Below are 125,196 nucleotides of genomic sequence, written 5' to 3' on the forward strand. Positions count from 1 at the left end.
TTGAACAAGATATACTCTCAAGTTTTTATATATATATTTGTGAATTTCTTTGTTCCTGATTTGTTGATTTAAAACATCATTATAGTTTTGTACTGCAAAGTTTGAAAGCATTTCAGGTCTCAAACCACACACTATCGTGGTACTCGTGTAGAAAGTATAGCTGTTGGATGGATTTCATGTCTTCACACCTTCTGACCAAGAGTTCCTCTTCTTCTTGAAAATCTGATTAGGATACCCTCGGTGATAGAAAGAGGGTGACAGTCAGAGGAATATCGGTCCTCAAAGCGGAAACAGAAGGTCGAATTAAGGGCTTTCAGATGTTTTGGCGGGAAATCAAACTGAACTTATTTTTGGTAAAATATCAATTACAAACATGATAATGGTTCGGGGATAATATTTTGCTTCTTTGGATGGAAAAATATGATCTTTTATGTACTCACCATCCCATTGATTAACATGGTTACTACGAATCTTTCCAGTATATAGGGATTGTCCTCAAACTTTTATCGCGATAAAAAAATATATAAATACATTTTCAAAATGCATATATAAAACACATAACAAATAAACAATTACTGTCAAGTCAAATGCTGCTAATTATATTGTTTTCGTACTTGAATATTTTGGCCTAATTTTATCTTATTAATGTAATCAAGCCCCAATCACAAAGAACCAATTTTTTTTTAACAATAATGATAATGGTTCATATAGCATTTGTCAGTTTTGCGCCTTTCAAAAGCGCTTTTAAAAAGAGCATTCGGTGGTGCGAACTCAAGAAGTTCATTCATATCTGCCGCAAAAATGTGAGTGAGCCTTTATAGGGAAGTTGCGGTGTTATATGTAATACCCTATCACATGGAATAATTTACCACATTAAATAAATTTATTTTTTGAAAGGAGATATAATTCAGATAATCTAATTATCGCTCATAATGCCTTCCAACGATGATTATTCAATAGAATATCTTATAAAATAGATAACTTGATATCCAAACGTGTCACACAACTCATGTCAGTAAGAAAATAGAGACAAATCTGTACAATGTAGCTAAGATTCTAAAAAAAATGGAGAAAGGAAGATTCAAAGCCAACTCTGTAAGCTTTTCAAAAATTTCTCACCTATTTCGTTTACATTTTTGTGGAAACCCGGCAAACGAACTATGCTTAATTCTTTGCTTTAGACTTTAAAAAATCTCCGATTTACACAATAAATTTTGAGCGGACAATTATTATACAAAGCTTTTCCTCTCCTCTCTTATTTGAATTTCGTTTTGGTTGGTGCTTTTCTATGATATGTTTGCACTAAGATTTTGTCAATATTTGATGCTGTATCCCCTGAATTATACGAAGATGGTGAAGCTTGATATAAAACGGGACTCGTTATCGCGCAAAGGACATACTCTAAAAATCAAGGATTTAAAATAAATCCAGATCAGCTGTTAATAGTGACCAGCCAAATATTATATTTGGTTTTAAACCTTGTAGATTTAAATATAACTATAAAAGATTTGAGTTTAAATCTTTTGAGATTTGAAAATTAATTATTCCAAACACTATCCACAGCCGATCTGGATTTATTTTAAATCCTAGATTTTTAGAGTGCAGGTGACAATATATGTTATACATTGCTTGTATTTCAAAATGTTAACATTACATGTCGTTACATCTAAAACAATTTGCACGTGAATAGTATCATGACAGAAAACTTTGTGAGTTTGAGATTCATTACTATTTCAGTTTCCACACACTTGCAAAATATGCGAGATAAGTCATTAATTTAGTTGTGTAACCCTTTTCCTGGCAAATGAGGGTCAAAACTTTCTTGTGCTATTATTATGAATATATATATTTCTATTGCATCGGTTACTTGAGAAAATAAATTATTAAAATGTCAGATAGTTCTCTCAATGATTTTATTGAAATCAAACAAAAAATATGTGAACAGAATAATTCATGTAACAATTCTTTATTTTTGTTCTTTTTGTTCGACTCACAAATATTGAAGAAAAATGCTTTTGCATCACAATTACTCCCCCAAAAGCAACGATAGAGGACAAAAGAATGAAAAAGTGTCGAGATTTATTTATCGATGAGCCCCAACATTTAAGCACCGACTACATGGCATTTTAAAGCAAGTATACTTCGGTCACTGATTAGGATGAGGGACGGTATCCTCCATGACACCCACCACACCTGTGCAAGTAAGTCATGGAGTGGATAACAGTTGTCAATCAGCCCTCCAGGTAGATACAAATTAAAGACACATTCTCTATCTAGTCTTACATTTGACCTTTTCCCAATCATTAAACATTATGACCCCTGCACAATCTACCACAAATATTATTTATCTACAGATGATCTTACAAACATGCCATCATTATTTAGAGTGATAATGAATTACCAATCATGACAAACCGAGAGGCGTAATCATGGTAATAAGACGCTACAAAAATGGTTTTGATGTCCAAAACCTATACAAATAATATAATACTACATGATGTATTATAGAATAATGGCGATGTGAAAGAAACCAGAGTACGGAATGAATATATCACCATTGATAATGAATTAATTGCGTGGCTTGTTTGAAGCGAAACGAAAAATATCGTCCTTCAAAAAAAAATTGTTTGGAAAGTTAGCCAGCGTAACCGGATTTGAAAGTTAATGAGATTCTACCTTTAAACGATGCAGGTGAATTTGAAATGTGAATTGTGTGAGTACAGCATACCGCTACTTGGCTTGATATCACATTCCAGCCAGGTGAGCTTCAAGAAGGTTTAAAAGCCCCTCACAAATTAGCACCTACTGAGGTGAGAGAGAGAGAGCAGTGACAACCAGGAGAGGAGGATGGAGTTAAGGGAAGATGAGGGGGCGGGGGTGACCAAAAGGGTGACGATATAAATAAGAAAATAAGAAAAACCATACGAGGGATACTGATACAAGGGGGGGGGGTGAAAGAAAGGAATAAGGGAATAAAGGAAACAATAATGAGGGGGGTTGTGTGTGTGATAGACAGACGGAGAGAGGGTGGGTGTTTGTGTTTGTGTGTGAGGGTGAGCGTGGGTGTGTGTGAGGGAGAGAGGCACACAAACGCACACACACATCCATACGTGCTGACGGCAGAGAGGGGAAGGGTTCTAAAACAAAATGGTACAAAAATGTGAAAATATATGGGAACATGAAAATGAATACAGTTTGTTCTATTTTTAGACTGGCCATAGGGTGAAGGATCCTGGTTTGTATTTCAAGAAGAAAGGGAGGAGGGATCTGATTGGTTGATGGGGAAAATCAGGAAAATGTCGGTGTCATTTGAAGTTAATCCGAAATGCGATACCGTTCTCTCTCTTGATCAATCTTCTAGGTGATCTGAAGTGCTGTCGGCCAAGTGGAAACTCAAATATTGGATTATCATCAAAGCGAGTGTTTCTCACATGTGACTCCAAGCGATCTAGTGATAGCCTACATGTCCCTAAAACATGATATGATGCTCATGTACTTTGAGTATTGCATGGTGGAAGATACCAACGTCACAGACATCGGGGAGATTATTGATGCCTCACATTTATGGTACGAGTCCTTCACTATTCCAAGCAATTACGCGATTTCCGGCAAACTAGGTAATTTGGCGGAATAAACATTTTCAATAAATTTCGAGAAATAAAAACAATTGACAAATGTACAAAAGGTAACGGAATATACAGAATGTTTTAAATTTCAATAATAACAACAACAACAAAAATAATAATAATAGTAATAATAATAATAAACAATCAGAAATTCATAGACATTGGAATAAGGGCATGGGCAAAATAGATTTTAAATTCCTTGGTTTCTGGTCTCTTAAACCTACTTCATGCTTGCTGTATACCATTGTATGTTTTTTTGGGGAAGATTTCAGGAAATGCCGCCGAATTCCAGGATTCAATTATAGGTTAAAAAAAAAGAATTATTGAAGCACTGATATCAACGTGATATCAAATCTAACTCACTAGTTTGTAGTATACTAAAAAGACGCAAATGTTGAGTTATTGGTAAAGAATGTCCCTTCAGACATGTCAGAAGTAGAAGTAGAGGTTATGTTAGCAATCATGATAAATCTCTAGTAGAGATTTATCATGATTGCTAACATATGAGTGTAGACTACACTCTTATTTGAATAGATATTTTTCAGATGGAATCTTTATAGATTTTCTATAAAAACTGAAGGTTTTATTCAAAATGTAAATCAAAACGGATATAACTAAAATCTAAATATTTTTTTAAAGAAAAAAAGTTCCCCTCTAATAACCTCTTATAAAGGTATATTCAATTTCACATTTGTTTTCAGAGTAAAATTTCAGCATGTCCAGGGACAAGACAATATCCTCTGAATTGTTTAATAACCAATACGTGTGAAATCAATTCACTCTTATAGAGTGAAAATGAAATATCTATTTTATAGAATTTCGTATGAAGTAATTTTATGTCTTGAAAAGCAATATTCATTCGAACTCGTACGCACTTCCACGGATTTAGCAAGTCTATCGGCGCCGTTAATTCACCGGTTAACGGAGGGAAGGAAAGATAGTAAGGTGAGGAAAGAGTGGCTTAATGGTTTGAAGGGGCTGAGGTGCACCCCTCTCTGACCCCACCCTAGCATAGCCCCATATCTTACTACCCCTGTATTTTAAATACTCTGTAACTGATATATTGCATTATCACCTACGGAAACGGGTAAGGGGACTGTTTTTAAAGTTCAGAGTAATGTCTGAATTGGCCTGAATAATTACCTTCCGGAGAGAAAGGGAAGGGGGAGGGAGGGGGGGGGGCTCTACATAGGAAAACTCGTTCAACATCAGTGGAAGAAAATAAAGGAACACTCTATGACATTTTTCAGATTGATTCATCATTATGAACACTGTATATCATAAAAGTGCGAGCTAAGCTATTTCATGAGACCTCGATAATCTGTTAAGAACATTGATATAAATGTATAATAAATTTTTATATGAAATTACATACGAAGTAAATGAAAAATATTGAAAGCAACGGGAAATCCAATTTGATCATACTGTTAATCTATGGATTCTTCCTGATCAAGGGTGGATTAGATTCAGGTGAAAAGCGTTTCATTATCCATTTAACATCATACCTTCCATTTGTGTTATAACGCAACTACCATCATAACCAACAAAAGCTACAAAGATATACAAAGACATACCTATCATTTACCTGTTCCCAAAATGAACATGAAAAATATGACGTTATTTATTATCAATTTGGTTTGTATACAACTCATGCATCTATTAATAAACATTTGTTTGATAAATACTTTTTAAGAGTAAACCGTGCCAACGAAAGTATTCATTCAATTTTATCAGAAATAATATTCAGTGCGCATTCACAAAACTTGATTACAGTATTCTATAAGCGACGTAAATGAAACCACACGATTGGATAGAGCATGGACCTACTACTCTGTAGGTCCATGGATAGAGCAACCCGATCACGTGGACAAAACAAATTAACGCCAAAGCTTGGTCAGGTACTAAGATTGATATGCATGCATTATGTTATTCCACAACTGTATGTTTAAATCTTATCTTAGAAAACTGAGGGAAAATCTTGTTGATATTTTACGTTCCCCTCAAATATTTTCACAAGGCTCTTCAATCGAGTTTCACTAGTGGACATTTCCATTTTTATTGGTGTATCTAATAACGTAAAAGCGTGTTGGATTCCAACCAATGCCGATATACTTGACAGCTAGCGCTTGTGGTTTAAGCGCTCGTGTCCACCCAAACCATGACAGTCATTATCACCTGCAAATCTTAAAAACATATTTGGACGGATCGTCAATAATATTTTGACAGTTTCATAACAGGTAACGGCGCTTTGGATGATGAGGTCAGACCTTATTGTATTTACAGTGTTCTCCATCAAAGATTATTCATATTAGTCAGGTTTTCACTTTCACTTTCTTTTTCTCTCTCTGCCTTTCTCTCTCTTTCTATTTCTCTCTACGTCTCTCTCATTACTAAATGAGATCAAAGAATATTGTAAAAGCATATTAATGTTTGGTATTAATATGCATTATAAACATGTATGTTAGGATTAGGATAAAGAGGATTGGCCGGAGAGATTATCATCAGAATTCAATCCCTCTGACATTCTTTTCAGCTAAAGACATGCATGGTATGATGGATGCAAATTTTAAACATATCTCGGTGTAGAGTTTTTCGAAGAAGAAAAAGAAGACATGTGAGTGTGTGTGTGTGTGTGTGTGTGTGTGTATGTGTGTGTGTGTGGGTGTGTGTGTGTGTGTGTGTGTGTGTGTGTGTGTGCGTGTGTGTATGAAAGAGAGGGGGGGTAGAGAAGAGACAAAAGACCTGTAAAATGCGCTTTCAAGAGTTGTACAAAGACATGACTTGTGTGTAATTCCATATCTACTGTAGACGAGGTTATCCTTCTTCAACGATATTAATTTTTCTCTGACCTTATTCCTGGTAAGATCTGTCTCAGAGCAGATAAGATTTTGTTAAAAAAATGTCCAAACTTACCGGTTTGAAAATCTTGAAAATAATACGTAATAAGATTGCGAAAGTAAGGATAAGTTCCGGTCATGAAATTGAGTTTTGGAAGCGAGGTTCATCAGTTTACTGAGATTTGTTTTCTTTTAAAGTGTTTATTGTGAAGACGTTCTCATACAAAATCAATTGACTTTTATTTCGCTGAGGGTCTCTTGCCTTGTACACAGAAATGCATTTGATGCATTATCTCACGAATTTTTCGACCCGACCATTTCACATGCTTTTGTCATATTTTGAATGTTTGTGCAAACTTGTAGTTGAAGTTGTTGTTATTATATTCTTCCAAATGATATGAAAAGAATTGAAAATTCACAATGATTGTTTTCACCATTCCCACAACTTGATATTTAGCTTACCTTTAAAACAATATGAACAATCAATGCCCATAGCCATCAACTTTTGAACTAATAATCACGATCAATCTACATGATAGAGGTATGCCTATATGCATACCTCCAATTTAAGATTAACATGGTGATGTGAAATTCTCCACAATGCAGGGACAAGATGCATAGTGCTGTTTTCCTATATAAAAAAATTGAAAAAGGAAAATATTTGTAAAGGCAGAGGTGTTAGCTAAATACTTTCAAAGTTATTGTCCAACTATTCACAAAATGAAGGTAACATTAATTTTGTTTTTCTCTGTATAAATTAATACAAATCAGTCTTATTTTGTTCCTAAAAGTTAAATGTCATAGCCAAATCGGAAATTCTACATCAATCATATTTTCTGATATTCAAAAGCGCATATCAAAGAAGCATAAGGGGCTCGTATCCCTTCTTTACCTAAATTCATACATAAAAATGCCAAATAGAATGTTGTCATTAATCCCCTCTCGAGCTCCCTTTTTGAAGTGATGATGAAAATATGCCCATTTTATGAAATTAATGCTTTTTATGCTTGCAAGAAAATTGTGCATTAAAAGAGGCAGATTCCGTAGTCATGTTTTTTTTTTCTTTATCGCTTTTAAAAATACCCCCCCCTCTCTCTCTCTCTCTCTCTCTCTCTGATCCACCCCTGGATCATAATACTCATCCACTCTTGTTTAATATCACATGGATAAACCATTCGAATTACGAGGATTTTTGACGGAAATTCCGTGTATTTCCCAGGAATACAACTTAAGCTTCATGTACAGCTGCATACATGGATTAACATTCTGGGCAGCGGAGAGAAACATGAAATCTAGATTTAAAAAAAGCAAAGTTTAGGTTTAGAGGTGAACAAACTTGGCCAGGTTCACTGAGATAACACTAGCGATCATTGGCGATGGGGTCATCGATTTACAAGGAGTGAAAATTAAAAATTGAAACAGGAAAATGCGTGTGAACATGATTTATTCCAGTGATCTATCAAGTTTTCATTCCCACTTGAGACAGATTGCTAGTTTTCCTATACATTTCAATATATCATGGAAAACCGGGTTTCTTTTTATTCAAATTCATTTATCGAAAAAACCTTGTTTATCTCTACAACATTTACTATAAATGAGCAAACTCTTCCTGTGAATCTTTCATAGATGACCCAACTTCATTTGTGCTTCCTAAACACATCCCCCCCCCCAAAAGAGAAAAGATTCAGAAGGTAGATAACACTTATACACTCTCTACAAAATATTTTGCTGTTTATGTGAATTATTCTATTTATATATTAACGTGGATAATCAAATTATGCCAAACAAATTAACTATACTATTTCATAGGCGTTGATCGACATTCCTCTAGAAAAAACACAAGGAGAGAATAAAGCATGATCAGGGCAAAAATTCATTTCATCATTTTGCTACCAAAGGTGGCTGGCATATTATATTTGGCGAATGGGCAATCAATCGACCAAAAGAACATTAAGGTCAAACTGGTATCTCACAAATTGTAGAGATTGATAGATATAAAGAGCAATGCTTTGGATTATTAAAAGTTCCCTATCAGGTCCTTTCTATTCCATTCAAAGAGAACTAATTCTCAAATCATGCGAGTGGCATGAATGACACGCAATAAAGCGAAAGAGGGGTGATCATATTTTACAAGTCAATCTTTTCACAAAGGTACTCTCCCTTTGTTCAACCGTCGGCATTTTGAAGTCAACACCTGGCTTCTGATTAATTGTCAAATCAAAATGAAAAAAAGAATGGTATTCATCATATCATTTTAGCCTCCAGCATCTATCCATCGAAAGACGTGACGGTGAATAGCGGTAAAACTTATGAAAGATGAACAAAAAAGTTGCTCGCAAACTGTAAAGAAACGTCAATATTTCGAAACCGGAAAGCGCAAATAAATGCACAAAGATGAACGCTTCCAGCTATGTATATTTGAGCGAATATTTTCACCTCATACACTTTTTGTTTGTCCATATTTTACACCATACATCTCTTGTTTTGTACACTCCAATATGAAATGCTTTTGTCTAATGCATCTGATGCTTTACAGACTGTAAACAGTGTACTACAGAATGTAGGTGTCACCGGGATTTTTTTCCTCTTGAATTTTCAAACTAAATATGCTTTAAGCATCTTATCACAATTCACAAAGAAAGACTAAAAAAGAGAGAAAAAGACAGAACCAAAAGCTTGGCGCTTGTTTGCAATCTCCTGGTGAGTTTCCATTGATCGACGATTTGTGGTTGTGTAAATTGCTGTCACTCATATTATGATAGAGGAAATGAGGTATTGTCAATATCAGAGATCAAATATAGGATGACAATTTTGTGTTCACATATTCACAAGTAATAGGCAAGGAATGCAGTTTGATCATGTTTAATGTCAAATTTCAGCAAAATTGTCTCTATCCTTAACCGGTTTCTTCTATACTATTGTATAGGTATACAGATCTTTTAAAACAAAGGGGGTATTGTTTGGGAATTAAATCATATATTTTGTTAGAGTACGATAATGAAGGCTGTACCTGATTTATTATTATCATTATTATTATAATTATCATCGTCGTTATTATTATTATTATTATTATTATTATCATAATCATTATTATCACAATATTCCCCTTTCCACCGATACTATGGGGTGTTGATAGATGAAAGAGGACATACACACACACACACATATATATATATATATATATAGAGAGAGAGAGAGAGAGAGAGAGATAGATATACATATTTATAAGTAGTTCTATGAGAAGTATTTCCTGCATGAATGACAGTGAGTTACATTCGAAAGAAGTAAAACAAAATTATTTTCAGGAAATACCATGTTAAAGTGATTGGTTAACATTGGTTTCACTTTTAAAAAATCTGAGCTAGAAGGTCACACTTGTCACCTGTGTCTGTGATATGTTACAAAAATGAAGCCCAGAAAAAATTGCGTTCGAAAATAATAATTTAGTGCTTCAAAAATTGAAATATAAAGTGACCTAAAACACCATCTTAATTTCATCCCATACACTTATGTGTACTATTTAGGCGTCTATAAGACGCCTATTTACAAAATCGGGGTTTGCCTTGTATTTTTAGCTATTCATAATCAATAATGGTTGATTTCAGGGTTTATTATAATACATGCACTTGTACACATGTTTCATCTTGGTTTGAGAATTTTTTTTTAATCGGCTGCTCACAAAGTTAAACAATACCTTTAAGCAAACGGTAAACTGATTAATCACACTTCTGCATAGTTTTAAATATCTAGCAAAAATAAAAAATAAAAGTGTCAATTTTACTGACAAAAATGAGGAGAGTATCGTTTCCAATTATAGGCATAATAGGAGGAGGCTGTGATTGCTATAAAATATCACGATCCATCATATTCAAAATTATGTTCTTCTCACGAGTTTTGGCTCTTGCATGGCGATTCAACTACTTTCAAACTCTTGTATGGTAGTCAATATTTGAAATCTGTCATCAAATATGAATAGCAACCCATCAATATACACAGATTTCAAATTTACTAAAAATCTTAGAAGACAGAAGGGAGAACAATATGAGACAGATGTGAGTTATGATAGAATGGAAAAGATGAAAATGTGATAGCGAGATATGGAGAGAGAAAGGGGGAGAAATGGATGGAGAGAGGGGAAAGAGAGAGATAGAGAGGGAGGGAGAGAGATGAGGTATAAAAAAAGACAGCGCCACCATACATGGCCAGATTTTCACAAACATGAGTTAGCATTGAAGACTTTATAGACTATATTCCCAATTTGATTATACAAAACGTTCGAGGTTGGTGCGAATTGTAACAAAACATTCACGACTGAAACTTCAATAATAGGTTTCTCCTTCCATGTCATGCCTTTAAATATGTTTTTCTGTTGTAGCCTTGGCATCATTACCAAACTAGGTTTGTATCATAATTTCGTTGTCGCTAATTTTGTTAGCCGTAAAACTCTTCCGATTTGGATCAGTCCACTAACTGATTGTATCGATTTTATCGATCGAGGATATCAAATCTATCATTATGAACAAAATAGAATGATCCGTTTTCAAAATTAGATAGTTAAATTCAGTCATTTACAAATAAAGGTCAAATTATGTTTACGAACGGCACAATTTTTTAAATGGGCTATCCTGTTAAAATGTAAATAGCATTGACAAAATCCGGTTTGTTATCTCTGCACTTCAGAATTTTTTTATGCTAATGTTAATTAGAATAACAAAGGAATAAAATAAAAAGTTAATTTTCGATATTTCCTATTTTTCTTAAACAAAATGCTAAATCTTTCTGTCCAATATATAGTGTTTTGGATCAAATCCATAATTAGCATGAGAATAGCCCAATCTGTATTCTGTTTACAAAACATTATTGAAGACACATCTGTGTAGGGAAACGTTTAAGTATATCATTCTTTTTAGTAAGTAGTATAAGCAGTAGGAGTAACCAAAGCGCAGTAGAGAATATCTGTGGCTGCGCTATACAAATTTATCATATCATTATTATTATTAAAGATATGCTTATTGTGACGTCGCGTCGGCAGACATATTACACATTTACAGTTAGGAGTCATTATATATGTGCAAACAAATTTTATCACGGTCATGGTATCATTCAAGCTTTATTTAATAAAAGCGGAAAATTTAGTGAAAATCCACCAAAGAACAAGATACGATTTGGGTTATGAATTTTTACAGTTTTCTTTGTGACGACATATTATGCGAGAAGATACCCCATAATCATGTAGTGTGAATCCGTAGATTTACGTTTTTCAACGGTTCGTGATGAGTTAGAAATAGTTACACCGATAGAAAATTCATCCTTAAAATAAAAGAAGTTCCTGCGGCAGAGTCTCGAGAACACCTGTAATCTTACCAGATTGCGTAATCTTACAGGAAATTGACATTTGGTGTAAGGAATCTTTCAATTTTCCTTAAATAAAACACCATTTTCCCCTTTTTAAACAGACCTGTTCTGTTAAATTGCAGAAAATTTCCTGTTTTATGAATTTACAGAATGATTCTGTTATTGCTTTCTGCAAAATCTTTTTTTTTCTGTAAAATCACGTTTTTTTAAACAGGTATCACAGAAGTGCGTATGAATATGATGTGCTTATTTATACACATACACAGGAAAAGTGTTCCAATTTTTCATTAAAACTATATATATTTTTTTAAATCACAATTCCGCGTTAATTTATTTTTACAGATTTATTTAAATATTATGTACAAAGGATAAAAAAGGTGTCGGCACCAAACCTGAAATTTATCGATTTCGCAGGAATCACCTCTACCTCTACCTTATCCCCTAAATTATTTACAGCCATGAAAACGCCAATAGATTATCGGCAATCGGACTTCGCTGGAAAGTCAAAAGATCACACCAAAATCTGAAATTTCGGCTGGAAGAGATAGAAAAGAGGAGAAGCAGAAATTTTGACTAAGTTGGCACAGATCCGATCAAAAATTCAATTGATAAAATGTGATCAGTGTACTGGGCGAGTGAAACCAAGCGTTAATAAGATATTTCCAGGGGAACTCTAGAGGTAGACTTACAGTGCTATGTAAAATGTGTAAGTAAAGTATAATACTAAGGGACCCAAGGTATCCCTTCCCCTTTCTCTCTCTCTCTCTGTCTATCTTACCCCATCAGCTTCTCTCCATTTCCTTTTATTTTCATTTTGTTATTTTTCTTTAATATCGTCACCCTCTTAAGCCGGATGACTGTTTCCACATCTCAAGGAGATATTGGTGTAAACTATTGATGTTATATAGGATTCCCCTCAGCAAATAAAAGCCGTTTAGTGTACTATCTAAGGATATTAGGTGGAGCCTATGGTATCGGAATCGATTCTATTCCCGTATTAACTTGATTAAGTTAAGATGGGTCCTCTAAATAGTGCATACACCTTCCAAGGTGCAAATGTCTGTGACTTAGTGCAGTTCCTGGATATTTTTCAACCAACCAGGTCACTTCCACATTACGTCAAAAGCAATTACTACCGTATGCCTCGATTTTCACCTCGTCATCTACATTGAGTCGGTAATGATTCTGATGGGCGATGCATTCAAAGCTACTGGTATGTGTTTGTCGTGATTCTTTTCGGTTTTAAAAGATTCATATTAAATACGTTACTCAAAGGACCAAGGACCAATACTAAATATAAAGAAATATTTTACAATGAGATGCTATTCCTCTTAAAATCAAAATAATTAATATGAAAATAAGCGTGTTTAAAGCAAGCAATAAAGGCGAACCAATTATAAGGGAAACTATAAAAAGATAAAGATCACCAAAATTGATAAAACGGGTAAAAATACTTTTAAATATATGGTTATAATATTTGCTACTAAAGCCTTGAGTAAAGTCGTGATAATGTAAAAAAATGACAGACTTCCAAAATCATAAGCCTATTGTTCATGATTACAGTTACATGTCTATCCAGACTATATTTTATACATTGAGTGTCAGTTGGAAAACGAATTATCAGTATTGACTGTTTTACAAAAATAAATTCATAGAAAATAATCTTAAAGGACGAGGGAATAATGTAAAACCCCAAACCTTATCGCCCAAATACGTTTAACGTATACGTTGGTATCAATGATGCCTTAGCATAATCATTTATTCAATATATAAATAAAATAAAAAATCACCGTGGCCAGGAATCGAATCCCAGACTTTCACGTGTGAAGTTAAGGGTCATAGATCAATCGGTCACACCACATTCACACAGACACCCACACACATCTACGCACACACATCTACGCACACCCACCCACTAGCACAGACCCCCCCCCACACCCACACACACAGAAAAGGGTCAAGTGATAAAGAGAGAGAAACATGAAAAATAAAGAGGCGTGAACGGAAATTTGAAGAAAAAAAATGAGCATCAAGTTACGTTGCTGACCCAGAGAGTATATCATAGTCCACCTTGTAAGGAATATTATTTACATTGCATAAAATGTCAATATTACATGCTGTACAAAACGTATAAGGAATATTTTTATCGTATTCAATTTTAGATTATTCGTTCGACACATGAAAACACACAGCCTTTGGTATCTTATGGTACTGGTTTATGTTCTTATTCGATCTTCTATCATGTCTGTCTTATCGGGGTTTTTTCTGTATATTAAAACACTGAAATCAAATAAATAATTATGAAATACACTAGTAATTTTCATTTTGAAAACGAACTTCACATTTATGCCATATATGCGAATATTAGCGTCAAATTTATATTATCTCTTGTTTATGGTATACAGTATACCATAAACAAGAGATAATATAAATTTGACGCTAATACCCTACCGATTAAAAAAGAAGGTCTGTATGTACATGATGTATGTATGATGTAGGCCCTTATTGAATTTTCTCATAGTGTGGCTTTGGTTTTTATAAATTTGTTTATTACTAATAAACCCTAATTTCAAGCACTTGTTGGAAACTTAACTTTAAGTTTATTGAGAGGATTTACATTTGTGAAAATACTATGTAAGTATATTGGTTAACCCATTACAGAGTTGTACGAGGTATACATCAGAATTGTGGAAGCATTAGTATAACAATTTAATGGCAGAGTCATGAGTCTTGATTTACTAAAATAGTTACGGATATTTGTCTCTTGTCGAACAAGTTACTCATATTGCCATATGTAAATATTTCCATTGTACTTTTCATACATTGCTGTCATTTTGTTTTGTGTATTCATTGTTTATTTCTAGTAACATTTTAGTGTAATTATTTTATACCTAAATGTACTCTCTAATCATAATTAACTGTTCTATGTTTAATCTAGTTGTATCTCTGTATGTATGTCTTCATTATCTTGATGTATAGTATGATGTTTGTTTATATGGACCAGCTGTGTCTAGAATAAAGTCTTGAAAACTGAAATTGAAAAAACTCTACATGAGTTGGTACGTGAATAAACGGATTTTTCTGCGTGAAGCATTTTGATTTATAAAAGGTAAAAAAAGGATATAATTCAAACAATCCAGAATGACACTGAAAGTGGATTTTAAAAACGACAAGTTATGGCAGCCTTTCGTAAAACCACCCAATTATTCAAAATGTTTTCCTGAATAGGACCTGTCATCGCATGTAATATAATTTTGAAACGTGATAATTGGATTGCATTGGTTAAAGTTATTTGAGATCACCAATGTTATGATGTGAACGTGATATGTAAATTAACCGTGAAATTGGTGCATTGTACGGTTGAGAGTGGAGATTATATTTTCAATGAAAAGTTAGATTGTAATATGACCAATGTTTAGAGTACTTAAATAAACCACTACTTGTAATAATCATTTGTTTCCTTTTTAACATAGGACGTAATAAACCACTGCTGGTAATAGTCATTTGTTTCTTTTCAACGATTAAATGTTCAAGTTTTGACGATGAAATATTTCTTTCATTTTATTGTCTTCGAAAGAACTTTTTGAATCACAGAAGCTGCATAATGCCTATAACAACCATTTTTCGTCATATCGTTTACATAGGAAGTTCATCCTAACATTAAGTTGACTCTAACATGTTTGATCGAAAAGGACAAATAATTACTTGCTAGTTAGAGGTTACGAAAATAATCAACAAAGATTTATTGTTTTTCAAATTTTTATTTTGTGACGTCATATGAGAGCAGCATCCCCATTTGTCATATAGGCTAAAATTCTACGAATTGCCATTTGCTCAGAAATATTATATAATTAATTTTGTGCATTTAATTATATATTTTGATACATTTTTCTTTCCACCCTCTATCTAAATAAAACCATGTTGAGTTCCCATAAAACCATCAAGAATATAGATTCATGGAAGTCATATCAAATGACAAATGATAGGACCTACTCGCATGTGACGTCACAATAATTCGAACTTTTGATCTTCATAACTCTTTAAAAAAGATTGTTTGATTTATTTCCGTCAAACCGACCTTTCTCTTTATGCTCATTGCCTTTTGAACTCAATTTAAACAACTAATTTTTCACATCCGTTACGCATTGTCTAAAATCAGCGAAATATGTTTCTGAACAAATTCGTCGTACTTTTCGAATGTGACAAAATATTTCATGTCGATGTTCCTTGAAAACCATATTTAACGAATGTCATACCGAATATCTTCAGAATTTGTTAACAAAGGACAATTAAAAAGGTAAGATTTCTTACTATCTTGTAATACTGAAAGCTTATATGTATATATATTTTTTTTTGGGGGGGGGTTCATGTCAACACAAAACAGGTATTAAATTCAGACGATGTCCCTATTTAGTCACCATTTGGCCCAAAATGACTGTATAATACCCTCCCTCTGTCATTAATTCGCCAAGTCGCGGCACTTGGTTTGTTAATATTAATAGCAAGCCATATCACAGTTGTTATAAATGAGAATGTTAACATCCAGGAGTCTATTGTATGCAATATGAAGGACATGAATAGAAATCAATAAGGAGATGTTAATGCAGCCAACAGCTGGTGTGTGACTACAGGTTAATGAATAATTAAAACAAAACGGAAAAGGCAAGAATTAATTGCAGGAAGCTCATAAGAGTATATTTCTACAAAGAAAGTACATTTTAATCTGCGAATTAGAGATAAATTTAAACGGATTTTATATATTTTATCACTTAGGTCTATGTATTATGTAGTCACTTTTTATATTTTCGATCATTATGCTGTTTAGGCCTATGCTCAGTAAAATATATGTTTACTAAAAAAATTCTTTAAAGAAGTCGCCATTATAAGGACAGCTGAAATACAATATACAATAGTATGTAGGACTACCTCTAGTATTTTCCTATATTATTATTATGTTATTTGATGTAAGTGTCATAATAATTGATAAGATTTATGAGTTTCGTGCATGATCTAGGCATGCGCGTTAACCATCTGAGTCTTTTTATCGATAGATTTGAAATTGGTTTCAACCCTAAAAATAAGATCACTGATTAGCTTCGTGACCTTCACACTGTAACCTTTCGGTAAATTTCAATTCATACCGCATCCCGATTAAGCAATGTTTTCAAACCGTTCGGTTGAGTTCATTCAATAATCACCATCGCTCTTTTTCGAGTAGCACGAAGTAATTTGAAGTGATGGTTAATGAAAACAATTTGTTTTTACTCCATCCTTCTACTGCGTGACCTCTGCTTCCTCTGTGCCAATTTTAACCGCTTCTGTTGGCGCAGAAAGCGTGTGGATGACACCGCATGGATGTATAGTTTAGTCTTAAGATAGAATTGTGAAATATTTTATCTTATAAACTATTTGATTGAGAGAGAAATGGAACGAGCGAAGAGCCAAATGAGGGCTAGGGAAAAGGAACGCACGTGGGTGTGTGGGGGAGAGTGTTGGGGTGCCAATGTAGAATGGATTATACATAGGCCTATAAACAAAATATAGAAAGATAGAAAGAGAGGGGAGAAGTGGACGGGAAGAGAGGGAGATAACATGCCAAAGTTTTACACCCACCCACGAACCTTTTTCAAAAGCACACACACACAACCACGCATATTGAGAATAATTATCGTTGATTATAATTAGGAAGCAAAGTGGATTAGAGCAAGAAGATTAGCAATATGTATCCCTAGTGCACATTCGCACAAATAATATTATCTCACATACATAAAATTTACACCATAACCCTACACCCTAACACACTCACCATCAGGCTTGTTGAGAGGAATATGCCTACTGATTGAGTTTAGTGGAGCGAAGTGGGTTAGAGCAAAGGAGATATGAATTACATCCTCACACCCACCGTTACACCCACCACCCTAAGCACGCACCCGTGAACCAACACGAACATGCACACACACACACACACCCTCACATCCCACACACACACACACACACACACATCCCCCACACAAAGAAAACACAGTAGGCATGTTCAACAGAGGTGAATTTGGTTACAAGGGAACGAGGGCAGAAATATGAAGAAGATATATACTCCAGTCTCCCATCCACATACTCACTCACGCATACACACACTCACCCACCAATATTGAAACGCACTCAAGTAACTTTGGATGTAACCGGAAATGTAGAATAAATAAATAAAGGTTAGAAGTAAAGACAAAGAGAATGAATGGCGAAACACTACATAATAATAGCATGATAAAGAATTGAGACATTCTAGGTTCTGCAAGAGAAAAGGTGAGATGAGTGAGGTGTGTGTGGGTCTGAGATTCAAAGGGACAGGGGGGAGAGAGAGAAGGGGAAAACGTATTGCTTACTCAATCTTAAACAACAAAAAATACAATCACAAACGCAGAACAAGATAATGTGTATTCATATAAAATAACCGATTTCTATACGAAGGAAGAAACGGAAAGCCCCCGGGAAATCCACAAATAACAAATAAAACAAAAATATGACAAACCAATCTTTATATTGACATGAGTTTCATATGCTGACATATAACCTCTCCTTTTCTAAATGCAAATTCAAATCACGTAATGCGATATATACTGACGATCCAGAAGCACGTATTGTAAGACAGTCATAATTACATTTAAGTTATCTAACACTTCTAGAGATGCTGTCTGAAATATTGCTATGCCATTCTCACCTTTCGATCGAAACACTAGGAACTTGTCAATCACGCAAATGCAAAAGAATTTACAAAATAAAATTTTCTAAGTAGATGATCATTGATATTGATTATTAGTTTGTCAAGATTTCATATCTATCGTGAGAAATGGGTCAATCCGTGTAGTTGACTGGTATCTGGATATAGTCTTTCTGTTGTTATTTAATGACTTATCATGTTATTCCATCGATGTCTAAGAAATTAGAAAGCTTGTGGATAGTATGCAAACTCCACCTTTTCCAGAAAGGATATCTGATATCAACTTTGTAAACATTTATTGTCTTATATTATTTACCATAAATTACATCCTTAATAAAGAAAAATAAGACCTTGGAGTGACCCACGGTATATGGACAGTTTAATATCATTACAACACATTCATGAATAAAAATGTGAAAATGGAACAATAGCTTGATTCATTATGAAATGTTAAGAAATTTTATAGTGCAAATAAAGAGATGTAGAAATGTAATGTAGAAATATTACACCGTTTATTGTAGTTTTAAAGTGCGGAGATGAAAACTGCCGTTAGAGTACGCTTGTCTATGTCTTGTGATGATAAAACTCTTTTTCATTGAATTGTTGGTGTTGGACGATGACACAGACAGACGCATCTTTGATCTTAATATGTTGAGTGCCAAGATACTTTGTTGGGAGGTCCAATATGAATATTGAAGCTCTAGCGTCTACATTGGATATGATATACTGTCTAATGCATATTAGGGTAAGGGTGAGTGCAAGAGTTTTGAAGAATTCTCAGGTGCCTAAGACAGGAAGAGTGAGGATGGGATACCAGAACATAATCTAAAAACGTTTTAATGCAAAAAAAGTCATTTTATTATAGCCAGTCAGAATTATTTGAGTTTTGTTTTCTTAGAAAAGAGGTCTAAGCCTCCGATATAATCCATCAAGTATCGTATATACGAAATATATCAAACAAGTTATTGGTATAGGGTTCTATCGGTATATTCCATTCCAAAATAAGGAGTTCATGTTCGACCATATCCAGGATGAAACAGGATGTCATCCAAACTTTCATCTATCGAGTTCAACGGCCATGTCATCGAAGATTTGTCCAGTTCTTGTTTTTTGTTCTCTCTTTCTCTTTGGAAACCTATATCAAATTTACCAGCTATACTACCGATGTGTCGGTTTCACTGTAGTGCATATCTCTGAATAGACAGCTGTCTATACATGAATAAACTTAATTTAGGCAACATAGAATTGGCTGTTTTCATAATGATCAATCGGTCACTGCCCCTTCAACCCGAGATGAACTCATGACTGTCAAAGACAGGATACTTAAATGCATGGAGTAAAAAGCACATGTTCACAATTTCAGAACTGAGTCATGTGTGAGAAATGTTTTAAAAAGAGAGGTGATGAAACTGAGATAATAATGGAGCAGATTGTTGGAGGGAGTACAGGAGCGGCAAGGGCAACTGCTAAAGAAGGTCTAATTAATGTTAGCAAAACGAATTAATCACCCGACAAACATCCTTACACCCTCTCCTCTCTATCCATCCCCATCCTGACGTTTATTATACATTGTACTGTTAGGAAGAGGAAGGGAGACTCATGAATATTCTTGGTCATGTTGGTCGACTTCTGTAAAGCTATTTTTCTCGCTGTGAACTCATGTACAAACTGGTCCAACCAACGATAGCATAAAAAAAGAGTTTGATTCTGGGCAGATAATCTCTTTTCGTCAAAGGTCTCGCTTCTTCGATTTCTTAAGAGAGACCTCAGACAAACCTGTATCGGGTAGTTTGACTCCGACACTGTAACTAACCTCTTGGGGGCGACTGCTTTTAAAACGGAGATTAATGTATGTAACTGGACTGTCGGTATAGTTTCAAAGCTGCATATATTATAGGCCCGTATTGGGAAATGTACAAGCGGGTGTTATACATTACTTTATTCTAACAACAATTGTATATAACATTAGGAACATAGAGAGCAAAATGAAAATAAACATGCAAAACAGAAATTATACGAAGAAGTATACAAAGAGATCGGAAGAACACCCAGTTCAGCTATGCCCATGGACATCAATGTTTTCCATGGGTCCAAGGTGATTAAAATATTGCATGGGTCCTCTACTCTATCATCATCAATCATCACGTATACAAAGCGATCAGAAAGGTGACACATTTTCCTAATCTGACACACCGGGACGCGTTGACAAATGATTTGTATATGATTTAAACCAAGAAATAAATAAGAACGTTAGAAAACAGACATGTCGCTTATAGGGAGCGTCAAAAGCCGTTTGTAGAACTTAAAGTTGAACGAAATTATATAACATAGTGTGCCAGCTGATCTGCTAAGGGTTAAATGGTTTACGCGGCCTGTGAACCAATTAAACGATCGGAATATTGATTTTGAACAAAGCTTGACAGTAACAATTAGTCCATAATCATATCATCAGCGTCATACGGAAATTGTATTCATCAACACAGCATGGGTACAAGTCTATTGTTGAAAGTGATGAAAACAGAATATGACGACTTGTAGTTTTCTCATAACTGTCGATCTGTCATAACCACCATAGAGACTACCACATCTTATCATTCATCTAACTTACAAATTGCTAATAAACAAAATGTTTGCATTTTTTTTTATATGTGTGCTTGCAAGAATTCAAATCAAATCAATAAATACAGATAGAACATTATACATAAACATATAAATTCAGACTGCAATTGGAGCATTGCACTTAACTACTACAGAGATAAAAGATGAATATACAAAAATAGTGCACGGGTATTACAAGTGGGAGGGAATCCAAATCAATATCTATCTATGTATATATTCATTTCTTTCTTTCCACGAGGAGAAAAAAAGGTCAGCCACCCAAATCAGCGGAACAATCTATCCACCTGTGGTGAGGCCTTTTGTCCCCTTTTTAATGTTAATTCAACTAAAATCGACCCATTGTATGATTCACACCTATACCAGATTTTACAGCCTTGTAGTTGGATGTAAAGGCATGAATTATCCTTTTTGGTGATTTCTATAATGACATTGATATAGGGATGTTAACGACCACACGTGATAATTTTAAAAGTCGAAATGTAAGGTAGAACGAACAAAAGGATAAATGGGGTAGCAAAGATATGGCACGAGAAAAAAAAATATGACGACTAAAAAAGTGCATCGAGTTAAGTGAGAAAAAAGAGAGGCTAGCAAATGGGGTGTTTGAAAAGTTTGGTGCAATTTTTTCATAAAATCATAAAATTATTAAATTGCAAAAGATCTCATTTGTTACACAAGTAATAGGTGTTGTCATCAGAGCATTGTGGAGGATAACCAGAAAACGTACCATGTATTTTTTTAAATGATATTCATTTCTGCAGGATATGAAAATAACCTTACAATTGTGTCACATCATGCCCAGGGTCAGATTACATCCAATTGAGAACATCACAGTGATTTGGCTGACCCGTGATTTCACGATGACAGTAGTATTCAGGTATAGTTCTGTTTTGTCACCTCAGCGCAATCAACTAATCAATTACTAGTATCTATTGTATTGATCAATCAATAATTGTTTAGTAAGTGAATTAGTCAGTAAATAGTAAATAAGTAAATGATAAGAAAATGAAAAATAGAAAAATATTTTTAATCAATATGTAAGTCACTCAATTTATTAACTATATAAAATAATCAAAATGGGCATTGAATTAATCAATCAGTTAAATGATTAATAGATAAATAAACTGAAATGAATTCGTAATCTAGCAATAAACCAAACAATGAAAGAGAGTTTTCATCTTGAAAACTCGGAAAAAATGTAGAGGTTGTACGTAATGAAACCAGATTCTTGTCTCACTGTATGAGATGGAGCTCCAGCCACTAAAAATACACAAATAATTTGTTGTATACCTTCTTGCATATTTCAACATAATATCATGGAATGCGTTTAGTATAGAGTTAATTATTCATTCGATTTTCGGCTCGCTCGGATCGGACGTTTGCAAATCTTCCAAATATTTGCATGCTTTCCTAAATTGGGCACTCACAATATATCTGTCTCATTAAACCCTATATATTTCAAGCAAACTTGGCAACCGTAACTTGGGCGTTTTGTTTTTATTATGTTATTAACTGTAGTATTAAGAAAGGCTACTTTACTGAATCAAATAAAGTGATTCTACCTCCGATTGATTTCTTCCCAAATACGAGTAAAACATTTTCTTTTCAACCTCGCCCCCTGCATAAGCAACTCAGATACAAAGAGGAAATAATCTTGACATTGAGCTTGATGAATATGATTAATGAGATGAGAAATACAAATAAGCATTTTGGGGGAACCAATGTGTGAAATTACAATGGGGCGCTTGTTTGGGCTATTATCATAGAGGTGTCTACCACGTCTACTAAAAGAGACCTCGTAGATCACTCTAACCGTTTTGGCCTCTGAAAATTTTCAAGGGATGAGGGAAAGAAACGGACGTATTGCGTGTAAGTGTAGTTTTATTCGGAGAGGGAAATGGGGCAGAGTGCCACAAAAAATAAACCTCACTCTTATAAGGAAAAATAAAGAGGAGTGGGAAAGTTTGGAGAGCTTGAATGTTCGTGTATACAAGCGAAAGAGCAACTGGCCAAATATTCACAGCTCATTTATGATTTTTGTCGTTAACAGAAACAGTGGAAATTGTTTGTATTTCTTCTCCTTCCTTCTTCTTCTTCTTGTTCTTCTTGTTCTTCTTCTTCTTCTATACTACTACTTCTACTTCTACTACTACTACTACTATTACTACTACTTCTACTACTACTACTACTACTACTACTACTACTACTACTACTACTACTACTACTACTAATTGAAATAAACATAACAATTATACTCACTGTTTGTTATCAATCCTCCTCCCAATTGTCACTAATACGAACTGACCAGGTGTTTGAATATTACGACTGTGATTTCACCATCCACAAGACACGATCAAGATCAGCAGTCTTCTAACGGCGCCAGTCGATGTCACAACAATTGTTTCTACTTTGTCTTCTGTTTCCCCTTCTTTTTGTGACCTTGCATCAGAAGATCACACGAAGGCCGAGATACCGTTATCCCGAAACAAACACCGTTGCTCAGTTTTGAACGCTTGAAAATCTTCCAAAAGGTACTCTCAGAAAACGACCATCTTTCAATATCAAACAAACTCAATGGTCCTTAAAGCTAGTCCTTAAAAAATCACCAAGCAAATCATGTTATTAAAACCGTTGATATTGGTCGTCAAATCAAACAAACATTGTCTAAGTGAAATAGGCCGATATGGGTTAAGTTTGCCACTAAAACACATGGGCTGTTGTATCATAGCTTTTATATTCCTATGTGTGCGTGTGTGCAATGTTTGTTACTGGTTCACGTTTTTGGGTAGAGGAAGGTATGTGTGCGCCATTATCACCTTAACATTCACGCATTTCCAACCCTCCTCTCTACCCGTTCAAATGTGCATTCACATTGGTTGGGAGAAGTAAAACACAATCTTAAATTTGGTATGTTATAATCTTAAATTTGGTATGTTATAATCTTACATTTATATTTCAAATCTCCATATTGAAATAATCATTTATTTTTCTTAAACTAAAATGAGCTTGATGTCGGTTAGAAATGGAAATGAAAAGAACCCATTTTCACGCAATTTTGACATTATACATTTTGACGGTATATTGTGAAGGTGTTGATAGGCGCAATGGGGCAGCTAATCACATCAAAATGGTGCATTGCCACCTCAGGGCTGATCAAGATAAATCTCTCTCCCCCTCTCTCACTCACTCGCTCACTCCCTGTCTGTATTTCTGTCTCTTTCCAGTCTCTCTCCCCCTCTCTCTTATATATATATATATATATTATTATTACTATTATTATTATTATTATCGTGATCATCATTGTCATCATCATCTTCATCATCATCACAATTGTTATGTTGGGTTTTTTCATATTGAAGCATAAATTGACATAAAATGTCTCTCGTTCCTCTCTATCCAGTTGTTTTGATTAGGTTCATTCATCTAATTTCTGTTAGGTATATGATGAACATCTTATGCCCGGATCTTATGGTACAAGTTTCTTCAAACCATTTCCTTTTGAAAGCTTACCAAAATCCATCTACATGGTGACATATACACACTCACGCGCACATGCACTCACACCTCTGTGACCTCCACAAACAACTCCACCACCCTCTCTTATGCACACAAACGCTAACTCTAGGCATTGGCATCGGCATTCATGATACACTCATCTAATGTAAACATCGTATCATTTAAGCGAATTAGAAACAACAATGATCCTAATACGAATCCCTGTGGTACTCCACGATTCGCTGTAGACGGATAGAATAGACTGATGAAACACAAACATAACAGTATATTGAAATCGATTCGTTAATTATTTTTATTTTGTGCAAACCATTGTATTGCAAGCCTTTGAATGACCCAATAATAATAATATCTAGTATTCTATTATCAACAATATCGGAAGCATTTGGAAGGTCTCTTAAATTTAGCAACTTATTATACGTATAAGATTGCAAGACTAGAAAAAAAAAACGACTATAGTAGTTTAGTGATAATGCCTAGAACGACACTTATCTTTTCATGAAATTATTTTTTTAGAGAAACGAATGGATACGACTGTATAAAATTCTGTTTCAAGAAACGCTGGGTGAAATTCAAATTCAGTTAGAATTTCAAATAAATGAGGATCATTTGCTTTTTTACTAGTTAATTTGACAGTCTTTAATTCATTCTATTATTGTACGATAGGTTTATTACCAATTTGAAGTTTTTGTTTCTTCAATCATTAATTCATAACTTATTTAGACATGTTAGAAGTACTGAATTTTGTTGAAATAATGGACTGTGGCGGTTGAAAACTTACAATAACCGAACCGACTGTTTTGAATCAGATTTTATTACAATTTCTCCGTTATGCAAAAGTACTAAAATAATGTTATTGTTTTAATTACCGAGATGATCATAATTATAATATTTAAGAATAGGCTTCTTATCCAATTTCAAGAATCACAATTGTGTTTAGTCACGATTGATATTTGGCAGTGGTGAAATCATAGCCAATAAGTTGAAAGTGGACAATATTATAGAAGCTTTCCAATCGCCAATTAACGTAACCTTCTATCGCAGATTAGTATACAAGCTTACATAACATTTTCTTCAACCCCCCCCCCCACAATTAATTGAATACCTTTCCAAAAGACGGGTCGTGTGGTCCAGTGGTTAGAGCATTGGACTCATAATCGCAAGGTTGTGAGTTCGAATCCCAACTCTGTCATTGTCTCCACTTTGATAAAAAGGCCCGAGAGTGATATCTGTCGTCTATAACGTCAGCCATTATGACTGATTAACCTAGACGTAAAATGTTTCATAGGTAATTGGTTATACCAGCTTGGCGTTTACCAGCAAAATGCTGTCCTGCCGAGTTCCTACGGGAGTTACCACAAACAGAAACAATTGAAAAAAGGGGATCGTCCTTTGCGAATAGCGTTAGAGCTTATTTCAAAATGACTTATTAGAAGTTGCATGTTTTATGAGTATGTAGTCTCCATCTAATATTCTCTCATTAAGGTTATGAAAAAAACTTTTTCTAAAATTAATTTTTGAATTGGTATTAGGGCCCACTCTTACACGATAAAGTGGTTTTCATTTTCCTTACAATTTTATATTTTCAACGGTTGAAATGTCATAGTCTTAAATTAATTATCAAAATATTTGTTTCAAAATTTCGTTATCATCAGAATGGTAAAGTAATCTGTTGTCATTGTGAACATATCGAAGATAGATCAGGAATGTACTTGGTAATGAGATAAGGACCTTAGCCATACTCTACAGATGGGTTGGTGTTATTATAAAGACTGAAATCGACAGCAAATTCATTGCCGTCGAAAAAATTCCAATGGGGGCTCAATAAATCTCAAAGGCGAAGGTTGTCATAACATTGTCATATTTTAAGATTGGTTCTTATAAGGATTATAAAAGGAAATATGGCTCGATGAATTATGGAAAAATTTCATCACTCAGCAATAATTTGCCAACAATGTGAGGCATTGTAAATCTAAGTCAACTAGCCATTACCTTACAGAAATCTACCTGTATTATCTGAGAGGGGGTTGGGAGGGGGCAGAAAGAGATAGAGAGAGAAAATATATAATCATATTGTAAAACATATACTTTTTGCAAACTCAGGAAGTACAGACATCGGAACATGACTTCAATAATAATCTCTCAATCTTCCACGAGTTTTATTACAACCTTTAATAAATGTTTATCATGTAACAATAATATTCATGCACATCGTAAATTGTCATAATTTTGATTTGTTTATCTCTATAGCATTCCATGAAAGAGAAAAATAAATGATGAAACTGACCTGCTATAACATATACATGAACTTCTTGCAAATGATTTAAAAGCGACTGAAAATATGAGTTACTATACTGTTTAAAGCAGTGTGTGTTTCTAGTAAACATTTTAAGAGTACAGGCTTGATTTTCATAAACTAGAAAAGAGAAAATGAGAGAGAGAGGGAGAGAGAGAGAAAGACAGAGAAAAATAACGATTTTTGTTAATTTTTTTAATAATAAACTGAGAATGAGATCTAGTATATTGTTATTCCAATATGATGATTTTAACATCATATATATATATATATATATATATATATATATATATATGTATACATATATATATATATATATATATGTATATATATATATATATATATATATATATATATATATATATATATATATATATATATATATATACATATATGTGTGCATGGTGTCGATCAGTATTCTTGGTTGGGGGGGATGATGACACAAAAGTTCTTGTGGATGGGGATCTTTCAACATTACCCCCACTAAAATCACAAGTTAGGACATTTGGGAGTGATTGATATGCATGGTGTTCTTGGAAATTCCTTCATTGTTGTAGTGTACTGTACTTATATAATTTTTTTTTAAATTCAATTTGTGTTACAAGTAAGCCTATTCTAAACTCATACGAAAGAAAAAATGACAAAAATTATCTGGAACATGTACATAGTGATCTGTTGATTGAGCATGATGTATACACAGGGGCATCAATCCATTTTTCAGATTGGGGGGGGGGGCAAAATCATGAATCAACGTTCCAAAGACGCTCGATCATATAAAACGAACAAACTCACCCACACACCCCCACACATAGGCCTATATTTTATATATATATATATATATATATATATATATATATATGAATCATGAGAAAGAGACACATATCTCAACCTCACCAACAATGCGAGCGCGAAGCGCGAGCTGAAAATTTTTAGTATGACATGAAAACAGGAAAAATGTACCTGTTTAGGTTTGCTTGTAGTAACTCATGAGGAGCATAGATACATGTATCTCACTAGAGAGCGAGCTAAAATTTCTTTATATTCTGACGTGAAAGCTTGATATTCTAAGCACTTTTGGTACCAATGTTTAAGATGGGTATCTAGAAGAACAATAGATGCGAGCGCAAAGCGTCAGCTGAAATTTTTAATATTTCGATCTGGACAAAAAGACAATTTAATGGACGCTTTTAATAAAGAACAAGATATATATCCAACAAAAGATTATTGCAAATCGAAGCGGGAGTTCTTTTGAGGTATAGAACTGAAAACGGGACATTCTATATATTCACCTATTTAATCATGAAAAGTATGGGGTTTTGGTACAGAAATGATGCGAGCGCGAAGCGCGAGCTGAAAATTTTTATATTCCGATCTGAAAAGCAGACATTTTGAGCACGATTTTAGATCAAAATCGAGTTGGTATCTTAATCTCGCTTGCTGGTTTCAGTGTAGCATTACAATCTTATTTTATTTTTAGTTGCACATGCGGAATTATTGGGAGGGGGGCAAAACGATATGTTCCCCCCAAATATTTTCATTGGTGGGGCTATTACTTTAATAGCTATATGGTCATTCCTTAGACGATTTATCTTGCCACCCTTTTACTCCCGTTTGTTTTTCCACCCTTTTGAATTAATTGATTTATTAAAATTAATTCATTCACCATTGGTGGGATGGAACATCCTATCAACAAAAGTTGTTTTTCGTTGGGGTCCTATTATGTCGTGTGTTAAAAAATATCATATACATAAACATTTCAAACTTTTTCATCTTGAACTTCCACCCATCTGTTTAATAGTCCTGAAAAAGAATGTTTTCATTTAATAACAATATACACAAATAGCGAGGGAAACAAATTGATTGATGGCATACTATAATCATCACTATAATCATCATGATCAAACTTTTCATTTTTTCATCATTATTATAATTTTTCTACCCTAAATTATTGGGGGGGATGATAATACAGGCCATCCCCCCCACTTGAAATATTGGGGGGGGGGGGGATATATCCCCCCATCCCCCCCGTGATCGACACCCATGTATGTGTGTGTGTGTATCAGTAACGTCATTTCTCATGCTCCTGCCATGTCAAATGGAATCTTTTATCTATTTTTTTTTCGTCATGTCATCTCTCTTTTATTATTTACAAATTAGTAAAGAATTAAAATACAAACCGCCTTACAAGAATGCAATAAAGTCAATAGTCTTATAATACCGGCAAAACCTTGGATGGATTATATAGTGGTTTCTCCAATGTAAATGTACATAAGGCCAAAAGGTACATCAAAGGCCTAACTTAGTTTACGAAGAGGATCATAATGAAATATAATATCTAACATTGTGTAATCATGGTAAAAGTCGAATTTTCTTGTTGACTCTGGCCTTACAAAAATTATCTTGAGATTCTGAAGCCCAGAACGGAGCTGTCGCCCCCCCCCCCCTACGAGCTGAGAATATATATAGATGGCGGACCTTCTGAGAATATAGATGGCGGACCTCGAAGCCTGACACCTATAAGACCATGTCGAGTTGATCGTAAAGTCTAACGTGTCAACCCATCTAGATTGCAGTTGTCGTAAAAAAAGGAAGGTGCAGCTAGTATACTAGTAAATTTGAATGGACGTAAACAGACTAGAGGTTCGTTGCAGAAGGAATTAACATCATACCTAAAATCAAACCTAACTTCATATTCAAACAATGAATTGCGTGTAATAGGGACTTGTGCTTGAATTTTTAAGTTGCATTTAAACGAAACACTTTCTGCAAACGACCCATGGGCCCCGTTGCATAAAAGTTATCATTATATATAGTATCTTTGCCATCCAATGGTAACTACCATGGTAACAATGCTAATCAGCCAATCACAATCAATGATATCAGGAAAGATACTATTGAATGGCAAAGTTACTATAATAGTAATTTTAATGCAACGGGCCTTGGTCGTTTACAGCAGGTTTGCCGTACTAGATAAGCAAGCATATGGGATAAGGCTTGATATGCTTGTACATATATGTATTATGTATACCAAAACGGATACCTATATTCCTTTGCTCACCTTCAGAGTTTAAATTGATTGTAAAAACACCAACAATAATGTCAATGATAATAATACTAACAATAAAATAGTAATAATAATAATAATGATGATAATAGTGATAATAATAATAATAATAATAATAATAATACTAATAATAATAATGATAATAATAATAATAATTTAATTAATTTAGCTATACCGTTAAGATATATTTGTCGACTAAATGAACTCTTGATAATTGTGCATTTTTGAACCAGTCATATACGCCTCGCTTTATAGTTAACATTTATTCTTTGACTCTATATGAAACGACCTGTGCCTTTTATCTTTTCCATTGTGATAAAACAAAATAGAATGACTGTGATTTAAAAGCGATATTGTGGACATAATAGAAATGAAATCACGAAGCTATAGGCCGATTTGAAAAAAAAAATCTTTAGGATAACATAATAATGTATAACCTATTTCGAGAATTCCATTCTTGCTGATGTGCATGGTATAATTATCTTCCGAGTTCATGAGAAGGTAGAACTGATAATACAACAAAATAAAAAGTGATGGCGTGCCCAATATGAGCCCGTAATGTGAGCGATTTCAATTTCATCGTGCAAGCATGTCAATCGACAACTTATGTGAAGCGTGTTTAGGCGAGAAAATATGACACGAGCAGTTAGCAATAACCCATTTAAAGTCACATAATCAGAGATGATTCGATGACTCGATAGAATCATTATTATTTATGCATGATGATGTAAGTGTTCTTATCACGAATTCATATTCTGATTAATTTTACAAAAATATTATTGCTCATCCTATTTGAGCGCGAGCGAGATTCTTTTCATGTCGCGTTATGGCAGAGTTCTGATCAGATTGTGCAATGATACAGCACGTTTTGTTTCATATTGGTAGAATATTGTATTTTTACGTTCATAACTCATACTTAATTAACTAGAGAATGGTACACATCACATGAATCTGGACGACCTTTCGCTATTGTTGCTGTAGCTGAATTTGCAAGGAGAAAGCTACTTTGTGAAGATATTATTACTTGACACTGACCAAGATTAATTAATAAGATGATAAGCAGGTAATAAGTTTCAACGACATATTTCTTTAAAGAGTGGTGCATAAAACATAATATGCTACATACCCCCCTCCCCATAATGAATAATGAAAGGGAATATTTTAATTTTTCCAGCTTACTGCCTTTGAATATAACAAATCAAGCGATGATATTGAATATCAAATCGAAAGAAGAAGTAGAAGAAGGGTTGGTAGAAGAATATACAGAAAAAACAAGTAGGAGAGGAAGAATAGCAAGAAGAAGAAGGGAAAATAAAATAATAGATAAATTGAGATGAGCTCAATAATAAAGGTTGCACTAAATTCCATTTGAGTCGTCTTTGTCGTGCCATGTATGATCCCTCTCCCACACTCTGTTTCTGACAAGAGCAATAAGATGAGCCGTCTGAACACAGACACCCGCAGATTTGGAGTTCGAATCCCATCACACGTATGTAATCCCCATCCTCTGATCCGTGATGATATACAAGCCAATCAGTGATAATGTTAGTCTAAACACCTTGCACTAATTGCGGGTCCACCCGATCACCCCCGATTTGTCATGAGCACTCCAAATATACACACGGTAATCTTGCAAATTCGACAGACTTCGATAATTACTGAGAGGTATCACGAGACAGGTAAAACAACGACGCCCCCCCCCCAAAAAAAAAAAAAAAAACCGGGCAATACCATTCAAGTGGCAAATTTAGTGAACAATGCTATAATTCAAGTGAATATTTAGTTATTTACTTGTAGAGTAATTTTGCGGGATTAATGTGTTAATCAATCATCGGGAACAAATTAATGAATGAATTGAAAACATTCTGTAACAATGATAATCATCTTCAAGCAGGAAAGTGAGAGTTGCTTCAAGTATGAAGATTTGTCTACACAGAAGATGAGGAAGCAGCGAAGATTGTATAATGCAAAAACTTATTTTTTTAAAGCACACACACAAAAATGAAATGTTGAATGAAAAACAATATTAGGACGATCGTGAAGGTTGGGATTCTGAATTTTGCGTGTTTCAGACCTTGTAGGAGTGACGTCACTGGATATAGGTCAATGATATTACAAATTTTGTACTCTACTTCCCTCCAAACATGGCGATAAATCCTATGTCTCCCCCTCTTTTATCAGAGAGTAACGATTTGTTATTTTTCGCACCTCCGAAACGACCCAATAAATCATTGCAACTTTTGATGTATCTTAGCCATAAAGTTCACCGTAAATATATTCGTTTATACAGGTGCGCGGTGATCTCGAGCATCTCTCTTGATGAGGTGATTTATGCTGCGTGGAACAGATCTCACGACTTGTCTAAAAGGTAGGGGCGGTCACGGTGCCGTAGGTAGGAACGGGGCACCAGCCCTCAATGAAATATTACAAAACGAATCCGGCCGGTGTAGCGGTAGATCCAGTCATTGGCAGATACGGTTTTAGGGACACTTTCTGCCTGCGGATCGTGTTCCAACTCCGGCGGATTCAGAACTAATTTCTCTTCGGCAGATATCGTTAAGCTATCGTTTCTCGATCTGCATGCACAAGGTACCCATTTCTGCCTCCCCATGGAAAAACGCAGTACTTTTTGCACAAGTTGAGATATTAAGATTTTTTTTTCAAAGCCGCTCAAAAGTATTCATTATTTTATCATCAAATTGTAAAATATATATGTGCCTTTTTCAGGCCCCCCTAAATAAATATTGTTGTTGTTTTTAGAAAAAAAATAAAGAAAATGTAGTTACTTTGGGGAAATTTGAAGCGAATGCTCGTTTTTACCAAAGGAAAAACGCAGTATCTACAGATGAAAGAGAATTCCATTCAGTTTTATCATTATTTACTAAGTCTATATTGCTTCATTACCGTGAAATCAATTGAAGGGAAAATAATAGCTTTGAAACAGGGAGGGCGCCCTCTACCAACCTCATGGTTCTGTTCTTGGTCCCCTGTTGTTTCTGATCTATATAAACGATATAATACATTCATCAACATTATTCTCATACTCCCTGTTTGCTGATGATACCAGTCTGATGCTATCTGATAAGTCAGTAGAAAATTTGTTACAGGTTGCAAATCAAGAAATTAAGAAGCTGTATTCATGGTTTTGCTGCAATAAGCTATTGTTGAATATTAAAAAAACCAAGTGCATAATTTTCCGCTCTAAGGGTAAAAAGCTTCCAGGGCGTATAACTTGTCTTCATATAGGGGGTCATGATATTGAACCAAGTGCAAATATTTTGTTTCTTTGGTTATATATCGATGAGCACCTATCCTGGAAAAATCATCTAGATGCTGTCTGCACAAAGGTGTCTCGCAGTGTAGGTGTTATTTATAGGTTAAAATCAATTTTACCTGAAATGATACTGATAACAATATACAATAGTATTGTTCTACCTTATTTGATATATTGTTAAGTTGCTTGGGAAAACACTTTCAAGTCTTGTCTTGATTGCAGAAAAGGGCAATACGACTTCTAACAAATTCTAATTATAGACATCCAGCTCCGTTATTTCTTCGTCTGAAAATGCTACCACTAAGTGAACTTGTGTCGTTCAATTGTGCATTGTTCATGTTCAAACTACAGTCAATGCCTCAAGAATGTACCTTAAAAAAAATCATTTCTTCAGAATTCACAAATACATAATTATAATACACGTCAGAGGGATCTTATTCGTCAGCCAGTTGCGAGAACAAATGTCACGCTGACCTCCTTTCATATATCATGTATTAAAGAGTGAAACAATTTACCTGTTGAAATCAGATATAAAAATAGTAAAACTCTTTTCATGTTCAAAATATTATCCAAAACTTGCTTTCTTGACAGATTATGATTATTTTCCTTCAATTTGTATTTTAAGTTGATGTATTTGCATTTAAGTTGATGACCTACTCATTTATGTTTAGTATTTGCATATGTGGGTGGATGTGGTTGTGGTTGTGTGTGTGGGTGTGTGTGTATATGTCTGTGTGTGTATATGTGTGTTTGTAATAGTTTTCCATACTATTTTTAGCATCTTAAACTTATTTTATATTTTTTCTCTTCTTTTGTATCTTGTAGATTAGTATATCCTATGTTTTATGTTAATATTCACAAGTATTCCAGTGGTAGTGGTAGTAGTGGTGGTGGTAGTGATTTTAAACCTGATTGCTAAGAAAGCATGAATGCTTGTAAGCAAGCAACCAGAGGACCGACGGCTTAAGGTCCTCTCCGAGGGACCTGGTAATGAGGATTAATGCCTTACCAAAGGGCACTAGCGCACCAATTGGGAATCGAACCCGGGTCACCGGAATCCGAATCCCCCGCTCTACCGACTGAGCTATCGTGCCTCCTTGGGCCCTACTCACAAGCTTTGCTTTTAAAGGGGTCCTAAAACCAATTCGTCTATGCTATAATCTAATTGATGTATGTTTATGTAATCATTTACGTTGTATGTATATCTATTTTGATTATGATGTGATGTTTTTGGTTTTGAATAAATAAACTTGAACTTGAACTTGGACAACAAGGGCCTTCTGCGGCAAAGTCCCCCAAATTGTCAAAAATTACACAAAACATTTTTGTAAAGTTTGTAATTAACAATGCACCTGAGTTGATGTCTATCTATTGTAACTCTGAGTAGAGTTTGATGTAATACGAGCTTTAAAAACTGGGGCGACCTCTACAAACTATGGCGCCCTAAAATTCCAACCTCCATTAGACGTTTGCAATTTTCATGAAGTTCGGGAAATTATCACAGAGGGCGCCCTTCATATTTCTAAGCTATTATTTCCCCCTTGAATTACACAGTGATACATTATTTCTTGGTAAAAAAAATCGTCAGATACTGCGTTTTTCCGTATGGGGGGCAGATTTCCTTCAAAGTAATATAGGACCTACTTTTATATTTATCCATTTTAATTGGAAAAGAAATGAAAAGAAAATCAAACCGGGGCAACCCGGCAGATATGGTTCCGAGTAAAGAGCGATATCTGCCGTTAAGAACGATCTGCCGGTGGATACCGTATCCGCCGTTGGAACCAGATCTGCCGCTACACCGGCAGCAAAACGATATGGGTGGTAACAAGGGTAAGGGAACGAGAACAAGAACCTTTCACTTCCAGGCGCGGATCCAGGAGGGGGCCGAGCCGGCCCCGGCCCCCCCTATTTTTTGACAACCTACAAAAAAGGTGTACTCTTTAACTTGATAGAAACTATGAAAAACAGAAAGAAAAGTAAGAAAGAGGTATCATACCCATGATGTGTAATTTACAGCCTCGTAACGGCCGGCCCGACCCCGAAAGGAAAGGAAACCAAAAAAAAGTGAGGGGAAGAATTGGAAAATAGACTTTATATACAAATTTTCGCTCGCGCTTCGCGCTCGCATTGCCTGTGTAATGAATCCCATTCAAGAGGATTAAATGGCACTTATATATCCAGTTCTGAAATCAATTTGCAAACAATATTTAAGCTCGCACATCAAGCTTTCATTATTTTGTTTGATTTACACAAATTGTTTATATATATCAAAATTTTCAGCTCGCGCTGCGCGCTCGCATTGTTTGATTTGTGAGTTACCTATCCTCTTTGGAAATTCTTACCAAAATTTGTCAAAATGCTCCTTTATCATGTCAGTATATCAAAAAATTAAGCTCGTGCTTCGCGCTCGCATTATTGTTTGAGACACACAGCTTGTTCTTTATTTAAATAAAAACGCGCTTAGACTGTCCAGTTTTCAGGTCGGAATATCAGAATATTGAGCTCGCTCTTCGCACTCTCATTATTTCATTGGTGATACTTGTATCCTCTTCATTAATCACTAAAAAGACAGTCCTAATTGAGTCCCTTTTCACGTTTCTATAATAGAATTTCGGCTCGAGCTTCGCGCTCGCATTGTTTAGTTGGATACTTATTATTTTTCATGATTATACAATCTCCTCAGAATCTTCAGGTCTAAGGACATAAAATATCAAAGAATTTGAGCTCGCGCTTCGCGCTCGCATTACATATTAAGACCACATGAGATACATTATCTTGTTTATAACAATTAAAACAAATATATACTTAAAACTACAGTCTTTAGTTAGGACTACCCCCCGAAACACACAAAAAAATCAGATTATAGCGGTCAATCGAGAAAAATGTTGATGAAAATATTTTTCGGCCCCCCCTATTGGCGAAAGCTGGATCCGCCCCTGACTTCTGCCTCTTTATTTGCATTGTTAGTTTTGTGATTCACAATCCGATTTCTTTGAAAACAAACTCTCAATAATAATCTATACCTTACTGCAACCACGCGTTTCTTATATTTTCTCAACAACCTTGTAAAGATATTCAATCGATATCAACAACACGGGAGGCAAGAGACAATGATTATTTCCTTCATGGTTTCAGCGTCATAAGCCATGTCAGTTGTGACAAAATAATTTGCATAGAAAGAGGCAAAAATTAGAGGAAGCAAAGTGAGCGAGTGAAAGATTCGACAACACAAAAAACAAATCTCCTACATAGGGGCGGCGATCCTGGGGGCGATGCTTGGTTGGGGGGCGGGGGCACAGTGCATCCCCCGACTATTTGAAGCACTGAAAAGGTGCCTTTTTACGCAAAAAAATGCCCCCTCACGAACGTGTACTGTGCCCCTTTAATACGAAGAGGACCCATTTTAAGTGTTACCAAGTGCCTTTTGCCCCAAAAAATACCCCCTCATGGACGTGTTCTGTGCCCTTTTCACCTGAGAAGGACCTTTGTGAAAATAATCATTTTCCTTAAGTTTCATGAGTCATGGGGGTGGGGTAGATAAATCATTTTTCCTTTGTTTTAAGATCATGGTCGTACGCATTGGGGCAGGGGGCAGTTCCCCCCTCCCCCAAATTTTGAGAACTCACATTTTTTTACTGAATATTTTCACAAAATTCACCAAAAGTATGCACAAAACCCATCAATATCACTTAACAAAATGCAAAAGCGTCTCCTTGATAAGCTCGGTCGCTTCGCTCTCTCACATTTGAGTCTTTTTCCAAAAAGTTTAAGCATGCTGTCCCCCAGTGCAAAATTAAATGTTTAAGATAGTGCCCTTTTCGAAAGAAAGTGTGCCCTTTTTCCCCTGTGCCACCCCCACCCCCCCCCCCCCACTTTCAACTTTGCTCTGCCGCCCATGCCCCTACATCAAAAAGGTGATATGTGATGAAAATTTTTCAGCCAAATAGTTCTACCTGCCTTGAATTTTTGACCGACTTTTGTTGAAAATGAAATTGATCAATCACAGGCATGTCAGGTTAGGAATGAATAAGCACATATTAATTGGGGGAATCACTTTTTATATGAAGAAAAGATATATTCTGAATTCATTTCGTCAAATTCTTTTCTGTTGAATGTGTGACAACCCATTGCCTGACCCTGACAGATATATCATGAATCTTGTGTTTTGCATCGGTACAATTATGAACACATTTTATTAATTCTTTTTTTTTTTTTTTGGGGGGGGGTATTTTTTCATCCCTTCTTCCCGGCTATATGAATTTTTAAAAAATCGAAAAAGACTTTGCTACCAAAAATGCTGTTAATCGTTATAAGATCAGGCCATGTTGATATTGTGATGAGTTAATATACAGTGCGTATCAAAAAAAGTTTACACTTTGAAAAAGCCCTGGGAATTAAAAAATATACAACATGTGGGTAATTTTTTCACATATAATCTTGGGTTTGGGTCTCATCTATCCAATGAAAGTAAAAGTTTTGACGGAATGTTACACTTGAGTGAGCACTGTCCATTTTTGTAAAGCTCGCAGAAATCTGTTTGCGCAGAAATGCTTGTTTTTACCGCTGTGTCAAGGGGAAAGGGCAAAATCAAACTTACCCTGCTAAACATTTCTCATACATTTCCCTTGCACTTTTAGTCAATTGAAATAAAACGGATACATTCAAGCATTTTGTAACAATTTTGCCACCCAAATTTAAATTTCAACACTTAGTAAGCACAATCTTTACCCTTTTTGTGCCAGCTGGATCTGAGGAAATAACTGAATCTGAACAAAAGTTTATATCAGACATCTCCAGCATTTTTCACTAAGTTTTTATCATTTAAAGTGGGTTTACATTTCATTTATCATTTAATACTTGTTTCTCCACACTTTTCCCAAGCTTGACAATGATTAACAAAATGAAAATCAAGCCTAAGCCATTTCATGTAAATCACAGCTCAGTGTAAAGCAAATATCGCCACGATGGCCTCGGTGTGTGGGGGAGTGGGGTGGGGTGAAATGCACTTTTTGAAGTGTTTTGGGCAAAGAAACAAGTCAAGAAAGGTAAAAGATATCTTCAAATAAATTTAACTAGCTGAATTCCACGTGTTCTTCATGATTAAGGTCTACTTTTATTCGCATAACTATTTCAAAGTTCTGCGCAAATCATTTTTCGCTAACTTTTCAAAAGTAAGTGGTGCTCACTCAAGCAGAAATATTTTTCGACAGTTATATCGTCATTTGCTTAAATGGATCTGTACCAATGTTAAAATGTGGAAAAATCTTCAGGATATTACAAATGTATAATTTTACAGGATTTTTTCAAAGTGTTAACTTTTTTTTGATACGCACTGTATATTAAAATAAACGGCGAGAGGTGATAAAATTTGTATAGAAAAGGTTTTTTTTTAATTTGAAAGTATCACCTTTGATTTTGTGTTCTTGTTCGAATTATTCTATCTAACACAAAAATTAAGATTTTAAATCAGTATGTGATGAAACATTTCTGTTTAAGCGTTCTCTCTCTCTTTCTCGTATCAGTTGAGTGTCCCTTCCTATTAAATTCAGCATGTAGGCCTAGTAGCGACCAAAATATTAGAGGGAATCAAATGAAAGTACTGACGTTGAAAAGTTAAATGAACCCCCTCCCCCCCCCCCCCCCGTCGAAATTTATTTTCTTCAAGCTAAAGGTAATCATATTTTTGTCCTGTGACGTAATAGCAAAAAGAGAAATTGAACACAAATGTTCGATTTCATTTTAGCTGTCCACGTGAACATGCTTGCGAAAAACACCTTCTATAAACGGACTGGCCTGTATTAGAATATTTATTAGATGTGCATCGATTTGACCTTTATTTTGAACCCTCAATGCACATTAACCCACTTGAAATAAGAGTGGTCATTGTGTTTCTTTTAACAACTTAGTTTCCTCCAGGCGTGGCGCTTGAATTAATGATGTTTTAACTACAGCCAGCCCTCTCTCATCATTCTATTTAATTGGAAAACAAGAAATTGGCAATAAATGGGCCTTAAATTTGTGCAAGGTAAAATGCTATCATAACATGTATATCATTTAAAGTAAATATAAATATTTCCAATACGAAAATAGAAAATGGGGAAACAGAGCGACTGTGAATATTAAATAAGATGATGAAAATATAAGAGAAAGAGAATGAAAAGATAAGATTTGGGACTTGGGTAATAAAGAAATGATAAATGGAAAGTATTACGGGAATAGGGCATTTCATTTGCTCCAGGAGCAAAATGGGCTAAAATTTCAAGGGGCAGAACATGTCAGACAATCATGTTATAAATTCTTTTTGAAAATCGAGCAAAATTTGCATATCAGGATATTCCGATGTGGATTAAACGCTGTATAAAATCGGGATGTTATCATTATTCAGGAAAGAGGTTACTAATTTGACAACGCCTTAGATTTTAATACTTGGTATCAATAAATGAAAAAAAAATCATGAAAGCATTAAAAACGATAACAAATCGTCTTTCTTCATCAACAATTTTTTTTTTCGTTACCAAGAGTATCTGAAAATCACAAAATTTCACAAAGTTCCTGATGACTGAGAATACAAAGGGGCAATACTACTGTGTAATGTAACTTTACACACCCAAAAATAAAGGGGAAATCCAACCTTGATGATAAATTGTTTTTTTCGAAAGGGAAAAATAACACAAATAAATGCATGGTGAAAGTTTAAAAGAAACCGGTCAATGTTTATGGATGCTTGAAAATGAGATTATGACTATATAAAAATATCAAATTGATAAATTTGTGAGTAAATGTTGCTTCTACATGGTGTTTGGGAGATTTTTCCGATTGTTCATGTACATAAGCCCTACACACAAATGGTTTTAATCGATTTTTTTTCCCTTTAAACCAAGTACATCTTTGCAATTCATTTTTATACCACTTTAACGAAACTAACCCTGGTATATACTTCGAAGCATCCCCTCTTCATCAATATTTTGTCCTCGAACGTGCTCTGAGGCGCTGCTTCCTTGAGCATCTTCCTAATTCGTCCCATCCAAAATTATTAATGATCATGTGTCTCGCCGGTTTCCTTTCTCGTTGGCATCATTGGCGACATTTGCCCTCTGAGATGTTGAATGAACGCAGAAAACAATCGGATATGTTCTATTTTGCAGGGCTGTATTTTCAATGACCATAACATGGTTCCGATTGTAAACACAATATTCCCTATAGGCTTAAGAGTGTGGATGGTAACTCTGAAGAGCGAGAAATTTATCTGGAATGAATATGATCCTGCAGTGTATTATTATGTCATTATAGTTGAAGTCAAAGGATACAGTGTAGTAATAACCGCTTTTCCATATAATAAATATAAAAGAAGCAGAAGGAAGGATAAACTAGATAGCTACCGGTATGACACTGACACTTGTTTTATTATTTTATTAAAATGAATTCGATTAGTATAAAATTATGTGTGTTGACCTCACCCCAACCCTCCCCCTTCTCTATCCCCTCCTTCCCTTACTTTATGTCTGTCTTGAAATAATTGATTACATGCAAGTGATAATTAGACGCCATGAGGTTAAGTGAACTTATTCTTTATAATAATCCATTGGTGTCTACACTTTTCGCATTTGAGTCACTGACTCGACATTATTTACTCTCAAGAAAGAAATGGAAGAAAAAAAAAGACACCAACTCAAGGGGCTGGACATCACGCCTGAACGTTTCTACGTCGGCATTCGCAGCGAACATGTTCGCAGAACCTCCACATTTTGATAATATTAAGTGACACCCACTTAATATTTGAAAATATGAATTAGCAATTACCAATGTGACTCTTCAATTTTACGAGGAATATTATGGTTGGGAAAATTCTGTAATTCTACAGGAGGGTCGGCCTTGCACACTCGAAAAATATTGGGTAAAAATGCTCCATGAGCCGGGGTAATTATGTGGCCAAATAACATTGGGCATTTCTTTTTGGCATTTTTATTTATTCAGTGTGGTGAAAGTTATGCCCATTCTAAAGTAATTGCTGCTTATTTTTGTAACCTTACTGAACAGTATGCTTCCCGCATTGGGTAAAATACTGCCCCAAATTGGTTGGACACATAATTACCCTTTGCGCTGGTTAAAATTTTACTCAATATTTTTTTACAGTGCATTGGTGCAGATTTATAAAGCCAAGCTATTAAAACCAAGCTATTACCCCCTAAATAATTGCCCAAATTTTCTAACATTTTAGATTCCACTGGATTTTCATGATCCGGCTTTGATCTTTTTATCTGACATGCCAAATCTACAACCAAAAATGAGAATAAATATAGGGTCAACCATTTTTTTCTCGCTTGCAAAATTTCAGGAATTGGGCCCCGTATCCAATATTCTTTATCCCATAATGAAGCAAAAAATAACTCAGTCTTCTCTCTACGGCCAGTCCCCCATGTTAAGGCACATTTTGGTAAATTACCAAATGCATACATGTACATTTTGGCAAATTACCCAAATGTGCAATTTACCAAAATTTACCGTTACTATGTTACGACACATTTTGGTAATTTACCCAAATGTGCAGTTGCCAAACTGTGCCTTAACTATTATGTTGCGACACATTTTGGTTAATGCAGATTTTGGAAATTTACCAAAATGTGCAGGACATTGACGGCACATTTTTTGTAATATTCGCTGCAGTTGTCTGTACTCATTCATTGCATTTTTAAAAATATACTAAATACCCTTCAACTACACGAGGAGGGCATTTCAGTTGATCCCAGTTGGTCCCTATTTTCTAAAACCACATTGGCTAAACCCATTGGTTTACCATTGATTTTGTCTAATCGCGAGTTGGTCTAAGATCTACATGGTCTAATACCCACTACGTCCAATGCCATTTCGTCTAATGACCATGACGTCTAATGCTGTTTAGTCAAATATCATTTCGTTCAATAGCCATTTCGTCTAAGAGCCACTTCGTCTAAAAGCCACTTCGTCTAAGAGCTACCTTATCTAAATGCCAATTCATCCAATAGCCGCTTCGTCTATAAGAGCTACTTTATCTAAATGCCACTTCGTTCAAAAACAAATTTTCCAATAGCCACTTCATCTAAGAGCTACTTCATCTAATTGCCACTTCGTTCAATTAAAATTTTGTCCAACAGTCATTTCATCCTGTAGCCAGTTGGGTCAAAAGCAACTTTGTCCAATAGCCATTTGGTCTGATGTTCTTTGGTCCAATTCGGTCCAACACCTACCTGTTCCAATTGACAGTTGGTCCAATACCCACTTGATCTAAGTGACAGTTGGTCCAATACCCATTTGGTCCAATGCTCATTTGGCCCAAATGCCCATTTGGTCTAATGTATAATGTATAAGTCTACACATCGCGTGGTAATAACAGATGTGAACGTCCTACGGCTCTGTTTCTCTTTACATCTCATTATTGAAAATTTAATTGTTTTCATAAAATTATTTCTCGCTTGCCATTTGTTTCAAATGCAAAAAGAAAACCACACACACAAAACAAAGCAAAGCAAGAAAAAATGTTTAAAATACCATGGATTACAAACACATAAATACTCATTATTCCATGTCCAAATAAATTGACGTCTAGCGCAAGAAAGAGAGAGGGGGGAGAGAGCAATAAGCAAATACTAAAAAAAAAAAAAAAAAAAAGAGACCAAAAACTACAGCTCCTGAATATCTAATGAACATTATTTACCCAATTTCATTCGTTTTTATTTAATATCAGAGTCATAAAATACACCCCTAGTATAAGAAATCAAATGAGGCAAAACATATAATGGAATCTCCAATATAATTTTGATTACACTCACTGGATAATAACTCTGAAAAAAATAAAACGCAAAAGGAGCGGGGGAGAAATCAAGGATATACATGCAATTTGTTTTGTTCTTCTTCTTCAAAGAGTCAAGCCTCGGGTACTCAAATTTAAGTGTCAAATTTGCAAAAGCATGAGGTTTGATTTTACGCTTGTTGGACAAATTTCACTTGATTTGATATTTATGATGAAAATAAATTGCAACACCAAAAGTGATTAGATTTGAGAAAACAGGACATAAGCTGAATGCGTCGCAGAGACGGCTATCAAAATCAGGCTAATAAATCGTTATTTGTGTTTTAATAATAGTTGTTCATCCTATATTATGGTATGTTTCTTTTTTTTTATTCAACCTCTTTTTACGGGGCATTCACCCCCTTGATCCGCGCCTGCCCCCAGTAACGGTTACTAGACCAAGTGAGAATTTGACCAAATGGGTATTGGACCAAGTGGAGATTGGACGAACTGTCAATTGTACCCTGTGGGTATTGGACCAAAAGGCAATTGTACCAACTAGCAATGAAGTTAGACGAACTGGCTATTGGATGAATTAAGTGTCTATTAAACGAAGTGGCATTTAGTTGAAATGGCTCTTGGAGGATGTGCATGGCTATTGGACGAAATTGCTCTTAAAGAAGTGGAACGGAGTGGCTTTTGGACGAAGTGACTCAAAGACTAACTCACTCTCGGACGAAATTATTATTGAACGAAATGTTATTGGACCAAACGGCATTAAACAACATGGCCATTGGACAAAATACCAATGGACGTAGAGGCAAATCTCCCCCACACATACACACACACACACACACACAATACTAACACTGACTTTGTCTCTAACCCAACATATATACTTATTGATCTTTACTCTTATTTTATCCGTCAAATCAGTTTTTTTTTTTTTTGTTATCAAAATGTGCATATTGTCCAAAATTCCTGTCAGGCATACATGCACTATTGACACATTTTGGTAACAAATTTCCTTTACAAAAATGCGCAGTTACCAAAATGTGCAATTTACCAAAATATGCCGTAACACCCCATCCCCTAAAAAAAAAAAACATCTTGAGCTGAGAGGGATGGGACCTTCGAATTGTGTATTGTATTTCTGTAGAAAGGACAGTGGGAAGGACAGGGGGAATAAATAATAGGTATATGGGAACAAAGCGAAAGAGGGTGGATAATCAGCACTGTGCGTTATGTTCACTTAGGTGGCGCTAGTGTACTTTTAGAGTAAAAAGTCGTTCATTTTTTTTTACTGGCCTACACATAATGCCATGACAGCGAATAACACAGAGTGTAAATATTCTTTATATGAATGAACTCATAATACCCCAAAGAACAACAATGACACACATATACACAAAAAATGAAATAAAAAATGGACACAAACCATGGAGACATTCCTCTTGTAGATAGAGTATTACACTTGTACATACAATAATGTGCAGTCGAAAATGCACGTGCAAAGGAAGTGCGGTGCCCATGGTCCTTTGGATACCATGAAAAAAATAATTGCTGCAATTTTCAATATATTTGTCAGATTCAATTACCAAATGTTTTTGTTCATATGTGATCAGGGTTGGCGCGTTTTAAACGATGTGTTTTAAAACACTTTTTAAAGTGCGTTTTGAAACACCCGTTTTTTATACAAAAAACACGTGTTTTAAAACACCATATAGACTTGTGTGTTGTAAATTTGCATTTTTAGATGAATGTTTTTTATACTTTTATTTCTTAAGTGGTGTATTATTTACTTCTAACTAACTAAAACTCTTTCTCAATCTCAACACCACTCATTTTCTCCTCTCTCTCTTAGTTTCCCCCTTTATTCTCCCTTTCTCCATAATTGCTTTGTCATGTTCCTTTCCTCCCAGTTCAATTGTGCACATATCAATCTATATTAAGAATATTCTCATTTTAACAAACATATCTGAGTGTTGTGCTCACTTTTTGGACAGGAAAAGAAACACTATTTACTGAATGAGCTCAAATATATGTACATGGAGTACTTGAATGAAATGGAAGTGTTGCACTGCAAGCACAATAAAAAAGACTGTAAAACTGAGGTAGGCCTATAAAGTAGGTGAAACTTTGTGCTTCGTTAAGATGAAGAAAAGTACTTTAAACAGTAGGCCTATAAGATAATCAGCTAGACAAACCTTAACCAAAACAATCCCAGGGGACGTACGCCCCCCGGCCGCCCCCTCAAAAATCTCTATGATAGATCCATAAACATGACAGGGCCACGCCATATATATCGCTCAGACTATTTTTGGGATGCATGCATGGGTATGCGGTTATGATATTACACCACAAGTGCATATCGGACCCCTTTATTGCTAAAAACACATGATTTCATGTATAAACCCAATTTGAGTTCTTGCCACAATTTGCATCTGTATCATTATATTTACTTTTTGTTAATGATTGGAAAATTATTGCTAGTAATTTTCATTAAAAAAATAATAAACTGTACTTAATAAATGTATTTTTAAAAGTTAAAAAACATTTTATATCGGTAATTATTATATTTTTATAATAGGCATTTGATCTGAATTACTCAATTAAAAAAATATGCAGTTCAAGGGCTTTATTTATAGATTGAACTCGATTTGTACATGTATTTCATGCACTAAAATTGGCATAATTTTTGAAACCCCAATGCATAGATAAGTGTATGTCAATTTCTTCAATTGTGCAAATTCTTCTCACCCCCCTTCCCCCCCCCCCCCTAGGTTGACAAGACTCAATAAACCTCGGGACTACATGTATTTGTACATGTATAGGAATAAAATGTCAACTTACTTTAGTGGGGTTTTTTAGGCATTCAATTTCCATGATTTAGTAATTTTGGGGGAAATATGATTTTTTTCTGTTGTATATTCATTAACAAAATTGTAGTAATCTCTCATTTGAAATATCAAGAGCTTAAATCATACTGTACTCGGTGTATAGTGTAATTGATTTACAGAAAATTGCATCAATCTTTGGGAAAAAACCGTTGAAAACGATTTAAAACGTTTCAAAAAAATAAAAAACCTTTTCTGGTTTCTTTTTTAAAATAAGTTTTTTATTACAACACTGTATGTGATATTTGGAACTTTAATTTTAACTGTACCTGGCAATGAGATTTGGTAATAAATTCAATATAATAATCACATATATTATCATTGATATTATTACATAGAAGCCTATTATACTGTATAGTGATATGTGCTAAAAAGCAATAAAATGATATACACTGGTGAGAATCATTTTGTTTTGGCCAGAATTCGATGTGCATAAGGGACCATCCCGGGGACCATCATGCTAACTTTCATCACTATTGAGCTCCATCAGGATTTCCATGAAAATGTTCAAATGAGGGATCAGACACAAGACACAATATACCCACGCACGCTTCACCCACCGAATCACCAGCTGTTGTTGCCGGGAGAGCAGCGGGTTGGCGAGCTCTCGTATATCCGTTCAGTAGTCATCATTTCCCATGGAATATTCCTCGGTATGATATTGTTCACAGCAAGAAAACTTGCTCACAGCATCTCGAGTTCTTATCACTTCGAATGGAGTCATTCGATCAAATAAGATCATGTGAAAGGTAGTTAAAAAATAAAAATAAAAAGGCTCCACATTAATTCACGCAAGCTAAATTACCGCAGAGAACTCATGCACGCCAGGTCAATGGAGTATTTTCACACGGGAATAAATCAACACGGCCAATTATCTGACGCCAACAGAAAAACAGAAGAGGTAAATGTCCGAGGGTGGAGCTAGAACAGAAAAGTAAAACGTAGGAGTAAGAAATCAGTGCACAGAAGTGATGAAATAGGTAAAAATACCCAGAGATTTGACTGGATAAAAAGCCGTGGACGCCGTGTGAAAATGCTTCATTGAAGTCTGAAATTAACGAACAATTTCTGTGCGCGCAAATCGAAAACATTATACACGCGGATTGCCAATCTAATACGTTAGGACCCGAAATCCCAATCGATTTCCCATGCCCTTTCGGTACCTGGTAGGCGTCAGGCCTATTATTACGTTAATCAGGCCTCCAAAATACTCTTGAATGGGACTTTACTAATATTCAAGTGTCCCAGTTATACTGGAATATTCTATGCCAGACGTTTTTATTAGCCAAAGATCCGGCCATATTACCCATATTACCACGTACGTATCCCTTTTTTTCCGAGTGCATATATTAGGCTATAACGTTCCGCTGCAAGATCGACATTATGTTTTTAAAAATCCCTGAAAAAATATTAAAAAGTATAGTAGGCCTACTACACGCAGTCCCATTTTAGTCGTCATTCAAAATAAACAATGAATAAACTTAACTGTATAACCCCACTAGTCGAAGAGGAAGAATTGCATAGTAAATTAATTAGCAATGAACATATCTCTTCTTTGATCGATGAACAGGCTTAGTCCTAGGATCGTTGGAGTATAAATTGAAATCCCCGGTGCCCCCTTCTAAAAAATATCATAGATAGGCTTCAATACCCCCGGATCCCCCCCCCCCATCGGAAATCCTGTCAAAAATATTTTGGGTTCGGCAAACATTATCTATTCCACCCTACCGCACAAAATATAATATTAATAATTTTGACAACTTGATTTTTGTTTATTTAAAAGCATTAAGCACTATAAAATCATTAAACTTGGCATAAAATAATACCATTAAACAGACAGAAATAATTACTCCCCACCACCCTCCATGGGGAATTTAATGTATTTTGCCCTGAAAATTGAACATTCCGTGCAACTGTTTGTGATCCTAAACAAGATGCATCATACGATAATTATAACGCGAGCGTCAGTGAAGCACGAGCAGAACTTTTGTACGTTCTGGCCTGATAAAGACTTTTTGCAGTTAGTCATAAAGTCGATATATATTTCAACGATTAAATAATACGAGCGCGAAGCGCGAGCTGATAATTTTTGACATTCCGCCTGTGACCTAAAAAATTGACATTCTAAGTACTTTTTGGAAGTTTGAACCGGATAGGTATACTTGATACGATCATTCATCTTGCAGTACTTCCAAAAAGCTAAACTGGAATGAACTTTGCAATATGTTGTGAAAGATTGGTATCATTAAGAAGGAGTATTTTTAGGAATCAATTGACGATTTTGGCCCAGCAAATTTCAGTGTATGGCCCTTCCTTGCAAGCATATGTTGCCGGAGTGACTATAGCTGGCACCCGGGAGCTGGCATTGGCATGTTGACCTGTCATGTAGTGAATCTTGAAAAGAAGAGAGCATTGGTCCAGGAGTCGTATAAGTAAACGGTCAATGTGAGCGCGAAGCGCAATTGAGATTTAGTCCTAAAAACGGCCGGGACACTCTATTCATGTTTTTTAATCCATGAAATGGATGGGTAATTGGTCTTCCTACATTGATAATGAGAGCGCGAAGTGCGAACAGAAAAATGTTGATATTCTGATCTGAAACTGGATAACTTATAAGCATAAATAATAAACCAGCTGCGTATCTCAATAAATATTTTTATCATGAAAATCAATAATGCGAGTGCGAAGCGCGAGCTGAAATTATTTGATATTCCGATCTGAAAACGGATCACTATTTCAAGCAATTTGTAGAAAAATTGTGAGGTATGTGGATGGATCGCAATTGAGAAATGATGCGAGCGCGAAGCGCGAGCTGATATTATTTTACCTAGCACAGGGCCTGACATTTTGTCAGCATATGAAAATGATGACGATCTTCCTATTCCTCTTCCTATAATATAAGCGCAAAATGAAACTTTTTGATATTCCATTTAGTGAAAAAGGGGACCATTTAGTAATAGGAATTCATGAGTACGTTATTATCTAATTTTTAAGCCTTAATTTTGAGACGATTTTTATTGATTTTAATTCCTTAAAACTGGACAGTTTAAGCACTTTTGTAATGAAACAGGATGCATGGGTTGGTATATTTTATACAATAATGCAAGCGCAAGGGACAAATCGCAAGCCGAATTTTTCCATAAACTGTCATGAAAAGTGTGAGCTGTTGCCCCTGTTGCCGGCCCTGTTGCTTATCCCCTTTTTCTGAACTGTTGAAATTGGGCTACATTTTATATCTTTGTCCTACGGCCAACTTGAGCGCATATGGTAATCCTCCTCTGCAGAGCTACTACAATTGGACGAATTGGCATAAGACGAATTGGAAATAAACCATTCGAGAGCAATAACACCTCCACCATAGAGATGTATACTAATTACGTTATTAGTATATATCTCTATGACCTCCACTCATATTCGTCAATCACATGACATGACATCCATAAACACGTGGACATGGGCACGCCCACAACACGCCCATTTTTCCTCTAGCTCCATGCATCATGCGTGCAATATATTTTGCTTTCATAATCGCGCTATCGACCGCAAGTGGACCCCGCGACAGCCAGCCCACCAAGCCACCATAGGCCATCCGATCTATCATTCCGATTTCCTTCTCAAGTTCTCGTGCACAAACATGGCGTGCCTTTTCTGTTCGCTGTTTTTAGGGGTTTTAACCGTCATTCTTGCTCCTCAGCACTGTTTTTCTGGTGAGTACTTCATCGGGCAGAGAATGTTTGATGACGGTTTCGTAAATTTTAGTGAGAAAACCAAGCCAGGCCCAGGGCCGGGCCAGCTAGGGCGATGATAAAACTCAATTTATTATTGATAAATAATATGAGACTCCAATTCCAAATCAACTTACAATAATACTTATAGCAGTACATAAGGTTACATAACTAGGTTATGTAACACAGATTTTTTTTAAAAGGGGTGGTTATGTCTTTTGAAAAACTGATCAATGCCAATGGCGGGTCAAACGTATTTAGGGTATTTTTTCCGAAGGCTTTTTTTTAAGACTAGTCAAACGTGTTTATCATGTATAGGCGGAAATTCCAGGGGGACACGTCCCCCCTCATTTGTCTTCAGTTTTATGATGGAAATAAATACATCATTCAAAATCAGAATAAAGCATGTATTTTGGACGAGATGAGTCAGATGACCTACTTTTGGGGTGATAACCCCCTTTTTTTTTGCTTGTCAAATTTTCCAGCCCCTTGTCCCCCCTACCTTTTGGGAGAGATTTCCGCCCTTGTGTATAGGGTATGTTTTTCCCGGGGCTTTCCTTGTTTTTGAAAAGAGTTCTTTTCTTCCCGAAGCAATGACCCTGCCTGGGAACGGGCCTGGGAAACAGGAAAACAGTCGTGAAATTAAACTTTAAACCGACCTTTCATTCCCCAATTATGGGGAAATCAAGGCTAATCTCAGAACAGAGAAGGGATTCAAGTCTTTCACTCGGCTGCATGCCTGGGGGTGTTATGTAATAAACGCCAGCATGTCTGGGAGGTCTATAGGAGCTAGAGCAATAGTTGGTAGACTATAACCAACCACTCATTCAATGAACAAGGTTATGATATAACCTTGTTCTCAGTTATATCTCCATGTGTGGCAAAATAAGGATGGCAATGTTTGGCTTATTTTCTCTTTTTCTTTGGGACAAATGCTTGATTTTTTACACTGACAGTTTCCATTACACCTATTTGTCATACAACTTGGCCCTTAAGTAAATTTGATTCTTTAAATTATTTTTTTCTTAATTAAAAATAGAAATAAAAAATGAAAAATTTTCTTGCCATATTATTTTCCACCAATAAGCCAAAAATTCAAGTCTTTGAGCGCTCTAGTGAATACAAAATTATCCCCAAGTTACTAATGAAAAATAAATTGCAACTGTATGGAAATTAGTAATTTTGGTCACAAAAGTGATATCATTTTTAAAAGTGTGTGCTCTGTACAGCATTGGCATGCTATATAGTCCAACCTGTAGATTCCCCACAGGCAGATTGGTTGCAGTGAACCCCGGGGGGGCCACTTCCATTGACGAGTGGATACCATGCGCGACCACGGGGTCTCGAAAAGCACCCTAAACACGTATTTTCCATGTTCTGAAAATGCACCCCTTAACAAGTATTGGCGTCTGAAACCCTACCCTTAACAAGTATTTGAAACAAAACTATACTCTTGGCAAGTATTCCCTGAAATGAACCCCTAAACAAGTATACAGCGATATTTTATGCATGTTCATTGTTGTGTCACAGGTCCGTCGGTCGCGGTTTTACCTAATTTACACACCATTTGGTTTAGTACGGACCCACCCCACCTTCCTCAAATCGGGACTCTAAACACGTAGTGTTGGGGCAAAAAGGACATCCTTTTTTCATTTTAATTTTGTTTTATCATCCCCGCAAATTTGACCCTAAACACGTAGCTTTCCTAGCGAAATAGATACCCTTTTTTCATTATTTTTGTGTTTTTGACACCCTTATCACGTTACGTACGTAACGTGCCCTATCTTGAAAAAGACATCCTTTTTACGTGTTTTTTTGGTCGCGCATGGTATCCACTCGTCAATGTAAGTGGCCCCCCCGGGCAGTGAACAAGTGTAACCAACCAGAGTAAACTGCGTGTTTTCACTTTGAAACATGTAACTTCACAGCTAGGCTATTTATTTTGGTTTGGCAATCAAGAGACCTGCTATGAGTCTAGGAATTGGGATTGTTGGAAACTGGAACTGCGATGATCCGAAGTAAATAACCATCATGAGTTTGGTCAAATTCGTGCTGTCCAAACTCTTATCGCATTAGTCCGATGGGTGCTCATGACGGACGGAGTATATTATGAAGTCAATTGGCCTTTCGCAAATTTTGTATTGATTCAATTTCCCCAAGATTTGTCAGTGGCTGGGCCCTTTAAGCTTATTGTTAAACAAGTAGATCTTTGTCTAACTAACTTTGTCTCACCAATCTCTTTTTTTTTCGTCTCACAAATCTTGATAAGACATGTATTATGGGTCCATTTAGTAAATTTTCTTGTTATGTCCTGCCCCCCTTAACATATGCATTGCTAAAATTCCTAAATTATGCACCCATCAGATTATAATTTTTAGGGGGGATGTTGCTACCAAACAGTTTCTAATTGTTTCATATGCCCTAATGTTAGATCTAGAGCTAATTTTGGTATTGTGATTGAACTTGAGTGAGCATATAAAATACAAGTTACCACAAATAAACTAAATATAGAGTCTATTTACTTGTATTTTAATATATGCTCACTCGGATTCAAACACTATATAAAAATTTTGCTCTTCAGCATATGAAAGCTAATGACTAAATTTTGGTATAAAAATCCCATCTACTAAAAAAACCTTTGAAAAAGGACTAGATGCTATCCAATTCCAATTATATGCTTATATTTTCTAAGAAAAGATTGTCGATAAGCTATTAATATATAGGGTGGCTTATTCCTCTGGTATTATGGCAGCGATGGCCTTTCCCACCGCTGCCACCAGTTTGTAGGGTGGCCTTGCATGGGCTAGCATTTATGGCTTGGTGTATTCCTTACAGAGTAACACATACTTTAACACATCTTGACTCTGCTTGCCTGTGGTGATCTGCCTGGGGGTTGTGTACCAACCTCAACCTTGGTTTATTTGCATATATTAAATTCGTTTGACAATAGTAAATATTCAAATGACATAATTTGTAAACAAAAAGAAGTACATAAATATAAAAGTCTTCCCAATGAATATAAATGAGCTTGTATGAATAAACATTATTCCAATAAAGGCTAAAGAGTTACTCAACTGAACCATGGAATGAACATGAAGAAAAGAACATTGCAAAAGTATTATATAAGGAATGCAAAGCAGGAGATGAAAGGATGGAAATGAAGAGGGAATGTGAAGCATGAGATAAGAATGTATAGCATGAGATGAATAAAGGAGTTGATGAGTGATGAGATCAAAGGAAAGGTAACATCAAAGGAAAGAGAAACATTCAAAATAAACTCCTACATTAATAACTCTTTTGCTGAAAAGTTATGCCCATTTGATTTAGGAAGAATTACATTTTTGTGTTTTGATCTCAGTGTGTTTCTGCAAATTGTTTTAAGAAAGACATTTATTTTAAGTGATAAAAATTAAGTTGTGACATACCATAACAGAGTAAGAACAGCTTCTAACTGTTGATGTTCATGTAATGTTCATATCTATGTTCAAAAGTGTAAATGAAATGAAAATTTAAAAAAAATTACTTCTTGGAACAGTCATTTTTAATGGAAAATGTGACTTGTTAAAAAGATTGTGACATATATGTAATTAGATTGTGCAGTGGGCAGCTGGAATTCATTCTTATATATTAAGTAATAATCTTGTCTTTTTTTGCTGAGTCTGATAAGATAATTTTTTACTCTGACAATATTATACCTAATGGGCGTCGATCTGTTTGCGCTTTCTATTCATTAGGGGGGGATGGAGCTTTATTATGTAATATCCCCCCCCCCCCCCCCGATGAATACAACTCTGTGGATCGACACCATTGTTATGAACACCTTCATTTTGGGCAAAGATCTCTCTTTTCAGACTTGTTACATTGCAGTGAAAAAATTTGATTTTTTATCATTCTCCCTTTTATTCTATCTTAACAGATGATTCCCCAAGAGTGCAGATCAAAGAAACCATATTTACAGGCACTGATCATTACATAGCAGAAAGCACAACCCCTGTGTATTCCTTCAGAGGTATCTACTATGCTGAGTCTCCGGTAGGGGCTAGGAGATTTTCTCCACCTGTCACAAAGAAACTTCCTGGTGGACCATATGATGCCACCAAATCTGGCCCATTTTGCCCCCAGAATCTTGAGACAACATCTATTGTATTTCCACGACCGTTTCCTTCAGATGAAATGAGCGAAGATTGCCTCCATCTTGATGTGTACACTCCTAGCCTGAACTCTGAGGAGAAGCTGGCAGTCATGGTGTACTTCCATGGAGGTGCTTATGCCAATGGTGCAGGAGGCTATTACGACGGTTCTCCATATGCTTTGTTTCAAAATGTGGTACTAGTGGCTGCAAACTACCGTCTAGGTGCTTTAGGTTACTTAAGTACAGGAGATGAAGCTGCCTTTGGTAACTTTGCTCTCCTGGACCAGCACATGGTTCTTCAGTGGATACACAACCACATAAAACACTTTGGTGGTGACTCAAACTGTGTCACAATCTTTGGAGAATCTGCTGGAGCTGTCAACATCATTCTCCACCTCCAGTCATCTCTATCACAAGGCTTCTTCCACCGTGCTGTCTCTCAAAGCGGGGTGGCGCACAGTCCCATCATGACCTCCAAGAACCCTCTTCATGTTGCCCAGAGGCTGGCTCAGAAACTAAGCTGTCCAACTTCCACCACAAAAGAAATGGTGGAATGTTTACGAGGCAAGTCTGCTGATGATATACTTAAGGTTGATATGGATGACCCTGACATACCAACTTTACCTTTTGCCCCTGTTGTGGATGGCTTCTTTATAGAGGAAGATCCACTTGAAGCGCTGATGATGGGGAAATTAACACGTGGCCCGGAGCTTTTGATAGGTGTCAATAACCATGAGGGAGGATTCTCCAACCTGGCAAACAGGATGAACGTTGAGTTTCTGAAAAATTTCAATGTTCAAGCCTTCAGAAACATAGTGCAGTCTCAGGTAAGTGTTATGCTACTTTTTATTTTGTAACACGCGGAAATTGATGCAGAAAGATGACACACGACACCATTCCTTGTGTTTCGGTTCGTTTAATAATCGATGAATCGTTATATACAAATACAAGAACAAGAGATAAAGCCTGCAAAAACCAAAAAGAATTGAATTAACAATTCAATAACCAAAATCTTTAACTCTCTAAAGATTATTTTACTAAATCGTTTCACTATAATAAGATTAGAACCGAACACATTTTATGTTTACAACTACATACTACAATCAAGTATACAAGTACAAGTCATTAATACAAAATATAACAAAAATGACATCAAAATCATATGAAGTAACAAAGACAGATGCATAATTAATAAATTATTTAATTCACAAAACCCCTTTAAATTAAGACAGATAACATGCTATGCTAGCAAGGATATCACTTTAATATAACCTAACCTATTATTTATGAAAATATAAAATACATTGTGAACTAACTTTATAAACTTTTATTCAAAACTAAATCGACAAAATAAGATAATTATCTTACCTATAATTCTGACCCGAAAATTAAGAAGCCTCTCTGCCTGCCCCATGAATGGGGTGCAGTGCAGGAGTGAATTGCAGCAAAATCCTCTCTCCCTTTTATGCAGTTATCACTCTCCATTCACAGATGCTAAGCCTTGACCATAATTATCTACATCATACAAGCTCATAGCTCTGGAATGTGATGTTTTGACCCAAAGACCATTCAGCATCACTCTTACCCAGAAAGAGTGTGAATCATACTTCTTAAAAAGCATGCAGATTGTTAAACATTTCTACTTTCTACTACTTCCTGTGAAGGTATCTATTACTTACATACAAATAATAAAGAGTTATGAAAATATATGAATTTCCATTAAACAGTTTGTTTTGACCTGTTACAATTTGAAATGAGCTGTGAAGTTGAGATTGATTTTCATTCAGTTTGTTTTACAGGTGCAACTATTTCAGAGTGTTATGATGTCGTAGGTGTCCCCTGTCCTCTCCACTGCAGTGTGATCCCCACATCAATATAAAAACCATGTAGACTTAGAGGGAGGTGCAATATTTTATTAAAGAAAAGAAAAACTTTGTTTTTGTCTTGCCTGAACAAACTTTGGCAGAGACCTATACTTTTCTTTTTAGAACATTGGTCTGTTAGTTACTACAAAAACTTTTTTTTTCTTCTCTATTCCTGCATCAATCAAGTTCATACTTGGTACATATGAACAAAGGTCATGATGTGTCATGTCCATCCATTTTAGAAGTTTTTGTTCAACTTTCATCTCTAAATTTCTGCTGCAATTGTGTTTACACTTGGTACAAATAATCATTGGGTTTATATCACTATGTATTCATGAGGATGATAAGGACAAAGGTCATCTAGGGGTCAAAAGATCATGTTTTATTGATTGCAAAAATCAAGATGGTTCACACACCGCCTTGTATTTTTAGGATGAAGAGAAAGAGATTTTGTATTCAATTTTGAATTTTTCAAAACCGCCAAGAAATCATGGTGAAATTATTTTCGAATACCCTTTTAAATATCAAAAAAGAGATATATGTCGTATCTATTGTTTCTTACCCAAGAAGTCATGGATTTGTAGGATAGGTTATAATTATATGAGAGTCAGCTACAAATGTGTATATTTAGGCATGGAAGTCACCTAAAAAAAATTCAGGTGGGGGATGGCCTGTGCAATCATCCCCCAATATTTCGAAGGCAAGGGAAAAAACAGTATCTCCAGACAAAAAATCGATAAATTTATTAAAATACATAAAATCAATAAAAATTGACAACACAGAAATAAAAGAAGGAAGAAAAACAACATTGGTCCCCCAATTCAGTTTTTTTCTGAAGTTGACAAGTCTGTTTTGAAAACATTTAACGCCCTCGTCTGTATGTGTGATAAGTGAACTTGCTGATATAGGGCAATTCCATGAGCCATGAATAAATGCAATTAATATATGTTTAGGCCCTCTCTCATTTCGATGGTGCATAAAAGCAAAATTGTTTTAACAACAAATGCATGTTATATGTTCTTATCAATTCATAGGCGGATCGGGGGGGGGGGGGGGTGCTAGGGCCCCACTTTTGGCAGAGCAAAGAAAGAAAGAAGGGGAAAGAAAGAAAAAAGGGAAAAGAGAGTAGAAAAGAAAAGGGAAATAACAGAAGGAAGACAAGTGAGTAGAATAAGATGAGGGGAAGACTTGAAAAACCAAAAAAAAAAAATTCATGTCACTTTATAACATTTTCACTCGCATTGCTTGTTCAATGATACATATCTTGCTCAATATGCTGATATAGATCTTGAAATATCGAGTTTTGAAGTCAATATACAAAACATATTTCAGCGCAGACATAAATTCATTTTTTTTAAAGTGCTTTGTAAAATGTCAGTTTTATGGTGTGAAATCAACATTTTCAGCTCGCGCTGCAGGCTCACATTTTTGTCAAGTAGTAGGCCTACCTATCCTCTCTGTGTATTTCATAAAGTTCTAAAAATATATATACCTTTTTTAAGTCTGATAGTCAAAATGTATCAGCTAGCGCTGTGTGCTCGCATTTTGATTGAGTTATGTATAGGCTACTTCTATATTCTACAACATCTGAAAATCCCCTTTTCACGACAGTTTATCAATGAAAACTTTTGTCTCGTGACTTGCGCTTGCATCAGTTTAAAAAAATATACTTACCCATGCTTCCTATTCATAATAACAAAAGTGATTAAAATGACAAATTTTCAGGTCTTGGTATCTACAAATTTTGTGCTCTCATTAGGCTTATTAGATTAATAAATAAGATAATAATTATTAAATTGTCCCTATTTTAAGAATGGAATATATCAACAAGTTTCATCTTGCGCCTATAGGAAGAGGAATAAGAAGATCGTCATAAATTTCATATTAGGCCTATATGATGAATGTTCTTAGAATGTCGCATCATTTATTACGTGGGATCCACGTCCACTTCACAATTTTCCTACACAGTGCTTAAATGTACCCTTTTTCAGATCGGATTATCAAATATTTTAAATCTAGAACACACGCATGTTTATTGAGATACGCAGCTTGTTCTTTATTTGAAACGTGCTAAAATTATCCAGTTTCAGATCAGAAAATCAACAATTTTCTGCTTGGGCTCGTGAAATCACCGTATATAGCGCTCGCATTATATATGTAGGAAGATTCCAAATTGCCCAGTTTTCATGATTTACAAAACTTGAATAGAGTGTACCGTTTTTAGGTCAAAATCTCATTTTTATGCGCCCTTCCTACGGGACGTATTATGGTATCACGCTCGGTGTCCGTCCGTTAAAGGTCAAGTCCACCTCAGAAAAATGTTGATTTGAATCAATAGAGAAAAATCAGACAAGCATTATGCTGAAAATTTCATCAAAATCGGATGCAAAATAAGAAAGTTATGACATTTTAAAGTTTCGCTTATTTTTCACAAAATAGTTATATGCACAATATAGTCACATGCAAATGAGAGAATCGATGATGTCCCTCACTCACTATTTCTTTTGTTTTTTATTGTTCGAATTATACATTACATACATTTTTGCAGATTTGACAATGAGGACCAACTTGACTGAACCATAAATGTTAAGCAACGGTAATTCAACATGTTCAGGGAGAAATAAAACTTTGTTTCACTGGACAATGAGGAGTAAATTAGAATATTTCATATTTCATATAATAAAATATAAAATAAATAGTGAGTTAGTGATGTCATCAGTTCCCTCATTTGCACACCGACCGGGATGTGGATATAACTGTTTTGTAAAATTAAGCGAAACTTTAAAATGTCATAACTTTCTTATTTTACATCCGATTTTGATAAAATTTTCAGTGTTATACTTGTTGGATTTTTCTCTTTTTATTCAAATCAACTTTTTTTTTGGGTGGACTTGTCCTTTAACTTTTCCTTGTAAACGCTATAACTTCAGTTTGACTTAATCTAAGCTCATATAATTTGGTGTGTATGATACTAGCATGGATCCCAGGAATTAAGCCTATCGATCTTGAGGTCAAAAGGTCAAAGGGCAAGGTCAAAGTGACATGTTTTCATCTTACCATTCTGCAGTCCGTGTATACGCGATATGATACAAGCATGGATCCCAGGAAGCCTATTGATTTTGAGATCGAAGGTCAAGGTAACACTGACATGTTTTCATCTTACCCTTCTGCAGTCCTTGTAAATGTGAGAACTTCAGTTTAACTTAACCTAGGCTCATATAAATTGGTGTGTATAATACTAGCATAGATACCAGGTAGCCTATTGATTTTGAGGTCAAAAGGTCAAGGTCACAGTGACATGTTTTCATCTTACCCTTCTGTAGTCCTTGTAAATGCGACAACTTCAGTTTAACTTAAAGGAGAATGAAACTCTTGGAGCAAGTTAGCTTTTGTGAAAGCAGAAAAATCAAAGAATAAGATCAACAAAAGTTTGAGTAAAATAGGACTAGCAATAGAAGAGTTATGAGCATTTGAATGTCGAGATCACTAATGCTATGGAGATCTTCCCATTGGCAATGCGACCAAGATCTATGATGTCACAGATGAACAACTCTCCCCTTTTGGACACTGAAAATATACCCCAAAACATCTCTTTTTGCTCATTCTAATCATATGACAAACGATTCATCAATGATATAATGTTGTGAAACCTCTGTACTTGTCCTCTCATAAAGAGAACACCTCACCTTGTGATAGACTCTATAAAAGAGAGAATATAAGTGAAATAAGTACTAAAGTAATGAGGGAGTTGTACGTGTGTGACATCACAGATCTTGGTCGCATTGCCAATGGGAGGATCTACATGGCATTAGTGATCTCGACATTCAAATACTCATAACTTTCTTATTATTCATTCAATCTTCCTCAAACTTTCAACAATATGTTTCTTTGATTTTTCTCTTTGATATGGATTCAGCTGGTTTCAAGGGTTTCATTCTCCTTTAACCTAGGCTCATATAATTTGGTGTGTGCATGGATCCCAGGAAGCCTCTTGATTTTGAGGTCAAAAGGTTAAAGGTCACAGTGACATATGTTTTTATCTTACCCTTCTGCAGTCCTTTATGCGATAACCTAGGGTCATATAATTTGGTGTGTACGATACTAGCATGGATCACAGGAAGCCTATTGATTTTGAGGTCAAAGGTCAAGGTCACAGTGACATGTTTTCACCTTACCCTTCTGAAGTCCTTGTAAATGCAATATCTTTAGTTTAATTTTACCTAGGCTCATATTATTTGGTTTGTATTATACTAGCATGGAGCCCAGGAATTCTCTTGATTTTGAGGTCAGTAGGTCAAAGGTGAAGTTGCCACCTTCCACTTTTGTTGCTTGACCAATAACACCATATCCGCGGGCGTATTATGTGCTATCCTTAGCGACACCTATTTTTTTTACTATTACAGCTTGGGAAGTTCATACCAGGAGACTTGAGTGATTTGATAATGAGTATAGAACTCATGTATGGAGGCAAGAATGGTATGACTGATGAGGATGCATTTTATCAGCTTACAGAAGTCATTGGAGATCTAATATACGTTGTTCCTGCCTTAGCTCTGGCTGATGTTAGGACAGGTAGGATTAATTTTGTCTAGAGTTTTTCTCCAATTTAATTGAACAGCTAACCTTCAGAATTTTGAAGAAAAAATGTGTTGTAGATCTTGACTGCCATTATTTCTTTAAAGCAATTCCTATATGTTTGAACAACTTTGAAAATTACCAAAATGTGAAATTGATAGAACTGGCCTCCACAACATGACGATTAGCGATTTATTGCTTATTTGAAAAAACAATTATGATTGATTCCTAGCCAGTCTACTGATCTAAATGCACATGCAACGCTGATCGTGATAGGCCATTTAAAGCGATTAATCGATAACCTTTGTGTTACGGTGCCCAGAATGTGATGTTGATAGGACTATAGTTGCTAGAGCTACGTATTTGAAGAATCACCCTGCACAGAGTTAGATATGGTGGCCATTTCATAAAGTTGTTTGTAAGTTATAAACCATGTCTAGTAATACTTTCTTATTCCAAATGAGACCCCAATTTCGTCATATGTAAGAGGAGTGAATTTCTTTAATAATCCTCATCAATTCTTGGTGTTTCTTTTCTACGAGAATTTTCTATCTATTAGATTGGCTTTCAGAATATTGACAGTCTAATATAGCACAAAGTGTTATCAGTTGTATATGACATTGAATAACTTCATGATACACCATCCTGGATGTGTTTGATTTGTGAATGTTTTTGTCAGATTGATAATCAACCTCATATTTTTTTTTTTTCATTCTCAGCACTGGGTGATAAAGTATACTTCTATGAATACCAGCACCGAATGTCATGTTCAAGGGCTCCATCTTGGGTTAGAGCTGATCATGGTGATGAGGAGGCCATCGTCTTTGGTTTTCCCTTCCTAGACAAGCATGAACAGGGACGCCTTCATTTCACTCCGGAAGAGAAAGACCTTAGCCATATTCTGATGACTTACTGGGCAAACTTTGCAAAGACTGGGTAGGTTTATCAGCTATGGGTAATAATAGAAATGTGCTGGGTGGGCTCCAGTTTCCCCTCTTTTTCCAAAATCGTGTAAAAAAAATATATATGAATGTATAAATGAAGTCTGATTTTGATTTTTTTGCATGGTTGTATAATATTTTATTTTGAGAAATCTTATCATACTGATGTGAGCAGAGTCATTGTAAGATGGGCCAGAGAATGAAGAATAGAAGCACATATCACTGTAAACATTCTCAACCATGTGTTACTGTAACTATTTCTAACAGTACACATGGGTACACCTACATGTTGTATAAAGTTCCTCTTCTGTAAAGAATGATCATGATGGTGGTTTGTTGTGGTGGTGTCTTTAAGGAGGATGAAGATGACGATACAGGAGACTCGTTGTAACACCTGCTGTAATCCCCTCTTGAACTGCCAATGATACAGTCATTGTGTAATCTTCTGCTCATTTAATTCCTTTCAGCAACACAAAGATATGGTAGTGGTCTTGTCTATATGATTTCTTGCACATTTCACTTTCCTTCTTCAGTGACCCCAATGGTGATAGCAACACTTCTACTGTTAGATACTGGCCAAGGTACTCTGTTGAGGACAAGGATTATATGAAGCTGGACATCATTCCGGAGGTAGCACAAAACTTAAAACCAGACACCGTCAATTTCTGGCAACAACTTATGAACAGGGTACACAAGCAGGCATCAAGGGATGAACTATAGAGGGATGTATTGTCAACTGTGCACCAGTGCTGTAACAACATGACATGAATTATTTTGCTCCCTCCTTGCCAGAAAAAAATGTTTTAGGGTTAGGGACTCTAAAATATATGGAACTGCAGTACTTGATGTGAACACTTGCCTTGTCAAAGCAGTTACTAAACCATGCAAAACAATATGTATGTACTCACTCCTGAAAATGAATATATTTGGTCCCAAAACATTAAACTTAGGGAGGCCACAAAATATATGATTCTTCTGCAAGCTGATTTGAATATAAATGTTATGATTTCGGTGGTTATGTTTCAGTGTAGTTCATCCCATTTAGAGTAGTCAACATCCCAAATTAAAACCAAATTGACCAGGTAGACCAAATTAAATGAACGATTGCCTTTTGGGCTTTCAAGACTGATGCCAACATGACTTCCATAAATTTGTTCAGAAATCACAAAATTATGCCTTATCTTATGAAATGACTTGTAACGTCAGGATGCTGTACCTGAATTTCTCAAATATGACCTCCAAAGATGCGTGTACCTTTTCTTGGAACAATTGATATTTGAAAGGGCGAATCTTTGGACTCTACTCACAACATGATGCAAATTACCTATCTAACCTCAAATTTTAGATATGATGCTACTCAACTGGGGAAGGATAGCCAAACTGCAGTGCTGTAAATCAAAATTTGGAGCTCCGAAACCGTCCCCTTATAAAGGTTTTTAGTGGTGAGAGAATCATATATATTATAAAATTGCCTTTGCCTATGCAGAATTGAATCTGTCCTGGTGACACTCGTTTTAGAGTGATAACAATGTGTAGCCTAAAATGATAAGAAATTTATGAACTAAATTAGAGGTTCAGAAGTTATTTATATAGATTTATATTTGTATACGATACATATTTTTGCAATATTTCATTGATTCAGTGGATGTTACCAAAGATATACATTTATTTGTATTTATTTTTGTCTCGCCCACCAGAGGTGAAGGCGAGACTTAGGGATCCAAATGTCGTCTGTCGTCCGTCCGTCACAAACCTAATGACACATAACTCCACAACCGTAAGTCGCTTTTCAACCAAACTTGGATGGTAGATGGACTTGGGGGACCTGCATGTTATGCTACAGTCGGAGGTCACATGATAGGTCAAAGGTCATTTTCAGGTCAATGTTAAAGTTTACATGCAAGACTCTCTTATGACACCTAACTCCGCAACCGTAAGTCACTTTTCAACCAAACTTGGATGGTAGATGTACTTAGGCGACCTGCATGTTATGCTGCAGTCGGAGGTTACATGGTAATGTCAAAGGTCATTTTCAGGTCAACATTAAAGTTCACGTGCAAGGCTCTTATGACAAGTGTTATTCCATCCCAGTCATTTCACAATGAAGTTTCGATACAATTCTGTTGCGTGCCCTCGCAAAGGCACAATATTTTTGGTTATTTTCATAAGTGGGCGAGACACAAAATCGCTTTTGCCTTGTTTAAATGAATATTTGATACATTTTGTTTTGTGTACCTCATACATATACATCCCTCATATTTCAGCAATCTAAATTAGTTCCAACAGTTGAGTTATTACTTAAAAATAACTCATGAGTTATTTGTTATGCATTTACAGCATATATGGATTTTTCAATCCAAATTATTTTATATAATTTTTTTTATATCTTTTTATTTGTTCGAGATTTGATTTTTGGTATTTTTAAAGATTTGATGATCAGGATAAATTGTTTTAGACTTGAGACATTCCAAAAATGAACATATGCCAAAGTAAAGTCTATGTCCTATAGGACATAACTGTTCTCTGAGGCAACAAATGAGCATATTCTCCTTTTTTTAGATTCCATCGTGATTATCACGATGGAAATATTACATCAATTTTGCAGACAAGCCTGTTATTAGATTTAAATAAAAACTGATCATAAAAATGGAATTCAAATTAAATCTTTATATCACAATTAAAGATTTTTATTGGGTCGATTAACAACACAGTTTTATTAAACTCAACAACTTTGAAGGGGCTGCAAAAGGGCAATTATTTTTTTATTATCAAAAGGGAAAAAAAGGAGAATAAATTGAAACTTTAATCCTTGTGAATAAAGGAGCCAAAAGCATCAACACATGGAAGGGGAACAGTCTTTTCCTGAGCCCCATTGTCAGATTTTTAAAGGAGCACGATTTTCAACATTTTACAACTTTTCTGTACATGCCACTACAAAGGAGTTTATCCTGTTCAGAACTTGCTCAGGATATCATATGTACACAGTACCCAAAATGGGAGAACTAATTATGTGAATTGTGGCAGAGTATTTTAAATGTCAAACAAATACTGCCAAACCTCAATATTTGTCTAAAAGTTAATCATTATATGGAAGACATGCATGATGGTATCATGCTAATGAAAAAAAACCTTTGTTTACATTTTGATAGCTCAGAGTGTAATGCAGGCAATTTTTCAAACTATACTTGAATGCATGTTGTGTCACTGTAAATGAAAAGGCAAGTCCATCCTAGCAAAAAAGATACTTTGAATGAAAAAAAAGAAAAATCAAGCTAGCATAATGTTGAAAAATTCGTCAAAGTTTTAAAGTTTTGCGTTATTTCACAAGATAGTTATAAGCACATCCTGGTTAGTATGCACTTGAGGGAATCTATGACATCACACACTCACTACTTCTCATGTTTTTAAAAATAATGACATATGAAATGTGAAACAAGGCTTGATTCCTCTCTGAAAATGTGGCATTGCCATTGTTGTAACATATTGTGATTAATGAAGATGCGTACTTATTAAATTTCTGCAAGAATTTAAATGTTCTATATTTGTAACATCATTGACTTGCTTATTTGCATATCCCTTGTGTGGTGCATATAAATCTTAGTGGAAGAATGAAAATAAGCCAAATTGTAAATTGTCATAACTTTCTTTTCTAATGTATATCCAATTTTGATGAAATTTTCAGGTTTATGCTTGATTTATTTTTCTCAATTTATTCAAGTCCAATTTATGTTGGGGTGAGCTTGCCCCTCAATTACAACTTTTATAAACAGTAACAAACTTAATAGATTTATAACTGTACAGCGGCTGTTTGCAAGCCAAATCTAATGTGAACATTTATCAATCTGTCACTAAAAATATCTTTCTTTAGATGTTCCTTCCTAAATCATGATAATCTCATTACTTATGATAACATATTATTGAAGTAAAGAGGAAATGCCTTCAAGAAGGTCAAGTGCCATTTTGATGGTCTCTCCCATAGAGGCCCATGTATTGAGTCCGTATTAAACTTGGCTTATCTTTTCATGAATCAGTGGAACATTTTTGAAAAGTATATCGTGAAATCTGGTGTAATTGTGATGACTATGTGATCAGAAAATAAACAAAATGTTTAGAAGCATCCTGTTAATATTTCAATCTATGATTTTTAAATAATTTTTCATCATCCTGTGGGTGCATGGTCAAATGTTTACATGGTGAAAATATTGCATTGTAAGGACAAAAGGAACAGATTAATGAACTTGGAACTTGAGCTGATAATTTTCAAGGAACTGAGCCTTTAATAGTCTTGAACAGAAGTGGTAAATCAATAATGTATTCAGAATTTTATGTAAGCCTTTAAGGTTGTTTTATACACCGCTATTATCATCAAATATATCATTAAGTACTAATTCAAAGATTATTTTCAGTTCCTGATGGATCACATGTAAGATGTGCACAGAGAAATTAGGTTTTACATATGAAAGATTTTATTTGTGGAGGAAAACTAATCAGGTACTCATTTGTGGACAAGTTAAAGGTTTTGTTTATTTCCTTATTTACTGTAGAATGAAAAGAAATTAGGTTTAAAATTACAGGATATACCAATTATATTTTATTTCAAACTCTTTATAGGCATATATGTTAAAGGGACTTAAATATAATCATTATGGAGTGATATAGCTTCCATATAAGACAAACACAAATACATGTAGTTTCGAGAATATCAAGAGGAGATATGAGAAAATCTCAGTGCAGTTTGGAATTAATACTACTGAACATATTATTTGTATTTTTGGTGCATATGGAGAGGGCTAAGGTTAAAGTGGAGCTTGTAAGATATACTCTTTTTATGTCATGTGATATTGAGAAAGGGTGTTGTTAATTCTCACCTTCGACAATTGGATATATAGTACGCTGAATATAGAGAAGTTTTAAAACTCTCTGAAGCTTGACTTATCATCGTGGTCAGCAATTTCTTTGCCAAATGATAAGCAACTTCATACCACCAAGGTCACATTTTGGGAAGAAGAGACATTGGGGACCATTTCATGATTGTTGTCAACACCAACTCATAGTTATTCTGTAACAGTTGCCATAGTAACTGTCAGAGACCAGTGCTTCTCAGTTAATCATCAATGAGTGCTGGCCAGCAGGTCAGACAAATGTAGATGTAACACCCCTAGACACCATTTCATGAACATTGAGCCTGTTCAGACCGGCAGAGATAGCGCGATCTAGCGCGCGCTAGATCGCGCTATCTCTGCGGTGTGGAAGGTACAACGTCGTTTCGGTCCGCCCAACAGCGAGCCACGGCGAGCCAAAACGGCGTGCCACTGGAGCACCTCTTGGGGGTGGTCCACGAGAGATAGCGCGGTCTAGCGCGCGCTAGATCGCGCTATCTCTGCCGGTGTGAACCCGAGCTACGATAGCACGCCGGAAGTCATCTACACGCGGGGAATTTTATACTCATTCTATTTTGGTGCGATCTGAATCTGAATCGGTACAACTCAACACTCCTAATTTTATGGAGTAAAACGCGTCGGAACATCGTGAAAATAGAAATATAGTAAGTAATGTGTCATGGCAACAGGACCTCTCAAAAAAGGGGGTGTTACGATAGACCGCGCTATCTCACTGCGGTGTGAATCCGGCGAATGCCAATGGGCGGACCGTGGATCGCGCTACGATAGCGCGATCCACGGTCCGCCCACGGTCCCCCCTCGCGGTGTGAACAGCCTCTTAGTCATAACAGCACTGTTGTCATTCTCTGACAGTTACTATAGTAATGATTAGAAACCAGTGCTTCTTAGCCAATGAAAACCAAGGACTTCACTGATATAGTCAGAGCTGATTATTTATTTAGTCCTGACAACTTAATGAAATGCCCCTAACCCCCCTCACAAAAGTCTAAATCTTGAGAAGTTGACATTTTGAAATGGAAACAACTGTATAACAAGTTGTAGGTCATCCTGTTGACATTTATTCATTATAAAATCCAGATCCTGGCATCATATGCCCACTAATTTTTGTCTCACCTGCATAGCAGAGTGAGACTATAGGCGCCGCTTTTCCGACGGCGACAGCGGCGGCGGCGTCAACACCAAATCTTAACCTGAGGTTAAGTTTTTGAAATGACAGCATAACTTAGAAAGTATATGGACCTAGTTCATGAAACTTGGCCATAAGGTTAATCAAGTATTACTGAACATCCTGCCTGAGTTTCATGTCACATGACCAAGGTCAAAGGTCATTTAGGGTCAATGAACTTAGACCATGTTGGGGGAATCAACATCAAAATCTTAACCTATAAGGTTAAGTTTTTGAAATGTCATCATAACTTAGAAAATATATGGACCTAGTTCATGAAACTTATACATAAGGTTAATCAAGTATCACTGAACATCCTGCATGAGTTTCACATCACATGACCAAGGTCAAAGGTCATTTAGGGTCAATGAACTTTGGCCGAATTGGGGGTATCTGTTGAATTACCATCATAACTTTGAAAGTTTATGGATCTGATTCATGAAACTTGGACATAATAGTAATCAAGTATTACTGAACATCCTGTGCAAGTTTCAGGTCACATGATCAAGGTCAAAGGTCATTTAGGGTCAATGAACTTTGGCCAAATTGGGGTATTTGTTGAATTACAGCCATAAATTTGAAAGTGTGTTGGTCTAGTTCATAAAACTTGGACATAATAGTAATCAAGTATCACTGAACATCCTGTGCGAGTTTCAGGTCACATGATCAAGGTCAAAGGTCATGTAAGGTCAAAGAACTTTGGCCACGTTGGGGGTATTTGTTGAATTGCCATCATATCTCTATAAGTGTATTGGTCTAGTTCATAAAACGTGGAAATAAGAGTAACCAAGTATCACTGAACATCTTGTGCGAGTTATAGTAGTTTTCAAAATCAGCACTGCTGCTATATTGAATCGCGTGATGCAGGTGAGACGGCCAGAGGCATTCCACTTGTTCTATTTTCAACTTTAAAGTGAAAAGCAAATTTTTGGTGTGTTTAAGGTTTGGTCATTCTATTACAGAACTATAACCATTGCTTCAACAATCTTTTGCCCTGTAGCTTTACATCTTTTCATGTCAGCTAAAGAAACAGGACCTATGTGCCTTAAACAAAATACTAGGCATGAAAATGTGCCATATTGTTATTATTTTATCACGTCATTTCAACAGTTTCTGATTCATTTTGCCAGAACAATGATATGGATAGATCACATATGGGCTGCACACTCTACATTGCTTGTGGCCAGTAAATGCTTCGATTTGAATATGAAAACTACAATTTTGTAATCTGCATTTATATTGTTATTGAGGAGTTAATGGCCATTTGGGGCACATAATGTAGTGTAGCTGATTGTCTATTTGTGTGGTGTTGTCACGGAGATGGTGATTTCTGGGGCTATATCTGAGACAATTAAGTTTTTTCATAAATGTGAGGATGACCCCTTTTTATTAATTTTGGTGACCATGCAGGCTTACTGCATCTGTTCTAGGCTAGATGGGAGGATGATGCCATGGAAATGCAATTTTATTAACATTGCAATAGTGAATTTAATTTTCACAATGTTCTTTTGAATTATTCTCTTCATGATTATACAATTATTATTTCTTGCAAGAAGATAATTTACATTCAAAACAAGTTATTGACAATTATAACATGATTTCATATTGAGTTAGTATAGTGAAATGATACAGCCACTTTCAACATGCTCGAAAGGTGTGTGTTGGTTGAGATTGATGTATACAAAATCAAATTATTAAAACTAATACATACACATTTTATATATTTTTTATATATGTACAAACAATGCAATAAATAAATAATGATGTCTGAAATTGATTATTTCCATAGTACCTCTTATTCAGAAATCCAAAGGGTATTCTATGCAAAAATTGTGTGTTGAAGTATTGTATTTTGTTATCTCAAATGATTGTGTACTGTAATTTTGTGAGTCAAATTTATATACTGTTGGATGCTAATATCCATGATGGTTTACTATTCTACATTATTCAGAATAATGCTATTAAATAGTACTAGAATTCACAATTTTGTGTGTATGTCTGTATTTAAATGGATGCTTTATCTTTGATTTTTTTGGGGGGTATAAAGGTCATATGGTAACCTTTTACCATCCAGGAGTAGTTTCCATGAAATACATGATTTTGATTGGCTGTTGAGCATTGTTGCCATACATGGTAGTTACTGTGGATGGAAAAATTACCTGTAGTTGACATTTTTATGCTGGTGGCCATATATTTCGATATGTCCAGGGAGGGGCAGTTCTTAAGCAGAAAGTGTACCCTTTCCTTCATAGGTTTCTTTTTTTTTATGAAACACAGAGAAACAAACAAATTAAGGTTCTTTTATTGGTTCAGATGCTCTTCATAAAAATGAATATAAAACAAAAGATAAAACACACATAAAGCATATACAGTGTTGGAGCTAGTATCTTTATTGATGCTTCTTGGAGAGCAGTACAGAATTTTATTTGCACTTGATATCACATCTTCTTGTGATTGTGTATCATGATCATGTATAGGCCTACATCAAGATGATAGCGGGGTTATAAATCAAGAACTTAGAAGATATTGACGGATTAAGTGTTCAAAGGTCTAAATGATATTGTTATCAATACCTTCAATTGTTCAGTTCTTAGTGATTATCAATTTTTCTGTCAAATCCAGACCAGGGTGTAGGCTTTCTTGTAAATAATGACTAGATTAGACATCTCATCTTATATTTTCAGTCTACTTAAAGCCACTCGATGTCCATAATGCAAAACACAATTCTATGTTATGGGTGGATAAACACTGCAATATCAAATGTTGCATCAAAATATTCCATGTGATTTAGAATATGATTATTTACCATGAGACAATAAGTTTCAATTTATTTCAATTTAAATATAATATACGGTATATATATATTCTTTAAATATAACATGTTGAACATAGATTGGTTACATAATTTCGCACACAGTATAATGAGACCGGGGAGAAAGTGATATATACATTAATATTTTCATTTAGGGAAAAAGGGTGTATTACTCTCGCATTGTTGTACATTAATACAGCTTAATACAACATAGAAAATTGATGTGTATCCTATATCAGTTTAAAATCCGCTATACAGTGTGTATTAAAAAAAACGGGACAGTTTTGAAAAGTATATAAAAAATTTGTTTCAAATTATATCTATATTTTGATATTAATAGACGTTCGACATCTTATCTTTGAAATGCCATTTAAAAAAATAAATTTTGTTCATGCTTGAGCGAACACGGGACGTTTTTGTTGTGGGTTCAAAAAGAGGCTTGCGCCAAAATGGCAGAATATAAGTAATATGATGATCAGACTTCTTGCTAATCAGCAGACTTCCTCTTCACCTTTTCATTATCTTTGCCATAATTTTCGAATTATGCTGTCAAATTTTATGTACAAATTTATTTATTTACTTGAATTGTTTTGTTTTTTCATTTGAACTTCTTTCACATTTGAATTTTCCTTCATAAGTAAGAAATGAAAACTTTTTGTCAACCTAAGCAGGAGATTTGCATTATTAATTGGGAGAACTTATAATTATTCAAATCCGAAACAAATGATGTTTTGGTACCTTTAAAAGACATTAATCCATTTTCAAGGGCTTATTGATTCATTGGCCAAGTTTGATTATGTGCTTGACAGGACAAACAGGAAAGGATTCATGTTTTTCAATGGCAATGGTGTATTGATTCAACTATGAAGGAGCTAGATATGGCAGCCTGGGTAAAATGTATTAAAAAGTTGTGAGCGAGCGAAGCGAGCAAGCAAACATTTCCACTATTTTATTGCAATATCCAATTTTGTGATAGATTTTGACATAATATTAAAAAATTATATGATATTTCACTTTCTATCTTTCTTTTATTTCCTTTCCACTTTTTTCTTGACGGTCATGACTTTTTTTATTGGGGGGGGGGGGCATCCCTGAGCCCCTGCCCATCTGTATGGCACTGTTTAAAAGGCACCATAACCTTTGTAGCACACAATGAAAGGATTTTAAAAAATACACGCTCTCCCATACTTCGGTTGAAAAAAAAATTTGCTTAAAGAAGGAATATTCAAAGCTAAAAGGGAACATATTAAAAGTATTAAAACAGAACAATTCAAGCAAATGAATAGATTTAAAAATACATTTTGATCATATTTATCATTTTATGCCATTTTGGCGCAAGCCTCCTTTTTAACTCCAGACAAAAACATTCCGTGTTTGCTCAAGCATGAACAAAACTATTTTTTAATGGCATTTGAAAGATAAGACTTGAGAGCATCTATTAAAGGAGAATGAAACTCTTGGAGCAAGTTAGCTTTTGTGAAAGCAGAAAAATCAAAGAATAAGATCAACAAAAGTTTGAGTAAAATAGGACTAGCAATAGAAAAATTATGAGCATTTAAATGTCAAGATCACTAATGCTATGGAGATCCTCCCATTGGCAATGCGACCAAGATCTATGATGTCACAGATGAACAACTCTCCCCTTTTGGACAATGAAAATATACCCCAAAATATCTCTTTTTGCTCATTCTAATCATATGACAAACGATTCATCAATGATATAATGTTGTGAAACCTCTGTACTTGTCCTCTCATAAAGAGAACAGCTCACCTTGTGATAGACTCTATAAAAGTGAGAATATAAGTGAAATAAGTACTAAAGAAATGAGGGAGTTGTACGTGTGTGACATCACAGATCTTGGTCGCATTGCCAATGGGAGGATCTACATGGCATTAGTGATCTCAATATTCAAATGCTCATAACTTTCTTATTATTCATTCAATCTTCCTCAAACTTTCAACAATATGTTTTTTTGATTTTTCTCTTTGATATGGATTCAGCTGGTTTCAAGGGTTTCATTCTCCTTTAACATCAAAATATAGACATCATAATTTGAAACAAAAATTGTATAGACTTTTCAAATCTGTCCCGTTTCTTTTTATACGCACTGTAGTTTAGATGGACTTTGTATGTTTGATCAGAAGAACGTCCTGTCATGTGAATAAACACATTATATCATTTAAGCAAAGTGATTAGCTTTTCATAATTATATGAATACATGAACATCGTTATTGAAAAGTTGGCGTTATAGGCGGAATTGTTCGTGTTTTTTTTTTTTCAAAATGGCTCTTTCTAAGCAAATTGGAGACGTTATCTCAGAAGAACTCGAATGCAGCATATGTCTTGATAGACTCAGGTCTCCTCGCATGTTAACATGTCTTCATAGTTTTTGTGAGCTTTGCCTAAAGGAATATGCTAACCAACATTTGGATGCTGGATCCCTTCATTGTCCTACATGTCGCGAAAGAACTGTCATTCCTAATGATGGGATCACCGGACTCAAACCAGACTTCCGCGCCAACAAACTTCTTGAGGCACTGAACAAGGGAGGAAAGGATTCAACAGCCGGAGAAAAGCAAAAACAATGTTCTTTGTGTAAATCTTCCAAACCTCGATTGTTCTGTGAGGACTGTGATTTAAAGATGTGCCAGGAGTGTGCAGCATTTCATCCTAACATACCGACTTGCCGCCACCATCAGGTAGTTCCTTTAACGGAACTCTCTAGTGGAATTGCTGTTCCAGGAACGAGGGACGTTATTCGCAAATGCTCTCGACATGATGAACGGTTAAAATTTTATTGCAAGACCTGCAAAAAGTGCATTTGTGCAGACTGCACTGTTCTTGATCACTCGAAAGTTGATGGCCATGAGTGCGTGTACTTGAGAGATATTATTCCAGAGCATCGGCGCGATATTGCTGATCTAGTCACAAAAGTTAATGTCAAGGGCAAAGATGTTGATTCTTTCCTTGTCAAGATAGGTGGTGTAAAGCAAGAACTAGATCAGAAAAGTAGAGAAATCGATCAAGCGATCGAGAATGAAGTTGCTAAAATCAAGGCATTCCTTCTCAAACAGAGCAAAACATACATAAATCAGAATCGAGGCCTCGTAGACGATATCGAACAGAGAAACAGATCAATGAAGAAAGATGTAGAGGATGTTTCAATGGAACTTCATCAGGTCTCCTCATCGAAGGACGACTTTGAGGTGGCTGAAAAGCAACACGGACTGGTGCAGTCGGTTCAAAGGCTTACAAGTGTTGAATCTGACGCTTTCACACTTGACAGCATTAAAATGAATTACGAGACACTGAGACTGAACTGTGTTCAAAGTTGTTCTACTCATCATCAATCGCTAAATCTTGTAAAGCAAGAGCGAATTTTCAAGCAACAGAATGTGCCGCATGCAAAAAGCTATTTGACAGTAGGTAAGGTACAGAATGGTTCCTTAAGTGTTATATGTGCAGCACAAGATGGGCGTGTATTTTGTCATGAAGTCCCGAAGATGTCGCGAGTAGACCCTACTGCCGGCCGTCATGCCCGTCATGGCGTTTCTTTCGGCAACAATCGTCTTCGCTATTCAGCGAAAAACCCTTCATGTCCATATGGTATTCTACCAAATGGACAAATATGCTCTGTTATAGGAAACGAACTATGGAAAGGGTCTTCACCTTTACTACTTCAACAGAAGGAATACCGCAAACTCAAAGCTGACATCTGTCAAGAATTCTGTCTGACTGTCAACATGAACGGATACATTTACATTGTCAGTGAAGGTTTGGACAACTTGCTTGAAATAGCACCGGATAATACTGTCTTGACAAGCAAAACCATTGGTAACATTGTTCCTTTGGCGATCACTACCCGCAATACAAGCCCGTGTGAAACCTTCCTCATTGCCTGCAAACCATCTTCAGTATATCTCATCGACAGTGAACAGAATGTTAAATGCATCTTCAGTGACAGAGGAGTTGTCTGGGAAAGTGCGGCATTAGCATGCGAACATGAGGGACGAATATTCCTCCTTTCAAGTCAAGAATCCAAAATTTCTCTCCGAATTTTGGACAAGGAAGGGAATCTTCAAGAAACTATTTTCAGGAATAGAGAATCAAAAGATCCTCCTAACTTACCACAAACCACGACTGGACTGAATACTATATTTATTACTGAGTTTAGTTTTTCCACTGCCCCATCTACACCCATGCATGGTAGGCGTACATGTATGCTTGGAGGACCTACGGCATGTACGGTGTCGCCCGACTTTTCCAAGCCACAACATGAGACAGCAACCGCCTCTACGTCTAATTTCAGATTTGGATCAACAAGTCAAAGTTCTCAATCAACCCATCAGCGAACCCGTTTGTCCATTACCGTTGAGTCGAATGGAGACATTTGTGTAGTTCTTGGCAAAAATGAACTCATTTTGATCACTCTTGACGAAAGTGATATTTTCAAGGATTGAAAATAGGCTCTATTGTCCCTTTTTCAAAGGCTCATAGAGCTGCGCCTAAACTTGTTGTTATAGTATCGAATGGACTTCCAATTGGTATATTAATATTGAACCCAATATTCGTATCTCTTTATGAAAAAATATATTGAATCAGTGACAACAAATATACCATCTATTAAAGGAGAATGAAACTCTTGGAGCAAGTTAGCTTTTGTGAAAGCAGAAAAATCAAAGAATAAGATCAACAAAAGTTTGAGTAAAATAGGACTAGCGATAGAAGAGTTATGAGCATTTGAATGTCGAGATCACTAATGCTATGGAGATCCTCCCATTGGCAATGCGACCAAGATCTATGATGTCACAGATGAACAACTCTCCCCTTTTGGACACTGAAAATATACCCCAAAACATCTCTTTTTGCTCATTCTAATCATATGACAAACGATTCATCGATGATATAATGTTGTGAAACCTCTGTACTTGTCCTCTCATAAAGAGAACACCTCACCTTGTGATAGACTCTATAAAAGTGAGAATATAAGTGAAATAAGTACTAAAGTAATGAGGGAGTTGTACGTGTGTGACATCACAGATCTTGGTCGCATTGCCAATGGGAGGATCTACATGGCATTAGTGATCTCAATATTCAAATGCTCATAACTTTCTTATTATTCATTCAATCTTCCTCAAACTTTCAACAATATGTTTCTTTGATTTTTCTCTTTGATATGGTTTCAGCTGGTTTCAAGGGTTTCATTCTCCTTTAACATATGAATGATGTCTTGGTTCGGTTTTAGGGGTCTTAGGCATATCAGAGAGCACCATTATTATTCTAACATGGCAAAAGCAGTATTATACAATAATACAGGTTGTTCATTTTTACTGCACTTTTGGGGAATTAATCAATATTTATTTATCTATTATTTGTTATTTATTCGGCACTTCAAACATATTCAAGATTACAAAGCAATATCAATCGTTACATAAAATGACATAAAAATTATACAAGTATACCTGCAATATTTGATAGCAGTTTGCCCAGTGCACCACTAAGGTGGCCAGGGAAGAGGAGAGCAAACTTAATCACTTTGACCTGATGGTCCCTCCGCCCAACCAACCGATGCACTGGGAATACTGGTAAAATATAGCATGAAGAAAAATACAATGACAATTGCGGGGATTATGATACATAATAAAGGCAACAACAAAAAAACTGTTGCGCCAAGATAGAAAATCATAAATTAGAAATATAACGTTATAAAACAAAATGTGAAATCGTGCGAGGTATGTACTGAACTTAGATAAGCAGTGTTAAGATGACTCCCGATATGAGCAGCCGGATGATTTATAAACATTGCTTCAAGAAAGCGTTATTTTGTGCTTTAATTGAATTTGCTTAATGTTTTTGAAGCAGAGGGTTCTTAACAAATGAAGTAAGAACTACCGAGTTATTGTATAATGTCATTTCTTCATAGATTGAGGCGATACAGAGAAATGATGCCAGATTTGTTAAGGATGGCTAGACAATTAACAGGTGGAGTAATGTTACTTCCATAATAAAAGACACTTATCGATAGAGAATGATAGTGAGAGAGACTCACTATTCAAGGCTCCTGAAGGCTATCTCTATATTCCAGTCTAGGACCTACACTTCTTCACCAAACTAGCTAGATTACATCGGCTTGTGTCATCACATCGGGTCGGGCAATCGCAAAACCCGACGATTCGAGAAACTGGCCCCCTCAATCCCCGAAACGTCGGATTCAATATTGACCCGACCATTCGAGAAAAGGGCACCCTAAATTCCCGAAAGGACGGGTCCAGTTTACCCGATGTTTTGTGAAAATATATAGCAAAGCCAGTCTTGTATACGCGATTGCCCGACCCAACCCGATGTGATGAAACAAGCCACACAATATTATTCATATCCCTCAATTTTGATTTATTTCCTTCGTATATAAGTGCATGGTATAAACACAATAGACAGTGAAATGAATTACCAATAAATGCATTCAAGACAAGCTTCATGCTCTGAACTATAACTCCAAATCTAAGTATCGAGATTTCACTGATTGGCTTTAAAATTATGACCCCGTTAGTAAAAAGGAAAAAAAAATCCTCACTTATCTTGTACTGCAATTGGTTGATTTGCACTCTTGAGGGCCAAGGAGAACAATTATGAAATTACATTCTTTTCCATTTTGTGTGTTAACTTATATTATAGGTTGTTTTCTTCATCAGATCAATTTTTGTCGTTCAGAGAACGCAAAAAAGGACAGGAATATAACTTCAACAATAATTGTTGTGTTTCATTGGTTTTGAATCTTGACACTCATTGCTCTATTATGATATCGATTAAAGCAGAAAGGTCACCTTTTCTTCATGTTATCTTAGGTTCCTAATTATACCCAACTAAAGTATTAATTTGCTTACATTCATAAGATAGCAACATTTCTTCTATGAAGTAGCCTTCTTTCGTTCTGTTTTGCCTACATGTTTCTTCTTTTCGTTTTTTGTTATCATTAGTATATCTTCGTGGGCAAATAGCAATTGATTTTTTGGGGGGAGCGGGGAGGGGTTGTGTTATGGAAGCTTTGTTTTTATCCCTCATTGGTGTATTTCTATTCAAAGTGTGTTTTATTAATTGTTGTAAACTAGTATTCGATGTTTGCACATTTCTTTATATATTGATATTGAGTTGTATTATACATGTATGTATCATATTTGTTTTTCTTTTGGAAATTAATTTGTTTAAAATCGAATTTGATTTTATGAAGTCATTATGATTTTAACTTTCAAGTACTGACCGTTATCAGAAAATGAAACTGAAAATTAGGGAAGGTGAATTTAATCAATTTACTGTCAATTTGACTGCTGTATAGATATTTGCATTTACATATCACGATTATTGTTTTTACTCGCAAGTAAAATACGTTTTGCTCCACATTCAGTAATGACATACATATGTACTGTATCATAGTTTGCCTTCATGTGACAGCTCCATAGTTTAATGTACTTTATACAGTGCGTATCAAAAAAAAGTTTACACTTAGAAAAAATCCTGTAAAATTATACATTTGTAATGTCCTGAAGATTTTTCCACATTTTAACATTGGTACAGATCCATCTAAGCAAATGACGAAATAACTGTCGAAAAATATTTCCGCTTGAGTGAGCACCACTTACTTTTGAAAAGTTAGTGAAAAATGATTTGCGCAGAATTTTGAAATAGTTATGCGAATAATAGTAAACCTTAATCATGAAGAACACGTTGAATTTAGCTAGTAAAATTGATTTGAAGATATCTTTTACCTTTTTAACTTGTTTCCTTGCCCAAAACACTTTGAAGAGTGCATTGCGCCCCACCCCACTCCCCCACACACCGAGGCCATCGTGACGATATTTGCTTTAATACACTGAGCTGTGATTTACATGAAATGGCTTAGGCTTGATTTTCATTTTGTTATTCATTGTCAAGCTTGGAAAAGGTGTGGAGAAACAAGTATTAAATGAAAAATGAAATGTATAAACCCACTTTAAATGATAACAACTTAGTCAAAAAATGCTGGAGGTGTCTGATATAAACTTTTGTTCAGATTTAGTTATGTCCTCAGATCCAGCTGGCACAAAAAGGGTAAAGGTTGTGCATGCTTACTAAGTGTTGTAATTTCAATTTGGGTGGCAAAATTGTTACAAAATGCTTGAATGTATCTGTTTTATTTCAATTGACTAAGAGTGCAAGGAAAATGTTTGAGAAATGTTTAGCAGGGTAAATTTGATTTCGCCCTTTCCCCTTGACACAGCGTGAAAACGAGCATTTCTGCGCAAACAGATTTCTGCGAGCTTTACAAAAATGGACAGTGCTCACTCAAGTGTAACATTCTGTCAAAACTTTTACTTTCATTGGATAGATGAGACCCAAACCTAAGATTATATGTGAAAGAATTACCCACATGTTGTATACTTTTTAATTTCAAGGGCTTTTTCAAAGTGTAAACTTTTTTTGATACGCGCTGTATAAAGGGCTCGGAAAATTGTCTATTTCTTCAAAATTGTTTTGCTTCAGAATATTTTTCTCTAGAATTCTCTAGAAGTATGATCCCAAAATAATAATAATAATGATAAATAAAAATAATGATGATAATAATAAAAGGGGCGAAGAAGAATGTTGGAGGTGTACTTTTTCAGATGCAACTTCCCGTTTCCCTGGATAGGTTTATCATAATGATAATATGTCATTCCTTGATGTGGTGAAATTTAAGGAAGGACTAAGAGTATTTGCACCACTGTTTCAGATTTAGAACGTATATCGATTACGATCCGCATGCTATATTTCTCGCGCTTAATTGGTACCGCTTTGCAGTTTGACAATTCATTGTGACGATTGTGTAACTCACCCAAGTGTATGATTTAAAACCGATGTTTAAAATAGTAATAACATGCATGTGTTCAACATTTTTCAATACTGTCTTTTATTTGTTCTACCCCCGATATCTCCTCACATTCTCTCCCCTTCCTCAATTCCCCCCTTCTCTCTCTCTCTTCCTCCATCACACACACACACACACACACACACCCACACACACACACACAACCCACATTATACAAACTTACCCACGTTCTCATACCTCTCCTCCCCACTCCTCAATGTTTCCCAAGTTTTATAATCTGCTATTCAACTCCTTCGTCATTTCTCGTTGAAATGTTTTGGCAAATACAAGTAATATTTTTATTATGTTGTACTAGAAAGAAAGAAAGAAAGAAAGAAAGAAAGAAAGAAAGAAAGGACATGAAAGGTTGCTTGTTACTCGTTGACATGCAATAGATTTATGTTTGTATACAATCCATGGCAAGAGTTATAATAGCCATACATTGCCTCTATTTCATGGCTAAATTCTGTGGCGTTGTGTAATCTTCATCCATACTATTGCAATCTCATATAGCGATTTTTTTCTGTACAATAAATCATGATAATGTTCCTGTATGTACACTCTAAAAAAACAAAGAGCTAATTGAGCTCTTAAAGAGCGTGTACAGTGACTGCACTTCGGAGAGCTGATATGTCTAGTTCAAATTTGAACGAGACAAAATCAGCACTCCGAAGTGCAGTCACTATACATGCTCTTTAAAGAACAAGTCCACCCCCAAAAAAGGTTGATTTGAATAAAAAAAAGAAAAACCCAACTAGCATAACACTGAAAATTTCATCAAAATCGAATGTAAAATAAGAAAGTTATGACATTTTAAAGTTTCGCTTATTTTTCACAAAACAATGATATATGCACAAATCAGTGACATGCAAATGAGACAGTCGATGATGCCCTTCACTCACTATTTCTTTTGGTTTTTATTGTTTGAATTATACAATATTTCATTTTGGTTTACATATTTTACAAAAAGGACCAACTTGACTGAACCATATATATAGTATTAAATAATGCTAATTTTACATGTTCAGGGAGGAATTAATCTTTGTTTGACTTGACAATGAGGAGAAATTTGAATATTTCATTTCATATAATGAAATACAAAAGAAATAGTGAGTGGATGACGTCATCAGTCTCCTCATTTGCATACCGAAAAGGATGTGCATAATTCTGTTTTGTGAAAGTAAACAAAACTTTAAAATGTCATAACTTTCTTATTTTACATCCGATTTTGATGAAATTTTCAGCGTTATGCTTGTTGGATTTTTCTCTTTTTATTCAAATCAACTTTTAGTTGGGGTGGACTTGTCCTTTAAAGCTCTTCGTAGCTCTTCGTAGAGTGCAACTTCTTGTTGTTTGTATTGTATGAATTAGAATTGTAAAATTGAAATAAAGATGGATCCCGGTCGTGGTGTTGGGCTGTTGGCATATTCCTTGCTTTGTAAACTGTGAAAAATATTTCTCTTTTTTCAATTTGAATAATTATGTTTCATTTTGTTTTTATCAAGTTCAGCAGTGAATTATCAATGAAATAAAGTTTGATAAATTCCTATGGTAGTATAATTTGCACAGTGGCCTGTTTTTGTTACATGATTTTTACTGAGGTCTTTTAAATAACATGGTTTATATTTGTTTCATGTTTGTCATCTGCCATTGTCAAGTCTATCACTTATATTTTTATGTAAATATAAAAAATTAAATGGAGAATCAAATTGTATTGACAATAGATAATCCTCCGTGGCCAGCTCCATGATGTATAAATTATCATTAATTGTTTTAAAGTAGACAGAAAGCCTTATAGTAGCGCCACTACCTCAAGTCCTAAACAACTTCCATCTGGCCAGCATTATGCAGCATTCTGAGCTGTGTACAATACTACATAGTATTGTCACTTGAATGATAACACACTACATGTAATTCACTATACTCAGTATGTATATTCATACTACATTGTATTATGTTACCAAGTCGCAAAACAAGTAATTAATTTCCTTTCAAAAAACGTTTTCGATTCTCTATAAGCCTATAAATGAAATCATAGGCTCATTCATTCCCTGTATTATTGGTGATTGTCTCAATATAATATATTATATTGAATACGTCTATTAAAAAAACATTCTATAAGAGAGTGTTATTCAGTTTACCCCGGGACAAAATAATGAGGCAACCAAAACAACAATAGACCAGTTCGTAGTTACTTCATGGACAATTTTGGTCAAATGACCTTTCATTTCTTTCATTATGATCTTATGATAGGCAGATTTCAAAGCAAGATATTACGTAAGCTTGTCTTACATAGCAGGATGAAGAAATTGAATAGACCAGGCGACTAGAATAGCACACCAATGAACACTTTATGAAGGCATTTGTTGCATTCCTACTTTGAATGCATATCATAGCATGTTGCACAATGTACTTGGCAAACTGTGAAATACCAGTCGTTCGTTGACGCATTGTTGTTTTTTGTGGATGTAAATGAAAACCACTATTCAAAAGAATATGATCAAGACATCAAAGTTGATGCTTATCTCATTAGATTTTAAACCACCATGTCACTTTAGTACAAATGACCTTCCTCTGATCATGCGTAGAATATTTTGATCATGCGCAGAAAGGAACTACGAACTGGCTTATTATTTTGGCTCGAGAATGAGAATTTATAAATATCTTATGGAAGGAGACTTGTGTAGGCAGGGGGTGGTCTACAATTTTCAACTATAGTACAGTGAAAAAAAAACAGAAACGGGGGAAAGAAAAGTGAATAGAGAAAGAAGAAGAGCATAAAAGAGAGTCGTGTAATCCCACCCTTTAATGCAATTGGGTATAAAGTTTGGTCGTCTTGCATCCCCATCACCTCAAAATACATTGGCGCTGCCCCTGTGTGTGTGTTTATCAATATTAGACTATACCTTGGTCACATTTGCTACGGCCGCCGTAGATTCTAAAATTTCTACGGCGAGTAGCGTAGTTCCATTCTGCGCATGATCAGAAGATTCTGCGCATGATCAGATAAAGGTCATTTGTATACTAAAGTGGCATGGTGGTTTAAAATTTAATGAGATAAGCACCAACTTTGGTGTCTTAATTATTCATATATTATTTTCAATTGTGTTTTTCATTTGCATCCACAAAGAACAAAAATGCGTCCACGACTGGTATTTCACTGCAGTCTGCCAAGTAGGCTACATTGTACAACATGCTATCAATATGCATTCAAAGTAGAAATGCAACAAATACCTTCATGGAGTCTTCAATGGTGTGCTATTCTAGTCACCTGGTATAATTCAATTTCTTCATCCTGCTATGTAAGGCATGCATATGTTATATCCTGCTTTGAAATCTGCCTATCATAATGAAATAAATGAAAGGTCATTTGACCAAAATTGTCCCTGATGTAACTACGAACTGCATGGTCTATTCTACGGTCGCCGCAGAATTTCCACGGCCACTTAGCGGTCACATAATATATTACGGTCGCCGCACGGCGTATTTTTTAATTTATGGAGAAAAAAAATCTGCGGCTGACGTATGTCCTTGAAATCATGACGTACTGCGCTGGCCGTAGGTTTTTGACAAATACTATGGCAGACGCGAGATGGCCGCAAGGCGCCCTCACGGCAGCCGCAGGAGGCCTATACAGTGAGTATACCATGAATTGCTTGTCACACTCATCATGATATTTTACATCAGACATTTCATTTCAGAAAGTTTTCAAAGTGTCGCACCATGCCCATGCGCGTATTCTGGGCGGGAGGGAGGGGGTGGGTTTCGGGGTCTGGGCCGGCCCCCGGGTAGGCAGCGGCGTAACAGGGGTCGGTGGCCAGGGGGGGCAAGAGCCAAAAATTTCCCGGTCATATCATGGAACAGGCAATGTCGTCATAAGGCAAAAAATTTCGAGGGGGCGATATGGCTTATCGGGCAATATATATATATATATATATATGCGAGCGAGCAAAGTGAGCGAGCAAAATTTTTTGACATTTTTATTGCAAAAATCAAATTTTGTGATAGATTTTGACATAATGTTAAAAAGATGATATCATATTTTACCCTCCTCTTTTTCCTTTTTTCTCTCTTTTTTTAACGCCACGGTAACAGGATTTTTGTTATGATTGTGAGCATCGGGGCGAAGCTCTATATGCTCGAGTGGCGGGCCGAGTATGGCGCTTGTGGCAAGAAGTAGCTTAATATAGGTCCCGAGCGAGCGAAGCGAGCGAGATAAAAAAAAATCACCTTTTCTAAGATAGATTTTAACGTGATATTCAGAAAAATATAATACACTTTCCTTTCTTTCCTCAATTTTTTTTTGTTTGGTTGTAGAACTTTTGGGGGTCATGGTCCAAACTCATCCATATAACAGTGCTTTATGTGTGGGGTTCAGGGCAGAGCCCCGAAACCTCTTGATATCAAAGCCATTTTAAACCTTACAGATGGCCACTTATTATAATCAAATTGCGTGTATATTTATATAGCTTTCACACAACACATAAATTCAATGCAGTTGTGTATCGTAATCATCCAAATATTGTGAGGGGCATACCATAGCAAATGTGGGAAAATTTGTAAAAAGTCGCCAGCGATCGAGCGAAGCGAGCCAGAAAATAAATGGCCTGTTAAAATGAAATTCTAATTATGTGATAGATTTTTACATCATTATTAATAGCAAATATCATATCATATATTTTTTTCATTCATCTCATTTCGCTGCCTCCTTTATTTTCTTTTATTTCCCCTTGGCTGTGGAACCACCCCCGGTACGCCAGTGCTTTAACGTAAAGCTTAATGCAGGAAGGGTCCATATAGGGGCCCGTTATAGAACCCATTAAAGGTTACAGATGAAGAGCCCCCACTGCACGGGGTTTTGACTCTTGGACAGAGCCTTTGGAGATTTAGCAAGTTTATGATAGACTTTCATACGACATTATGCTATACAGTGCGTCCCAGAAAAAACGAAACCGAGATTTATCGATGATTTATCATAACTTAATCGCAAATACAATAGACAAATGACCTACCATTTTAAAGCTTATAATCTCCTCTTTCATCTGTAATTACTTAGATTATTTCTCATTCACGCATGGGTGAGCAAAAACAATTTGAAAAGGGGATACCAAAAAGTCACTTGGCGGGCCGTATCTGGGTTTTAAAAAGAAAACCACATTTTTAAAAAGTTCAATATCTGCTCTTTAATTTGATACCTCAATTACAGAAAATGGTCAAGAAATAACAAAGTTCTGGTTATTTGAAATAAGGCTTGAATTTCAATAATTTCATAAAATGAAGAGGTTTTACAGGCTAGCGTTCAAACTCACTCGACACTCCGTTTTGTTGACGATCAGCCATGCATTAAGTCTTTTGTTACCGTGCGATAGCTTCTGTGGGAAACCGGTGAAAACACGTTTATTTAATGAAATTATGGAAATACAAGCATTGTTTCGAGGGATCATAACTTTTTTACTACATGACAATTTTCTGTGATTTAGGTATCAAAGAAAAGAGAAGATATTGAACTTTTTAGTCATGTGATTTTCTTTTTGAAATTCAGATACCCCCGCCAAATGAGTTTTTGGCATCCTTTCTTCGAATTGTTTTTGCTCAATCATGCGTGAATGAGGAATAATACCAGTAATACCAGATGAAAGAGGAGATTCTAAGCTTTACATTGGTAGGTCATTTGTCTATTTTATTTATGATTAAGTTATGATAAATCATCGCTAAATCTCGGTTTCGTTTTTTCTGGGACGCACTGTATACCATCAATTTTTCTTCCCACTCGTTATCTCAATCCTCGGCAGCCCGGTAGTGTACGTCATCTTGTCCATATTCTTTATTTTCCAATTTAGATTTTGGCTAATTCCATTCTGTCTTTATTTCCCGCTTTTGTTTGCCTTTTTGTCATCTTTAATTTATTTCCCTGTCTTACTAATCATGCTAATGTATTTGTATATCGCGGAGAATTGTTCTTTCTTACTTGTTCTTCTTTCCTTCCTTTTCCCGTTATCTTTCCGTTTTCCCTTTTTTTTCTTAGTTTTCTTTTCCCTTTTCCTTTCCCCTTCCCCTTTCCCCTTTTTTCTTTCCTTTCCCTTTTCCTTTCTTCCCCCCTTTTTTTTCTTTTTCCCGTTTTTTTTTCATTTTCCCGGTGAGTTCCGCCAGGGGGGGCAGCTTGCCCCCCCCTGCCCCCCCCCCCCGCCTGTTACGCCACTGCGGGTAGGCGAACGAGGGGGCGCCAAAAAGAGGGAGGAAAGAAAGGGAAAGAAAAGGGAGATAAAAAAGGAGGGGGAAAGAAGAGAAAGATAAAAGGGAGAAAAGAAAGAGAGAAGGAAACAAGAAGAAGGGAAAAGGAGAGAAGAGAAAAGGAGAAAGGGGGGAAAGTAATAAAAGTGCGGGGGCGCCAAATTGATGTTCGACCTAGGAAGGGTGGCCGCCAAATTAATGCTACACTGATCTGAATATTATACGATCAGTAATGTTCGACCTAGGAAGGGGGTGGGGCAAATTCGACCTTTGGGGTGATTCGCGCTTCGCGCTCGCATCGAATGATTAGTTAGATGGACATCCTGTTAATGAATACCTAATGATTTCCTAAATTGCTTAGAATGTCTAGTTTTGGAACGGAATATAAAAAAGTTCAGCTTGCGCTTTGCGCTCGCATCGAATGATTTTTAAGTGCCCATCCTGTTCATGATTACCAATAATGCTTAGAATTTCCAAACTTTGGGTCATTTTGGAATATAAACAATTTTCAGCTCGCGCTGACAGAGAGATAGATACCCATCCTGCTCATACTTACAGAACTTCTCAGAATATTCTATTTCAGGTCTATACACAAGCTATCAAAAATCGCGTTCGCATTATTTATTTGGACTTATGAAATAAATCTCCCTTAACCATGTTAACGTGTTTGTATGAATAAAGTTAAGATTTCTTCTTCTTCTTCTTTCCTTGGTTGGCAACCAGTCAGGATTGACTATTTTTGCCACAGCTTTTGTTCATTTTCAACAGCTTGTTATTCTTGTTAGTTTTCTTTTATTCTGTTTTCTTTTCTTTTCTTTTCTTGTTATTTTTATTTTTCTTTTTTCCTCTTATTTTTTTATTATTTTTTTTTTTCTCTTTTTTTCCTATTCTTTTTCTTTTCTTTTCTCTTTTATTCTTTTCATTTCTTTTTTTTTCTTTTCTTTTGTTAATAAACGCGTTAGTCTTAAGTAAGAACTACACCCTAGGAAAAAAAAAAAATCAGCATTTAACTCCCCATAATAATAATAATGATAATAATGATAATAATAATAATGATAATAATAATAATAATAATAACGTCATATTTTACCCAGGTTAGCCGCTTTAGATCTAAAAATTGTTCTCCCAGCGGGCCCTGTTTAACATGATAATGTTATTATAACCCCGGCTTTAGCACGGCTATACCTTGATCGAGCGCTCGAGCATTCGAGGAATTTCTTCCTACCGGGTACCCATTCACCTGACCTGGGTCGAGTGCAGCACAATGTTAGTAAATTTCTTGCGGAAGGAAAACACGCAATGGCTTGGATTCGAATCACTCTGATTGAAAGACGAGAGTCGTAACCACTATACCATGACGCCCGATCGGGAAAATATATTGAATGAAAATACCCCCTCCTCCCTATATATTTGCGAAAGCAAAATCCACCATTGGTAAAGAAATAAAAGCGCCCATCCACATAATTCTATAGTATAGGGCTTACTCTGATGAAAGGGCAATATCTATGCTTCCTGGTCACATTTGTTCTTTAAAAAAAGTGGTATTACATCATATTCATGGATAGTTTGCTTTTTATCAAGTCATCATTAAAAAAGTTATCTGCAGTTGCACTTTTTCATGTGATTATGAAATAAGATAATTTAACATGCATTTTAGGCACCTGCATGTTTGCCTGACGAGGAGGGGTCGCCATTTTTTTTCTCGAAAAGTACAAAGGGCCAAAATTAAAGGTCGGCCCCGAGGTGCAAAATTCTAGATACGCGCCTGGTGCCTCCCGAGCAGATAACACAAAGGAGAAGGGGAAAGGAGGGAAGAAAACACAAGGGCAGCCGCACGGCCACCGTACGGCCGCCGTAGACCGTTCTACGTACGCCATGCCTACGGCTAGTCTAATTTCTACGGCGAGCGTAGAAAAAAAAAAATGTTTTAACTCCGCGTTAAAATTCTACGGCCACCCCTACGGCCGGTAAAAAATAGGAATCCGCCGTACGTCGACCCTGCGGCCACCGCAGATTTTCTGCGGCCGCCGCAGAAATCTCTCGAATTCAGGTATCTACGGCCGCCGTACGCCCGCCGTAGAGCAAATGTGACCAAGGTAGTCCGAATTTTAGTGGTGACTCGCGTATGGCTTGAACCATGCACGGGCCCAGGAAAAGCACGTTTCCACGCAACCTTTTATCGACCATGCAATAATCATATTAGCACAAGGTATCATAATTATCATTATAAGGAAGAAAAACTGGATAATAATATAAGATATGAACTTTGTTCTCCAAAAATGTAGATAGCAGTAAAAGCCAGAATAACTCACTTAAAATAGTTTTTTGTTCGTGCAAATGGAAATTTGGAAACACCGATTCCCGTTGTTCTAACTCAATCATGGTGTATTATGAACGTGGGGCTTCAAAATTTGAAAGAGGGGGAAACATTTTTTTTCATGGATTTCACCTTCTCCATATTTTATGCGAGCGCGAAGCGCGAGCTGACAAACCAAATTTCCGAAACAAAATGGAAATTCTAAGCATTAATTTGTTGTAACCATGAACAGGATGGGTATATCTAACTAAGCAATTGATGTGAGTGCGAAGCGCAAGCTGATTTTTTTTGAGATTATGCCTTAAAATTTGGACATCCTAAGCGCACTTTCTGTAATCATGAACAGGATGGACATCTAATTAATCGATGCGAGCACGAAGCGCGAACTGAATTTTTTTTTATATTCAGAAAACTTGTCATTGTAAGCACGTTTTGTAAGCACATTTTGTGACCATGAACAGGAAAAGTATTTATCTAAACAATTGATGCGAAGTGCAAGCTGAACATTTTTTTATATTCTGATTTAAAACTTGGACATTCGAGTAAGCATTTTTAGTCATCATAAACAGGAGAGAAGTTGGAAATTCTAAGCACTTTATTATCTAACCCTGAACAGTATATTATTACCATACTAATCAATTGATGCGAGCGCAAAGAGCAAGATGAAAATTTTGGATATTCTGACCTAAAATCTGGACATTCTGAGCACTATTGGTAATCATGAACAGGATGGGTATCCAACAAATCGTTTTATGCGAGAGCGAAGCGCGAGCTCAAAATTTTTGATATTCCGACCCAAAGTTGGACATTCTATAAGCACTTTATCTTACCATGAACATAATCGTCACCTTATCTATCTCAACATTTTATGCGAGCGCGAAGCCAAAGCTGAAATTTTTTTAATCTTTCGACCCAAAGTTGGACCAAGGATATATCACCTCTAAAGGGGTGATCTCCTTGATTGGACATTCTAAGCACTAGTCTTATCTAACCATGAACAGGATCGAGAGCGAAGAGCGAGATGAAAATTTTTAATATTCTGACTTAAATTTGGACTTTCCAAGCATTCTTTTCTTCCTGTGTACGTGCATGAATAATAACGATAACATTTCCTAAAATTGAGTTCTCTTGTTTCATTGTTTTGGGCCAAGTTTGATAGGAAATGCATGGGGTTGGCACCATGTAGGTCTAAGCTCATACATTAACTCCCGGGATGAACTCTCAGTCAAGATGGAACCCAAAAAAGAAACCATATCCTGCGATTTTAAAGAGTAAGGGTAGCTATATAGGCCTACCCTAAACAACCTAGTGTCTGCATGCGTTGTCATGGTTTCCCCGCCCTTAATTAATAGGGAGGGGGCCGGATCAAGGATGGGGGTGGGGTGCTGGGCAAGGTGCATGGGGCGGGGAAGCTAGGAGCTAGGACCTGACCGAAAGATGCAAAGGTTTTTTTTTTGTATGTGGGGTGGCGTTTTGGTTTTCTTTATTTTCTGTATCATGTTTCTAAAGTTTCTTTCAGGGAATTAGACAAAAATTAATGGACCAATTACATTGATTTATAATTTATGTACATTATCTTTATTAAATCCTATTTTACCATACCTTGATGTATTATGAAGTTATTTGTCAGCTTCACCGTGACCGGGACCGTGACTTGCGGATCCAGGGGGGGGGGGGGGGGCAAAGACGGCCCTTGACTCCCCCCCCCCCCACTTGAGAGGTACAATTAAAATTTGTAATGTATAAATGCCGTTAAATCAGAAGTGGCCCCCTTTTGAAGACCTTTTTTTTTGCTTGTCAAGTTTTTTTTTTCGTGGATGAAATATGTCCTTATTTTTTGTTGAAAGCCTTTTTTTCTTGCGTCTGTTCTTTGTATTTCACTGCTGTTTGTAAATGTAACTGAAAGAATCAATTAAATAACCTCCCCCCCCCCCCATGCAAGCCCGGCCCCCTAAAAAAAATAGGTGTTTCGTGGCCCCTGGCTAGTCTGCAAGCACAAAATCATATTTGACAATCAAACCAATAACAGGTCCAAAGACTGTGTCATGTCACGCCAACAGTAATTAGTGAATCTAGTAATTCACACTTTGCATTTAATATGCACTTGATCGATAAACCAAGGCTAGCTAGGGTCTGTGACCGTGGTGCAGGGTCTGGAGCCCCGCGAGCCTGGGGCCGGCGCGGCGGAGCTAGCTGCCGTATGGTGCTTCGAGATGCAATGACGCCGCGCTAGAGTGAGTGCAAAGACTGGTATGGTAACAACTCTAGTATCAGGGCATAGTGAAGAAACTAGAAAAGAGTCAGATCAATCTGGATGTCTAACGAGGAGGGGAGGGGAAGAAGAACTGTTCGTGTAAAGTGAATGAATGAAGAGACGCCAGAGACAAAAATTGGTAGCTTGAAAAGCCTTGAATAGGATCACAAGACTCAAGAGCAGAGACAGAGTCAGAGATTCAGTCCCAAATGCGTCATTTTGTGTTAGTAAGCGACATCAAGTTTTTACTCTTTTTTTAAAAGTTCTTCTCATTCATTGTTTGAATTCTTCCTTGGTGCCTCCATCCCTGCACTAACGTTAGGTCCTAACTTTACTCGTTGGATCCTAGATCTATCTGTTTTTGCGAAATAAAGTTCATGTTATTTTTTTTTTAACTTCTCATCCAATCACTCATTCATGATTCAATTTCAATGAACAAGGTTATGCTTGCTATTCCCTGTGGGGAAATAAGTTTGGCAATGGCTTATTTTCTCTTGTTTAAGGGGACAAATGCTTGATTTTTTTACACTGTCAGTTTCCATTACAACTATTCATCATATAACTTAGTTCTTAAGTAAATTGTATTGAAATCAAAGATGACAATTTTCTTAAAATTTTACTTTCCACCAAATCAGACAAGGAATAACAAAGTTGTGGCATTTTAAAGATTTGCATTATTCCGATGAACAGTTCTAGGCACATCTTCATGAATATTCAATTAAAAAAAAGAGAAAGTGATGAAATTTACTCGGGAGGGGGGGGGGGGGCAGTCAAATGTATTGCTCTACACACGCGTGGCCACGATAGGCCTACATGTATTTCCAAACACCCCCTAAACGAGTTTGTCTCTTAGTGCAAAATAACCCCCTAAAATGTTGAATATGACCCCGGGGAAAAAGCTTGGGAAAAAAAACATACCCTAAACATGTTTGGCTAGTCTTAAAAAAAAAGCTTTGGAAAAAAAATACCCTATATACGTTTGACCCTGCGATTGACCAGTCTTTCATAACTACCCCTTTTTTTTTTTAAATCAGTGTTTTTTTTACACCCGTAACAAGCGCACGTGCGGCCTGCATCCAAAACTAAAAAAACACCCCTTTAAACGCGTTTTTTTGGTCATGCGTTACAGCAATATATTTGACTGCCCCCCCCCCCCCAGGAATTTACTACAGTTCTGGCATGCACAAAAATACCTTACACAAGTAACTAAGCCAGGAAACTAAGATAAAAGTTGATACATATTCCTGGGTAGGTACAGTACTCGCCTCTCTAAAGTGGTACTTTCAAAATTTTGATTTTGAGGTGCTGCTGGGTTTGTGCTCCTCCTGGCCATGTGCACTGGGCTGTGAGATGTTCTCTATGCTCAAAATCTGTGCTTAGGAACTGTCTCAAATACTACACAAACAGTAATCCATTTGACCCTACCATTCTTGAGCAGTGAGCTAAAAGTAAAAACTAACAGGTGGCCTTATTTACCCTGTGGCCTTTAATATTCACCCCACTCTCCCCTAATTGGAATTATAAAAAAGATGGTCTTACTTACCCCATTCTCCCCTATTGCTAAAAGTTTTTAAAATTCAATAACTTCGCTATTTGTTATCAGATTTTGATGAAATTTTCAGCATTTTGCTCTGTGAATTTCATTCTATTTATTAGATATAAATATTTTCAGCCCGGAGCATCTCTTTAAATCTTTGTGAAACAGCCTCCTGGTCTGGAAAAGGGTTACATCACAACCAACGAACGTAGAGGGCAGCAACACTTTGCAGTATTGCTTTTAGGAAGGTCCACTCCGCTCAGATTTTGTGACCACTCTTAGCCCCGCCCCTCACTCAGAGAACTTTTTAGGTAGATTGTAGAGTTGATTTTTTTTTTTTGTTAAATTTTACTATTTTTTATGGATATATAATGATAACTCCAAGAATGAATATATATTTATTTTGTAAAAAAAGTAAGACACAATGTAATCATGATTCTTGTAGTTTGCACATCAATAAAAATACATAGTCTGATGACATTGTATTGCCATTCTTCTGCTAAATTTCGCTGCCCCTACAAAAACTACACAAGCCAACACCAGAGTCAAGACCTTGATCTTCTGCCTGGCCGCGCCGAAAGTTCCCCGGGGTCACATAACGTGCACGTAGAGCTGGCCGCACTGCACTGGCGCAGGATTATCTGGACGCGACTTGACATAGCTAGATATGGACCTGAATGATATGGGCTTGGTCTGTCATTGTTCTGGCACTAAGGCAGTTGAGCAACGATAAATGTTCAAGGTTAGAATCTTAATTAACTTTCAATGTAGCTTGGAGACTAAAATATAAAAAATGAGTATATAATATCCAAAAATCCGACTGCTTTATACCATCCATCAGGCAGAGATCGAATACAAGCCACTACACTGGCAAAGCCAAGTTCTAGACCTAGTCTGCCGTTAGACGACTTAGACCTAACATATTTTAGACCGAAATTATCTGGTCCAGTATCGAGCCTTGTATATCCTGACAGGTTTTGACTTGTGGACTATCAAAGGGTGGAGGTCTCTGCCACAGCTGCTATTTTCATTCTATAATTTTACACGAATTTGTGTTAGCATGCGTGCAGAATTAAATGCAAATACCAACCAACCGTACCTACCTCCGCACCGGCGCGGCCAGCTGCAACCGGGGCGAGGCGCTGGGCGTTGTCATACCATAATGGCACTTATTTGTGTAGCTTGCTTGGCGCATTATGCGATGCAGCAAAATTTAGAGAAAAATGTATCAACCTCACTCATATCTTCGTTATCACAATTGATATGCAAAGTCATAAAATTGTTACCATTACAACGTAATATTTCAGAAAAAATACAGATCTAAATATCACATATTTTTAAGCATGATATTTGATGTAAAAACTATTCAAGCAAAAATGTTGAAAATGAGGAAATGAAAAAAAATCAACTCTACAATCTACTAAAAAATTATCTGAGTGAGGGGCGGAGCTTAAAGTGGTCACAAAATGAGCTTGGCTAAATCGGGGTGAAATTAGCAGATTGGTTTATTTAATGACAGAATTCAATCCTACTTACTGAAGATTTTAAAAAAACAAGACGATAATTTAGTGATAGTTTTATTTTTAAAATGAGGTATATTATTATTCTATTGTTTATATATTTTTGTGTTTCTATTATTTGAATCTAGTATTGTTATAATCTGTTAGTTTACATCTGTTTTGATATTAATCTCTGAGTGTATTGTGTCGGTTCATGGTTTCGTTGGCATGCCTACCAAATTGTGCGCGTACTTCAATTGTATGCGCGTATCGAGTGGACCTTCCTAATAGCAACAATGATGTGTGTTGCTGCCATCTACGTTCGTTGATCACAACATAGCCTACCTTTATATGTCACAGAAATTTGGGTCAGTCCCAAAGTATAGTTTTCAAATTCCTGACCACTTGCAGTCAATCTGGAGGCACAGACCCTAATTTTAACTTTGAGAAACTTTGAAAGTGAGGATTTGAAAGTGGTTTAGAAAAGGCATAGACTGTATGTGTCAATATTTTGTGTATCAATAAAAGTTTATACTCTGAAAGAGTTGTGACTTGTAGGAATTGAAAAAGATATTTCTTTCACATATATTCTTGGGTTTCGGTCTCATCAAATAAAATGAAAAAAAATTGACAGAATTTTAGTATGTTACACACTTACACTTGAGTTAGCACTGTCCATTTTTGCAAAGCTCGCAGAAATGCTCATTATTCAATGTAAACGAAAGCTTATTTGAGACATTTCCAGCATTTTTGTCTCACCTGCGAAGCACAGTGAGACTATAGGCGCCGCTTTTGCGACGGCGGCGTCAACACCAAATCTTAAGGACGTTCCACAGTTATGTTTGTGCGCATATTTAACACTGCGCGCTGACGTCACAATGGATGAACAGGTGATAATTAGCTGTGGGTATGAGCTGATTTTTCTCATCATCTGCACCCTAACTGCAGATCCGATGCGTTATTTTATGAAGCTAAAAAACTGGAATTATTCCATGGATCATTTAAACAAATATTTCTACTATTTCAAAATACTTTACTCTGCAGTACTGCCAAGAATCACGAATATTACCCCGAGTTTGAATAAATGGTAGAGTGGTTTTGATTTTTTGTTCACATAGATACAAAGCATTTGGCGCATTTTTGGTGTTTTAAAAAGCACATTTGCTCTAATAAAAATGCTGATAGTTTGAAAACAAGCACATGAACCCCTATTTTTGTCTCACCTGCATAGCAGAGTGAGACTATAGGCGCCGCTTTTCCGACGGCGGCGGCGGCGTCAACACCAAATCTTAACCTGAGGTTAAGTTTTTGAAATGACAGCATAACTTAGAAAGTATATGGACCTAGTTCATGAAACTTGGCCATAAGGTTAATCAAGTATTACTGAACATCCTGCCTGAGTTTCATGTCACATGACCAAGGTCAAAGGTCATTTAGGGTCAATGAACTTAGACCATGTTGGGGGAATCAACATCAAAATCTTAACCTAAGGTTAAGTTTTTGAAATGTCATCATAACTTAGAAAATATATGGACCTAGTTCATGAAACTTATACATAAGGTTAATCAAGTATCACTGAACATCCTGCATGAGTTTCACGTCACATGACCAAGGTCAAAGGTCATTTAGGGTCAATGAACTTTGGCCGAATTGGGGGTATCTGTTGAATTACCATCATAACTTTGAAAGTTTATGGATCTGATTCATGAAACTTAGACATAATAGTAATCAAGTATTACTGAACATCCTGTGCAAGTTTCAGGTCACATGATCAAGGTCAAAGGTCATTTAGGGTCAATGAACTTTGGCCAAATTGGGGTATTTGTTGAATTACAGCCATAAATTTGAAAGTGTGTTGGTCTAGTTCATAAAACTTGGACATAATAGTAATCAAGTATCACTGAACATCCTGTGCGAGTTTCAGGTCACATGATCAAGGTCAAAGGTCATGTAAGGTCAAAGAACTTTGGCCACGTTGGGGGTATTTGTTGAATTGCCATCATATCTCTATAAGTGTATTGGTCTAGTTCATAAAACGTGGAAATAAGAGTAACCAAGTATCACTGAACATCTTGTGCGAGTTATAGTAGTTTTCAAAATCAGCACTGCTGCTATATTGAATCGCGTGATGCAGGTGAGACGGCCAGAGGCATTCCACTTGTTTAATGTTTGTACCTCTTCGGTATAGCTTCCTCTACAACTTTGCAAATTTTGGTGAAAATGACATGGATTTTGAATAAAGTGCAGCATTTATTGTACTTTTGTAGTCTGTTATTGAAATTTCACATTTTTGAGATTGGGTTTTTGTTATCTTTTACGCCATTTTTAAGAACTGACTGTGCTGTTAGACTTAAAGTTGCAAACAAATAGCACTATAAATAGACTCTTCATTCTAACGATACAATTATTAACTCTCTTGCGAAATTTGATGACTTTTTCATGTATTTTGACTGAGTAATAGAGGTTTATACTCAATGTAGTGTTCTTGCGAGGTCTAAAAATGCCAAATTCTTTTGAATGCGCAATTCTTAAGAACAACAATTTGGGTGAACTTTGAAGCTCTATAGCAAAAAATCAAGCACATGGACCTATGTTATTTTTTGCATATTTCGAATATGAAGGTTCTAAAGTATCTATGTGCAAAGTTTGGTGTAAATGACATGGATTTCACTTTAACTGTGGAACGTCCTTAACCAAAGGTCAAATTTTTGAAATGACAGCATAACTTAGAAAGTATATGGACCTAGTTCATGAAACTTGGCCATAAGGTTAATCAAGTATTACTGAACATCCTGCCTTAGTTTCAGGTCACATGACCAAGGTCAAAGCCTTAACCTAAGGTTAAGTTTTTGAAATGTCATCATAACTTAGAAAATATATGGACCTAGTTCATATTTCGAATATGAAGGTTCTAAAGTATCTATGTGCAAAGTTTGGTGTAAATGACATGGATTTCACTTTAACTGTGGAACGTCCTTAACCAAAGGTCAAATTTTTGAAATGACAGCATAACTTAGAAAGTATATGGACCTAGTTCATGAAACTTGGCCATAAGGTTAATCAAGTATTACTGAACATCCTGCCTTAGTTTCAGGTCACATGACCAAGGTCAAAGCCTTAACCTAAGGTTAAGTTTTTGAAATGTCATCATAACTTAGAAAATATATGGACCTAGTTCATGAAACTTGGACATAAGGTTATTCAAGTATTACTTAACATCCTGTGCAAGTTTCAGGTCACATGACCGACATCAAAGGTCAATGAACTTTGGCCATAATGGGGGTATCTGTTGAATTCCTATCATAACTTCGAAAGTTTATGGATCTGATTCATGATCTTGGACATAAAAGTAATTAAGTATCTTTGAATATCCCGTCCGAGTTTCAGGTCACATGACCAAGGTCAAAGGTCATTTAAGGTCAATGAACATTGGCCATGTTTGGGGTATTTGTTGAATTACCATCATATCCATGTAAGTGTATTGGTCTAGTTCATAAAACGTTGAATATAAGAGTAACCAAGTTTCAATGAATATCTTTTGCGAATTTCAGGTCACATGACCAAAGTCAATGGACTTTGGCCATGTTGGGGGTATTTGTTGAATTACCGTCATAACCCTGTGAGTATATTGGTCTAGTTCATAAAAACTTGGACATAAGAGTCATCAAGTATCACTGAACATCTCCTGCGAGTTTCAGGTCTCATGACGAAAGTCAAAGGTCATTTAATGTCATTGAACTTTGGCCATTTTAGAGGTTATTATTAGATTGCTGTCATACCTATCAAAGTCTATAGATATAGTGTATAAAATGGGGATATAGGGGTAATCAAGTATCACTAACAAGTTTTAGGTCACATGATCAAGGTCAAATATCAATGAACATAGTATTATATCATATGAATGGTGTTTTTTGTGAATAATTATTTTATAGTAGTTTTCAAAGTCAGCACTGCTGCTATATTGAATCGCCTGATGCAGGTGAGACTGCCAGAGGCATTCCACTTGTTTTATAATTTAAAGTGTGTTTGTATTTCATATTTAATTTTAATTCTTGTTTCTCCACACTTTTCCCCAAGCATGACAAAGATTAACTAAAAGAAAAAGAAGCCTAAGCCATTTCACTTGAATCGCTGTGTAAATCATCATTATGGCCTCGGTGTGTGGGGATGGGGGGGGGGGCTTTGCCGTTTGATGAAGTGTTTTGGGCAAGATGTGAGCTTCATGATTAATGTTTACTTTTATCCATGTAACTTTTTACAATTTCTGCGCAAATCATTTTTCACGAAAAGTGGTGCTCACTTAAGTGGAAAGATTTTTCAACAGTTGTATAGTCATTCGATTAAAGAGACATGTACCAATGTATAGATGTGGAAAAAGCTTCAGGATATTGCGATTATATTATTTCTAAGTGTAAACTTTTTTTATACGCACTGTAGTAGTAGATGTTCATGTAGCTACACTTCACATTCCTCCTACAACTCTCCTATTTGTTACTATCATTTACACCACTATTGACACTAGCGTACCTATGGGGGGCAGACTGCCCCCCCTGACGTGTCACAACCCATGCAAGGGACGTATCCCTGCCCCCCTGACAAGTCATAACTGATCCCTGACGAGTCCTTTATATCCTGTTGAGGGGCTTTTTTTTTCTTTTTTTTTTGCTTGTCAATTTTTTTTCTGGTACGAAATCCTTTATTTGTGGTTGATGACCTTTTTTTGGCTTGTCAAATTTTTTGGCGGACGATTTTGCCCCCCCTGTGGAAAATCCTACAGTAGGTACGCTACTGACTATTGACAAACTTATTGGGAAACTACTGCAAGTGAATTGAGATGGGTTCAAACACAATCATACAGCCCATTTGCATGTACCTTAGTAGCCAAGATTTTTTTTTCTTTCTTTTCTAACATTTTCTTTTTTTTGGTTCTTTCCTCCTAGATATTCAATCTGGAATGAAATACATGTAAGCAGATATGATGCGTTTCCCCAAGAAAGCATTTGTAAAGCTGCTTCCCATTCTTGTTGGGGCTTCAGTAGGCGCTTTTGTGTATATTGCCCAGAATAAATCTGATGAACCGTATAAGAGAGACAGGTGGGTCCAAAATTATTTTTCTAGCTGTATGTGAGAATACAGCAATAGGGTTGCATGATTTTATATGTTTTGGTTTTAGACTATCACAAACTTAATGAATCCCCCACCACCATAGCCATGGCCCTGTTAATACATGTCACTTTGTCAGTCACTTTACATGTATTCTTCCACTAGGAAAGAAGGGGGGGGGGCAGTCGATTAATGTTTGAAACTTTTTATTGCGATATGAGTTTTTGATGTCTTAAACAAAATAAAACTCCCATATGTTTATATTGCGGAAGGTATTATGATTATACCATCTAATTTCAAAGTCTATCTATAAACCCTATATAGCCCGGGCTATTTTGAAATTGCATAGCCGGGGGGGGGGGGAGCAAACCCCCCTACCCCACCCCCAGATCTCGCTGTTGATTGCGCGATCGTCATGCAAATTGGCACACATGTCATGATGTTATCTCCACTATTCGATTGTCTGTTGTACCAAAAATTAATTATACTAATTAATGCATAAAATCTCAATTTGGTGTGGTCACTCTTTTTATGATTATTTTTCAAATGTATAATAAGAATTGGAAATATCAATTTTTTCCTTATGTATTTTATTGTTTTCAAATTTCTTATGAATTCCTTTGTTTATAGACTTTATGTTTTTCATTGTTTTTTCAATGGAAATCAACGGCAACACTATTTTAGTTACAAATAACATACATTTATGAATTTTGGCGACATATTGAATTTGCATTGGATTTGTACGTGAAATCATGTTTTTGAGCAGGTTTGGGTTTGATATGCACTGACAAAATGTACAACCACATCGCGAATTTGGTCTTAAAAGTTGCGCAAGACTTGAAGGAAAAAAATCATGTTCAAAGTCTTTTCTAAATGTTGCAGCGCGATCTTTTCGCATTATAGATTTATCGTTAAAAATATTGAGGTGGCTGTTTCCCCCCCCCCCCACCCCCGGGTTGGATAGGGTTAAAGTTTCAAAGTTGCAATATTTGAATGTTATGATACAATGGTCATATCATGCATCTCTATAAGAGGGAAAAACTACATAGGGGTGATTCCATACGTGTCGTACGGGACATTTAGAGAACATTTTACAGTTTTTTGACAAGAAAAACAAAAAATATTCCAGTAACTAAAGGTGATCATCAAGTACTACCAGAGTGTTAGAAAATTCAAGACTTAACATGACTTGAATTCACATCCTGTATAATACAGATTTAAAATAGTAATGTGTCGTACGGACGCAGAAAAAGTGGCTTTTTTCGAAATCTCAAGTTTGTACTCTAAAGTCTGTGAGTTGGACGGATAATTTTCGTAGAAACTGAACTCAAATTGATATTCAATTACCCAAGAACAAACACATCTATGAAAGAAAGCAAAATAAACATTCATGAATAAATAAAGCAAATTACAATTTTCGAGAACATTGTGGCGTACGGGACACTCAAAATGTGTCGTACGGGACACCTCTAAATTGAAGCCAAACTTTCTTACTTTATGTCTCTTTGACTTCTTCAATCACTCTATTTGGCTGATGATAATGAAAGTCCTATCAAACTAAAGACATTCATTATGTTAGAAACCGCAATTGGCTGAATATTTCTGTCAATATATCATAAACAAAATAATGTGTCGTACGGGACACTTCTGTGTCGTACGGGACACTTCTGTGTCGTACTGGACACTTGCGTGTTGTACTGGGCAGTCTGAATAAAGCAATGAACTTTTATCAATTAGAAGGGGAGCATTGCCCCTAAATTCTTCCTTTTTAATGAAAAGTCTTTTAATAAGTAGTCATTCAGGACAATATAATTAAGTAACCTCAATATATACAATCGGGAGCAATATGTTATCATTTTTTTCATGATGGGAAATGTACAAGGGTTCGCAGCATTTTTTCCAAGCTGAAGAACTTGAGGTTTTGTGTGAAGTTATATTTTAGTAAATTATTTGATGATTTCCAATACACTATTTAAACAATGAATGAATGAAACTGTAAATTATGGGGTTAAAATGTTATAATTTTTCATATAAAATGTATACATACATGATATATGTCACAACTGTCACTTATAATTCCACAAAATATTTTTTTCTAAAGAAATGCGGTTCTACTTTTTCAAACCTTTCTGCATTTCATGAAACCATATGGTTTGTCTTATTTTCCAGATTTTTATTTACAACTTGAAAAAAGTAGGAGTTTCAATACTGTATATAAAAAAATTAGTGATCATCAAGGGAAGTCCAAATAGTTGATTGATATGTAATTTTTTTTACATCTTATAATAATTCCATGCAAGAGGAAGTCATCTTCCAGGCTAGGGTGAATCGATTATAAAGGTTTTCTTTTCATGTTCAGTGACAAAGAAATTAACCTGCTCTGACCAGTGAAAATCACCAGTTTAGCTGCAGGGATTCCCAAAAGAATACACCTACACTATGACATCAATTAAATGGTTAGAATCACCTATTTCATGTTCTATGGAGATAAAAAAGGTATTTTTTTCAGTTCACTTTATGTCCAATCAATTACTTGAATTAAAATAGGCCTACTATTTGCAGTTTCTGAATCAAAATCCTGCAATTAAATGCATTTTATATTGTGTGTCGTACGGGACAACTTTTAATAGGACAATTATTGAAAAATGAAGGGCTGTGATTAGATCCTTATGGGATAAATCGATCACCCATGGGTCAAAGAAAGAGAAACTGATATTGTGAAATTGCATCATCAAAAATAAAATTGTAGGACAAACTTTTGCATCTTTATGTGTCGTACGGGACATTGCCAAAAATAGGTTCGGAAAAATCAGGGCTGCCCCTATTATGGATCATGAAAATGTTGTAGATATCATTTGGAACCATCAATGATACATTATTCAATTGATGTGCAATATTTTCAATCTTCTCGTGCTTTGCCAATAATTGTTTCAGGCAGTGTTTGTACTTGACTATTTAATTAGCAAAATTATTAAAAATTGAAAATTCCATTATTCTTCCCCAAAAAAACTATATCTGATTTCACTTTTGGTTAAAACTCATAATTTTCATAAAATTTAGGTATCATAGTAAAATATTACACTACTTATGACTTATTGAAAGCATGTTGAAATTTCTGATATTTTTTAAGTTCTAGTGTGGAATCGCCCATAGGAGCTAGGTCGATCTAACTGTGAAATGCTCAAAATAGCACTGGAAACTAAAATAAGTAGCCCTGGAAATCCCCATTCATTGCAATGTTGAAACTTATCCGATATTACAGATATAGGCAGTGCATTTAAGTTCTGAAAAGTAGCCCTTGTAAATAAAGAATAATTGTTTGCCTGCTCTGTAGTTGGCAATGTACGGTATGTGGATGTAGGTTGAATGACCCCATCATCAAGCACAGCAGTGATGATCATTGCAAATGTTACAGGTGTGAAGTTATTTTGTGTTTGTGTGTTATTTTGTTATTTTATCATTCTCTTTGTGAATACACATTACATGATATTCATGTTTTTTGTTTTTTTTAACTGATTCATTTGCAGATTTTCTGGTGATGATTTAGCTGAATCTCATTTAGCTGACTTAGAACATGATGTTTCATTCTTGGGAAAGGAGCATCAATTGGATCATCTCTTCAATGAATTTAAGGAGCAGAAATCAAGATTAAAAAATCTTCATCCTTACATCACCGTTGCTCCTAATAACACTGAGCTGTCTTTCAGGATGAATCCAAAATTTAAATTTTCTGTGAGTTCGCTCATGTTTTCTTCTTAGAATGGGTGTAGTTCATTTGCGTTTACGGTAATTGTTTATCATGGTGAATGTTTTTTATCTTTCAGTAGACCAAAGAAATATTATTTTTGAAAAATATACAAAATATGCAATTTCATTCATAACATCATTATAAATATAAAGGCTAACAGTCAATAATAATAATAATACTTCTCTTATATAGCGCATAATAAACTGAAAGTTTCTCTATGCGCTTTACAATAAAGGATACAAAGTACACATACTACAAACAAAGAAAATAGACTTGTAAATTACAGAATTACTCAATATTTAAACTTACAATTATTACCTATAAAATAATTACCTATACTACACCTAGTTATGAATTTCGGAAAAGATGGGTTTTGAGTAAGGATTTGAAAGTTGAATAAGTGGATGCCTGTCTGATATGTAGGGGTAATTTGTTCCAAAGGGTTGGTCCAGCTACAGCAAATGATCTGCTACCATAAAAGATCATTGACCCCAACAACAAGTGGCTTTGAATATTAAAGGAGACTATTAAAAGAAAAAAAGTCAAATGGAAAGTAAGAAAATGGTTTTACGCATAATACTAGTGATACTCAGATGAGACTTTTTCTTTTATATGAAAAATTGAATATTTTGATTATTTAGATTGATAAAAAAAAAATCCTTATTTATTAACAGTTACAATAATGATAGTTCCACATGTTCACAGCAGAGTCAAACCATGTTATAAACACACTAAAAGGAGGACAAATTGAAATATTTCATATTTCACATGAAGAAATGCAAGAGAAAAGTTGATTACTTCTCTTTTTTTGGATAATGCTTTTGATGTCCATGACTGTTTTGTGAAATGTAGCAAAACTGCACAGCACAATTCTCTTACATCTGATTTTGGTAAAATTTTTTGTATAATGCTTATTTGTTTTTCACTGTTTCTTCAAATGAATATTTTTATTGGGGTGGACTTGCCCTTTAATTTGCACCACATTTTAAAAAGAATTAAATGAAAATGTATTCAATAAGCAATAGTGTATAACATATTACACCATTTCCAAATGTACATGTTGCAACTTATCAATTGTCATTTTCACTTGAATTCTCTTCCCCTCCCTCTCTCTAAATTTATACCAAGTTTTATTAAAGGATTTTTTTTTACCTTAGTTACTCATCAACAATCCCAGACCTTTTATTGGATACATGAGTGATGTACATTTTATCATTTCCCAAGCCTGGCTAGATTAAGAGGTCATTGTTGATAGTAAATACATTGCTGATAGCACCATTAAAAAATATCTAAAGGTGTGTCTATTTAGTACTGCATGCTTAATAAATTAAAAGGCCCACAATTGCCACCTTTCATGGGGAGATGATTATTATTTGTTATTCAATAATAAATGCAAAAAAGGTTATAAGAAATTAGTGGAGCCAGCTAACTTTCTGTGCAAATGAATGACATTTTCTAAAACAAACATGTCAGTGGTTGAGGATATAGAATTTAGAGAACATACAGTGCTTATCACATTACTTTATCATACAATTCTTTTGACCTAGTTTGGATGATATGATTGGCTCCCAAATCATATTTAGTTCCCTGTGAATCTTATGCTAATATTGCTTTAATTGTTCATAATTCATACATTTTCTTCCATCAAACAGTCATGTCCATATTCTCTGCAAGGCAAACTCCAAGAGTCCCAATGGGCCTCCCGGTATTATCACCCAACCATACAGATGACCATGACAGATGACAATATTAACCAGGAAGAATATGAACGCATGAAAACGTATCATATGCCGTTTGGATTCCATTATAAAAATGAGCTCACGTTTGATGGTAAGATTACGGTAACAGATTCATGAAGATTTGCATCATTAGCAGTAAAGTCATTAACTGAGTTACCATAGTACCGATGTTTGCTTTCCAATCAAAACCAAGGATCCCATTTAAATTGTCAGTGAATGGTAACCAATCATGTCAGCAAACCTTTTAGGAAATGGTGCTTAAGGTCATGTTTCAGAGAGAGATACAGTCAAACCCAGTTCAAAAAATCAGTTATAATGTGATTTTTACATTTCAACCAATCAGAAGCATGCATTGATGGTGTCGGTGTGATTTGTTTTCAAGTTGCATTTGAATGAAATTCTTTCTCCATCAGACCCTAGATTCGAAGATTCCATTTGTTGTTTTCGGATCTTCAGAATAATGATATATTTGTATTTAAGTTCGAATGTTTTTTTTGTTCAATTTGTACTGGAAATTTGTAAAAAATAGGTTTCAATTTCCCTTTTTGTACTAGAGATAGCATTTGAATATCTTTTGTCTTACCACTATTTGTCCCATAAAACTCCAATTTAGCATATCTTATCGAGTTGATTTTTTTGTGCTCAGGTTTGACAACACATAATATTGCATGTTCTTTATTGATGATTGATGATGTCATTCTATTATTCCTCTCTTTGTTTGTATTTGTACTTTGTGCTTATCTAACTTTGAAAAGTGCTTTATCAATTGATCTTACAATAAAGCATCATACTAAACCAGATTTTCATTTAATATTAGATGAATTTTACATAGAATTATTGATATGAATATAGTGCAATTTTATTTATCCTGATAAAGGTACATGTACACCCCTTGTGGTTCATGGCCATAAAGATTATTTTATTTCATTTACATCATGTTCAGACAAAGTGACATGATCATTGATCTAGAATTATCGACAACCTGGAAGAATATATAGGCCTACATTATAACAATAGACTCCTCAACCCTATCAATATCTATTTCAATGATGACCCACTGCATTACTCTCTTATTCAGCCATTTTGCTTATAGTCGTCTTAAGGCAGCAAGGTAAATTAGGTTGGATTATAATCATTAAAAAAAATATTTAAAAAAAATCATTATTATATCAAATTCTTAGAACAGGACCAATAATATAAAAGAGGGCACTTCTGTCGGCAGTGTATTTTTTCTCTTTTTATCATTTAATGTGAAATTTTCAGTATCCTTTGACTCGTAAACTTTGAAAAACGTATTAGTTAAATCATAATATCTGTTTTTAGATGTATTTTAGAGAACTGTCAAATAGATTGAATAAAAAGAAATAATGATATATTTTAATTTGTATGGTTTTTTTGTTTGTTTTCTCATCAGAACTCTCAAAAACTTTGAAACTATTTTCTAATGAGGAATCTATATTAGGATTTGAGAGTACTGAAAGACCTCGATGTGTGAGCTGTGCAATCGTAGGAAATGGAGGAATACTGAACGGATCTGGCATGGGAAAGGAAATTGATAACCATGACATGATTTTCAGGTAAAATAGAAATCATTTAGATAAACTTTTACGCTATTAATGTTCTACAATAAGTTTATCATTTGAAGTTGCCATGTTAAAGGTTTGAAGTGGTAGCTTTTAGTATATAAAACTGATTTAAAGTGGTATCACATTGTCTAGACTCTGTGAAAATATTAATTCGAGAATCATTTGACATTCCGCCATTGTAAATTCAATTTTCACATATCAATGGTCACAGTTTATGCATCGCTTAAGTGATGTCTACAGGAAGCTTCATGTATAGACCAGGGGCTGCGGAACGGTTTTCAAAGTGGGGGGGCTGACCATGCTAAAAATCACAATCATATGGTCAATTTTACGTTTTTGTACACGGTTTTGGGAAAAAGTGGGGGGCTGAAGCCCCCCAGCCCCCCCCCCCCCCCGGTTCCGCGGCCCCTGTAGACTGTGCACATGAATCACAAACATTTGCAGCCTCTTTGATATCTGGTTGGTTCTACACATTACTGAGTAGCTTCATACAATACCCACCTATAGTCATTATTGTCCTAATTTTGCTCAAAAAAAAAATCACAAGTGTTTGAAATTTCAGAACCAACATCAGTGACACTCCCATTCTAGCTGATGTCAGTTAGATATTGAAATCACCAACACTCCCACTGCTGAAAAATACTTTTAAGGCCAGAGCAGAGGATTGATTTAATAAGAGATCCATTCCTGCCTTGTTAAATAGTAAAGACTTTATTCTGTAATATTCAGAGTTATGATTAAGAAAATGAAATATTGGAATTTTATGAGCAGTTTGTATATTGCCATGCCTGATGATTGAATTTTGGATGATCTGCAACTTGAGGGTATCATCTATGGATCATTGTCACATAGCCTGGTCCTGACCCAATACTTGAAGAAATACATCTAAAGGAGTCAATCATTTAATGATATGTTTGATTAATTAATAATAATTAAAAAATCAGAATTAATTACACCAAATGAGTACAAAGAGCAGATAACATTACATTGATTGTCATTCATTTCTTACAAATTTTTGGGATGTCACTGACAAACATAGTAATGAAAGAAGTGTGTGTGGGGCAGTTCCCCCCCCCCCCCCCTATAGAAATGCTCAAAAGCTACTCATTAATTTTGTTTGTGTCACAACAATCCACCTGACTTTTATTCTTTGCAAGGAATGCACATACACCCTCGAAATTAGCTCTGTTTTGCTCTCTCCAATGCATACATATGTTTTTGAACTGGGGGCCGTTTCATAAAGCTGTTCGTATGTTAAGAGTGACTTTAAGAATAACTGCTGATCCTTTCTTGTGGTTAAATATATTCACCACTAAATGCACATTGGTGATTAATAGCATGTAAGAAAGGTTTACCAGTCATTCTTAAAGGTGCTCTTAACTTACAAACATCTTTATGAAACACCCACCAGTTTATGTACTCTTGCTCCCTTCCCTCTACCCCAAACCCCTGAAATGAATTCATATGGCTAGTGAGGTATGATTGTGAAGAATAAAATTAGGTTTTAAAGAGTGATTGCCTCTTTCCTTTCAGAGTGAATCACTGCATCAGGAGAGGCTATGAACGTGATGTTGGTACCCGGTCAACTCACTATGTATTCATGGACAGATCCCTCATTCACACACAACAGTCTGATATACCTAAAGACAAGGTATGAGACAATGGATGCTTCGACACATTCTTTGACAATAGTTGTCTATTTTTCAAGTGTAACTCAATATGAAAATGAATTGATTCAAAGTGTAATCACCTGCCAAATTGAATTCTTATTTGTGTTTTTATTTCCACAATGATTAATAAGTTCTAACAACAAACTCCATACATTTAATTATAAAGGTGCTTAAAACACATTGTATTTTAAAGGCCCCAATGAAAACCAGAGTTTGTATATTGGGCTACCCTTTATGAAATTTGTGAAATAAATAAATAATAACATGCATATGAAGGTAGTTATTGAATTGATAAAGCAATTTTCATTCAACCTTCATAGAATTAATTTATGCTAATGGTATTCTTATTCGAAACTGTCAGAATATATAATTTTTTTATTCATTATTTTTTGGTGAATAAGATCTGATTCTAGAAATCTAACAAAGCTGTTTGCGATTTTGCTGTCTTAAACACCTATTTTATAATCAATAGTATTGAATCATTAGTATTGAATTTGTTTGACCATGTAATAAAAAGAGGGCTCGTTTAAAATTACAGTTGCATGTAATATGATTGTCTGATTAAAACAATGCATAATGTAATTGATTCTTTTCTCTATATATTTGATTTGATTGGGTTTGATTTGGTTTCAACTCGGTAACGGAACCATTCACATGAATCCACTTCACATAGACATATTCATTTATTCATTAATCTTTTGAGACTGTCTAGTTGCTCTGCAGACAGTATCCTACGATGTATTTCATATCTCACCACAAATCATAATCAGATTTCATGTCTTATAAACAAAATTATACCAATTATTGATTTTGGTTTGAAGTTATTGTGCATTGTCTGAAGATAAAAAAAATTGCCAATATTTTTTGTTTGTATGTTGTGTTGTGATCCGATTATCTTCTCTGGTCTGACAGGGTATCAAGTGGATCTTCCTGCCGTGTAGAATAAATGATTATCATTACATCTCAGAAGTTGCCAAAGGAACCAATCCTAAACAGAAGCTGAAAGCTAATGCTGCAGACATCAGGCTTCTGCATCCAGATTTCGTCAGATATATTCACAAAATGTGAGTACTCTTTGAATGGATAATCTATCCTGATACCAGGGGGGGCATTTCATGAAACAACTATTTGTTATGAGCTACTGAAATCCTTCTATCTTATTGGCTCAGAGCAAAATTTTAAGTGAAAGTCACTGATTATTTGTTTCATGCAATGCTAGGGGGGAGGATGGAGGTTCACAAATATTTAACCGTAACTAAGTGGTCAATGACAATGGCAATGCACGCAAGTTGTCAAATTAAAACTCATGAGTTATTTTGTATTGTAGTATTAAAATCACAAGTATTAATCATGAATTCTTGATATAGCTGACCTTTGAACTTCAGTTAGCTTTTTTAGAAACACCCTGTATTAGGGATGGATTTAGAGCTTTTGGAGTCAAGGTCATACATTTGCGTACATTGCAAGAATTTTTTCCTTCATTGATTATTTCAGATGGATGCGGACCAAGTCTTTCCGTCCAAGTACCGGTGCCATGATGTTCATGACTGCTCTTCATAGTGGATGTGATTCTCTTAGTGTGTATGGTATGGGATTCAATGCTAAGTACACGGAACACTACTATGATAAAACATTCAGTGTGTACAAGAACGTGAAAGGAAGCCATGATTTTGCCAGAGAGATCGAGATTATGAAGGAATTAGACAAAGCTGGTGTTATTAAATGGTACAAGAGAGATGTACCCGAATTCCTATCATAGCAAACTGATGCTATGATACAGGTCACATGCTAATTATTTGCCTTTTTAGTCTTTTCAATTTGAATATATATTTATGATCTGTCACACTGAAATCCCATTCATGATGAAATACAGGTATTTTGTTTTTGAATGTCAATTTGTTATATTCTCTGCAGATTTGATGTTGAAGAGAAGAATATATGCCATGTGTATGTTTACATATTGGGAGAAAGATGAAAGTACTTCTAAAAATGTTGATATATGGGTCATTTCATCAGTTTGGGGGCAGATGTCCATGGAACAGAGATATCAACCATTTGATTTCATAATGAATATCAATTCTGATTTGGATAAGTTTTTATGTGCCTATGTGAGGTGAGTCTCCTACCATAGTAATTCCTCTTTTGATTTGAAAGATACTGATTATGGATTTGTTGAAGTTCAAATTTTTTAACAATGTTACATGGATACCACATTTTCATATTATCAACAATATACTCTCTGTTCTGATCTTGCAATACATTATGGTATTTGATTAGTACATCTTAGTGGGACACCAAATTTTACCAGAAGTAATTATTGGCAGATATTTGCTTTGATTATTAGTTCTGGTATATCACAAACATGGCTCCAACCAAATGAAATAACCAATATAACAATATGTATGAAATTTTCATATTTATTACATATTAATTTTCAAACAAATTAAAAATGTACTAATCACCATAGTTCACAGAAATATATCTACCTCAAAAAAATATAAAGGAATTCTCTTTATTTGGGTTATAATGAGAGTTAAGATGGCTAATACTCTCCTGAAACAAGAATGCTGTTACAACGTATATCATGGGAAAATATACAGGTATGTTGTATTACAGTCAATGTGCTTTATGATCGATCAATGATAGAGTACTGAAAATTGCTACAGTAGGGCAATTCCAAAATATGTAGGACCTTAATGAAATTTTCTGTCTCTGATTTCTTGTTCTTTTGACAGTCTGTAATCAGTGTAATGTTCTCAAGGACCGTGACTTGGTCAGTTTATGAAGTGAAGTAAGAATTGAGAACAATGGCAGTTGGACATACAAAAAAGGTTGATCATTTTATGGAATTGCCCAGCAGTATCTTGAAGTACCGGTAGTGCTATTTGCAGTGAATGTTTATTGTCTATGATACAGAATAAAATGAAATGAAATATTTTGTACAGTGACTGAAGCACATTAAAAAGAACAATATATTGAAATAGATGTTAATGGGAAATCCAACTTCTAACTTCAATTTATTAGGAATTTGTGTTTTTCATCATAGCATATTTTCTTTTTGGGATACAGTAGTAATCTAAATATGACATATATATAAATTGTTATATACACACTATAAAAAAATTATCAGTCTTTTACCAACATTAATACAAAGCTGATATTTCATTAAATGCTTGAATTTGTGCAATGGAGATATTGTCCCCCCCCCCACCCTACCACTACATCAAAATGACATTACCTACATTTATGTAGTCATTATGTAGTCTATTTGAAATAATGTCATAGTGATTGCATTTTTTTTTTAGATTTCATAACCTTTTTTTAATTCAGATATCAAAATTTCATCTAGATCCACTTTTCTGATTTTCTATGGACCTATTAACTATTCTAGGCTTTGCTTAGAGACCACCCCACTCTCGTCGGCAATGGGTTGAAACAACTCTTGCCATTTGGGTTGGTTTTCCCCATTATCAACATTACACACGCATATTTGCACAGACATAATGATAAGGGCTGAACAAAGGAATTTGGACAGGTTGGTGGATTTTCTGGAAGATTACAATATATGGTGCTGACTGTATAAAAGTAATAAATGTAATTATAATTTATGATATGAAAACTTCTGTACGTTTTGCTGTCGTCGACACTGCAAGTTTCTTTTTTAAGTGCAAATGCTATTGGAATTGATACAGATTTTATGTTGCAATTTTATGAATACTCTCATTTATTCAGAGTGCTTCCAGTAGATGTGTGTAGATAGTTAGCTTTGTTACCTTGGGATTGGTCTGCGACTCAATTTTGGAATAAAACGTAGTAGAATTTGATGCTAATATTGAGACTTGGAATATCTTACTGTGTAATGATCCAAATCATTGTACGAATACCTATGATCAAATCTGTGACTATGCTATCATCTATCTTAGAATAAAAGCAAATTTAATATCTAGTCGTAATGACGTCATAGTAGTCGTACAATTGGCTACGATTTGAAACTAATTTGGCCTTTACTCCAAAATAAAGGCTTAAAATCTTACAAAATGGTTATATTAGTATTCTTTCAATTAATTTTAATCTCAAATGAAATGGTATGTTCCATTCACATTTTCAGAAAATGAGCAAAATGCGATTTTTTTTTTTCCAAAATTGGATCGCGAACAGTCCTAGTATGCACATTATGGAATCAATACTGCACACTACCAGCATTTAAGAGAAAGCTTTGAAATATATGTTTATGAACAGGCAGAACGGCTATGACATTATACAGTAAAAGAAAAAAAAAATCAGCATTCGGTTTCTTGCAATTTGAATACAGATTTATTGCGATTAATTATATGATATAGTTCTCATGAAGAAGCCTATATCTGATTGCCCGACCCATGGGTGGATCTAGGGTTCATAAATTGTTAAAAGCCCCCAAAATAGTTATCACAACAACATCTCATGTACCTCAAAAGAAAATACCATTACCAATCTAAGGAGTGGGAGCCTTGGTTCTTTTTTTCTACATTGCCGGATCTATCACCGGCCATAGCAATTCATGATGGTTGTAATTTACTTGTGAAATAAATACTTTTCTCAGTTCAGTTCAACTTCAAGATTCGCCTAATGTTCGAGGTTCCGATAACGGTACTGCCTCAAAGACACACAGGCTGTTACAGTGTATACAGATGTAGTAAGAAGTTCTGTGTTATGTATGAAGAGAAATCTAGAAACTCAATTGATTTAGGTAGGTGGATGTCTCCTTCTCATTTCTCTTATTGGTTTTACACACATGACAAAATGTTTCACTGATGAACCCATTTGAGAGGCCATGTGCCCAGATGTACTCTCTCACATCCCTGGTATAACTGATCAGCAATACATGCATATTACTTTGTAAAATCCCAATTATGATACTTATGAAATATACTTAAGAATGTAGCCAATGAGATTCACTTTGAATGAGTCGTGTGTGGTTGATTTTATTTTTTCACTATGTGCCAGATTGCAAAAAAGTGCACAGCAAAAAGTATAGCATGCATTGAGCAGGATATCTGTTAGGCATACAAATCTAGTTCATGATGATATGCCCATGGTTTTGTAGGTTAGTGCCATAGGAAGAAGGATGTACAATGCTTGGTAAATAATGCGCGGGTTTAAGAGTTTGTCAGGCGAGTGGTGGTGCAGGCACTTCAGGTAGTTACAATATTGAAAATTGAAAAAAGAATGAATTGATGGCTGCATCACCTCTTTACACAGTGTACTCTTACATGTGCATTATTTGTTTGATAATGAGTATGGTACCAATATCCTGAATGTCAGAGTGCATCTTACTTTATTAGGAGTAGTCTTGTACATGCATTATGTACTTGAAAATTATAGCAATACGTGTGGGGCAAATATAAAAACGATATTGGACAAATATGATACTTCATTGGATGAATTTTGAAAGAATATTGGACAATTTTATGAGAAAAAATATCAAATGTTGAAAAATCCCCCAAAATTGCCATCAAGACATGTAAGATGGTGCAAAATCTAAAATGTAATTTTTTTTAAGGAGTGCAATAGTTGTTTATAAGATTTTAGAACTTTAATGCCTTGGCTAATGGCCTTCTTCCTAAAGAGAATGTTTGTGCAACCATGGTTGAGCAGAAAATAGTGGTACATGTATTTTTTTCATATTAGATTAGATTAAAATTCAATTCAACATTTATTTCCAAATCATTGTTTACATTATGATATTTTAATGGTACTCATTTCTGTCGATGAAGATCAGCAAGCCTAGACCTGTCATCAATATTGTTTGTTGATGTGTTTTGAGATTTTGTGTCAAAATTATTTAGTATTGCAGTTGCATTATTTTCTTTTAGGTGAAAATCCTCTGTGATATAAGAAGGTTGTTAAAAGAAGCATAAGAATATTGAAACATAGTGGGGCAATTCCATAAAATATGCTCGTCCGACCCTCTATATGTGGGACCTTCATGAAGTTTTCTCTCTCTGATTTCTGGGTTTCTTTTGACAGTTTGTAATGATCTCAAAGGACCATGACCTGGTCAGTTTATAAAGTGAAATAAAGCTTGAGAAAAATGGGGGTCGGATGTATAAAAAGGTTGATCATTTTATGGCTTTGCCCTGTAGCAAAGTTTGAGTTATTGCAAAAGTTGAGTAGTTTATTTGTAGAATACAACATCTATATTTTACCCTCAAGCAGTCTTTTTTTAAAGACTAAGTAGCCCAAATAATATGAAAAGAGTAAATATCAGTGACAAAAACAATTCTAACCCCTACGCACCTGTCCCTCACTGGAAATGCAGTGAGTTCGGGATACCGAGAAGGAACCAGGATTTAGGTCTGTTAGCGCTGAGTTCCAACTCGGATGAGGGGCTAGTTCAATGACCACCAAATAAGAATATATATTTCAAATTATAAAGTAATGCAACAAACATAAGCGCTGGAACACAATAGAAATAAGGTGTCATATACTTTTAATTAATTCTCTGACTTCAAAACTGTCATTGGATCAAACAAAACTTATAACAACAAATAACTATTATATTTCATTTATCTTCTCACTGTATATATTTCATGACATATTATCCAAGCTTAACTAAAATGAATGTTCAAATAACTTATTTACCCGGGAATGTTTTAGAGATGGGGAAGAGAGGAATTAGAAATGGAGAAAATGTTAGTAAATTAAGTGGCCACTTACATACGCGATCGCAAGTTTACGAAACAGTTCAGTTGCTGACGGGGACTTTCCTGACGGGGGTGATGACGAGGACAGGGACGATTCGATGACGATGACTTGAACGATGGCGATGACGAGGACAGGGACGATTCGATGACGATGACTTGAACGATGATGGCGATGACGAGGACTGGACCGATGAGGTGACGACAAGGACTGGATTGATGAGGTGACGACAACAGGAGCAGTGAAGGACGAGGACTGGCGTTTTAATTGATGAAGACGTTGACGCAAACTTTGAAGAACTTGATAGGTTACAGCAATAGGAATGAAGGTTTCCAGTTGCCAACTGTTTGAAATACTTGGAATGTACTTTTCTTTGTTGCAGTCCGCTTTATGTTGCACGAAATAATGTTCTGTCGGTCTGACGAACTTCTTCGATCCAAATATATTAGTAGTTAGTTAAAGTATAGAGAATATTTGATGATGATGACGATGATGGGCGAAGGTGCAGGGTGGTTGGCTAGATCGGGGTCCAAAAAAGGGGCATCAAGGAGGGGGTAGTAAAGGGGGTCGCCAAGCGAGGGGTCCAGATGGGGGTGTCCAAGTGAGGAAAACTAGCTTGGGGTCATCTTTTATACTTGATTACATATTCACTAAACTCAAATCTAATTGGACAGGGATATCTGCTGAAGGGCGTGACTTAAATATAACTACACTTTTCATTGGTCAAGTTTAAGGAAGGCTGGGGTGCATGTTTCAATTAGTTTGTCTAGTTAAGACTCATGAATAGGTTCTAGGTAAAGCTTCATAGGTACCAGTAACCAATATTTATGTCTTAAAGTACTTTGTTCATAGTGTGGGCAATTGGTGTAGGGGAACAAAGAGGGCACTTTGTGAACAAAGGTTTACCAGAAATTGGGGAGCTTTAAGGCCTATAGTAAAGAATAAGATCTTAACAAAGGGGGTTATTTGTAAACTAAATGGGGGCTTGTTGGGGATGACTATGATGGATTAATACTGGTACTTGTTGGAGAGCTTATACTGTCTCAATAAGACTACATGTTAGTATGAAGAGAAGATTGAAATAGCATAGAGGAATAGAAATAAAGAGAAATGCAGAGAAATAGCAAGGCATAATAATATGAAATATTGAAAGAGATATTATTAAAGGCAGATAGATAGCACGATGTAAGGCAAATATGCCACTATGCTACATCTTCCCCTCTGCCACCAGAATGGCGACCTCGCCATTCCCAAAAATAATTGAAAGATAAATATCAATAATTTCGATTGCTTACTAAATAGAAATACTAAAATATCAATCCTATATCATATACGACACCTTGAAACCTAACTTATTGATTTCACACCATATTCTATACAGTCATTAAATAATATACGGATCATGGAGACTCCAAAAAACTTTGATGATAACGAGCTACATGTATAACATTCAATAAAAACTATTTACACCTAGACCAAACCACATAGGAAACTTTATAGGGAAACGTGCATCACCAATATGAAGTCACGTGTACAATAAATATCACTCGACTATCAACCTATAACTGTATACATTTATCAATTTGCATTAATTAATAACCCTTATTGTGTTGTCAAAATAACGATATCAACTATATCACAATACTCAAACCATGTCTATATAGTTCGTAAACTAAAGACAAAACATGATGAATAAAGAAAATTTCATGTAGCATCAATAATGACTGATATTCAATCCTTTAGCTATATAGCAGACCGTTTGTATACCCAAAAGAAATCCATAACATTGAACTTTTGATCTATACAGATGATATATATACGATTTAGCCCCTTTGGACTAGTAATTATGCTTTACATAATACTTACTGATTGAATCAAACACAAATGTCACCTCTAAATTCATAACCAAACTAATTCTCTTATTCCCAAAAAGTAGAAAGTAAAATAGTCTTCTATATTCTTTCTCTTCTGTTTCACAATTTCTCAAATACTACTTACTAATATAATAAACAGATCAATACTCCAATCCAAGGTAATTATCTCCAAAAGTGTAGATTATTCATATCCTCAGATTATTAAAAGGAATGCAAATTTATGATATTCGGTTGCAACAAAATGTAACCTAGTCAATGAAATACATTTATATCAGCATAGTTCAAAACTATTGAACCTTGTTATTTTACTTAATAACCATACATAAATAGAACGTACTCATTCCGTTCCTAATATGGCAATTAATAAACAAAATAAAGAATACACATTAATAAATACATTACTAGATTATGCGAAGCAGAGGAATGTCAATTAGGAGAAATCACTTCTGACTTTTTTTTAATTTTATTTCTGTCTCTAACAGAGCAGTCTTGCCTATTTATGCAGTGAAGGCAGATCTCACTCTCTGATCCAAAGAACAAAGAAATCTGTTCTCGTACATTGGGAAGAGATGACATCATCATCATCACACACGCAGCCATCAAACTTACAACAATCTCTAATGGTGAAAATAACAGAAACACACACTTCACCAAAAACAAGACCAGCAGGCCATACAACGCCATACAATTATACTTATTTCCAACAATTAGTTGGACAATTTGACTCTGGTTATAGGTCAGTCGATCAGGTGGACGAGAACATCTTTGTGACCGTCTCGGGGGACAGTCTTCCTCTTCAACAGAGGCAGTCTCTTGCTCGTCATCTGAAGGGACGGGAGAGGGGTCAACATTAGCAGGGGCGTCAATACTTTCACTATCCACAATACTTTCAATTTCCGCATCAGGATTGGGATTAGCTGGGCCTAAGGTACTATCATTATTTTGAGGGAATGACTGACTAAAGTTTACTTCAAAATCGTTATCACTATTCTGTTCTTGCCTGTCAACAGGGAGGTTCCAGGCTGTGACACTTTCTTCTTCTTCATGTATTTCTGAGTCCTGCCTAATATCATGGTTTGTAGGTGGGATTACTTTGCTCTTAGCTACACTTTTATGGTTGGACTGGGAGTCTATTTTGGGGAGAAAGTTACAAGGCAAAAGGAGATTACGATGTAAGACACGTGTCTTACCCCTAGTTCCATCAGGTCTTACTCTAAATACTGGGATATCTTCATTGGGCTGTTCGACCACAATGTGGGGATCCTTTCCCCATATATCACCCAACTTATTCTTTCCCTTGACACCCTTGATCTTGACCAAGACCCTATCTCCTACTTCAATCTTATTCTCCTTCAATTTCTGATCATACCGTCCCTTGTTCTTAGCTCCTGCTTGATCATTCCTTTCAGATGTAACTTTGTAGGCATAGTCTAACCTATCCCGAAGCTTGGTTACATAATCAGGCGTACTCGAAATGTCATCACCCTGTGCACCAAGTCCTAAAAATATATCTATAGGGAGGCGGGGATGTCGGCCATACATTAGATAGAAGGGAGAAAACCCAGTCACACTATGTTTAGTACAATTATAGGCGTGAACTAGAGGAGCCACGTAAGTTTTCCAGTTAGATTTCTTATCTTCAGTCAAGGTGCCTAGCATACTTAGCAGGGTACGATTCATCCTTTCGCAACTCCCATTACCCTGTGGGTGATATGGAGTAGTTCTAGATTTCTCAATACCTACTAGCTTACAGAGTTGTTTGATGACATCCGATTCAAAGTTTCTGCCCTGATCTGAATTTAGTCGTTCAGGAAATCCGTAATGAACAAGAAAGTGATCAAATAGAATCTTGGCAGTAGTTTGTGCTGTCTGATTCTTTGTGGGAACAGCTACTGAGTATCGGGTGAAGTGGTCTGTGATGACTAGTATGTTGCCATATCCTCCCTTCGACTCCTCTAGAGTGAGGAAGTCCATGCACACTAGCTCTAAGGGCCTTGTTGTTTTAATGCTAACTAGTGGCGCTGTGTTAGAAGAGTTTGAAACTCCTTTTCTTCGGACACAACGACCGCAAGTACTAACATAGCTCTTCACATCCTTACTCAAATAGGGCCAGTAAAATCTATCCCGGACGAGTTCAGTTGTGCGTTCAACACCTAAATGACCTATCTCATCATGCAGAGCCTTTAGAGCTAATGCACAATACTCCCTTGGTAGCACTAATTGTAAATGTTCCTTACCATTAATCACCCGCCTACGGTAAAGGACTCTATCTCTTAGTACTAGCCTATCCCATTCCTTGAGCATGATTTGAACGTCCTTACTTTCATCTTTCCTACAATTTGTGGATGGGCAGTTACCCTGAGTCAAACAATCTATCACCCTACTAATAATTGGGTCCCTTCTTTGCTCATGCGCCCAGTCTGGAGGGTCGGCAGGGAAGAGAGAATTATGTACATTGTCTACGGATCCAACGTTATCTATTACAGTGGCAGAGTTCTGACCTACAACTTCTACAAAGGGACTATTATCTACATCTACATTTATTGCATAGTCTAATACTGCTTGGACAGTTTCCTGATTGCATGTATTCCTACCTATCGGGGATTCAGATAAGGGAGCATCATGGGGGCGCCTTGAGAGAGTATCGGCATCTATATTCATTTTACCTGACCTATATGATAGAGATAAATTATAGCTTGCGAGGTCTGATAACCACCTATGACCAGTCGCATCTAGTTTGGCAGTGGTTAGAACATACGTTAAGGGGTTATTATCTGTTAGCACATGGGTTTCGTTACCATAGAGAAAATCATGGAATTTCTCGGTCACAGCCCACTTCAAAGCTAAAAACTCTAACTTATGGGCGGGGCAATTCCTCTCATTCTTGTTCAGTGACCGACTCCCATAGGCTATCACCCTTTCTTTACCTTCCCCATCTAATTGATATAGGGCTGCCCCTAAACCAGTGGTACTCGCATCTGTATGCAATATAAAGGGCTTTGAGAAGTCTGCATATTGCAACACAGGTGAACTAATCAATTTACTCTTAACCTCTAAAAATGCTTCTTCCTGCCTTCTAGTCCACCTCCATGGAGGAGGCGGGGAAGGAGATGGTGACTTTGTCTTACCCTTACGCGTCTTGGCGCCACCTAACAGTTCAAGCATGGGGTGTGCTATCTTAGAGAGGTTAGGGATGAATTTCCTATAATAACTAGCTAATCCTAAGAAAGATCTAAGTTCTTTCACATTTCTTGGAGTGGGCCAGTCTCTGACAGTTTGCGTCTTTTCCGGATCGGTAGCTATGCCTTCGGAAGACAAGATATGACCTAGATATTTTACACGCGTCTGGAGCAATTTGCACTTGGAAGCTTTCAGCTTGAATCCATGCGCTGACAAGCGTTGGATTACAGCTTCCAACCTGGTGACATGTTCTTCTATGGTTTTACTATAGATGATAATATCATCCAAGTAAACAACACAGACAGAATGGTTCAAATCACCAAGGCACTTCTCCATTGCTCGCTGAAATGTACTAGGTGCGTTGCACAGTCCGAAAGGCATGCGATTGCACTCCCATAATCCAAAAGGAGGGGGAAGTACAAAAGCAGTCTTGTGTTTGTCTTTTTCATCTATTTCCAATTGCCAATACCCAGACTTGAGGTCAAGTGAACTAAACCACTTAGCACCCTGCATCATCTGCAGAGTCTCATCAATTCTGGGTAAGGCGTAGGAATCTCTTATTGTATGTTGGTTCAACTTGCGAAAATCGATACAGAACCGCAAGGATCCATCCTTTTTCCTTACTAAGACTACGGGACTAGCATATGGGGAAAATGATTCTCTGATTACACCCGCTTCGTGCATCGAACGTACATGTTCACATACTTCCTCGTACATAGCGGGAGGGATTCTCCTATACCTTTCTCGAAATGGTTGGTTATCTTTAAGGGGAATATTATGGGTTATTATATTACTACATCCTAGGTCAGTGTCTGATTGGCTAAAGGCATGTGGATATCCTTGTAGAATAGTTCTAACCTTATCAATATCCTTCCTTGATGCAGGAGACTCTGTGAAATCTAACCCTTCTACATCTAATCCACCTTTCTGGCTAGTATCTACACTCTGGTGATTCGTCTGGAATGGACCCTCAATGTTACACAAATAGAGTTCAGCTAAGATACTATTCCTACACAGCCATATAGGTTCATCAGTTTGGTTCCGCACCAGAACTGGCACTCGACCGGTAGTTTGTCTTCCTACATCTATCGTGATGGTGTTAGAATCTATAACTAAACCTTCTGGTAACCTATTGTGTCTACGGGGCTCTATCATGACATCATAAGACCTACCAGAAAATGGGAGGGGGACCTTACCTTCTACTATGATTGCATGATTTGCAGGGACCCTAATAGCATTCTTTGAAGCACTCCTTACTTCACCTATCCTACCATCCTTTCTAGACTGGACACTCATTTGCATACAAGTATATACATTCTGCCAAACTGGATCTACATTAGCATTGCGCGCAAAGTCGGATCCGTATCGAGATGTACCTATGTCAATACATGTATCAATGACATTTGTCCCTACACACAAAGGCACTTTCTTATTATATGATGTATCTCGCACTACTAATACTGGTACATCAATCTCTGGGGAGGAGGGGAGAGAACCGGGACAAAGAATAGAAACTTCTACATAACCTAAGTATGTGACAGGTAAACCGTTGGCTCCCTCTACTTTGATCAGATCATCGATACTACGCATGGAATTTGGAGGGAGATGAGACTTAAAGTACGAGTGAGAGATTGTGGTTATTTGAGAACCACTATCAATCAAACATTTACATTCACTACCGTTTACCCTAGCTACTGATTCGGTTGCCCTACCTATCATCTTATTCAGTACTCTACTGGAAGGGGGACTCGTACGCTCTGCCTTTTGAGAGGAAGTTAGACCTACTGCCCGCCCCTCGGCAGAGGTCTTCCTTCGTTTAAAGGACTGTTGTATTGAGGAGAGACATTAGAGGAAGAAGAGTGTATAGGAGGAAAGAGGGGAGGAGGAGAAGGAAAATGAGAAGGATGAGGCGGATAGTGAGCAGGGGGAGGAGGAGGAGGAATACGACACTCTCGAGCGATGTGTCCAGGTTGACCACAATTATAACACGGTCCCCTCGGGCGAGGGCGATATGGTCTACTATTACTACTATCATTGTTAGGCCTACCACTAACATTAGAACTACAACTATTGATCTCCATCTCTTTTAGCTTATTTTTTACTTCTCGAAGTTCTTTAACTAAATCTACCTCTGTATCTACAGTTTGTGCATTAGCACCACCTACTCTTTGGCGGGAGCGCTGTGGGGCATGGAATTTCTGAAATTCCCCATTCTCTTGTTCTTGCTGGCGAGCAATACGAACTAGTTCGTCGAAGGAGGTCACTACTTCGTATTTATGTCGGATAGCCTGCTTTAGGGACTCGTCCGACATACCCTTCCAAAAGACCACGCGAAGAGTTTCATCCTTTGCAGTTGGGGAAATACCCTTCCTTTGCTCTACCCTATCAATGGCCAGCTGGAGGCGCGCGCTGTAGGCAGTGATGGACTCATCCAATCCTTGCCTTGCGGAGTAGAGTTGCTGCAGCAATACAGCCCCTGACTCCACGGTTCCGTAGAAGCCTTCCAGTTTGTCAAGGATTTGGTCGATAGAGGAATCTATCCCCATATTCAAGACAAGCTGGCCGGCTTCTCCTCGCAGCGACCTTCTAACTAGCCTTACTAGCGATTGCGCATTACAGTTATCATCCAATTGTAGACATCGTATTTCATGTTTCCACATTTCGAAGGGTACTTCCCCACCCTTGGGTTTGGGCTCACCAGAGAACAGGGACAACTTAAGTGGACTTTGAATAATAGTTTGAGTTCTGGCTGTGTTATCTGGAGGGGATTCAGATTTGATGCTAAATAAAAGATTTGATTTTGGGATTTCCATTATTTCAATGGAGTTGCCATCTAGGCTCTTTTTGTTTAGCTCCGCTATTGCTTGAACAGCTTCACTACATTGTCTAAATGCGCAGTGTGCATTGCCAGTCAATTCACCAGTTAAGCAGTCCCTCCCGAACTGGATATGGGAAATGTCCCCTACCGTTCCTAAAAATTCCCTTAAACTATCTTCGGTGGTTGTTGGACTTAATCGCCTAACTAAAACAACACAGTCTCCCTTTACTGATGCCATATTTGCAATATAACAATCAATACACTGATATCAAAAGTTGAATGGAAGAGAGAGAGAGAGAGAGAGCAATTTCTTGCAAGCACAGAATAGAATCTTGAAAATGAATTAACAGAGCAATCTAATAATTCAAGGTATAGAGAGGGAAAAGAAATTTCAGTCAAATCAAATACCTATAGCATCATACACTCAATCAACTCATTCATTAATTCACTGAACACTGATGGAATCAGATATCATACCTTCCCCAAAAATCTGAACAGAGAGCACAACAGTTGTCACGATGTATATAGAGGGGAGTAATAAATTCCTTACCTAACTATGAATTCCTCTAGTTCGCATCTGTTTCTAAATATTCATGCATTTACTACTAAAAAGTAACTGTTACGTAACTTCTATACAAAACTTCTAAACAATATCAAAATAATAAGGCAGCAATATTAAAATGTATTAGAAATTTGTGTCCAAGCGCTTTCAAAGTACAGGGATATTCAAACCTGTATAATCTTATTCTCTTAATTGATAAATTACTAAATCGCTCCGAAAAAAAATTCTTGTGAGTATTCTATAAAATTTTTTTTTTTAGTATTTAGGAGAGCAGGTAGAGCATCGTGCGGATAACGCGAGGGTCGTGAGTTCCGTCTAACCCCTACGCACCTGTCCCTCACTGGAAATGCAGTGAGTTCGGGATACCGAGAAGGAACCAGGATTTAGGTCTGTTAGCGCTGAGTTCCAACTCGGATGAGGGGCTAGTTCAATGACCACCAAATAAGAATATATATTTCAAATTATAAAGTAATGCAACAAACATAAGCGCTGGAACACAATAGAAATAAGGTGTCATATACTTTTAATTAATTCTCTGACTTCAAAACTGTCATTGGATCAAACAAAACTTATAACAACAAATAACTTTTATATTTCATTTATCTTCTCACTGTATATATTTCATGACATATTATCCAAGCTTAACTAAAATGAATGTTCAAATAACTTATTTACCCGGGAATGTTTTAGAGATGGGGAAGAGAGGAATTAGAAATGGAGAAAATGTTAGTAAATTAAGTGGCCACTTACATACGCGATCGCAAGTTTACGAAACAGTTCAGTTGCTGACGGGGACTTTCCTGACGGGGGTGATGACGAGGACAGGGACGATTCGATGACGATGACTTGAACGATGGCGATGACGAGGACAGGGACGATTCGATGACGATGACTTGAACGATGATGGCGATGACGAGGACTGGACCGATGAGGTGACGACAAGGACTGGATTGATGAGGTGACGACAACAGGAGCAGTGAAGGACGAGGACTGGCGTTTTAATTGATGAAGACGTTGACGCAAACTTTGAAGAACTTGATAGGTTACAGCAATAGGAATGAAGGTTTCCAGTTGCCAACTGTTTGAAATACTTGGAATGTACTTTTCTTTGTTGCAGTCCGCTTTATGTTGCACGAAATAATGTTCTGTCGGTCTGACGAACTTCTTCGATCCAAATATATTAGTAGTTAGTTAAAGTATAGAGAATATTTGATGATGATGACGATGATGGGCGAAGGTGCAGGGTGGTTGGCTAGATCGGGGTCCAAAAAAGGGGCATCAAGGAGGGGGTAGTAAAGGGGGTCGCCAAGCGAGGGGTCCAGATGGGGGTGTCCAAGTGAGGAAAACTAGCTTGGGGTCATCTTTTATACTTGATTACATATTCACTAAACTCAAATCTAATTGGACAGGGATATCTGCTGAAGGGCGTGACTTAAATATAACTACACTTTTCATTGGTCAAGTTTAAGGAAGGCTGGGGTGCATGTTTCAATTAGTTTGTCTAGTTAAGACTCATGAATAGGTTCTAGGTAAAGCTTCATAGGTACCAGTAACCAATATTTATGTCTTAAAGTACTTTGTTCATAGTGTGGGCAATTGGTGTAGGGGAACAAAGAGGGCACTTTGTGAACAAAGGTTTACCAGAAATTGGGGAGCTTTAAGGCCTATAGTAAAGAATAAGATCTTAACAAAGGGGGTTATTTGTAAACAAAATGGGGGCTTGTTGGGGATGACTATGATGGATTAATACTGGTACTTGTTGGAGAGCTTATACTGTCTCAATAAGACTACATGTTAGTATGAAGAGAAGATTGAAATAGCATAGAGGAATAGAAATAAAGAGAAATGCAGAGAAATAGCAAGGCATAATAATATGAAATATTGAAAGAGATATTATTAAAGGCAGATAGATAGCACGATGTAAGGCAAATATGCCACTATGCTACACAATAATTTATTGAATTTTATTTGGAGAGAAAATTGTATGCTATCTTGCATCGGTCACATAATACTATAAGGTGTTAGATTAATAATTTCTTCTGAAATTCAGAAAGTTCTTATATTTTATCAAAACTAGTTAAAATCTTCATTTTCCAGTTCCTCTTAGTTTTGTTTTTCTTTGCTTTTTTTAATTGCCTTTGCTCAATGATGATTTGTGTGTGTGAAGTGCTTATTCTTATGGAGGTTGAAACCATAACCATGGACATGATTTCCAACCTCTTTAGTTTGAATTAGACAGTCTATTTGAATTAATACTATATGTAATAATAGATAAATAAATGAATAAATAAATTATAGACTCAATTTTCATAATGCAAGAATATATACTCAGCAACAAAAATATAAATTTTAAGCTTTTTGTTAATGTTGTTCTTTGCTTGATATTAATCATTTGTACATCTCATGAAGCATTATTTACCTAGTGCAGTAAAGCTGATATAGAACTTAAAAAAAACTCACAAGATAAAATATATTGCAATATTAGAGATAATAGTATACTGTTGTAGTAAATTATGCAGTTCATTTAGCAACTCATCTTCTCATTCTACTCACTCCATAAGAGATTAGTTAATATGAAATTGAATATAACACCTTGTGGATAAAGAATGAAACCCTAAAATGCCCATTGCTGTGGTATTTACTCATATAATACCATTGTTAATTAAAAAAATGTTTTGTTATGTACTGTACTTAGAATACAGATTATTTCTTATTTATTTATATGAATTGGTAAATTGTAAAAGGAAGCAATTAAGATCATTAAATTAAAGCTTACTGTAAGTGTAACTATTGCAGGGATGAGTTTAGACTGGCCTGAGCCCACATTTTTCTTGCCTTGGCATTTAATTTTGGTCAGACTCAAACTAACATCTATGGGAGAAACTTTGTTTCATCTGAATTGTGACTCAGAATAACCAACTCCCTCCCTGGTAACTACTATTACTAGGTACACCTTTATGTGATTGGCCACTGAGCCCTGTTGCTAGGATAATTACCATTATAACAAAACTACCATGATTTTATGCATTCAGCCCTATGCTTTGCAAACATTAATTAGAATCAATTTTGCTAGGATAATTACGATTATAACAAAACTACCAGATTTTATGCATTCAGCCCCACGCTTTGCAAACAGTAATTAGAATCAATCTTGCTTCACAAGATACATGATTTTGTGTAATCAGTGTGTTTAGATGACTTGACTCTTTCAGGTCAAAACATATTTTATGGGAAAATATATCTTAAAAGATTGAACTTGGTGTGATTAAAACATAACACAAGTTAGAGCCAATCTTACAAAGTACAATCGGCATTACATAGTAATGTAAGTTAAGTTCCACATTTCTATTACTCCCAGTATATCATTTTTGCATATTCATGTAAACCAGCTTGACACCTGGACAGAATTCTAAATATATTGCCTAAAATGAGATCAA

At 35.8% G+C, this 125,196-nt stretch overlaps 4 protein-coding genes across 5 annotated transcripts; 3 read left to right on the forward strand and 1 right to left on the reverse strand.

Moving 5' to 3' along the window:
- Window positions 1-49,439: 49,439 nt before the first annotated feature.
- On the forward strand, window positions 49,440-65,337 carry LOC129257327 (carboxylesterase 5A-like). The gene is made up of 5 exons (XM_064096955.1): window positions 49,440-49,672; window positions 53,607-54,649; window positions 60,091-60,259; window positions 60,982-61,198; window positions 61,737-65,337. The coding sequence occupies exons 1-5, from the start codon at window positions 49,459-49,461 to the stop codon at window positions 61,921-61,923; spliced, it is 1,830 nt and encodes a 609-aa protein (XP_063953025.1). The 5' UTR covers window positions 49,440-49,458; the 3' UTR covers window positions 61,924-65,337.
- Window positions 65,338-70,646: 5,309 nt separating this feature from the next.
- On the forward strand, window positions 70,647-80,568 carry LOC135153589 (uncharacterized). The gene has a single exon (XM_064096956.1). The coding sequence runs from the start codon at window positions 72,365-72,367 to the stop codon at window positions 74,540-74,542; it is 2,178 nt and encodes a 725-aa protein (XP_063953026.1). The 5' UTR covers window positions 70,647-72,364; the 3' UTR covers window positions 74,543-80,568.
- A 9,022-nt stretch (window positions 80,569-89,590) lies between these two features.
- Window positions 89,591-112,347, forward strand: LOC129257325 (alpha-N-acetylgalactosaminide alpha-2,6-sialyltransferase 1-like). Of its 2 annotated transcripts, none has more exons than XM_054895624.2 (8): window positions 89,591-89,989; window positions 97,739-97,892; window positions 101,429-101,633; window positions 103,302-103,479; window positions 104,803-104,965; window positions 106,508-106,625; window positions 107,557-107,708; window positions 108,139-112,347. In XM_054895624.2, exons 2-8 carry the CDS (start codon window positions 97,774-97,776, stop codon window positions 108,401-108,403), a joined length of 1,200 nt encoding a protein of 399 aa, XP_054751599.1. In that variant the 5' UTR covers window positions 89,591-89,989; window positions 97,739-97,773; the 3' UTR covers window positions 108,404-112,347. The 2 variants fall into 2 exon arrangements, with proteins under 2 accessions (XP_054751599.1, XP_054751600.1); XM_054895625.2 differs by having other exon boundaries at window positions 89,676-89,985.
- A 7,724-nt stretch (window positions 112,348-120,071) lies between these two features.
- Window positions 120,072-121,534, reverse strand: LOC135153590 (paraneoplastic antigen Ma3 homolog). Its single transcript, XM_064096957.1, has one exon. The coding sequence runs from the start codon at window positions 121,433-121,435 to the stop codon at window positions 120,161-120,163; it is 1,275 nt and encodes a 424-aa protein (XP_063953027.1). The 5' UTR covers window positions 121,436-121,534; the 3' UTR covers window positions 120,072-120,160.
- Window positions 121,535-125,196: the final 3,662 nt, after the last annotated feature.

This window comes from Lytechinus pictus, chromosome 3, assembly GCF_037042905.1.
Source record: "Lytechinus pictus isolate F3 Inbred chromosome 3, Lp3.0, whole genome shotgun sequence".
Lineage (NCBI taxonomy): Eukaryota > Metazoa > Echinodermata > Echinoidea > Temnopleuroida > Toxopneustidae > Lytechinus > Lytechinus pictus.

What these genes read in the sequence shown, in the direction of transcription:
- LOC129257327 (XM_064096955.1), top strand. Translation starts at nt 49,459, where the DNA reads ATGCATCATGCGTGCAATATATTTTGCTTTCATAATCGCGCTATCGAC. An exon ending in TCTGGCTGATGTTAGGACAG is followed by an intron (nt 60,260 to 60,981) that starts GTAGGATTAATT and finishes TTTCATTCTCAG; the next exon opens with CACTGGGTGATAAAGTATAC. An exon ending in GCAAACTTTGCAAAGACTGG is followed by an intron (nt 61,199 to 61,736) that starts GTAGGTTTATCA and finishes TTCCTTCTTCAG; the next exon opens with TGACCCCAATGGTGATAGCA.
- LOC129257325 (XM_054895624.2), top strand. Translation starts at nt 97,774, where the DNA reads ATGATGCGTTTCCCCAAGAAAGCATTTGTAAAGCTGCTTCCCATTCTT. An exon ending in CTGATATACCTAAAGACAAG is followed by an intron (nt 106,626 to 107,556) that starts GTATGAGACAAT and finishes CTGGTCTGACAG; the next exon opens with GGTATCAAGTGGATCTTCCT. An exon ending in GTCAGATATATTCACAAAAT is followed by an intron (nt 107,709 to 108,138) that starts GTGAGTACTCTT and finishes TGATTATTTCAG; the next exon opens with ATGGATGCGGACCAAGTCTT.
- LOC135153590 (XM_064096957.1), bottom strand. Translation starts at nt 121,435, where the DNA reads ATGGCATCAGTAAAGGGAGACTGTGTTGTTTTAGTTAGGCGATTAAGT.
- LOC135153589 (XM_064096956.1), top strand. Translation starts at nt 72,365, where the DNA reads ATGGCTCTTTCTAAGCAAATTGGAGACGTTATCTCAGAAGAACTCGAA.